The sequence below is a fragment of the Cervus elaphus genome, chromosome 22 (genome assembly GCF_910594005.1).
Source record: "Cervus elaphus chromosome 22, mCerEla1.1, whole genome shotgun sequence".
In the NCBI taxonomy this organism is placed as follows: domain Eukaryota; kingdom Metazoa; phylum Chordata; class Mammalia; order Artiodactyla; family Cervidae; genus Cervus; species Cervus elaphus.
The window spans coordinates 49,813,074-49,957,252 of NC_057836.1; the positions used below are offsets into that span (position 1 = coordinate 49,813,074).

At 44.4% G+C, this 144,179-nt stretch overlaps 1 long non-coding RNA gene and 1 other non-coding gene across 9 annotated transcripts; one reads left to right on the top strand and one right to left on the bottom strand.

Annotated features, from left to right (window-relative positions):
• Window positions 1-14,352: 14,352 nt before the first annotated feature.
• On the top strand, window positions 14,353-82,851 carry LOC122680705. 8 transcript variants are annotated; one of them, XR_006336764.1, is made up of 9 exons: window positions 14,353-14,638; window positions 18,292-18,432; window positions 18,531-18,744; window positions 30,319-30,416; window positions 33,126-33,260; window positions 40,497-40,586; window positions 43,554-43,633; window positions 46,656-46,795; window positions 82,729-82,851. It is a non-coding gene; the product is annotated as an uncharacterized LOC122680705 (long non-coding RNA). The 8 variants fall into 8 exon arrangements; XR_006336763.1 differs by lacking the exon at window positions 82,729-82,851 and adding an exon at window positions 69,192-69,431; XR_006336760.1 differs by lacking the exon at window positions 82,729-82,851 and adding an exon at window positions 63,698-64,869.
• Window positions 82,852-111,958: 29,107 nt separating this feature from the next.
• Window positions 111,959-112,031, bottom strand: TRNAR-UCU. The gene has a single exon. It is a non-coding gene; the product is annotated as a tRNA-Arg (tRNA).
• Between the last annotated feature and the right edge of the window lie 32,148 nt (window positions 112,032-144,179).

The window sequence follows — 144,179 nt, forward strand, 5'->3', positions numbered from 1 at the left end:
CATGGCAACCGTGACATCAGCTTTGTGTGGTTACTCTGAGATTTAAAGAGAGAGTATCTGTAAAATGCCTGGAAGGTACTAGATGGTCAGTACAACTACGAACACAATTTAACCTCCTTGACGTGGTCTACAAGCCCCGCGTGCTCTGGCCCCTCATATCTCTCCCACCCTGTCTCCTCTCCTCTCCCTGCTGTTTATTACACACTGTTGCAAACACCACTCTTTCTCTGCCTTTTCCGACATGCCAAGCCTGTTCGCGGCTCAGAGCCTTTGCTTGTGCTATTCCGTCTCCATGGAGAGTGGTGGTGGTGGTTTAGTCGCCAAGTCGTGTCCTCCTCTTGCGGCCCCATGGACTGTAGCCCCCCAGCCTCCTCTGTCCATAAGATTTTCCAGGCAAGAAAACTGGAGTGGGTTGACCTTTCCTTCTCCAGGGGATCTTCCCAACCTAGGGATCGAACTTGGGTCTCCAGGGAAGGCACATGCACAGAGAATGGTCCTCACAAACTTTTAGCTTCATGGCTCCTTCTTATCCCTATATTCTTACCTCCAGGGATGCTTCCTCCCATCTCCTTATCTAAGCTTTCTCCCCGCTTGAGGACCCAAGCTTCTCCCTATCACGTCACCCTGTCTTACCTCTTTCAAAACATTTATCTGGTGCTTTCTGAAATTGTTTCATTGTCGCTCTTCGATGAGGATGGGAGCTCCATGAGGGCAGAAACCTCCTCTGTGTTGCTCATGCTGTAGCCGCAGTTGTGTTGAACACATAGCTGGTGCTCAATAAAATCTCCTGGAGGAGAGAATGATGATGGTGATGATGGAGGTGATGAGGGCTTGTTAATCTCCTTTCCAGGCTTCACAAATTTTATTCTTTTCTGACATACCTCAGTTTCAGAGCCTCTCTCTGTGTCTTGCAGGAGTCTTAAGGATAACAGGCAGTGCAGGTCGAAAACCCAAGGGGTAACATTTCAGAAGGAGGCAACACAGCCTTTGGGAGATGATGACATGAAGCAGCTGGGTTCTGTTGGTCTGAGGCTTGAGATTCTGGAGAGAGGTTACAGAATGCTATCCAGATATTGTTGCTGTTCAGTCACTAAATTGTCTGACTCTTTGCAGCCCCATGAACTGCAGCACAGTCTTCCCTGCCCTTCGTTATCTCCTGAAGTTTGATCAGACTCATGTCTATCGAGTCAATGATGTCATCTGACCATCTTATCCCCTTATTACTACTTCTTGTTGATCATTTACATCTCTCTTCACATTGTCCAGGATCTTTTACAATGCCTTTTTATCAGATTTGCAGAGAGCTTTGCACACATGTTTTATTGCGTATTATTAACCTGGCAGGGGTTTCCAGTGTCAAAAATTGGAATGCTTGCATTTTATGGGACTGGAGAACTTTTCTTTCTCAAATGTCTGACTTTGTCTTTTCGGCTGGTTGTGTAAATATAAAAGAACAAGATGTCAAGGGCAACGTGAGCTTTTTGAAGGCAGGAACTACACCTGAATCATCTTTTTATTCTCAATACAAGACCTGGTGTGTAGTAGGTAGTAAATATTTCTTGAATGCAATAAGTGGAATGAACATAAGTTAATAAATAATTGAGACCTTTCTGGTGTAGACGCACAACACAAATGGAGGGAGTGATCATCAGAAGCCAGATTCCCCTGCCTGCAAGGGTTAGCATTACCCTCTGTTCCTGGGCTGTGTCCTGTGAGCCCATCTTCTTTCTACCCACAGTCTTCCTCCCCATGCTGACCAATCCAGGAACAGGAAGAGGGCTCAATCCTGCCAATGGCAAACTTGCAGGTCTCTTTCTCAGTGACACTAACAACCCAAGCCCAGGTCTCAGGGGTGAAAATGTTCTTTTGTTAACTGGTTGTTGATCAACTTGTATATCACTGTGTTGCAATATAATTTTTAGAATCTCAAAGACTTTTCTAAAATAATAAAAACAAAACTTAAAAACATGTTATGTAGGTAACACATGTCTCTTATAGAATAGTTAATAAATATAAAGAAAAAAAAAAAAAAACAGTAATCACCCATAAGCCTACCATCCAGAACTGCTGCTGCTGCTGCTGCTGCTGCTAAGTCACTTCAGTCACGTCTGACTCTGTGCGACCCCATAGACGGCAGCCCAGCAGACTCCCCTGTCCCTGGGATTCTCCAGGCAAGAACACTGGAGTGGGTTGCCATTTCCTTCTCCAATGCAGGAAAGTGAAAAGTGAAAGTGAAGTTGCTCAGTCGTGTCCGACTCTTAGCGACCCCATGGACCGCAGCCTACCAGGTTCCTCCATCCATGGGATTTTCCAGGCAAGAGTACTGGAGTGGGGTGTCATTGCCTTCTCTGACCATCCAGAACTAATTACTGCTATTTATCAAGGATTTAAAAATATTTATAGATAAATGAATAAATAAGTAAATAAATAAATACCTATAAATACATCTGTAAATTTTACACATGTGTGTGTGTATGGAGAAGGAAATGGCAACTCATTCCAGTATTTCTGCATGGGAAATTCCATTGACAAAGGAACCTACAGGCTATAATCCATAGGGTCTCAAAAGAGTCAGACATGACTTAGTGATTCAGTTCAGTTCAGTTCAGTCACTCAGTTGTGTCCAACTCTTTGTGACCCTATGGACTGCAGCATGCCAGGCCTCTCTGTCCATCACCAACTACCAGAGTCCACCCAAACTCATGTCCACTGAGTCGGTGATGCCATCCAACCATCTCATCCTCTGTCATCCCCTTCTCCTCCTGTCTTCAGTCTTTCCCAGCATCAGGGTCTTTTCAAATGAGTCAGTTCTTCACATCAGGTGGCCAAAGTATTGGAGTTTCAGCTTCAACATCAGTCCTTCCAATGAACACTCAGGACTGATCTCCCTTAGGATTAAACAACAACAAATATACATGTGTGTATGTGTGTGTGTGTATTGTTGTTCAGTTCACATTCTGTCTCCAAATAATATCACATTCTGAGGTCCTGGGGTTTTGACATTTTTCATAATTTTGGGGAGAAGACACAATTCAACCCATACCCATTCCCAGTCACCACCATAAGGACATTTGTTCATATATATCTTACTGGAAGTTTTGCTGTTGTAGCCTGCTGTGCAAAAAAAAAAAAAAAATGACAAAAAAAGCACTTGAAAATTAGATAATATATGTGAAAATCACTTACAGTGGAATTTCTAGGTCAAAGATGTCCTTTGAATAAAGATGAGCCTGATGAGAAGAATTTAGTCAATGAGAGATTGGGTGAAGATGAGCAGTTTCTGGGCAGATGAACAGCTAGTTTCATAGCAGGAAAAGCTTGGGAGGTTTGGGGTTTGGTATTCAAAAATGGAAAGAAGACTGAGTCATAGCAGTTAACAGGAGCATCCTAGGAGAAAGTTGGAGATGTAGACAAAAGCCAGATTGTGAGGAAGATTGTAAACATGGAGGGCAAGCCTATTAGATGTCCTCCTCATCCTCCTGGGCACACAGACTACAATTTCCAGCCTTCCTTGAAGTTAGGTGTGGTCATGACTGATTTCTAGGCAATGGCACCTCCATCAGCCCAGTGCTTGATGCTCTTTCTTCAATATGATAACCTTAGAAGCCACATTTTAAGATGGTGGAACCATAAGATGGAAAGAGCCTGAATCCTGAATCATTATTTAGAGGCCAGGTACTCTTCATTCAGGAGCACCTGTTTGGACTTTATCCACATCATGGTCAGCTTTGGCTGCCATAAGAGAACAGCAAAGACTGGGTGGCTTTAACAAGAGACATTTATTTCGCACAGTTCTGCAGGCTGGAAAGTCCAGGACCGGGTATCTCTCTTACAGATAGCTGCCTTCTTGCTGTATGCTTTTATGGCTCACACACACACACACAGAGACAGAGAGACAAAGAGAGAAAGACAGAGAGAGAGAGGGAGGGAGGGAGAGAGAGATGGCTGAGCTGTAGTCTCTTCCTCTTCTTAAGAAGACAGTAATTACATCCTGGGGGCTTTACCATCATGATCTCATCTATAGCTAATTACCTCCCAAAGGCCCCATCCCCAAATACCATGACATTGATGATTAGGGTTTCAACATATGAATTTGGGTGGGCCAGGGCTGGAGGGGGGGTGGACACAAACATTCAGTCCACAGCACAGATGCAAGAATTAAACTTCTATTGGGTTTGGCCACTGAGATTTGGGCGTGTGCTTGATACAGCTGCTAGTGCTGCCTTAACATCTGGATAAGGATTTATCCATGATTTTTTTTTTAAGTGCATGGGAGACCATTAGAAGATTTTCAGTGGTAGCATAAGAGCAGCCAACTTAAGTTGTGACTGATATAATATTTCGGATGTAGTTCGTTCGCTGACCGAGTGAGGGGCTACTGTTAATGAAGTGAGTGAGCATTTCATTTATCACTGCATCTGTGAGTTTCATTCTGTTTTTGCAGCCAGAATGCTATTTGGCCACTTCTAGAGGGACATTGAGGTAGACAGTGAGAAACTCTGCTCTAATCATCTTTCTTAGTGGGCAGACGATCCCAAGTGTCCAGTCTCCTGATGGCTAGTCCCTGCTGTCTCCATTATAATCCTTAAATGCCTACTCCTTTCCCCTGTCACTTCACCTCTGTAAATGGCTCCCCATCTCCCCAGTTTCTAAGGCCTTGTTCGAATGTCCTGCCATGGTCGGCAAAGCCCTGCATGGTCTGACCACTTTCTACTCTTCCAGTTTTCAACCTTGTCTCTGGGTCTCTTGTTCTTGCTCACTTAACTCCAGACAGGCTGGTCTTCATTCTGTTCCTCAGACAAAAGCCAGCCTGTCCTGGCCTCAGGGTCTTTGTACAACCCTTTCCTTCTGCCTGGAGTACACTTTCCTCAAGTGCTTGTCCTTCTCTTCCTTCAGGTCTTAGCTCAAATCTTGTTCTTTCGAGAAGACGCCATGCTCACCCTACTCAAGTTGCCCTCCCCTTGCCCTCAAGTCACACGTATATTTTCTCCCTGTTTCATTATCTTCCTAACACTCATCACTGTCTAAGGGAAAGTCCCAGAGAAGCCAGGGTAAAAAAGTAGAGGAGATGCTAAGGGGACCACGTAGGTAACTCTTGTCAGACTCTGGTGACTGAAGGCAGCTCAGCACTGCAGCCTTTGTGAAACAGAGCAAGTCAGGCTATGACCTGTCCCAGCCTACAGTGCAGTCAGAGAAGAGAGAGGATGTGATGGCCCAGACATCAAGGGCCAGGACGTGTCATGGTGGGAGCAGGACAGAAGAGTGGCCATTGTTCTCTGGGAGGGGACACTGGTGAGCACATTGAGCCCCACCTGGGGCCCCCACAGCTCACTGTGGGGAATCTGATGGTGGTTGGATCTCCCCTGACTGTGTGGGGCTAGAGCTAGAGAAATTCTGTTTGTTCCTGGTACTGGGTAGAGGGGAAAACTGTGGCTAAATGACAAATCCTCATCTTGAAGGGAGGTGGGGTATGGTGAATGGGACTGAGGCTGAGAGCGGGGTAAGGAATGCTGATTTCACTTGGTCCTCTGCAGTGGGGAAAAGTCAAGCCCACAGGACATTTTTGTGGGCCAGTTGTATATCTAGTGATCTCGATTGTGAGGGACTTTGGGGTTTATCAGTCTTTCAGCTGCGTCAGTCCGTGGAGCGTTTGAGGTGGGGAGGTTTTGGGTATGTGTTGCGATGTGGGAAGGAATCTTTACTCTGGCCAACTAGTAGCTGGGTGCTTTCAACCAGGAAGCCCTTTAGGAGAAATTTTCTCTGTCCTCATGTTTCCAGGAGGTGAAAGTATTTGGAAATAATGCATTTTCTACCTTTGCTCACTGAATCTTCCCCCAAGGGATAAAGAGGATCTAATCTGATTGGCCAGACCCAGAGAAAGAATGAACATATATGTCCACCTCTTTCTCTCTTTCTTCCTTCATTATGACCTGTCTATAGGATGAAACCTTTCTCCCAGGACTCCCACATGTTGTGCTCACACATGTTGTGCACCGCAAAACTCCTTGCAGTCCTTTGCATAAAGGGACAATGACACTCCCTAGAGTTGAGCAGGGTGCTAGCCCTGCATTCTTCTCCACCTCCAGCCTCCAGTAGGAAACACCTCTGGATCAGGACCCAGAGACAGTTTTTAGAGGCAGGTCTGCAAGTGCATCTCTTGCTCCCCCCATTTAGGCTGTTGGTGATCAAAACAGTGCCATCTCGCTCCCGAAGATGTCCACATCCTAAATCCCAAAACCTCCAAATATGTTACCTTACATAGCAAAAGGAACTTTGCAGACATGATTAGGTTAAGGATTTGAGTAGCTCAGTGGGTAAGTCATGTCCAACTCTTTCTGATCCCATGGACTGCAGCACTTCAGGCTTCCCTGTCCTTCACCATCTCCTGGAGCTTGCTCAAACTCATGTCCATTGAGTCGGTGACACCGTCCAACCGGCTCATCCTCTGTCGTCCCCTTCTACTCATGCCTTCAATCTTTCCCATCATCAGGGTCTTTTCCAATGAGTCAGCTCTTCACCTCACGGGGCCAAAGTATTGGAGCTTCAGCTTCAGCATCAGTCCTTATGATGAATATTCAGGATTGATATCCTTTAGGATTTTACTGGTCTGTTCTTGCTGCCCAAGGTGCTCTCAAGAGTCTTCTTGAGATGCTTATTGTGGTTTATCTGGGTGAGTCCAGTTAAATCACAGAGTCATTATAGACAGAAGGTGATGTGATGAAGAAAGAGTCTTGAAGATGCTGTGCTGGTGTCTCTCAAGGTTGAGGATGGGGCTGTGAGCCAAGGAATGCAGGAAAGATTCTCCCCTAGAGCCACCAGAAAAGAACATGGCCCAGTGACAATAGGGTTTTAGCCTAGTGAAATTAATACATGTGTTTGTGACATTCAGGACTATAGGATAGTACGTTTGTGTTGTTTTTAGCCACGAAGTTTGGCTAATTTGTTGCAGCAGCAGTAAGATACTAATACAGACTCAATTGCTTTTAGGCAGCAATTCTTCTTCTTGCTGTGTGGTGTCTGGCTCATCTTCGTGGGTTGTGCTCCAAGGTCTAGAGCTGTGTTGTTTACAACAGTAGCCACTAGCCATTGGTGGTGATTTAGTCACTAAGTTGTGTTCGATTCCTGAGACCCCATGGACTATAACCCACCAAGCTTCTCTGTCCATGGGATTTCCCAGGCAAGATTACGGGAGTAGGTTGCCATTTCCTTTTCCAGGGGATCTTCCTGACCCACAGATTGAACTTGGGTCTCCTGCATCGCAGGTGGATTTTTTAGGGACTGAGCCACCAGGGAAGCCCACTAACTAGCCATATGTAGATATTAAAATTAAATACAAATTTAAAATTCACTTCCTCCATTGTACTAGTCACATTTCAACTGTTCAAGAGCCCTACATGGCTTATGACTACCTATTGGACAGCGCAGGTACACGACATATTCATCGTCGTAGAAAGTTCAATTGGATGGCACTGGGCTGGACATTTGGGGAAAGTCATCAGAACCCCATTAGCCAGGGCTATTAGCTGTGTTCTCCGGCCAGACAATACAAAATCGGCACTTCACCCACCATCTGACTTCCATGTTTATAGTGTGAGAGGTATTTTGCCCTGGGGACGTGGAGCAGAGGCAAATTGGTTCAATTGCTCAGTCATGTCCTACTCTTTGCGACCCCATGGACGGCAGCACATTAGGCTTCCCTGTCCATCACCAACTTCTGGAGCTTACTAAAACTCATGTTCATAAAGTCGGTGATGCCATTCAACCATCTCATCCTCTGTCGTCCCCTTCTCCTCCTGCCCTCAATCTTTCCCAGCATCAGGGTCTTTTCAAATGAGTCAGTTCTTTGCATCAAGTGGCCAAAATATCGGAGTTTCAGCTTCAGCATCAGTCCTTCCAATGAACACCCAGGACTGATCTCCTATAGGATGGACTGGTCAGATCTCCTTGCAGTCCAAGGGACTCACAAGAGACTTCTCCAAAACCACAGTTCAAAAGTATCAATTCTTTGGTGCTCAGCTTTCTTTATAGTCCAACTCTCACATCCATACATGACCGCTGGAAAAACCATAGCTTTGACTAGATGGACCATTGTTGGCAAAATAATGTCTGTGACTTTTAATATACTGTCTAGATTGGTCATAACTTTTCTTTCAAGGAGTGAGCATCTTTTAATTTCATAGCTGCAGTCACCATCTGCAGTGATTTTGGAGCCCAAAAAAATAATAAATAAAGTCTCTCACTATTTGCCATGAAGTGATGGGACCAGATGCCATGATCTTAGTTTTCTGCATGTTGAGTTTTAAGCCAACTTTTTCACTCTCCTCTTTCAGTTTCATCAACAGGATTTTAGTTCTTCTTTGCTTTCTGCCATAAGGGTGGTGTCATTTGCATATCTGAGGTTATTGATATTTCTCCTGGCAATCTTGATTCCAGCTTGTGCTTCATCCAGTCCAACATTTCACATGATGTACTCTGCATAGAAGTTAAATGAGCAGGGTGACAATATATAGCCTTGACGTACTCCTTTCCCGATTTGGAACCAGTCTGTTGTTCCATGTGCAGTTCTGACTGTAGCTTCTTGACCTGCATACAGATTTCTCAGGAGGCAGGTCAGGTGGTCTGGTATTCCCATCTCTTGAAGAATTTTCCACAGTTTGTTGTGATCCACACAGTCAAAGTCTTTGGCGTAGTCAATAAAGCAGAGATAGATGTTTTTCTGGAACTCTCTTGCTTTTTCAATGATCCAGTGGATGTTGGCAATTTGATCTTTGGTTCCTCTGCCTTTTCTAAATCCAGCTTGAACATTTGGAAGTTCACAGTTCACGTACTGTTGAAGCCTGGCTTCATGGTAGAGGCTAATGGATCCCTTCAAATCCCAACACAGCCAAGCAAGGAAAAGGGTGAAACAGTCCAGAAACTGGACTGGGGAATGAAAGGGGACTAGAAGGGAGAGACCCAGCTGCCAAGAACCAGCACACATTAGGAATTCTTGACCTCCCAAGAGATCTGGGGGAGAGAAAGTGGTCAAGTCTTTCAGAAACATAACTCAGACAACAGCTGGGTTTCTGGAACCCTTGAGATCCAGATAAGATTGGCTTGAAAACTCATCTCATTCTCCAGGCAGTCCAACTCTCTTCTCCAGACTTCTGAATATTCTTGACTTCCTCTAGGCCATTTCTGGCCTTGAGACAAACCTCTCTGAGCTACATCAACCCAAACCTAACTTTCAGCTCCTACTTTGATTTCAATGCAAAGCAACCCCTCTCCCTCAGAGGTTTGAGAGGCAGTGTGGTATAGCAGTGAAGGGCAGGGATCCTGAAGTCAGACTTCCCAGGCCTGTCACAAACTTTGGGACCTTGGACAATTTACCTAATTTCTCTATGCCTCTGTTTCCTCGTCTGGAAATTTGAGACAATAATTAAATTGCTGTTGAGATTAAGTGGGTCAATTTGTGAAAATTCCTAGGACACTTCCTGGCACATAATAAGTTTTAAAAGGGGTTGGCTAATATTTGTAGGTATATTGAACATTTCGGATTCACCAAGGGAAATCTGTACCCTGCCATAAAAAATTCAATAGCCGATTAGCCATTCTTGGCTAATTACATCTGTTCAGTTTCTGCCACTAAAGGTTCTAATTAGCCTGCTACTGTTTATGGAATCGGTCCCCTGGTCTTTCTCTCCTTTCTCTGGCAGGAGGTCCCCAAGTGGGAGTTCCAACAGACTTAGCAGGATGAGGGTGTTTAAAATGCAAGGCCCTGACTGTCACTTTGTTACTGCTGTTGTGCAGTGGCTAAGTCATGTCTGACTCTGTGAACCTGTGGACTGCAGCGCACCAGGCTTCCCTATCCTTAACTATCTTACAATGAGTGTTTTTTCAGTCTGAGATTTATTACTCTTTGCGTCTACACCAGGGGCATTTCAGGCTAAAATAGCCATTGTTATCTCTTTCAGAGGAAGTGGGAGATAGGCGCCTCCAGACAGTGTCTGTGAGCAATCGGCTGCGGCTGTGAGTCAGGAATTCCTGGTCCCCTTTCTGCAGGGTCTAGGCTGGGGGCTGTCCTGGAGCTGGTCGAAGATTTATTCTGGACTGTTGCTTCAGCCCAGGGCAAGCACCACCCCTCTGAGAGAAGATGAAAGGACCCTGAGTGGTGCACAAGGGAGGAATTAGCATTGATCTTGGAGTCGAAAAGATCCAGGTTTTCCCCAGCTCTGCTCCTTACCAGCTCTGTGATCCAGGGCAAGTCACTTTACCTCTCTGGGTCTCAGTTTCCTTACAAGCAAAACACAATAGCTATGAGGCTGCTGCTACAGTTCAGCATGGTAATAGATTTAAAAGGTAGTGTGGTGCTGCTAGTGGTAAATAACCTGCCTGCCAATGCACGATATGTAGGAGACACGGTTTTAATCCCTGGGTTGGGAAGATTCCCTGGAGGAGGGCATGGCAACCCACTCCAGTATTCTTGCCTGGAGAATCCCATGGACAGAGGAACCTAGTGGACTACAGCCCATAGAGTTACAGACAGTTGGACATGACTGAAGTGATTTAGCACACAGCACATGTAAGGTATGAGGTAGGTACTCAACAAACAGTAGTTATAATTTATCCAGTGCTCAGGACATTATTATGGGGAGGGTGTTATTGCCCCATTTTGACAGAGTCAATTGCCAGAGCTCAGAAAGATGATCTAAGTTGGAGCTAGGATGACAGCCTGACTGATTTCACATGTTATTTTCTTTGTCTCTTACATGGAATGTACAACTGCAGTCTTTTTGTAAAAACTCAAAAATTCAGAAGCATATAGAGTGAAAAGTGAAAATTTCCCCTTACCTATTGGTCTACTTTCAGAGATAACTATTATTAATGCTTCATTATGGATGAGTTCACTGATAATTTTCACACTGTTTCTTAAATGTGAGTGAGATCTGTCATCTCACATCTATCCCATTAGTTCTGTGACTCATTTTTGACACAGCTCTATGTCTTAGAAAAATTTCTCCACCTGTATACATATAACTTTGCATTACTTTTGGTAACCAGTACTAAAATTCCATATAAAATTCCATACATAAGGCTTTGGTCCAGGGGGTCACAAAGAGTCAGACATGACTGAGTGACTGAACTGAACTAAGATTGCATCAAAAGACTGGATGGTAAGTTATGTTATTAAATTTATTAGTGATTACTCTTTTGAGAACATTTAGATTGTTTTTAGTGCTTCACCTTGGAACTTCGCTTGGTGTTAATGTAACACATACGCACCGAGGAAACCAGATCTGAAAGAGACACATGCACCCCAATGTTCATCGCAGCACTGTTTATAATAGCCAGGACGTGGAAGCAACCTACTTGCCCATCAGCAGACGAATGGATAAGGAAGCTGTGGTACATATACACCATGGAATATTACTCAGCCATTAAAAAGAATTCATTTGAATCAACTCTAATGAGATGGATGAAACTGGAGCCCATTATACAGAGTGAAGTAAGCCAGAAAGATAAAGAACATTACAGCATACTAACACATATATATGGAATTTAGAAAGATGGTAATTATAACCCTATATGCAAAACAGAAAAAGAGACACAGATGTACAGAACAGATTTTGGACTCTATGGGAGAAGGCAAGGGTGGGATGTTTTGAGAGAACAACATTGAAACATGTATATTATCTATGGTGAAACAGATCACCAGCCCAGGTTAGATGCATGAGACAAGTGCTCGGGCCTAGTACACTGGGAAGACCCAGAGGGATCGGGTAGAGAGGGAGCTGGGAGCGGGGATCGGGATGGGGAATACGTGTAAATCCATGGCTGATTCATGTCAATGTATGACAAAACCCACTACAATATTGTAAAGTAATTAGCCTCCAACTAATAAAAATAAATGAAAAAGAAAAAAAAAGAAAAATACTGAATAAAAAAATATTTTTCCAGTTTTTCATTTATCTTTAAAAAAGTTTTACTTATTTTCGGCTGTGCTGGGTCTTTGTTGCCGTGAGGGCTTTCTCTACTTGCTGAGAGTGGGGGCCACTTTCTAGCTGTGGTGGGCAGGCTTCTCATCTCGGTGGCTTCCCCTGCTACGGAGCACAGGCTCTAGACGTGCAGGCTTCAGTAGTTGCAGCACGTGGCCTCTGGAGCACAGGCTCAGCAGTCATGGCATAAGGCTTCGTTGCTCTGCCGCATGTAGGATCTTCCCTGATCAAGGATGGAACTTGTATCCCCTGCACTGATAGGCAGATTCTTTACCACTGAGCCACCAGGGAAGCCCTGTAGGACTTTCCATTTTAGTGTAGTTGTATCTGTCAATCTTTTCTTTACAGTTTCTGAACTTGCATCTCATTTACAATGGACTTCTCCCCAGATCAAGGTTGTAAAAATATTCTCCTATGTTCTCTTTAGGTATACTAAAACCCTATCATGTTCCTAGAAGTGGGGCCCAAAACATTGTCACTTAAGAGGTGGGGCTGGTGTTCAGGCCCTGAAGATGAGAATTAATTGCCAATCACTGGTGCTTTATCTGAATTCATTTGTTATGGGACATATTCTGTAGTTTGGGTTTTTATATTGAAGTCTGAAGCATCTGGGATATATTATTTTGAATAACATTGAGTAGGATCTAATTTTATTTTTTCCTTTTGTAATTGAGCTATTGTGTCAATATCATGTATTGGATAGTCTTTTTCCTTTCTCAGTTAAATTGTCACCCTTATCGGAAAAGTATGGTATGTCTCTGGATATCAGTCTGTCTCTGGGATCTCCTGTTCCAGTTATGTATTTGTAACCTTAATCATGATCATCCATCTATTTTGTTCTATTGCTCTGTACTTGAGCCAGTATTACATTGGCAAAGAGTAAGTGTTCAAACAATACAATAAGTATTTTTGAATGAGTTAATGTAATGAGTTACAATCATAGATGTCTTACTTCATGACTCTTTTCATGACTGTATTTCTTTTATTACAGTGCTAAATCTGATGTTAATATTTATTTGGAATTTATCATCTATTTTAGTGAATATGGACTATAATTTTTTATTAGCATTTTCTCCATGTTTAGTTTTGGCACAAGTGAACCGTTGCTGGTTTTTCCACTGGATCACACCTCCTCTTCATTGCATTTCCACATATGTTAGTGACACATTTTGTTCTGGCTCTTGTGACAGGCCTATAGTCCTGGAGCATCAGTAAGAGGTTCTGAATAAAGAAAAACTCAGATCTTGGTTCTGAATGAAATCACTAGGCTCTGGGGGTATAGGGGAGGGGTTATAGGCTGGAACACTCAGTTCAACAGAGGAAAGCAGGCATCAGTTCTAAGGGTCCATGTTGTGAAGCTGCCTGAAGGGGTAGTGGTTTAGTCACTAAGTCAAGTCCGACTCTTACAACCCCATGGGCTGTAGCCTGCCAGGCTCCTCTGTCTATGGAATTCTCCAGGCAAGAATGCTGAAGTGGGCTGCTGTTTCCTTCTCCGGGGGATCTTCCTGACCCAGGGATCGAACCCGGGTTTCCTTCATTGCAGGTGGATTCTTTACAGACAGAACCACCAGGGAAACCCCTGCCTAAAGGGGTGCCAGTACTAAACTCTACCAGAGGTGAACGTGTCTTTTTGTTGTGTATCCTGCATAGGTATTTGTGTATGTGTTCATGATAAGCCTGGGGGCATGACATGCCTGTGAACGGATGAATGAGTGTAAGTCCGTGTGTGTGTACCTGTGTAAGAAGCTGTGCTTGTGTGGGGCTGTTTGTCTGTGTATTGAAGAAATTTCTGCTTCATTCCAAGATGCTCAGGCAGGACACTGCAGGGATCACTTAAGGCCTTCGGGTTTTGGGGGCGGATGGGTCAGGGGGCCAAGATAAGGCACACTTGGAAAGGGCTGAGGCAGGGAAATTGAGGCATGGGAATGGCCGTGTGGCTTTGAAAAACCAATTTAGTCTCTTTTAACCCCTGTGTCCCCAGGTAGCACATGGAAGAGACTCCCTTCTGCCCCGTTGCCTCCTCCCGTCCTTGGGCTGGGGGCAGACTCGAATGTTGCTGCCCTCTGTGAAAGCCTCTCACAGGTTAAAGGGGAAGAAAAGCTATGAAGCCCTGGTTTCTTTTTTTTTTTTTAATTTATTTTTATTAGTTGGAGGCTAATTACTTTACAATATTGCAGTGGTTTTTGCCATACACTGACATGAATCAGCCATGGATTAACATGTATTCCCCATCCCGATGCCCCCTCCCACCTCCCTCCGCATCCCATCCCTCTGGGTTTCTTGTTTCCCCGAGGTGTTGTCACCAGCGAGTCTGGGGAGGTGACGTGGCGGCCCAGCAATGGCTCTGTTTTGCCTGCCCTGGGCTGTCAACCAAACACACGGGAATGTGCTTTTCCAGGAGCCGGTGCCCTCCAGCCCCATGTCAGATGGTTTGGCCACTCTTCAGATCCAGCTGGCTTCACTTCTCTGTGTCCTGTGAATAGAAGTGCTGGCTCCTCCTCGGCACAGAGGAGCCGAGACAGACAAACTGCATCTGTCTCCGGAGCAGACGTTGGACCGGCGGTCCCAGCTTTGGAAGCCAGCTGTGGGAGCGATAGAAAAACTTCGACCCCTCCCTCAGACTGAACCTGTTGGGCCGGCAGACTCCACCAACTTTCCCTCAGGTAACTGCATTTGCAAGTTTAAAGGTGCCTGGGATAGACTTAAGCAGAGCAGCCCTGACTCGGTTTTTCCCGCTTTAGATGCTGTGGTGTGGGCCACGCGCTTTGCAGAGGCCTGTAGGCATGATGCCACCCATGCCCCTTGGTGGCTAAAGACTGGACGACAAGGAAGAATGGCCACTTTTGAGTATGGAGTAATGGGGGAGAATGCTGCCCAGCGGTGACCCATCTGACCAAATGATGCTGAAAATATTCAGTCAGGTTGCATATCATGGAAAGTGTATTAGGACTCTCTTTGACAAAAGTTACAACAGTAACAACAAAAATCCACAACCACCCAAGTCAAATTAGCTTAAGGAAAATGTAAAATGTAACTGGCAAGTCCAAGGTAGGTTTCAGGCATAGTTGGATCAAAGCCTCACTCAGCTTCAGAGTGCCCTGTTTTTCTTTATCTCTTTGCTCTTTTTCCTCCTCTGCATTGGCCTTATTTTCTCCACCTATAGACAAGTTAGCTCCCTGTGATAGAGGAAGATTACCTGGAAGCTATAACTATACATCCTCCCAAGAACCCCCATAACAGGAAGTTGTCCTCCCAGATAGCTTTTAAGAGAAAAGTCTCAATGAAGGCTGATTAACTTGGCTCAGGTCATGTGTCCACTTCTTGTACAATCCCTGTGGCTGGAGAGATAAAATGTTCTCATTGACTATCTTGGATTGCTGGCCCACCCCTGTAGCTGCAAATGGGGTTGGGAAGACTGGCAATCCCCAGATAGTGCTTGGAGTGGCTTAAACTAAAGACATTTAAAAGGGCCTTTTCCCTGTGTCCTCACCTGGAGAACTGTCTGGTGGCTACCTTTTCTTATAAGGACACTAACCGCACTGGATCAGGGACCCACCTTATAACCTCATTTACCTTAATTACCTCCACAAAAGCCCTATCTCCAGCAGGGCTGGGGCATCAACATATGAATTTTGGGGAGGTAACAAACTTTCAGGCTAGAGGAAGGGATAGTAGATTTATTCTCAATCTCAGTGAATCTGTCTCCCATGATTATATGTCAGAAACTGGACTAAGTGCTTTATGTGAATTATCTTAATTAACCCTTCAACCTCTATGAAACAGATATTATCTTTACCTCAATTTTACATAAGAGGCAACTGATGTTGAAGGCAGTTAAGTAAGTTATCTCAGGTCACAGAACTAGTAACAGCATAGCAGGAACTTGAGCCCAAATCTGCCTAATTTAAAAACCTACACTATCATGTGTCAAACAGATAGCTGGTGAGAAGTTTCTTTATAACACAGGGAGCCCAGCCTGGTGCTCTGTGACGACCAAGACGGGCGGCATGGATGGAGGGGAGGGAAACTCAAGAGGGAGGGGATACATGGCTGACTCACGTTGTTGTACAGAAGAAACCAATGTGACACTGTAAAGCAATTTTCCTCCAATTAAAAAATAAGAAAGCCTCCAAACCTATACTTTTAGCCATGATGCTCCCAGCCACTGACAGTCTGCCCAGTGAGGGTCTAAACCGTAGTTCTCTTTGAATGTCCAGGTTCCTTTGAAGAATTTGGGCTTCAGTATCCACCTGTTTCTTGAAGTACCTAGCTTTAAAGTAGTTTCTTATGGATAGAAGAGAGAACAACTTGGGGAATCAAAATCCCTTGGTGATTTGGTTTTGGAAACAATCTCATGTGCTGTCATTGACATTCAGGTATCCTCTGCCCTGCTCAGCATGACTAGCTAAGCCACGCTCTAATTGACAGTCCAGCTCTGAAGTTAGATAGCATCAGGTTCTTGATTTGATGGAATGACATCAGGAAACAAAATCTGGAAAACTCAGGAGTTCATGGTCTTATGTCTCCATCAGAGGTGAGTTTACCATGAAGCTAATGAAGCTTTGAGGGCCCCCCAGTTGCTTAGGTGTGTCCCTGGCTTTGTGTTCACCTGGCTGTGGGCTTTTTAAAGCTATTTTAGCGGCAGTGGTCTCTGCCTGCTGTTCTCTTTCCACCCCACTTCATCTCCTTCACACTTATTGGGTTGAGTGGAATTGGGATGACTGAGGTGGTACTGAATGGGGTTCCTCCAAGGTGGTATTGCATATTCTATAAGCATAGTTTTGCCTGGTTTTTCTCAAAGAGGAACCCCCCCCACCCTGGTTGTATAAGCTTTGTGTGTGTGCGTGCTCAGTCGCTCAGCTGAATCTGACTCTGCGAGCCCATGGACTATAGCCGGCCAGGCTCCTCTGTCCATGGGATTCTTCAGGCAAGAATACTGGTGTGGGTTGCCATTCCCTCCTCCAGGGGGTCTTCCCGACTCAGGGTTCGAACCCTTCATGTCCTGCATTGGCAAGTGGATTCTTTATCACTAAGCTGTTAGGGAATAAGCTTTAGGCTCCTCAAGTAATCTGCCTCTTCTTCCCTCTCCTGACGGGTTCTAGGACTCAGGATTCTCCTTCTCGTGAGCAGTCAGTATGAGGAGATCACAGTGCCTCTGCCTTCATGTCCCCCTTCGGGATCCTTTCAGCTCTAAGAGCAGAGTTGACAGCCCCCAGGGCCCGAGTGACTGCCTGACCCAGGGGCTGCTCAGGAATGAGCCTATCATCCATTAAGAAGCCTGGTTATTTTATGGGCCAGTTAACTCGGGAGGACATGGAAGGGAAACTCCAACATTGTGCAAGGTTGCCTCTCCCCTCCTCATCTCTCTTTTCTCCCCACTGCCATTTGAGTCACCGCCACTATTTAAATCTGAGCTGACTTGCTCTCCTAGCATCTGCAGTTTGATTATTTGACTATGACCTGGCTCTTACTCAAACCACAGGGGAGCCCACTAGCCAGTGATTAAAACTGGGCCAGGATTATAGTGGTTTTATTTTAGTTGGGCCTCTTTTTATGGACCCGCTGGTATTAGAGTGCAGTGATACTGTATGAGGTATTAGCCTCATAGAAATAATCATGTGAAGCAAGTGGGATGAGAAATGCCAGGCGATGCAGCTGATTATTTGGCCAATATATCTTTCCTTGACCTTTCCTTCTGTAGTGAAAGGCAATGTATGGAAAGAGGGGAGATTGGCCATTACTGAGCAATTAATGGGTGTTAGGCACAATTTCAGCATTTTTCCATGTTTTATTTTGAAATGACCCCGCAAGATTGCATTGTGAGCTTATAAGTCTATTTACAGAAAAGGCACAGAAAAATTAATAAGATTTCCCTTAGTTGCACAGCAAGCAGATAGAGGAGGCATACGTGCAGCAGAGTCTGTGACTTCAAGGGCTGTTTCTTCCACTTCAAGCTGACTGATGTGCAAATACTAGCAGGGGCACTCCCAGCCCTTCTGAGGCTTTTTTTCCCCCTTTGTTTTTGGTCTAGGAGCCTCAGCATTAGAAACACTCTGAGGTAGGTACTACCTGGCTGGAGGAAACTGTGAGGAGTAAGAATTTGGGTGGAACCCTTTGCAGGAAGAATCACCAGGAAGGTTTTGGAGGCAACTCAAGTTTGACTATTCTGCTCCAGACTCTTAGTGAGCACAATGCAGCCTCATAAAATGGACAGACTTACCACGTGGGAGCATCTTCTAATTTTAGCTGTGTGACAATTTCTGTGTGTCTTCAGGCAAGTCTATGCCCTTCTGTCTCTCTGGTCTCTACTTTCCAGCATTACCACCGACCATCCTCTGTCTTGCTCAGGCTGCTTTGGCTCTGCAGAATGAAAGTAGTTTATGTAGTAAGTGATCCCTGGAAATGTGGATGAGGGACATGGAGCAGAAGACAAGAGGGAGAAGAAAACAGACAAAAGGTGAGTTACTCAGTATGACCCCTCTAGGCACCTGCGGCTGAATCCTGCTGGGGCACCTGGGAGCCCATACAAAACACACACTTCTCATCCCCCTCAAGGGCAGAGTGACCTTCTGGAGCTTTAGAGGAAGCCCTCGAAGAGTTGTACGTTCTGGCCTCTGGAAGACTGGCTGGTGTGCACAAGAAGTGTCCACTGCTAAGAGGATATTGGGTGCCACAGCAAGATTCTGATGCAACGAGAAAAATAAACCACAATTTGTTTAAGCTCCTGGAGAAGGGCTTCCTGTGACTTGCAGCTAAAAGGATCCTTAAGGTGAGCATTTGCCTAAAGACACCTCACTTTCTTTTAGTCCCCTGGACGCATCACTCTTTTTCTTGTGTTAGATAGAGACTTGCCTTATACTCTCACCTCTGCTTGCTCCTCTTTCTCCTCCCGCTCCTCACCCGAGGCCTTTCTGTATCATTTCAATGCCCTGTTGTTTCCCAAAGGGGCTGTGTCTGACCAACCAATCAAAAAAGCTTTCCTCTCTGCTCTTTGAACCCAAGTCTGCCCACATCCAGACAGAACATAAGTCCAATTTTTAAAAAAATTATTAGATTCAATAAAACCACCCTGAGAAAGCTTCTTAATACTTACTCTCATTTTCTATACTGACTGGTAACAAACAATTCACTCTCCAGCCCTGGGCCAGGGGCCACACTTTGTGTAGCTGTTATTTCATGTAGTTCTGGCCACTGTGTGCCCATCGAATGAGGCTCTGGTTAACTTTAACTGCATAAAAATATCACTATCAAAACTTCCTGGCTTAGAACAATTATTTTATTATTATCTCTCATGATTTCTTTGCATTAGGAATTTTGGGAGGGGCACAGTTGGTCACTTCTGGTTTGGGGTCTCTTGTGCAATTGTGGCTGGAAATGGCTGGAGTTGTTAATAGTGCTGGACTGGAGCAAGTGGGGGCTGGTCAGACATCTCTCTTTCTCTGTGTAGTTTCAAGGCGATGTCAAGAGATGTCTCTTGTGAGCTAATTGGGCTTCCTTTCAGGATGGTGGTCTCAGAACAGTTGACTGCTGGTGTGGAGGCATAGGTGGAGGCTGGAGGTGTCAAGAGTGAGTGTCATAGTGAGTAAGGGTAACTCTGAATCACCTTTTAGGAATTAGCCTCAGAAGTCATATAGTATCACTTTTGCATACTCTATTGATTGAAGTAGTCACAAAAGCACATCCATACTTAAGACAAGGGATATTAAACCCTACCTTTTGATGGAGTAGTGGCAAGATTCTAGAAGAATGTATGAGACGGGAGACACTGGAACCATCTTTGGACTATGCAATCTGTCTCCTATGCGAGCAGAAGATGATGGCAGAAAGCCTTATTAGCAAGCTGGTCTGGGTGAAAAGTGGAGTGGGATGTCAAATAAGCAGTAAGAAAGAGGAGAAGAAGAGGAGGACTCGATTTGTATTATGTGGGAGGTAGAAATCACTAGGAACTTGTGATCAGGAAATGAGGAGTGAAGGAGAAAGTGAAGCAAGAATGTGCCAAAGATTCCTGGCTGTGCCGTTTGGGTGGACGATGGGTCCTTCGCTGAGCTGGAGGACGTAGGAGGAAGAGCAGGAAGCGGGAGGGGGGCTGTCGATGACTTTGGCTTTGGCCTTGCTGAGTTGGACTCACACTGCCTGATTCATGAAAAGTCTTCCCATGTAAGAATGAGCAACAGAATGGAGATTGGAGAAGACTATATCCAGCTCTTAGAAACTCTGCACAGGGATGCGTCAGGTTCCCGACAAAACCTGGGCAACAGGAGGGCTGGGTTCTAGGGCAGGTGGACACACCTGAGTGAGGAGGCTGGTAAATGCAGTGCAGTGTTTGCCAAACTGCCTGATTGTCAGAATCACTGGGGGGAAACTTGTTAAAAATAAAAATTCCCAGGCCCCACCCTAAACTTTCTGAGTCAGAGTCATCAGAGGAGGGGCTGGGGATGCCTGTTTACATGCCCCAGGTGATTCTGGTGATCAGGCAAGTCCAGCCAGTGCTGCGGAAGTGCTGTTGTGAATTGCACAATAATGCACAATGGCAGGAGGATCATCCACATGAGCAAAATGTTAGCACTACCCCTGGCACTGTGCTCAGGTTCTGGAGATAAACAAATCTGAGTGTAAATTTGGGCTCTATGGCTTCTTCCTGTGTGATTGTGGGAATGTGAATCCACTCTGTCTCAGTTTCTCATCTCCAAAATAGGAATGATTAAAACATATATGTATAATACTGATTTAATGATTGATGCATTCCAACATCAATTCTCTGACAAGTGGGTGTCCCACAGTTCAATTCTGACACTAACTACCTGGAGTTAGCATCAGGTTCCACAAGTCAAAGTGTCAGGTCCCCAACAAGACAGCTCTTACTTCAGATGTGAGAAGCAAGTGGGAGTCTCCAGGCTACACACATCCTACCTGACTTGGCTACAAATTCGGCAGCCCCCATGATCCCTGGGGCTTCCTTGGTGGCTCAGACAGTAAAGAATCTGCCTGCAATGAGGGAGAGCCATGTTTGATCCCTGGGTTGGGAAGATCCCCCGGAGAAGGGAATGACAATCCATTCTAGTATTCTTGCTGGGAGAATTCCATGGACAGAAGAGCCAGGTGGGCAACAACCCATGGAGTCAAAAAGATTTGGACACAACTGAGTGACTAACACTTTCACTTTTTTTTTTTCCCCATGATCCATAGGTCCCAGGTCCGATAATTCACTAGAAAGACCTGATGGAACTCAGGGAATCTCTATACTGAATGGTGACCATTCAAAGGATATACATGAGCAATCAGAGGAAGTGGTACACAGGGAAAATCTGCAAGGGCCCCAATGCATAAGCTTCTGTCCCCAGGTAACAGTGATGTGTGTTGACATTGGAGAAGCACTGCCTTAGGGCCACTGTGTGAACAAGTTGTTCGAGTTGTGAGAGGGAAAGGCCAGGGACATAGGATCAGGATGTGGCAGACACTGTTGGGTTCCTACCCATCAGCCACCCTTCCACATTTGTACTTGCTGCCAGGACAAAACATAGTGTGAGGTCATGGGTGGCTGTGCTGTTCTGGTGAGGCTGGACACTTCCAGCCTCAAATCCTGACTAGTGAAAGCCAGGGACCCTCCTTGCCACCGCAGGTTTGGGTGTGGCCACGTGACCCAGTGCTGACAGGGAGACAGGAACGGATGTCAACAGGGTCTTTGTGAGTAGCCATCCTTGTGGATTAAAAAGATAATCGCTCCCTTTTCTGGGGCTTCCCCAGTGACTCAGCAGTAAAGAATCCACCTGCAAGGCAGGAGCTGAAGAAGCCATGGGTTCGATTCCTGGGTTGGGAAGATCCCCTGTAGGAGGGCATGGCAACCCACTCCAGTATTCTTGCCTGGAGAATCCCATGGACAGAGGAGCCTGGTGGCTACAGTCCATAGGGTCGCAAAGAGTTGGACACAACTGAAATGACAGCACTCATGCATGCATGCACATTCCCTCTTCTTTCCCCAGACTTCAGAGTCTGGAAGGTGAAGCAGCCATCTTGGGAATGTGAGGGGAGCCAGTCTAAGCAGGTGGACTAGCACAGTGAGTTTGGCACCGGGAATGCCCCAGTCCCTCTCAAAGGGCCCTTGAAGCAGGGTTGAAGTGCTGGATTATCCAGTCTAGAGCTACTGTCCCTCAGGAGCTCTTAATACAAATAATAAAGGACAGATGCCTAATGGGACTTTTTTCTACTCTTGACGAAGGTCCCAAACCTGAGAGGCACCTCTCCACTCCCCCCAACATTATATAAAGGGAGGTACAAGGCCAAGTTTCTCCATATCTTGGCACTATTTACATTTTGCACCAGATAGTTCTTTGCCATGAAAGGCTGTCCTGCTCATTGTAGAATGTGTAGCAACATCCTTACCTCTCAAACCCTCTAGATGCCAGTAACACCCCTCCAGGTGTGACAACCTAGACATTGTCAAATGTCCCTGAAGTGGAGGAGGGCACCAAACTGTCCCTGTTGAGACCCACTGTGCTACACCATCCATGTACAGGGTGGTCCCAGACCAGCTCTGTGACCTGTAGCCATCACTCATTTCAGCCAATGCTTAAGAGAAGACTCTTGAGAGTCCCTTGAACAGCAAGGAAATCCAACCAGTCCATCCTAAAGGAAATCAGTCCTGAATATTCATTGGAAGGACTGATGCTGAGGCTGAAACTCCAATACTTTGGCCACCTGATGTGAAGAACTGACTCATTGGAAAAGACCCTGATGCTGGGAAACATTGAAGGTAGGAAGAGAAGCGAATGACAGAGGATGAGATGGTTGGATGGCATCACCAACTCAATGGACATGAGTTTGAACAGACTCCTGGAGTTGGTGATGGACAGGGAGGCCTGGAGTGCTGCAGTCCATGGGGTTGCAGAGTTAGACATGACTGAGTGACTGAACTGAAAGATATGAGACAGATCAAGGAAAGAAGGGGAGGGGGGATTTTGTGTGCAGAAAGCTGTCAGAGACTTGGCGCTCCCCTTCACAGAGAGTAGAGAGGGCCACCAAGAAGGAAGCAAATATGCCCATTTCCCCCTTACTGGCTGAGTTGTGTAAACTCCTGGCCTCCAGGCCTCCATTGGGTTGGAGATGAGTGTAATTAGAGAGCTCTTGGGAGAATTTGGGGATGTCTGGGGATGTTTGGAGAGATGTAGGGACTGTTGCTAGGTTCTGGCTTGGAGAAGCTTAAAGGCTAGAAGCTGGTTTGCGTGGCTTGTGATAGGATAGCTAATGGTGAGGCGAGCAGCGGCAGGGAACAGATGGGGAAGCCATGGCAGATCATCATGGCAGGATTCACCCCTCTCCTTGGAACTTGAGGTGAGCTGAGGGCTGTGTGGGGTGATGGGAGAAGGTTGGGGTAATCAGTCAGTCAAGGTGGATCACCTTGGCCAGAGAAGGGGTAGAGAGAAGTACCAAGGAGAGAATCTCCAACAACCACAAAATCATTCTCATCTGCCGCACGGATGGCCACCTTGCAAGTACCAACTAAGTCAGAGCTTCCTTTCACTCCTGCTCTCCCCCTGCCCCTGAGGGACCAGAAACAGCATTAGGGAGTAAGAGAGGAGCTGGAACAGGGCTAGGAAAGACCCTCTGGTCCCCACTCTTCAATGGCCGCTTCCAGACTGGAGTGTGGCTTGAACTGAGTGGTGGGGAGGGGCCAGGGTATGGAGGGAGAAATTTCAGCTTGGATTAGAACCTGAGGTTTTGATATTAAACTGTATGTTTCTAGGAATTTATCCATTTCTTCTAGGCTATCCATTTTATTGGCATATAATTGTTCCTAGTGATCTCTTATGGTCCTTTGTATTTCTGGGGTGTTATTTTGTAACTTCTTTTTTGTTTCTCATTTTATTTATTTGAACCCTCTCTCTTTTATTCTTGGTCTATTTTTTTTTTCTTGGTTGGCTGAAGGTTTATCAATCTTGTCTATCTTTTCAAAGAACCGCTCTTACTTTCAGTGACCTTTTCTGTGATTTTAAAATTTCATTTATTTCTGCTCTGATGGGTTTTATTTCCTTCTACTAACTGTGGGCTGTTTGGTTTTGCTTTAAGAAAGTAAGTACATGCTTATTTTTAAAATTTAATTTAATTTAAAAAATTGGCATATGATTGCTGTATGATGTTAGTTTCTGCTGTAGAACAAAGTGAATCAGATAAATGCATATGTGTATCCCCTCCCTCTCGAACCTCCCTGCCCCATCCTACCCCCAGGTCATCACAGAGCACTGAGCTGGGCTCTCTGTGCTAATCAGCATCTTCTCATAGCTATCGATTTTACACGTGGTGCTGTATATATGTCTCCATAAAAAAGAATGAGATGGGGTTATTTGTAGAGAGGTGGATGGACCTAGGCCCTTTATACAGAGTGAAGTAAGTCAGAAAGAGAAAAACAAAATATATATTAATGCATATATATGGAATCTAGGCACTTCCCGTGTGGCTCAGATGGTAAAGAATCTGCCTGCAATTCAGGAGACCCGGGTTTGATCCCTGAGTTGGGAAGATCGCCTGGAGAAGGGAATGGCAACCCACTCCAGTATTTTTGCCTGGAGAATTCCATGGACAGAGGAGCCTGGTGGGCTACTGTCCATGGGGTCACGAAGAGTTGGACATGACTGAGCGAATTAAATGGAATCTAGGAAAATGGTACAGATACTTGCAGGGCAGGAATAGAGACACAGATGTAGAGAATATGGGGCGGGGGAGAGTAGGGTGTCTATTTTTATGAGTGAAAAGTCATTCTTTTTCCTTCCCACTTCTCACCCACACCCCCTCTGATCTAACTGACACATGGTCATCCCTCAGGTATATGACTTCCCTTGACCCGTTCTCCTGCACGCCCCACCAGCACCCTCTAACTGTACCCTGTACCTCCTGTAACTCCCTTTCTGGGGGGCTCTCCCCGCTTTGGTTAGCAGCTCCCACTTTCCATCTGCAGGGCAATCTCCATGCAGGCAGGTCAGGCTCCTCCTTCTTGCTGGGTCCCTATGCCTGTTGGCAGCACATAGTAGGGGCTCACTAAACAGATCTTACTCAGAAATGAGGTGCAGCCTCCCCCTTGCCCTTTCCTTTCCCTCCCCTCATCCTCTGGTCCTGCTTTTAAGTGACCTATTGGAGAAAAGGGCAGGGATGATGAAAGCGAGGATGGAAATAGGGGGTTGAGGAATTTTGCTCAAATGAACCACATTCAGCAACAGCAAATTCACCGCATTCTTTAGAAGCCTGTGAAAATCTGGCAGACAAAAAGGGTTTTGTGAGTGGGTGTTAGATGATGAGTGTAGCCATGGAGATTTTTTTTTTAGGAGTGGGGAAAGGGATAAGGAATTGTTACATCCTCTTGGACAAAAAAGAACAATGCCTTCTAATTTAAAAAATCTCTCATTTAATGTGAAGGGTTCGGTGGAAGGTTTAGGAGTATTTTCTCTCTTGGAAAAGCATATCTATAGTCTTAACATCAAGAAAGAAGCTTTCTCTGGAATGAGGCTGTGTCTGTAGTTAAGAATGTAAGAAAACATGCCCCACAGCTAGTATGCTCAGGGGCGCTCATGGACAAAGATTGATGCTTTGTCTTTCTTTTCCCAAAACAGTTTGCTTTTGTTCTTGTTTTGTAGTTCAGTTGTGTTCAACTCCTTGAGACCTCATGGACTGAAGCCTGCCAGACTCGTCTGTCCTTGGGATTTCCCAGGCAAGAATACTGGAGTAGGTTGCCATTTCCTTCTCCAAGGGATCCTCCTAACCCAGGGATTGAACCCGCATCTCCTGCATTGCAGGTGGATTCCTTGTGCTACCATGGAAGCCCATCCAAACCACTTTATTTCAAAGTAATTCCAGGTCTACAGAAAAGTAGCAAGTATATTACAAAGATTCCCCTAATATTCTTAGATTTCCCCAAAGTTTGCATTTTACTGGATTCACCTTGTCATTCTCTGTATATACATATTATCATTTCTTTTTCTGACCTTCTTGAGAGGAAGTTGAAGACACAATGTCCCCTTACCTCTGAATACTTCAATGTGTATTCCCTCCAGAACAAGGACTGTCTCTCGCAGTGATCAAAATCAGGCAAGTCACGTTGACATAATGTTATTTGTAATTCATAGATCTTGTTCAATTTTGCCAACTGGCCTAATGATATCCTTTATAGCAAAGGAAAAAAGCATTTTGCTAACTCTGGATCCATTTCAGTCTCCTATGTTGAATGTAATTGTGAAGTCTCCTTAGTTCTTGAAATGTAAGATTGTCCTGTTTTGTCTTTCATGACCTTGATATTTGTCAAGAGTGGGGGCCAGTTATTATTAGAAAGGCTCTCAATTTGGATTTATCTGATGTTTCCTTATAAGTTAGATGCAGGTTTGCATTCTGGACAGGAATATCGTGGGAATAGTGTGGTGTCATAACGACTAACTTTGAAAAGGCGAGCATTTCAAAGGGTTTGGAATTCAAGCAAGATTGGAAGCATCACAAGTTGGTTATGACTCCGTGCCTTAGGATTACTTGTCAGAGATGTAGTTGAGAAGTATGACTTGAGAGAGTCACTTCCCCTCTCTCAGGCTTTGTGTTATAATCTGTGAAATGGATAGAGTGGTATCGGCTTACATTTATCAGGCACTTAACTACTGCCAGTTCGTGTGTGTGTTCAGTCTCTTCATTCATGTCCAACTGTTTGCAACCCCATGGACTATAGCCTGCTAGGCTCCTCTGTTCATGGGGTTATCCCAACAAGAATACTGGAGTGGGTTGCTACTTCCTCCTCCGGGAGATCTTCCTGATGCAGGGATTGAAACTTCATCTCATGTGGCTCCTAAACTGGCAGGCAGACTTTTTACCACTTGAGCCACCTGGGAAGTCCTAGGTTGTTCCAAATGTCATATATGTAATGGTTCTCTTAATCCTTGCAACAACCCTATAACAGAGATATTTGAAAGCATTGTTAGAATAACGTAAATGATATAAAAGGAGACTTCTTTTATAGATGAAAAACTGAAGCACAGAGAAGCTAAACAACTTGGCCAAAGTCACATAGCTGGTGTGTAGCAGAGATGGGCTTCCAACCAGGTTACTCTGTCTCTAGAGGCTGCCTATTTAATTTTCACATCATACTGACTCCTGGAAATGATACCTTAGACAAAAGAAGGATATGTAAGGTAAGCATCTAACCCAGTGCCTGGAACATAATCATAATAAATACTAAGAGATCATTGGTAGCATCTGCCTTTATTTTGTTTCTCATTTCATTAAAGGATTGATCAAGGAGATGTTCCAACTTGATGATGTTGAAGTGACTGGTTATCCCCAAACCAGCTAACATTTACGAGGCCCCTGGGCCTCATGAAGCAGTGAGGTCAACCTTGGGCTGTGTTTAGGAGTGTGGGAGAGCAGGGTATTCCAGCATTTGCATTTGGCTATGGCTCTTGCCAACACCCAGTGGTGGCTCAGGCCCAGAGAGGAGACTGGTGACATGCACATTGAAAGCTTCACAGGTGCCTTGTGTTAATGGCATTTTCTCAGGCAATCATAAAGTGTGTCCACATGTGCTAGCTGCCAGCTAGCTAGCTGGAGGGAAGCAGGGAGAGACAGGCAGAACAGATGCTGCTGGGCAGTGAAACCATGCTTTGGGATTAGAATGTGTAATGCTGGGGACGGGTGGAGGAGATAGTTTGAAGCAAGCTTAGTTCATCAAGTTTTTGCCAGAATAACCACCCCATAGCCATTTTTTTTTCTTGTCTGGATAAGAGAGAAGTCAAACTAAGGGGATATTACCTGTGTAGGAAAGGGTTATTAAGTGGGCTCCATGAGTAGGTTTCAGGGGTACTATGAACTCCTTGAATTGTATGCACAGAAGTGTGAATGAGTATGTGTCTATTTACATGTGTTTTTCTAGGGAGAGATTTGCAGTTTTTTTAAATCAAACCCTTAATGTGTTCTGTTATTTAAAATAGAAAAAGACTCCTTGGTGGTCAGGGAGAGGATATGAGAGAGAAACGGAGGAAAGGAGGGGGAGGGAGGGAAGGAGGGAGAGAGAGAGAGAGTGACCAAGGGAGAAAGTGAAAGAATATTATTTCATAATAGTTATACAAGAAGTTGCTAGGAAACCATTCATTGACTTTGTGAATTATAAACATTTTCTTCTTAAGCCCAAACAAATAGATCTCATATCATTCCAATCATGAGAACACAGCTGTTTGTGTGTTAAGGGAAGGAGTGGGGGTGGGTGCTATATGTGTGTGTGTGTGTGTGTGTGTGTGTGTTTAGGGAGGGGTAGGATGGGGGAGAAGAGGAGGAAGAGAGGGTGGGTGGAGCAGAGAGCAGGAATGTGAGCTTCTTTCTGTCCTTAAGAAGAAGCATCTTGGAGGCTCCAAGATGATGATCCTGGATAGCCATGACAGGACCCATCATTATTTACCAGGTGGATGCTTCTCTTCAAATCTGCAACTCTCACATAATATTTATGTCCCCTGAAAGGACAAATGAAAGTGAAATGGGCTGTTTAGCTAGCTTGCTTCTCCAGTGGAGTGCATTGAATTTCTGGGGCTTCATTCTGGGTATGGCTTTGGTCTGTCGCATGTGGGTACAGGGCTCCCCAGGTGGTGCTAGTGGTGAAGAACCTGCCTGCCAGTCCAGGAGATCTAAGAGGCGTGGGTTTGACTCCTGGGTTGGTAAGATTCCCTGGAGGAGGGCATGGCAACCCACACCAATATTCTTGCCTGGAGAATCCCACTGACAGAGGAGCCTGGCGGGCTGCAGTCCATGGGGTTGCAAAGAGTCAGGCTTGATTGAAGTGACTTAGCATGCACACACACATGTGGGTTACAGGGACAGCTGAGCAGAATTCCTGGATTTTTAGGGTGTCTTTGTTTCAAATACTTGGTTCATTTGACAGACCTTCCTGGCTTGGCTCCAAGGGTCTGAGACCCTCAAAGGGATGAAAGATTTCTGGGAGCAAACCCCCAACTCCGCCAACAGAAGACTCAGAGAACACTCATGTGTTGACTCTCCCTTTCTCCCTGAGGGCTTCCCTCATAGCTGAGTTGGTAAAGAATCCATCTGCAATGCAACAGACCCCCGTTTGATTCCTGGGTCAGGAAGATCCTTTGGAGAGGGGATAGACTACCCACTCCAGTATTCTTGGGTTTGCCTTGTGGCTCAGTTGGTAAAGAATCCGCCTGCAGTTCAGGAGACCTGGGTTTGATTGCTGGGTTGAGAAGATCCCCTGGAGAAGGGAACAGCTACCCACTCCAGTATTCTGGCCTGGAGAATTCCATAGACTGTATAGTCCATGGGGCCTCCAAGAGTCAGACACGACTAAGTGACTTTCATTTTTCTCCCTGATGGAGTCTTACTCCATTTCTTTCCTCGTGCTGAAGACATTTACTAGTTCTCTGTCCTTGCCTCTTCTAAGTGGTCCTTCCCTCCCTGCCTTCCTCTCTTCCTTCCTTTTACTTCCTCCATGCCAACCCCACCCCCTCCCCAACTTTCTCTATCTCTTATTTATTCTAAAACATTTAGGTAGACCTAGCAGGTGCCAGGCACTGGTGCTGCATGCTGAGTTTTAAGAAAGAACAGCATAAAGTGTAATCCCTGCTCTCACAGCCCCGACACTCACAGAATGCATTTAAAAATCTTTTCTGTCTTCAGTAGACAGCGAGATTAGAGTCCCAGGGGAGAAGGTAGGGAGACAAGCTGGGAGGTTGTCACAATACAAAGAGAAATGAGAGGGACTGAGATAAGCAATGGCAGTTTTCACTTTATGAATACTGATGCTCTGTCACTGGGTCCATAAAAATTAGCGATGTCTTTGTAGTGGAGTCTACCATGTATCCATATAAAATGACCCTCAATGGGCTTCCCTGGTGGCTCAATGGTAAAGAATCTGCCTGTCAATGCAGGAAACACAGGTTCAATCCCTGGTCTGGGAAGACCCCATATGCTGCAGAGCAACTAAGCCTATGCTCTGTAGCTATTGAGCTGCAACTCTCGAAGCCCACGCACCCTGGAGCCATGCTCAGTGACAAAAGAAGTCGTGGCCCTGAGAAGCCCACGTGTCACAACTAAAGAGAAGCCCGAGCAGCAATGAAGACCCAGCACACCCAAAATAAATAGATACATTTAGAAATAAAACAACCCTCTCTGTCCCATATGCAAAGCACTTTTACTTTGCTTTCTGTATCATCTGATATGGCTATCGGCTATCCTTGCTTCCTCTTTGTTCACATCTGCTCTTGTATCTGAGGACACAGGGGTCCTGGGTTGGGTTGTGTATTTAAAAGATTGACTTGTAGAAAAAATTGAGGTTCGACACCTCCCACACACTTCATTTATCTTTTGTGGCCAGAAGAGAACACTGGATGGCCTTGTACAAGGAAGAGTTTGTGCCCAGTTCTGTGCGAGAGAGCTTTCACGATACACTTGATTGCAGGCCAGCATGCCCAGGTAGGTGAGCATCCTGGGGGCAGATAAGAGGCACACAGGCAGTAGGAATCAACGATGGGAGCCAGGAGGAAGATGGAAAGATTAAGTAATGACTCTGGTGGTTTGATTTTACCGGCCTTGGTTATGATTTTTTCCTGGAGTTAGTTGCTATGGTGTCACACTGAGAATTCATGAATGGATTCTCCTGCCTGCCCTAGCCCAGATATTCCAAGTCTGCGGGTCAATAATATACTAGTCTTTTTGTTTTTAACTGTTTTAAGCCATTTTCTTCTAGGTGAAACTCTTCTAAGCAGCACATAATTCAACATTTCTCTCTTTTATGCACCTTTAAAGTCTTTGCCTATTAAAAGGGAGTGGCAGTGTTGGTGGCTGCCTTTTGGGGGTTCTGCTCTTCTGCTTCAAGGTGGAGCATAAGAAACAAAGCTCTAGAACGTGCTTTGTAGCAGCATCTCCTTCCATAAAGTGGATGGCGGAGCTTCTCCCAGGAATGATGTAATCTACAATCTTCCGTTCACTCTGTTGAAGATGATTTTGCCCTTTGGTACATCTCCACGGGCATTTGAATAGGAGGCTTGAGTAGGCAGGTTTGTAAGGTCTCAACTATACAGCTATACTGTCCTGTTTACCCAGACATTATTCCGTGAACCCACAGCTCACCCTTGTTTATTTTTCTTTCTTTTCCAATACTGCTCTGATTGGCACCTGAGGCATCTTACCACCTGGTTTCTGCTGTATCACCTCCCACCTTTGCCTTTTCACAGATCTTGCTACTTCTTTTCACGTCCCTGCCATTCCCCTCCATCACTGCTTTATCTTGGCTACTGATTCTTTAAGGCTTAACTCACATGACTTTTCCTTTCTGAAGGCTTTTTCTGAGCTTTTCAGTCAGCTTTTAATCATTAAAAAGTTTTATTTATTTATTTTTGGCTGCACTGGGTCTTGATTGGGTTCCTCTGGTGACTCAATGGTAAAGAAACCACCTGCAATGCAGGAGATGTGGGTTTGATCCCTGGGTGGGGACGATCTCCTGCAGAAAGGAATGGCAACCCATTCCAGTATTCTTGCCAGGAAAATTGCACGGACAGAGGAGCCTGGCAAGCTGCAGTCCATAGGGTTGCAAGAGTCAGACATAACTGAAGTGCTGAGCACTGCACTGGGTCTTTGTGGTTAGATGTAGGCTTTCTTTAGTTGCAGCTAACAGAGGCTCGGAGAAGGCAATGGCACCCCACTCCAGTACTCTCGCCTGGAGAATCCCATGGACGGAGGAGCCTGGTGGGCTGCAGTCCATGGGGTCGCTGAGAGTTGGACAACAACTGAGCGACTTCACTTTCACATTTCACTTTCATGCATGGGAGAAGGAAATGGCAACCCACTCCAGTGTTCTTGCCTGGAGAATCCCAGGGACGGGCGGAGGGGGGAGCCTGGTGGGCTGCCGTCTATGGGGTCGCACAGAGTCAGACACGACTGAAGCGACTTAGCAGCAGCCGCAGCAGCAGCAACAGAGGCTACACTTCCTTGAGGTGTGTGGGCTTCTTGTGATGGTGGCTTCCCTTGTTGAGGAGCACAGGCTCCAGAGCTCATGAGCTTCAGTAGTCGTGGCTCATGGGCTTAGTTGCCCTTTAGCTTGTGGAATCTTCCTGGACTAGGGATCAAACTCATGTCCCTTGCATTGGCAGGTGGATTCTCAACCACTGGACCACCAGTTAAGTCCTTAATCATTATCTTTTTAAAATATATTTATTGAGGGCCTACTGTTTGCCAAGGGCTGTGATGGATACTGGAGAAAAAGTAGAGAGTAGAATAGATATGGTCCCTGTTCATGATCTAGTGCTGGGACGGGATAACATCTTCATATTTGTTAGATGAGAGCAGGGTAGAGTGGAAGTCCTTCCCCATTTTTGATGTTTCTTTACATGGGGGAGTAATTCTGCTATAATCCCTGGCCTTTTGAATTTTTGAATTGGGGATAAGGAACTGGGAATGGGTATCTCCATCTCTTCTTCCTTATTTCTCATGTATAATTCACTTTGTAGGGATACACATTCTGCCTGGATTCTCCAAACACTGATTTTGACATGACCAGGCCCCAGTGTGGGTCCAGGTGGGTTGAAGGTAGTGAAAACCTAATGTGACTGGTAACTGCTCAGATGTGTAAATTGGTTTCTTTCTGAGGTTTAGTAAGAAAATGTCTACTTGCTCATAGGCTTAAAGTCACATTCTCTAATATCAGTTTATTTTTAAATTTTATCTCTCAGTTGGTTCAGGGTCAGGGAAAAAGAACACTATTAGTTGGGCTCTCTCAAACCTCAACAGTAGTACTACTGTTAAAAGTACTCAACAGTAGTATTAAAAGTAAAATTTTGAACAGAACTCCTAGTCAATCCTCCTGAAGTGCCTTTCTCAAATCTTTTATGGTATTAATTACATTGCTGCAATGATCCAGTTATATACATCATCTCCTCCTCTAGAGTATGAGTCTTTGCTTTGGGTAAGCAATTTGTACACTGGACCAAGGAATCCAGCCTGAGGGATGAATGGGAACTAAATCTGGCCAGTGCCGTGCTGGTCAGTAAATATGTCTTTACCTGGGGTCATATCAGTTCAGAAGATGAGGCGCCTTTTGGGAATTTGCACAAAACCTTGTCATGTGCCAGCAAAACCTTATGTCCTTGTATTTGATGAATGCACAAACGCTTTCTCTTTAAACAGGCAATACCATTACCTTACCTGAATGTACTCATCCATGAGGGAAGAATCACATCCATTTTTAACTCACTGTTCATCCTCTCTTACAAAATGCAAGAAGCCAACATATCACATAAGGCCCAGGCAGAATTGTGAAAGGTGAGTATATTTGCTTTGCCAGGGTATTCCCTTAATTTCCATTATTACTATTATTATATGTATTATTATTGTTACATTTAAGAATAATGGAAAAATCAATGTCTTTTAATTCAGGAAACCTAAAATCTTAACATTCATCTCCTTAATTCTGAATGAAAATCCTTTAGGTCTTAATGGTTTGTGGTAAGGACAAAGCAATATGGTATATGTGAAAAAGCAACATGCACCATAAATTCATATGGATGTTAGGAGTTATTCTGATCACTCCCTGAGTGCCTAAATTAGACTCAGAAGCATTTGCCAGCTTATTGAATGTGTAAGGCTTGCTCTGACAATGTTGATTCTAATGATAACAACGTAACATGCTTATTTCTGGAAAACACCTAGAGCTATCTCTTTTAATTATTCATTTTCCAACCGGTTTTTATAGGTTTTGCAATGTTATTTGAAGGGGTCTAATCCTACCTGCTAAAGGGCATTCCACTTAGCACCTGCATTTCTTACTCTGCACATGTGTTTCTTTCTCTTGCTGTTGCTTAGCAGTTGGTTAAAGGAATGATTTCAAACAGATTCTCCTTGTGGAAGCCATTCTGCTCATGAATGAGATCTCATACTTTTTCTCCCCATCTCACACTTTTTCTAACCAAATGTATTCTAGCAGAGAAGGAGCACCTTTCCAATTTCCATGTATTTTAAAGTCCTATAAGAGCATAAGCCTGATGACTTTGTAGAAAAGGGAGGAAAACCAGGGTTGCCCCTGACTGGTCCAATAGAAGGTAGAGTCATCTATGTCTTTGTACTTCTCTGTAATCTCCCTGGCTTTAATTCCCAAGAAATATACAGCACAACACATAGAGTAGATGAGGTATGTAGTACAACCTCAAAGGCAAAAGTCAAATTAGGCAGACCAGAAAGCTTGATGGTTAAGGACATGGGTACCAGGAGTGGTTGGAGGTTTCCAACTGTTGGCATTAGCCAGGCCTGGTTCAGATCTCAGTTCTATCACTCACTTCTTTGCATTAGCTTCCATTTTCTTGTCAGTAAAATGTGACTATTAGTCCTTGCTCCATTGCATTGGTGAAGGAGCGGATAAGAAATACACTCTTAGAATAACGTGTGTGAACAGGAAGCGCACACTACCTGTTTATAATTATTCCATAGTCATAATTATTAGATCAATAGTAATGTCTTGACATAGAGAACAGACCTGTGGTTGCCAAGGGGGAGGAGTTGTGCGGCAGGGAAGGAATAGCAATTTGAGATTAGCAGAGGCAAATTATTATAGAGGATGGATAAACAGCAAGGTCCTACTGTATAGCACAGGGAACTATATTCAATATCCTATGATAACTGTAATGGAAAAGAATATGAAAAAGAATGTACATACATATATATATATAACTGAGTCACTTTGTTATACAGCAGAAATTAACACAACATTGCTTCAATAAAATGAAATAGTAACGTCTTGACTGTAAACTGTAAATAAAGCAGTCGTGGTGGTGAAGAACTTAGGAAGCCACTTGAACTGAATTTGGAACCTAGCTCTGCAACTTCCCAGCAATGTGAACTTGGACAAGTAAACTCAACCTCCCTAAGCCTCAGTTTCCTCCTCCAAAGAATGGGAATAAAATCAGTATCCACGTCACACAGTTCTGAGACCCCTAAATCACACAATGAAAGCAAAGAATTTAGGTACCAGATACCCCTTGTGGGCCAAGAGCCTTCAGTCTTTTATGTTCCTACCTGAGACTGGAAGTTGTTACCGCAAGAGTGGGAGGACACAGGGATCCTGGCTGTGGCCACGGGGCAGTCAGAAGGTGGTGCCCCCGTGAGTCTCTGCCGTGCACCTGATGTTCTTTCCAGGAAGCGGGCTTGTGGATTTGGGTGTTTCCAGCACCATCTCTGATGACTCAGTGGTGGAGAACTCACCTGCCAGTGCAGGAGACACAGGTTTGATCCCTGCGTCGGGAGGATCCCCTGAAGAAGGAAATGGCAATCCACTCCAGTATTCTTACCTGGAGAATCCCATGGAAAGCGGAGCCTGACAGGCTATACAGTCCATGGGGTCTCAAAAAGGTCAGACACAATTTCGTCACTAAAGAGCGTTGTCAGGTCACATTGCTTCTGCCTGAAGGAGCTAAAAGGACAGCACCGAGCATCGTCCTACCCGGTTAGCACTCCAAAGGCCGAACCTTTGGAATTAGACAATCCCATTTCTACCCATGGGACCTTAGAGAGATTTCTTAACTGTTTGAGCCTCAGTTTCTTTATCTGTAAAATATAGATTTTAAAAAACACCTACTCCATAGAGTAATATGTGGATTAAATGAGATGATTAATGCAAGTGCCTGGCTCAATAAATGGAAACTTTTTATTAGATCAGAAAACTAAGATCATGGCATCTTGAGCTGGTCCCATCACTTCATGGAAAATAGATGGGGAAACAATGGAAACAGTGGCAGACTTTATTTTTGGGGGGCTCCAAAATCACTGCAGATGGTGACTGTAGCCATGAAATTAAAAGATGCTTGCTCCTTGGAAGAAAAGTTATGACCAACCTAGACAGCATATTAAAAAGCAGAGACATTACTTTGCCAAAAAAGATCTGTCTAGTCAAAGCTTTGGTTTTTCCAGTAGTCATATATGGATGTGAGAGTTGGACTATGAAGAAAGCTGAGCACTGAAGAATTGATGCTTTTGAACTGTGGTGTTGGAGAAGACTCTTGAGAGTCCCTTGGACTGCAAGGAGATCTAACCAGTCCATCCTAAAGGAAATCAGTCCTGAATATTCATTGGAAGGACTGATGCTGAAGCTGAAATTCCAATATTTTGGCCATCTGATGCGAAGAACTGACTCATTTGAAAAGACCCTGATCCTGGGAATGATTGAAGGTGGAGAAGGAAGGGGATGACAGAGGATGAGATGGTTGGAAGGCATCACCTGCTGAATGGACCTGAGTTTGAGTAAGCTCCAGGAGTTGGTGATGGACAGGGAAACCTGGCGTACTGCAGTCCATGGGGTCGCAAAGAGTCAGACACGACTGAGCGACTGAACTGACCTGATTGAGGGCCATTTTGACACCTCTGTCTTATCATTTCTTTCTTTGAATGTCATCCATAGTTGAGTTCTCTTTCGTGATGTGCTCAATGGTTATATTAATTAATTAATTTATTTGGATAGACATGTATTGTGTATCTGCTCTGTGCAGCTCATAGTACTGGGTTCTGCTTGTAACATAAGCAAGAAATAAGATATAGTCCCTAACTCTGTGAAGTTCCAGTTTAGTGATGGAGATTAGGTACCTTGAGAAGTTGAATAATAATTGTATAATGTTTTGCTGGACACAATAAATTCTTGAATGAAACGATGACCTTGAGAAGCACATCATGGTTAAAAAGCATGGACTTTATAGGCAGATGGGTCTGCCTCCTGTCTTGGCTCTGTTCTCAACTAAGTCTTGATTTTGCCAAGTCACTTAATCTCTCAGAGTTCTGTCATCTTTAAAGTAGGGCAAGACATTGTGACTATTCACTGACACAAGGCTGGTACATGCTTAGCACAGTTTGTGGCAAAGAGAGGCTTGACCTCTAGCTATCATTGTTAGAATTACTATTATCATTATCATTACATATTCACACAAACCCTCCCAGTCCTGTGTGTGAGTGTACATGCACACTTGTGCCTGTTGTGTTTGTGTGGTTAGACATTTCACTTGTCATTCATGATCCAATCTGATCAGAGAGATTCAGTCAACTATCCATTCATTGAATAAATATTCACTGAACACCTACTAGGTTCCAGGCACTGTCCTGGGCACTAGGGATACAGTGAGCAATCAACCCTGAAAGTCAAGGTCTCCGTCCTCACGGAGTTTATCTTTTAATGGAGGAGCCAGAAGATACATTTAACACACACACTATCATATCAGGCGGTGATAAAATGAAGTGTTATGAAGATAGGGGGTTGAGCATCTTCTATCTTCCTTCGACACAAAGACGATTTTATTCCTGGACTTATCCCCTTGCATCCAAAGCAATTCATCTGCATGAGTGTCACTGGTCTGCTATGAAGCACATGGGCTGATACAACTAGGAAAAGAGAGGCTGGGAGATAAAAGGGAAAACCCGAGAAAGGACTTTGTGATAGCGCTAGAAAAAACTAATTATGTGTGCTCAGATTTGATCTGGATTGGTCAAAATGCATGGCGTGAATGGCTAGTAGCCAGCAGGGAACAGCTGCTTTTGCTGTCACTGGCCCCTTAGGTTAAAGGGGGAGATGTCTGGTCAGCCTGATGTATTAAATGATTTAACATCCACCAGTATTCTTTATTTTACCATTATTTATGACTTGCTGAGTCCTGGCATTAAACTTTGGAAGAAATAAGGTGCAGGTGGAAGGCATGGCCTGGGGCTGTGGAGGTTGCAACATCAGGAAGGGACAAATCAAAGTGTCCCCAGTTGTCACTAAGCACGTGGGCTGAGAAGGTGGTGACACCTCCAGGGTGTGAGCCAGGCTTGTCCCTCATTCCCTGGATTCCTCACACCTCCGACTCTCCCCTGCTTCCTCTTCTTTCCCTGCCTCTTTCCAGGAATGTGTTTCAACCTGGCAGCCAGGCCTTCATGGAGCCCATGAACCAAGTATGCCAGACCCACTCAGATATCTCCAGGATTTGGCTTGTGAGCCCAAGCATCACAGTATGTTTATAAAAGTTGGGAAGAAAGAGAGCTGGGAGAGCAGAGGCATGAGGGGGAAGCAGAGACGCACACACAGAGGCCATTGTACTCCCGTGAAGAGGAGCAGACATTTCTTCTGTTGTCCTTTCCTTCCCCGGAGGGGGCTGAGACTTGCGGGGACCACTGCTGACTTCTCCCAGGGTTCGAGGTGGGGGGTCTGACTGGAGCTTGAGGTGGGAGGTGGGCCAGAGCTCTTTCTTCCCAGTTTTAGTCACGCATGGGGTCCTGAGGACACCATGCGCTGTTTACATTCCCTTCCGGGGATCGACTGGGGAAGCAGCTCTCTGATTGCCAAACAGCTTCACATTGGCTCCGGGAACCTCCACCTGGAAGGCCATCCACGTTGACCCCAGCCCATCCCATGCTTGACCCCGACTTGCAGGCTCAGGGCAGCCTTTTAAACCTTTCCCTCCCCACTGCTTTGGACAGCATGTCCCCTCAGCCTCAGTCACCCCGGACTCAGCCTCATTCCCAGACAGACCCCTAAGAGCGGCCTTGGAAGCTCAGCAAGACCCCCCTGAGTCGTCCTATGCTCCTGAAATGCCACAGACTAAACACTGAGTCACCACTCACTCGCTACTCTCCCTGAAGCTCTGGTTTCAGAGGGAGGACCCGAGGGTTTGACTGAGGGAAATAGTTTCCCCCTTTTCTCGCTGGGTGGTTTTAAGGTGCGGCAAGATTGCTGGGAAAGTCGTGGGTGGGCCGAGGGCCAAGTACAGTGTAGGTATCCCTGGGTCAGCATTTCGTCTGAGCATCAACCCTGGCCTCTCGCTCCACCCCACCCCTCCAACTTCCAGACTGCAGCCAGAGACAGTGGCTTATCATATGCCCACCACCTCAGGCTTCCGGAAGTGCCGCCTGATCCTGTCCACGGCCCTACAGGGAAGCCCAGGGAGGCTTTTCCTATTTTGCAGATGAAGAAACTGTGCTCCAAGAGAACAGAGGATTTGCAACCTAGCTATGGCTAAAGAGTGCTGGAGCCTGGTCTCGGAGCCAGATCTCCAGCCCAGGGCTCTCACCCTAGCAGGCGGCTGCAGGAAACAGCTGGAATGTGTAATGAGAAGAGGGACTGGGAAACTCAATGTTGGATTCTTAGGGAAAAAGGAAACTGACCTCCCACCGTGAAATGAGCAAGGCGTGGCTCACGGGCCAACTGGGCATTTGTTCAGTGACTTATTCAATGACCCAAAGGCTGCACTTTTCCATGGGTGGGGAAGAGTAGGGCAGAATCTGTTGGCTCCTAGCATCCCGACCTTGGAGCCGGACCCTGGGAAAGTGCCTAGCTTACTCCTCAGGGGCTGGTCCACCCTGTGCAACCTGGTACACAACCCAAATGCTTGGCATGGCTGTCTGAAGATTTGGGATAATCTGTTTGTGGATGGGAGGGAGGTCTGGTTGTTCGTATCTTAGCAGGACGGTTCCAGGGTCATGACCTGTCACTGTGAAGACATTTCCAAGAGCAGCCTACCAGAGAGGTCCACATTGAGGTTGATGAGCAGCAAATTCTTGTCCAAACCATGCATCACCATTGCACATCAGTCTGTGCTGTTTCCCTTTTCCCTGCTCCAAATCAATGGACCTCTTCATGGGTAAAAAGAGGATGGGATAGAGAATGAGAGGAAGGTAACAGAAGCACTTGAAATCTGAGGCTGACATACATCACTGCACCTCTTTAAAACACAAAACGCCAGATACTGGAGGATCCTCTTCTATCTTCATTTCAAATCTTAGAAAAGCCTCCAGTTAATAGCATTGACTTCCGCACTCACTCCCATAAAGCCATTCCTCAGAAGTTCTGAAAAGGAGAGTCTGACTCAGGCAATGTTCTGAAATACTTTTGACCATGACCCACACATCATGTAAATGTGACTGAAACAAGTTTCACAATGTGATATTTACCCTTACTTCCTGCAATGACTTCTATGTTCTATTCTGCTGCCATTTATATCACTAGAAATAAATACAGGTCAACTCACTAATACATGATTGGAAAAGCTCTGTTATAGAAATTTTTGTAAATGGTCTCAACGGCATCTCATAAAATGGCTTCACTTATTTGTCCCACAGCCTGAACGCTGCGCTGCAGGTGTGTCTGACTCTGTGTGACCCTGTGGACTGTAGCCCACCAGGTTCCTCTGAATGCGAGATCCTCCAGGCAAGAATGCTGGAATGGGTTGCCACACCCTCCTCCAGAGGATCTTCCCAACCCAGGGATCGAACTGCATCTCCTGGGTCTCCTGTATTGCAGGCAGATTCTTTGCCGCTGAGGCACCAGGGAAGCCTGCCTGAACCCTGTAGACAATGCCAATTATGGCCAGTTGCTCACTCTGCCCACTTATGAGAAGCAGGAGGATAATGGGGAGCAAGGTTTCAAATCCTCAAACAGATTATTACCCCAAAAATGACTTTGCAATAACAAACCATGAGGCTAACTGGGGGAATAGCGAAAGTCAAATGAGAATGACCTATCTACAAATAATCCTTTATCTTGCTTCCTAGCCTTTGTTCATGCTGTTCTCTTCTCCTGAAACTTCTCTGGTTCCTCCACCTCCATCCAAAGTCAGTGGATCTCAAGGATCACCTCTTCCAGTAAGTCTTCCCTGACTGTCTTTCCCTGCTATGAGGTTTTGGATAGCATCTGATTCTAATATTTATTTGATGTGTCGTCATGCCTTGCCAGCTGAGCTAATATAACATTAGTTAGTTATAATAGTATAATATAACTAATTATACTAGTTATAGTATAATATGACTAACTAATTAACAGTAGTTATATTTTTGTGGTTGATCCCTCTTGGAGAGTCTGCCCAGCTTCATGTACTACCTGGAAACCATGTCTGTGAAGTGGTCTCCTGCCTCCTGGTCCCAGGATAATGAACTGGGGATGGGCGTGGGGGGCGGGCGCTGGCACTTCACCAAAGCTGGGCCAGTTAGAGCCTTTCCCTGGGAAGTTGCAACTGGAAATGATGGAAAGAGAGAGAGGGAGAGGAAGACAGAGAAACAGGGACAGGAAACTGCCTTTTCCCTAGAGCTTTCTTATTATCAATTCTAGAATGAATGAGGTTCCCCTGTACCCTTGCTCTTGGACTCCATGACAGTCTATCTGTGTCTATATATCTATTATGCATCTTTATATAATCTATTCCTAGGATTACCAATGTCCTGTTTTCTGGCAGTCCTGGTTTATGCCTATTGCCAAACATAATTATATCTAGTGCTCATTCACTCTTACAGTGCCTTGGTCTTGATGATCTAGCCACCTCAGCTCACACTAGCTCGTGTTGGCTTCTGTCCCTATTGCACATTTACAATGTCGCTCACAAAGCAAGTTCACACGCATCTGCTCATTCTTTTCCCAAATTCATGATTTTCCCCTCAGAACTGCCGCTCCCTCTGTGTGCCACCACTGGTGCCCTGTCATGTCACCCAGAGACCCTGGGATTAGCCTAGACCCTTCCTTCTACTTCAGCTCACATATCCCTTTGTTCATTTTTTTTTCTTCCCTTTGCTCATTCTTAAAAAAAAAAAATTGAGTGCCCACCAAGGATTTTGCATTGTGCTTGTTGCTGGATATAGTGTGGCGAATGAATCAGAGTCTTGAATTTATACTCAAGCTCAAAGGACACCCACAAATATATAGTTTCAAGTTGTGATACCTGTGGCAGAGGAAAAGAACTGGCTCTGGGAGAGAGAAGAATGGGATGGGTATGGGGCCAGCCCACTCGGTTTCAGGGCCCAGGAAGGCCTCTCTGAGGAAGCAACATTAGAGCTCAGATCTAAAGGCTCAGAAGGAGCCTGTTAACGAAAGGATTTCAGTAGCAGGAGTTGAACCAAGTCTTTACATGTTAGATTGATCACTCCAAAAATTATGTGGAAAGTGGATCTTAAAGGGCAAAAATGGAAGTTGCATTTTCTTCCCATTTAGATCACAACAGATCACTGAATAGAGTTCCCTGTGCTATACAGTAGGTTCTTATTAGTTATCTATTTTATAATAGTATCAATAATATATATATGTCAACCCCAATCCATCCCACCCACACACCATCCCCCTTGGGGTCTGTATATTTGTTCTCTATCTCTGTGTCTCTATTTCTGCTTTGCGAATAAGATCCTCTAAACCAGTTTTCTAGATTCCATGTATATGTATTAATATACAATATTTGCTTTTCTCTTTCTGACTTACTTCACTCTGTAAGTTGGGAGACCAAGTAAAAGGCTGTTTTAGTTGTTTAGGTGAGAGCTGATGGTGGTTACATGCAGAGCAGTGGAGATGTGTAAAAGTGGACAGGCTGGGGAGAGACTTTGGAGGTGAAAATCCACAGGGCTTGGCAGTGGATTGGAGGTGATGGAGAGGAGGAGCTGGTAGTGAGGGAGAGAGGTGTCCACCGGTGTGTGATTTCAGCATGAACCATTTACCGAGATGGGGAGGAGAAGGTGTGGAGAATGTTTGATGGTGGAGTTGGTGGGTTGTTGAAGACATCAGTTGGGGATGTGTTTAGCTGGAGATGACTGTGAAAATTCCAAATGGCTGTTCCAGCTGTGTGGGTGTGTTCTGGGTCCCGGGCTCAGAGGAAGGGCCCTGGGCTTGGTTTAATTGCCATCTTGAAATGTTTAATAACTCGATCTTTGAACTTTAGTTCTATATGGGAAATTTGACCGGATAATGGAGCAAGTGTGTGAGCAGGAGAAACATGTCTAACATACTTGTCTGCCACCCCTTCATGTATGGTAGTGTTTGTGATACCGGGAGTACAAATTCCAGTGGACTCATCACATGGAGGGTTTCAGCGAGATTCCAAATAAGTGCACTTGTGCCCCTTATATGCGGGGGATGCATTCCAAGACCTCCAATGGATGTTTGAAACTGCAGATAGTACCAAACCCTGTATAGTTTCTCTCTAAACTTACCTACCTCTGATAAAGTTTAATTTATAAAATAGGCAGAGTAAGAGATTAACCATAATAACTATTAATTAGGAGAATTATAACAATACACTATAATAAAAGTTCATGTGAATGTGGTCTCTCTCTCTCAAAATATCTTATGGCACACATTTAATGCCTTTTCATCTTAAGCACTTGTCATGTGCTGTGGTCCTAACTTTGAGGTGCAATAGCAAAACCAGCACGGATTTCTTTTTCCTTTTTCACAGCTTTGCAATAGAAGATTCATTCTTACCATAGATCTTAGGAACCTAGGCTTATGATTTGTTTCCTTTCCTTATTAAGTTGAGAACCTTAAGGGCACACGTTCATGACGTCTGTTTGGCAAATCTGACCTGCCAGCATCACCACACTTGCCCTCTGCGGGGGCCATTATTAAGCACAATAAGGGTTACCTGAACACAAGCACTGTGTTAACTTGGCATTTGACCTAATAACCTCAATGGCTACCATCTGACTAACTGACTAACAGGCAGGATATGCTGGATGAAGCGATGATTCACGTGGCGGGTGGGATAGAGCAGGATGGTGTGAGATTTCATCACACAACTTAGAATAGCACACAATTTAAAACTTATGGATTATTTATCTCTGGAATTTTCCACGTAGTATTTTCAGACCTCAGTTGACCGCAGGTTACTGAAACTATGGAAAGAGAAACCACAGATAAGAGGGGACCAGTGTACAAGGTAAGTGTGTTACATCTATGGTTGACTAAGTAGGGACACTGGCCATCCCAAGAAGCCACACTTTCCATTTTAAACAGAAAGTGCTTAGAGCACAGAAGGAGGACAGCGGTGTCCTAAGAAACAAACAATCAAGGAACCCTATCATACCCTTGGGTGTGTGCATGCTGAGTTGCTTCAGTCATGTCCAAATCTCTGCAACCCTGTGGACTGTGGCCTGCCAGGCTCTTCTGTCCTTGGGATTCTCCAGGCAAGAATCCTGGAGTGGGTTGCTGTGCTCTCCTCCAGGGATCTTCCCAACCCAGGGATTGAAACTGCTTCTTTTATGACTTCTGCATTGGCTGCTGCTGCTGCTAAGTCGCTTCAGTTGTGTCCGACTCTGTGCGACCCCATAGACGGCAGCCCACCAGGCTCCCCCGTCCCTGGGATTCTCCAGGCAAGAACACTGGAGTGGGTTGCCATTTCCTTCTCCAATGCATGAAAGTGAAAAGTGAAAGTGAAGTCGCTCAGTCGAGTCCGCCTCTTAGCGACCCGTGGACTGCAGCCTACCAGGCTCCTCTGTCCATGGGGTTTTCCAGGCAAGAGTACTGGAGTGGGTCGCCACTGCCTTCTCCATCTGCATTGGCAGGTGGGTTCTTTTCCACTAGTGTCACCTGGAAAGCCCATCAAACCCTCCCTTAGGCTGAAAATGAAGGGGCTTCCCAGGTGGTACTAGTGGTAAAAGAACCCACCTGCCAATGCAGGAGACACAAGAGATGGGGGTTCGATTCCCGGGTCTGGAAGATCCCCTGGAGGAGGGCACGGCAACCCACTCCAGTATTCTTGCCTGTGGCCCAATGGGATGTCAGCAGTCAAGATGCAAGCGGAGGATTCGTGCCTACTTGTGCTTGTTGTCACGGAACACGGCCTTCTGAGGCTTGCTGAGCGCAGCTCATAGTCAAGTCACCAGGTGACTGTGGCTGCATGAGTGAGTCCAGCTGCAATCGGCAGAACCACGTGGCCAACCCACACAACTGTGGGCAATAAAATTACTGTTGCTTTAAATCGCTAAGCTCTGGGGCAATAGATAAACAATACAATATCTTATTCATATTTGTTTCCCTAGCATCTAATATGTTATTGTTGTTGAGTTGCTAAGTCATGTCTGACCCTTTGTGACCCCATGGAGTACTGACCACCAGGCTCCTCTGTCCATGGAATTTCCCAGGCAAGAATAGTGGAGTGGGTTGCCATTTCTTTCTCCAGGAATCAAACCCATGTGTCCTGGTTGGCAGGCATATTCTTTACCACTGAGCCACCTGGGAAGCCAGAATCTACTATACTGCTTGGCATGTCAGCTCTCAATACATTTTTATTGTTATAAACTTTATTCTCCCAACAATCTGGTCAAGTAAGTATTACCATCATTTTCTATTTATTTTTAATTATAAGACTCACAGAAACAATTACTCATCCTAACTCCGAATGTTGGGGAGAATGCTCTGATTAACTTGTAGAAGATGTAATCAAGGTCTGGGAATACGGAGGAATGCATTGGGTCACCCCAGAAGACTTTGATCACCTCTATTATATGCCCCTTCTCTTAATAAAGAATTGATAGTATTTAGCATTTATTGAGTGCTTGCTATGTGCCAACTGCTAAGTGCTTTTTGTATACTGCAGCATGTTTATCCTTGCAAAAATCACGTGAAGTGGGTACTATTAGCATCTTATTTTAGAAAAGCAGAAACTGATGATCGAGAAGGAAATATGATCAGTTATTAGAGCTGGTAAATGGCAGAGCTAAACTCTAGACCGTGTTCTGTCCGACTCCTCACTCTTGTTCTTTTTTTTAAATTGCAGTATAGTTGGTTTATAGTGTTGTGTTAGTTTCAGGTGTACAGCAAAGTAATTCAGTTATACATATATATATATATATATATATATATATATATATATATATATATATATACTTTTTTTCAGATTCTTTTCCCTTATAGGCTATTACAAAGTATCAAGTATAGTTCCCTGTGCTGTACAGTAGGTCCTTGTTATCTATATATAGTAATGTATCTCTGTTAATATCAAACTCCTAATTTATCACTCTTGCTCTTCACCCTTTTACACCATGTGGAGTCAGAATTCACAAGGGGTTTAGGTTCCAAAGTCAGTGCATGGAGCAACAGTCACACAGTGAGAAGTACTCTTGAAAATGTCCAAAGTCCCTTTTGAGGTTAAAGTGTATAAAACTTTATTTAGTAATAGAGATGAGGAAATGCATGCAATATTTCAGGGCTGTTTCATGTGTAAGATATAATTTGCAAGAGTCATACTGTGGCAGGGTCTGGCTAGATGCTCACAAATTCCATTTATTTTCTTTTGAGGCTCACAGAAAGACTCCATTTTCTAACTCTGTGCAGTTAAATTGGGGCCATGTAGTGAGGTCTGGCCAATGAAATATGGACAGGTGTGATCTAACTCATCGATAGGGTTGCCCCTTAATTACTTCTGTCATCCTCTAGTCCAGAAATCAGCCATCCATGGCCTGTGAGCCTGTTTTTGTAAATAAAGTTTTAATAGAACATAGTTGCACTCATTTGTTTACATATTGCTTCTAGCTGCTTTCATTCTACAACAGCAGAGATGAGCATTTGTGACAGAGACCATACGGCCTCTAAAACCTATTTACTAAAGACTTGCTGACCCCTGCTCTAGTCCCCTCTTGGTAGTTGCCGTGATGAGCCACCCAGATCTCCCTTTAGCAATGAAGATATTAGTTCCTCAGCTGCTCAAAGTTCTCCTGGAAGATGGTCCACATCTACACCCAGTGACTGATAAACACAGAGGTTGAACAGCATAACCACCTTGCCCCAACTCAGGACAGCTCTGAAAGGCTGCCAACCCCAGAGTTCTCCATTGGGGTGATGGAGACCTTTGGGAGACTGCGTTACATCTCAGCCTGACCTTATATCCTTCTCTCCTTTCCATATGTATGATCCTAACAGAGCTCTCTATTAAACATCCTGCACTCCCATTTCCTCCTCAGAGTCCAACCTGCAACAGCTTCCACCCCCTTCCATACGGTTTCATATGGCAGTATTAGCATTGGAAGATGCTGGATCCTTGAATCCCTGCTAAGAGGACAGTCACCGAGGAGCACCTCCAGATCCTCCTCACACTGTGACTGTAAGTAAGCAATTAGCCTCTGACACTGGGTGTTGTTTGTTTGTTACAGCAGCTCACTCTACTTATTCTGACAAGTATACCCAGCGAGGCAAGAAGTTCACGCAATAAGAGACCAGCAGGGGCTTAGATGTACTGTGGGAACCATCTGCTCACATCCACGACAGGGCGTCTGCCCTGGGAGAGGGGTGGAAGGGTCAAGTCACTCACACCTATTGTCTTTGTTTTCCGTTTCTTCTTTCTTTTTCTCTATTTGGCACACAGAGCAAAGTTTTTATAAGTTAAATGTGGGCGTGGTGTGATTGTACCTCCACCCCAGTTTGGGGCTCTACCCTCAAAGCATCTCTGAGCAGCTTGCATTCTGCAATGGTTAAAGAATGTAGCATGTGGATGACTGAGAGGTGGGTAAGCGGGGAATCAAATGAAGCCCATATGTCAGCCAGTCTCCCTGAACGCTAGCCATCGGTTGGGACAGAATTCAGAGGAAGAGCCCCCAGTGGGGGTGGTTGGGGGGTGGGTCCCAGGAGCTGAACATAAGCAACCCCACTGCTGACGGCCCCCCAGGTATGGCTGCACTTGCGTCCGCACCATGGTCAGAGTGTCTGCAGAGGCAGCTGGAGACCGGCGTGGTCTTTTGTCTCCCCTCTCTCTGAAGTCACCCTGGGACACAGGTGTGCATCCCCTACAGCCAGCCGACAGAGAAGATGAATCAGCGCCCCTGAAAGACGTGCCCCAGAGCAGTCTGACAGCTGAAACTTGTCTGAAGGCGCACGGCTTCCCTCCTGACCACAGCTGATGAAAATGTGCGGCTTGCCTGGAGAAGAATCTGTGTTATTCTTTAAGGGAACAATGCTAACCACAGATGTTCAGCATCTGGCATGTGGTAGGGGTTTCCCTGAATGAGGAGAATGTAACTGGACCAGCCCGTTCATAAGCTGCCTTTGAGTCTAGGCATGTAGTTGCCTACTTTCAGCCCTGGATTTGGTTCTCCAAAGATGTCTTTTGATCACTTGGCATTTTTATAATATGCCCCCTCCCCTCATTTATCTTCTTTGTCTCTTGATGAATATTTGTCTCTTGATGAAAAGGCCTATATCTGTGCCTTTTGGTCTTTGCTCATGCCATCTCCATGCCTGTTTTGTCATCCTTTTTTTTTTTTTTTCAATGAATATTTAATTGGTTAGAACTCTTTTCACTGCAATTAAGAGAAGCCAAATCCAACTTGCCTTACACTAAAAGCTAAATGTATTGGGAAACGTAACTTAAAATCCAGGGCCATTTGACTTTGAAGTCAGGCATAGTGGGATCCAAGGGTTTAGGCAATTTTTCCAGGACCTGATGTTAGTCTGTTTCTCTGTGTCTAAACTGGCTTTCTTCTACATTGGCTCAGGTAACCACTAAATGGGCTGGCCTTGGCAGTTCCAGGCTTATGTTCTATAGGTTAGTTATTCTATAGAAGGAGATTGCCCTTTTCCAATAAGCCTAGGGATGGACTAATCCTTGTTCTTGTTGTTGTTCAGTTGTGTCTGACTCTTTGGGACCCCATGGACAGCAACACCAGGCTCCCCTGTCCTTCACTACCTCCCGGCGTTTGCTCAAACTCATGTCCATTGAGTCAGTGAAGGGGATGGGGTTCCCTTTATTTCTCAGGTCTTGGTGCCTTGCTCATCCTTAAGGCCAAAGAGAAAAGTCTTTCTCCAAAGGAAATCAAGATCCTATCATGAAAGGAAGGTTGAATGGATATAGGCCAGGGAGAATCAACAGACACACAATCCACGGCCTGTTTCTCAAACTTAAGTTCATTCTCAGACCTTTCTGTAACTCTCACCTCCCCAATGAGGCTTTCCTGGTGACCCCAGTCTGCATTCCCCTTTCTTGCATTTTTAACACTTTACAGTTGCTTATTGGATTATATATACCCCCTATGCTCCTCCCATGGGGTTGGAAGGTCTTCTTAAGTAATACAGGACATGCAGTGGGGTGTCAGTAGGATCTGGAGGCTAGAAATCACATTGTATTTCCTTTTCTCATTTGAAATCCAGTGAAATAAGAAGGAAACAAGGCATCTTTGAACTGAGGAAAAAGTTTACGACGCTTAAGAATCAGTTTGGAATAGTGAAGAATTGGGTCTCAGTGCCAAGGATTAAAGGCTAAATCTATCTATATGTATGAGTGCTCCTCCGTCTCATGCTCCACAGCATCTGCCTCCATGTTGAGGTAGGATGTCAAGATTTGCCATACTTTGGGGCCAGCTGAGCACTTGTTGGCTCTGCATGAATCACTGAGCTCTCAGAAGCCATTGCTCTATGCCTTAAACCATATGTGGTGAGCATTTTGCTGAGCTCCTAATAATTACTTAACAGCTTTTTGTTGGGTTAAATTGTGAGGTAGATGCCAGCACTCCAGCCTGGGAGTCAAGAGGACTGGGTTGTAATCAAGGCTGTTGACCTTGTCCAAGCTAAGCAGCCATACCAAGAGAGCAGTGAATAGGATAATAGCTATTTTTGTCCAGGGATTCTAGTTCACAAAGCTTTCATTTTCAGTTCACTCACAGTGACCCTGTGAGATAACCCAAAGCTATGAGGTAAGCTTCTCAAGGTTAAGTCTAAGACAAAAAAAAAAAAAAAAAAGCTGGTTATAATCTAAATCTTCCTGGAAACTCCTACAAATCTTCCATAAAGTAGAGCTTAAAAGGTTTTGTGTTTACAACCAAATCCAGTTATCCTTGTGAATTATGTGGGATGGATATAATAACATACTGTGTATTATTTACTGAGTGTACATATTCCAAAGTACAATATTAAATTATTAATAATGACTTATATATTCAGCACAGCAAGATTCTTAAAATAGGAAAGGGAAGAAGAGTAGTTCCACATCTTTGGTTTTAGCAGCAGTCTGTCGGACATGTGAACTGAGTGGATTTATCAAGCAGAACTTTAGGTCTATTTAGGTTGTTTTTATTTCTCTCTGCTTTTCACTAAGTGCAAATGGGCAGATTTTTGTAAACTAAATGTATGATGCACTTCCCCAGTCTTACTCAAATGAAAATGTGAACTATGGCTTTAAAACATGTCAGACATTGCATTGGATACAGGAATTCAGTAGTGAATGAAATAGGTATGATTTCTAGCCTAATGGAATTAACAGTCTTTTGAAGATTGTTTTATAGATAAAGAAACTGAAGCTTCAGGAGGTGATTGCCAAATATTGCCCACCTAGTCAAGAGAAGAACCTGAGGTCTTCTGACTTTAACCCTGAACTTTTTCCAATGACTCTCTATTGGTTTCCCTGGCAACCAAAATCACTCCTAAAACCAAAGTCAGAATCCTGGAGTTCATTATAGAAGAAACAGGCCACTGGAACTGACCACTTGGCTTGGCAGTTTGGATCTGGAACTGAGTTCATATTTGGTGTTGAATTGTTCCCTCCAGAAATGGGTTGGGTTGGAATGGAATGGTAATGAGGGCTCTATTTGCTCCAGAAGGCCCATTCCCTAGCCTGCCCACCAACCATAATGGTTGGCCACCTTCTTTAAGCCCCCTATTGATTACATAGAGTTGATTTCTCTTGATATCAGTGGCTGAGCCAAGAGCATTTAGAGCTGAGCCGTGGCCCCCCCAAATTACTGCCTTCCAGATGAAATATGTCAGGCAGCTTTCCCTCGAGCCCCTTTTAAGGACAAAGAGACTGGTTCTGGGCTTGCATTTCCTTTGTTTGGTATCCAATGTGTGTATATTCCTTGCCCATGTGTACCCCCAAATGGCCTGAAAAGCAGGGTGCCCCTCTTCCCAAGTCCCAGGCCCTCCAAGAGCCTCTCAGGCCCCATCCCAGGAGGAGTCTGAGGATGCTGCCAGTAAGGCCCATCCAAAGGCTGTGGTTTGCCCTGGCATTGAGTGTGCTGACCCAGCCCACCCTGGGGGTGGCGGCGCCAGCCCTGGGGCTCCTCCTAAACCGGGCGCTGCCATTTGGGTGAATTAAACAGCAATCTTCATATTGAAAATAGCGGTGACTCCACTCCCGTTCCCTAAGCCAGGGCAAATCTTCCTTCATCTGCTCAGTGTCATTAAGTAGACAGCTTCAGTGAGCGGACACTCAAGTTAGAATTGACTCCTTTCTATCACTCCTGTCAAAAAGATAAAAATAAGCCATTTAGCCTGAGGAAGGTTGGCTTCTCAAGTAGACTTGCATATTCACCCTTTGGGGAAATGTCACTAATGGTGTTTTAATAATGCTTTATGTGCCTAGACACCAATAATAAGAAGAACTTGCTATTTACCCAAGCGACTGCTAGCCCCTTAATGATGGACTAAGTATCAGCTACTGGCAGGATATGTAGTGGGTAAGTGCTGGGTAATTACCAAGCAAATTCATCATTATTTCTGTCTTATAAACCAGAATATGTGTTAAATAATACTTTGGGGCCACTGAAAGTAATTACTGAGCACCATCTCTGTAAGAACGTGTAATTATTCTACAGTCGCCCTGTGTTTACTAAGCAAATGTATGCAATTATTATCTAAAGCCCAAACCCTGCCCTCGGAGCCACAAAAGTGCACCCGAGGGCAGGTCTGTGTTCAAAGTAGTTTTATCATGTGCCCAGGGTCCTGAAGGATCAGGGCCTCCATTTCCTAAATTCCAGCTCTGCCCTCCCTCCTGGCCTCCAAAAAGCCACAAGCTAGACTTTGCAAAAGAATTTGATGATGGTGTCTTCCCCTCTCCCCACCCCAGCCCATCCCAGCTCCTGCTCTGGCCTCCTTGCTGTTTAGACCTTCCAGGCCCTTCCACTAGACCTGTTGGGACCTCAGCATCGAGCTGTGGAGGGCTTAGTTCAGCAGTTCCAGAACTCTCTTTCAGAGGCTCACGTCCTCTCAGGAATTGTGCAGGGCTCTGAAGACATGGAGATCAGTGAGTCCTTGCCTTTGAGGGCCTAGGGTGAGAGGCAGACAAGTCTCAGGAAGGCTGTGCAGCCAGTACCAGGGTCAAGAGTATGGGTCCTGGTGCCAGGCTGCCTGGCTTCAGATTTGAGTGTTTTTTTTAATTAATTTTTATTGGACTAGAGTTGATTTGCAATGTTGTGTTAGTTTCTGTTGTACAGCAAAGTGAATCAGTTATGCATGCTAAGCTACTTCTGTCGTGTCCCACTCTTTGAGACCTTATGGACATAGTCCACCAGGCTCCTCTGTCCATGGAATTCTCCAGGCAAGAATACAGGAATGGGTTGCCAAGCCCTCCTCCAGGGGATCTTCTTGACCCAGAGATTGAACCTGAGGCTCCTGCTTTACTGGCAGATTCTCTACCACTGAGCCACCAGGGAAGCCCTTATACACATGTCCATTCTTTTTAAGAGTCTTTTCCCATGTAGGTCATTAGAGAGTATTGAGTAGAGTTCCCTGTGCTGTATTGTAGGTTTTTATTAGTTACCTCTTTTATACTGGCTTCAGAATTGCATTTGCAAAGTGGAGATCATCAGAGGCCCTCCATTGAAAGAGCAATGTGGGATTTACAGGAGTCAAGTGCTGAGAGAAGTGCCTGGCACAACCCACAGAGGTTCTGTAGCTGCTGGCTATTATTCTAACGTGAACATGTGGATGGCTCAGCATTCAAATGGTACCATGAAGCCAAGCCTTCCCTGCTCCTGCCCAAGAGAAGCGATGTCTTCCTCCTTGAGCTCACGGGGCATCCCATCTGGATGTCTCTTCGGACAGCTAGAGCTTTCTACCAGGCTCTGTGTTAACGTGCTGATCTCTGACCTCCCTCACTGAGTTTATTGAGTCTCTAGTTTGGGTTTTTTCATCTTTGTGTCCCTAACATCAAGCACAGGGCCAGGAGTGCAGTGGGCATTCTTTACATGTTTGTTGAATGAATAGCAGTTACTCAATAAACACTTGTTAAAAAAAAAAAAGAAAAAAGAGCCCTTCAAAGTCCTATTTGACCACGTGGCATAGCAATGAGCCAAAACCACAGATTTTATTCTGTTTTCACTAATGTGGGTATGTGTGGGGGAGTTGGATTTTTGAAAGGATTGCAGAATGGATTTCTTTCCGACTCAGATGGGTGCACAAAAGACTAATTAATGAAAAACAAAGAAACAAAGGCCCTAAACTGTAGGCTCCTTTCTACATACTTGGTATTGATGGGTTGACATTTGACTGTGAAGCTGGGTCTCCAAGCAGGACCCCAGCTCCTTTTCCAGCAGCCCCCAGCCCGAGCTGGCCCTGGATTGCTCCAGAGCTGAAAGCAGCATTGTTAACTGCTTTTGTTCGAGAGGTCCCCCAGCTGGTCCCGGGTCACCAAGCTTCACTGTTTACTTGTGTGTTCTTAAGCTGGGGCCCTTGGTATTAGCAAAAGATTAGATTTTTCTTTCTTCATCACCAACTGTTCCTCTCCCACCCTGTCCCCCACATCCTCTGTCTCTTTCATTTCTTCCGTCTCAGAAGCTCTTTGAGTGAATGTTAATTAGATTGAACACAAGCTGGAAGGGCAATGGCCCTGCCTCTCTGTGAGGCAGCCTCTCTCTGGTGGATTTTTCAATTTGAGATAGGAACAATACCTAAATCAGTGTAGTTACCATTTCAAAGAACTTTCCCAGATGTTCCATCTTTTATTCTTACCAAGAAGGCTAGGTGACATGGCAACTATTTCATTGTTCCCATTTTATAGGTGAGAAAAGTAAGGCTCAGAGATGGTACATGATTGGCCCATGATCTCAACCAAGAGATGGTAGAAGGGAACTCAAGGACACTTTTTCTGCTTCCTAACTCTAAGTTATCATCACATTGTCTGTGATGATGTGAAAGACGCAGTGTGGGCGTGCTAACTTGCTTCAGTCATGTCCTACTCTTTGCGACCCTATAGACTGTAGCCCTCCAGGATCCTCTATCCATGGGATTCTCCAAAGCAAGAATACTGGAGTGGGTTGCCATGCCCTCCTTCAGGAGATTTTCCTAACCTAGGGATTGAACCGGTGGCTCCTGTGGCTCCTGGGTTGCAGGCAGATTCTTTTCTGCTTGAGCCACTGGGGAAGCCCTGAAAGACATAGTAAAGGCTGCCTAATGTGTATTAAGCTAAGGATGTTCACGATGAAATGTAGTTATGAGTGGGAGGAAATACCATTCATTGCCATTGCCTTTTAGAACTTTCTGGATGACAGAATCTGGTCATTTCTTGGGTTTGACAATAGGATAGATGAGCGTGAGTTGGAGGTCAGTAAGAAATATGTTAACACAAAGACTAATTATCTCGAAAATGATTTACCCCACCCCTGTCTAGTTCACTTAACTGAAGAACATTCCAAGCCCACTGTGTGCTCATTTAAGCGGTTTGAGGTTGCAGAGAGGAACCCCCAAATGTATGATTCTCATTCTCTTAAAAGAACTTTCATTCTCATTGGAGAAGCAAGATAAATAACACCTGACAGAGAAGGTCATACCCCAGTAAGTTGTTTAGAAAACACTAAGGCACTTAGAGGGAAATAAGGTTAGAACTCGGCCTAGAAGGATGGTCAGTATTGGCACAGGGGTCGAAGTTCTGGCTTGACTAGTAAGAAGAAACTCAAGCTTGTAGAGCCCTGTGTTTGTGTAGACTGTGGTAGAATAATGATTGCAACCATATACAAATAATAAAGATAAACATTCATTAAGTGTTTACTATGTATCAGGGTCTGTCCTCAGAGTTTTGCATAGATTCACTCATTTAATCAGCATGCTCACCCTATCTAGTAGATACTGTTATTGTCCCCTTAAAAATGATAACATAAAGGCTCAGGACAGTTACCCAGGTAGTAAGCCTGAATGACCCAGGTGGTAAGTACTGGAACCCAGGAAACTGAACTCCAGAGCCTAAATTCTTAAGTATTGTCTGATATTTTGGAAAAAGCATCAGTGGTTCATGTAAACAAAGTCTTACTCTACACTAGACCGGCTGAGCATTGCTCATAGTATGAGCAATACTAGTTCTCTAAACATGATATTTGAGATAATCAGAGGCCCCATGGCCTGGTTTCTACATGGTATCACAATCAGTATTTCTTGAAACCTATAATCTCTCCTGGCATCCCTTTCCTTGGACAATATTAGATGACATCCAATTCATAAATCTCAGCAATATTTCTTAAAATTCCTCTTTAAAACCATTTCTATCACTTCGATGTCTCCCAAACTTCACAGCTATCCCCAACCCTCTTTTGTTCTTCAATACTTGTTCTCGCCTCTCTGCCCAAACCTCTGCTAAAATCCAAGCCATGTGACTACTTCTTTCCCTCTTTTGGAGCCTGTGGTTTCTTTGCCTTCCTAATAGCTTTCTCCAGTGTAAACACATATGGGCTCCTGTTTCTTATATTCTTTACCCCACTGACTACCTCAACTGGAAGAATTAAGATATCTCTTAGAAAAGATGAGGAAACTGTGACTCAGAAAAGAAAACAATTCGCACAAGTTTGCACAGTTAGGAGGTGGCAGAACTAGGATTCATTAGATGGATCTCTTTGTCACCCAGCCACATGCATCTGTGAGAGTCATTTGTTTGGAGGCTGGGGCTTGACTGGTTCACACTCTGCAGGCTGCGCTTGCACTAGGTTTAGGAGCTGGGTCAGTGGTGTGTGATGTGTTCTAAGGAATTATTGTGAGAAAATGTGAGCTGAAGAATGGGGTTCTGAGTAGGGGCTGGGGATGGCAAGGGGACTGGCCCCTAGTTCTATCTTGTTTTTCTGGAACTCACACGCTCTTTTCCTTGTGCTCTGGCTGACTACTAGTTATCCAACAACTCTCATCCTTCAAGGGCAGGCCAAGATCAACATCTTGGGGGGCTTTTCTGGCCCCTTCACATTGCTATGCACCTTCAACTTGAGCTCCTGGGGTATCTGTGCTCACTGCTATTTTTGCCTCTATCTCTTGGTGTTGTGATCACTGACTTTCTCGTCTTCTCCTCCTGCTACACGGAGGGCTCCCCACAGACAGACACTATGTCTTGTTTGTCTGCTCGTCTCTAGCACCAAGGCAGTACCTGACGTGACAAGTCGGTTCTAAATGAATGTTGGTTGAATGAATGAATGAACACAAATCACTATAAGGAATTCTTCACTCTTGACTTGCTTTTTTCTCCCCCATCAAGGCTGTAAACATCAGAGATATGGGAAGGGAGCAAGGGTTCATTGTGTATATATGTGTGTATGTGAAAGATTGTGTGTAGGTTGGATATATATCCATGCGTCCACCTAGAGCAAGACACCATGAAGTCTCTTCCAGTCCAAGCTGATCCACTTTCCTTCTGAACATTTCCTGCTCCTACCACTGTGAGCATACAACAATACAGGAGGTTTTATTTTTACTTCTTTATTACACTTCATTTGGGGGAGGAGATAGCACAGTGGCACTTACAAATAAATAATTGAAACAAGGTGTCCCAAGAAGGTCTTCTGGCTCTTGACCCATTTTGCTCATTCTTAATCTATCCTAACCTTACAAAACAAGTTTAACATTTGAAGGTTATAGACAATCTATAATAGAAATAGAAAAGAGTTCAATTTGAGCCAAACTGAGGACTGTAGCCCAGGAGACAGCCTCTCAGATACCTAACACTGAGGAACTAACTGCTCCAGAAAAGTATGGTTCTCAGCACAGTTTTATGTCTTGTCAGAACAAAGAACATCAAACAAGTCAGGAATATATTTGTTTAAGTTTTCAAAAGCAAAAAAAGACAACAGATCAGCATGTACATAGTATGTCAGTATGGCCTTGGCACCTAGGAAAGGTGTCTAAGCATCAAATGAGGACCAGAATTGGTGTTCCAAGAAGGGAAACCATTTAATTTTTATTTAAAAGTGTGTATTCTTTACTTCTTGGCAAAGTGCCCTTTTTTAAAAATAATTAAAGCAGATGTACATGTATGTTTGATAGGCCACAAACAGGCTGTTTTAGTTAGCATCAAATTCAAGTTAGCTCATGTATAAGCCAGAATGACTTCCCCACACCACAACATGTGGAAATTCTTTTATCACTTCCATTTCAGCTCTGAGTTCTGGTTCTGGGATAGTTCCAGCTCGCCTACACAACCCTGAATCCTCATGAAACACTAATATTCATCATATCCAAAAACCACAGATATTTTCTTTTGCTTCACATTTTGAGAAAGCCAGGTAAGATTCATCTTCACTCAGCCAACACATCTTTAACAGCAATTGTGGGAAAAGATAAAGCAGGAGCACAAGAAAACAAAGTTTGTAGATTTTTCTTCTGTTAGAACTTGTCACCTTATATAAAAATGACTTGTTTGCAAGGATGGTTCTCCCTGTAGACTAAACTCCTTAGGCCCAGTGACAGTTGGGGCTAGAAAGTATTTCTCTTTCATTTTAAATCTCTAAAGCTCAGCATGGTATCCATGGAAGAGATGTAGCTTTGAGTGATATGATTTGATGCAAAAATGAATGAACTGATCACAGAAGAAGTGATAATCACCAATTTCATCACCACCATAAAATAAGGATAGGTTCCTGAACTCTGATCTAATGCCCAGCTCTATGTTAAACACCTCATGCATAGTAACCCTTGTGTATTCATTTTCTTTAGCTGCTGTAACTAATCAGAACTTAATAGCACAAACCAATGGATTTATCTTAAAGTTCTATAGATCAGAAGTCCAACAAGGCTCTCATTAAAATCAACCTGCATATTGAACATGTATTGATTAAATAATCAGAAATTAATGATTTTTAGAAATTGTCACTTGAAACAAACACACAGTAGCTTTTTTATAATCTAAACTGTATCTTTCTTGAATTAGAGAGATTCCATATACAGTTGATTACTAATAGACAAAAGAAAAACACATTATTGTGTAGTTTCAGAAGACCAATGAAAAAGAGAAGATCCTGAAAACTTGCTACTATGGTCTGAATGTTTATGTCTCTCCCCATTTCTATGTGTTGATAACCCAATGTCCAAGGCAATAGTATTAAGGGTGGAGCCTTTGAGAGGTGATCAGGTCATGAGGGTGGAGTGCTCCTAATTGGAATTTTGACAAAAGGCCCCACAGAGCTCCCTCACCTTTTCTGCCATGTGATGATGCCACAGAGAAGCCTGCAACCCAGAAGAAGGCTTTCACTAGACCATGCTGGTACCCTGTCTCAGACTTTCAGCCTTCAGAATTGTGGGAAATAATTTTCTGTTGTTTTTAAGTTAAAAATAATCAAGGTGCAGGCAGAGTTGTGTTGCTTTCTAGAGGCCCTAGAAGAGAGTCCATTCCTTTGCAATTCTCGTTTCTAGAGAGGGCACCATTGGCTCATGGCCTGTTCTTCTGTCTTAAAAACCAGCGGTGTTGCATTTCTTGGACTATTCTTCTGTAGTCACATCTTTGACTCTACTTTTCTTTCTCCCTCTTCCACTTTTAAGGACCCTTGTGATGACAGTGAAAGTGAAAGTCGCACAGTTGTGTCTGACTCTTTGCAACCACATGGACTATACAGTCCATTGAATTCTCCAGGCCAGAATACTGGAGTCGGTAGCTGTTCCGTTCTCCAGGGGATCTTCCCAATCTTGGGTTCAAACATAGGTTTCTCACATTGCAGGCTGATTCTTTACCAGCTGAGCCACCACGGAAACCCGAGAATACTGAAGCAGGTAGCCTTTCCTTTCTCCAGGGGATCTTCCCAACCCAGGAATTGAACCAGGGTCTCCTGCATTGCAGGTAGATTCTTTACCAGCTGAGCTACCAGGGAAGCCCCTGTGGTAAAGATTAGTGGTAAAGAATCCGTCTGCCAATCCAGGATTGGCAAGAGATGTGGATTCGATCCCTGGGTTGGGAAGATCCCCCAGAGAAGGGAATAGCTACCCATCCCAGGATTCTTGCCTGTAAAATCCCATGGACAGTAGTGTCTTGTGGGCTACAGCCCATGGGGTTGCAAAGAGTCAGACATGACAGAGCACACATACCGGTGATGACATTGGGCCCGCTGGTTAATTTAGCCTTATTTCCCTATCTTAGTCAATTGATGAGCAACTTTCCGCATGGAAAGTTAATTCCCACTTGCCTGTAGCAACATACTCACAGGCCCAGGGTTTAGCATGTGGTCATCTATGGAGGCCATTATTCTGCCTACCATGTCTTAAAAGTAGGTACTGTTATTGTCCCCATTTTACCAATGAGGAGACCAAGACACAGAGACATAAACTAACTTGCCAAGGTCAAATAGTTAATGGGCAGTGAAATGCAATTAGATTCATTTCAGAGGCCAAGGTGGACCACACATGTTCCTGAGCTGCTGCTTTGACCTGCCTGACTTCTCAAGAATGAGAAAGTTGAAGACAAAACAATCCACTTGCTGGGAGATGTTTCTCCTTTAAGAACAAACAATAATAATAAACCCTCCCATTCCTCAGCCTCACATGTCAAGAGTAGCTTTCAAAGGCAGCAACGTTACTGCTTTCTCAGACACTTTTTCTTTGGGAAGAGAACTCTAACATAAAGTCTTAACCATGGGGGTCTGATGCAGGGTTATTGCAGATGGTGATGTTTCCTCTCCTGGCTGGAAATGTGTGTGGCTTCCTATAACCCTCATGATAAAATCCAGACTTCCCCTACATTCCAGAAGACCCTTCGTGACATGACTCCTGCTTCACCTCTTGGGCCTCAGTTTTCTCCTTCTTGGCAATGTAGAGCTGTGGTACAAAGCTCAGACTTTGGATTCAGATCTCATATCTATACCCTTCCTACTGTTTCACTTTGGGCAAGCTGTTGTTGGGGGGATACTCTTGGGTTTTCTGAATTGTGGACCCCCACCCCCACCAGTGGCTCAGATGGTAAAGATTCTGCCTGCAATGCTGAAGACCCAAGTTCGATCCCTGGGTCAGGAACATCCCCTGAAGAAGGGAATGGCTACCCCTCCAATATTCTTGCCTGGAGAATTCCAGGGACAGAGGAGCCAAGCAGGCTACAGTCAATGGGTCACAAAGAGTTGGACATGACTCAGTGACTAACACTAACACTCCCTGCCTCGTAGAACTGGAAACAACTGAGTGGTAGGCATTCATTCATCAGCTTTCTTACTGATAAAGCTGAATGGGACTTGTAGGCAAAATGAGTTTTCTGAAGTCTAGACATCTGGATTCATCTATAGGTAAATCTTACCCAGGTATTCAAAGCTGGTAGAGAGCTGCAGGTTTTCTCCTGTGGTTACCGGCTGGAGAGGCAGAGAACGCGTGTGTTGGGGTATGTGTTGGGATGGGGGTGGCTACTCTGAGAAAGTCAAGAATTGGAAGGGAATGAAGGACATGGACTCCAAGTTTTTCTCAGTCTCACTCATTAGACACGTCACATTGGGAGGAGGGAATGAAACATGGGAGGACAGGTAGAAACTTCTCAGTCCTCTTGGGAGGCCTGCGGTGTCTCCTGGGTGCACGGGCAGAAAGCAGAGGAGAGAAGAGGGTAGGTGCCTCTCGACCTCATTTGACTCAGATCCCGCGCTTTGTGTTCAGATAAACTAAGGGGGGAGCCCAGAGTAGAGGCGGGGTAGAAACGGTTCTTGCCCAGCGGCCATCAGCTACCTCTGTATGCATGCTTTCTACGAACTATTCATCAAGTTCCGTCTCCTTTAATAGATACCCAAGGTATATAAGGAAGAATAAGACAGGAGCCTTTCTCTCAAGGAGCTCACAGTTTATTCAAGGAGAAAACTCGCAAACTAGTGGGTGCAACAGAGTCTGACAGGTGCTGTGAGCAGGTTGGTTCCAGTACTGGCCCACACCAGGGCTTGGCAGGAGCAGTGGGGAGGGGACAGCGGCCGCTCTAGTTGGCCTGTGCTCCTTGAATTCCTACTTGGCTGCTTAGCTGCTCTGGAGCTTGGGGCAAGTAACTTATACTTTGGAAGCCTCAGTTTTGTCATTTATATGATGGAGATGATAATGGTAGCTATGTCAAATGACAATGCACAATAGCTTAGTGCAATGCTTGGCAGGTACCTAGGGCACTGTAAGTGCTGCTTAATATTAGTATTATATTATTACTTAGTAGGAGTTCAAAGAGTGAACACTTGAGCTTAGTCATGAAGGATGAATGGGAGTTGGCTTTGTGGAAATTAGAAAGAAGTCAAGACCAGTACATGGCACAGCTTCGAGGGGCATAATTTTCATGGTAGTCTGTGTGAATGGCTCCTCCTAGAGTTGTGTTATTCAGTTTCCATGGCAGTAAAACACACAGTGGCCTTGGAGTAAGGATGTCTCCCCTGTAGGAGGAAGGCGCTAAGGCCCCAGCAGGACTTGTCTTCTCCAGCCTGACTGGTGATGTCCTCCACCCCCAGCTGGCATTGTGGGGACAGAGATGCTTAAGGAATCACAGCAGTTGCTGACAACAGACAGAGGAGAGCTTTGGATAATGTGACTTTGAGAGCTGCCATTCATTGTGGAGACTGGGCACACCAGTCTGGACTTCAAGACCCAGCCTTGTCCTAAGGCAAGAGTCCAGCCACTTTAATCTTATGCTATTGGTTGAAACCTAACTTAAGACAGGTATGTATAAAGATGGGCTTCCCAGGTAGAGCCAGTGGTAAAGAATCCACCTGCCAAATCGCAGGTTCAATTCCTGGGTCAGGAAGATCCCCTGGAATAGGGACTGGCAATTCACTCCAGTCTTCTTGCCTGGAAAATTCCATGGACAGAGGAGCCTGGTGGCTACAATCTATGGGGTTGCAAAGAGTCAGACACGACTGAGCGTGCATGTGTGTTAAGACAGGTTGGACCTCCAGATGGTCCAGGAGGTGTCTCAGCATCTTGGTCTCTGCCTCACTAGGGCTGGGCCCAGGCGCAGATCTCGACACTGCTCACTGCTCTGCTTACTGTGAGGACTAGGGCCTCTCTCCCCGACCCATGAGGCTGTATAAGTGAAAATGTGGCAGGATTGGTGTTCACACCCTGCCCGCTGTGGCTGGTCCCACTGCCATTCGGAACTCCAGACTCTGGGCCTTAGTTGTTCATAGTCAACTCATGTCTCACTGAACCTTTGTTGATACCATTCTGCTTCTCTCTGACTCAGGCGATTTTGCTGGACTCAAGCTCCCGTCTCCTTTAAGAAAGCTGTCAGGTTTGAGCTGCTCACCATTAACCTATTTTTAAATCCTGGGGCCACCAGTCTTAGTGCATGACCTTGAGCTATTTACTTAAACTGTCAAAGCTTCAGTTTCTTTGTGTGGAAAGTGGAGATAGTAGCTCTGACCTCATAGGAATGTTGTGAAGATAAAAGAGATTTAATAATACAAAGTGATTAGTGAATGCATACAAAAATAGTTGTTTTCCTCCTGTTGGGGTCCTGTGGGGGCACTGACAAATTCTTTCCGGATGGCTGCTCTGATGGCCCCTACTGAAGGTCTGCCTGCCCATTGCTGAAAGGCTAAGTACCTATGACACGTAGGTGGTCATCTAGCAGCAGGGGCAAAGCCTCCTGCCCTTGCCTCATTCTACTGAGCCCTGAACACAGTAAAGCCCCCCAAACCACTGGTATCATTGAATTGGGGTTGGAACAAGTTTTTTTCTTCACTTTTATTGATTTCCTCTAGAAACTTTTTTTTTTTTCTTAAAGTTCTCAAGTAACTCAGGAATAAAGAACTTGGTCCTAAGGGTTGAAAAGTATTTGCCACTATTTTTGCCTTAATCCCTGGGTGGTTGACTCAGAAGGTGGGGGTTTCAGCACCAGCCATTCCACTTTCTCCATCTTTGAATGGATGTTTAGGTCCTTGCTAGTTTCCTGCAATTTACACCAGACATTAATTTTCCCAGATCCTATTGGTATGTCCAAGGGGAAAGCTCAGTCGAGAGGCTAGGAAATGCATCTCTGGAGCAGATAGAAAGTAGTTCCAGAGACAAGGCACCAAGAGAACATCCCTCATCCTGACCGTCACGGTCATTCCCTAGGGTGCACTCCAGTCTGTCAGAGAGGGGTCTGAGAAGCGTGGGAGAAGGCACCAACCATTCTTTTTTGTTTAAATCCAGCACTTTAGTTTTCTTCAATAATATTGGTTTTGTAAAATGATACATGATAATGATTCAAACAAATCACACAACAGAAAAATGCAAAGAAGCAAACTTAAGATGATGTCCCATCTCACGACTCAGAAATGACCATTCAGTCAACATTTGTGATCATAATTCTGTCCTCTCTCCCTCTCTCTGTGTACGGATAAAGAATAAATAGAACTGAATAGGAGTATTCTATGTGTGTCTTCAAAAACAAAAGTATTAAGTTAAATAATCTGCTATTTCATAGAAGTAAGGAGACTCATGTTCACCTTCTATTCTTTTAAAAACATTTTATAATCTGATTTTTCCTTTTCAGAGTTCTTTATTTTGATTCATCTTTTGCTTGACTGGATTTGATAAATGTTTTTTTTTTTTTTTTTAATTATTTTCAAAGAGCACATTAAGCTATATTCTCTATTTTTTTTTCTCCTTTTTTCGGTATGTTCTATGTTGGCTGTTGTTTTTGATTTTGAAAGACAGCTTCCTTGTGTGTAAAATTCTTGGGCCACCCTTTATTTCTTTGGAATCTATGACCTCTGTCTTATGCTGTTAAGATGTTTGATGCCAGTCTGAATTTTACCCTTGTAGGTAACTTGGTTTCTCTGCTTATGCATCCATGGGATTGTGTGATAGTGAAGTGAGGAGTGGAGGGATATGTAGGTAGGGGTGGGGGTGGTGGGAAGATAGGTGAGCATTGCAGAAGTAGAGGTAGAGCGATAGGATGAGGGGAAGGAGCAGCTCTAAGGGAGACAGCATTGAACTTCCTTTTCTATAGTTTTGCAACTCATTAAGTAGAAATAGAGCCAGCTGCTGAAGAAGCTGTTCTGTAGGGAACAAGAGTTTTAATGAAACCCAAGTGTATGATTGCTTTACCTTGTACAGAAAATGGTCTTCCTTTCCACAGCATCTTTGCAAGAAGACTGGATGAGAAGTGGTACATTTCCATAAGCGATCACAAGGGCAATGCTACCATCTTTCACATTTAAAGAGTCAAGTTTCATTTCCCTTGCTAGCAGGAAGGCCCTCAGCCCAGATACCTCCAATTATTTTCTGTTTGACTTTGCAGACTATTAAGCAATGGATTTGGCCACAGGCTCACCCATCCTAATGATGTTTTTCTTGGACTAATATGACAAATCAGCTGGCAATTGCCGAGTAACCACATGATGACAACTTAGAGGAGGGGACATGAAGGGTCCAGGTGTGAGACAAATGGCAGGAAGAAACCAGAACGTGATTGAGACAATACTGAATCTGCAGAGCTGTCAAGGTACCCTTGCAGAGTGCCTGTAAATCGTTCTGTTGGAGGGTGTGACACAGATGGAGTCTCTGTGGCTCTGAAGAAACCACCACTGTTCTTGGAAGACGAGTGGAAAAAATGAGCATTGGAGTTATAGACGCCTGCATCCATCGAGGACTAATTGGTTGTCCTGGCTTCCATGGTGTCAGAAAGCCAAGTTCTATGATGATGGGCCAGTGGAAAAGAAAACATTATCAGCCTCAGTGCCCAGAAAACCACCATGCAAAAGAAGAGAGGGAAACATTTGAAAGTTGTCTTGTTTTGATTTTTTTCATCTTGAAAAGGGGAAGTTCTGATGGAACATACAATCTAAGTGGATCAAAGAGAACTTTCTTGAAATGTTAATGAGAGCTCCCACTTCTTGTAAATGTACACGCCCTGCCTTTCACTGTCTAAGCACGCTGCACATACTTTATCTTATTGGATCCTAAGAACTCTAAGAGGCAAAGGATGCTTATGATCTCAGATCCTGGTAACCAGTAATCTTCTCTTTGACCATAGAACTATCTCTAACTCTAGCAGTGAGGGTGGGGGATAGTGGGGTGGGATGACAGCCAGAGAATTAGACCTTGGTCCATGTTCTTTTTCTCCACTGATGTTGTCTTGGATCCCTGCTGAAAACTGGGGAACCAGCAGTCTATTCCTCTGCTGTTGCTGAGTGGAAATGCTCAGGACCCTGCCTCTAGGTCAGTTCCTTTTTTTCATAGTGATGGAGAAGGGTTCAGTTCAATCACTTAGCGTGTCTGACTCTTTGTGACCCCAAGGACTGCAGCATACCAGGCTTCCCTATCGATCACCAATTCCTGGAGCTTGCTCAAACTCATGTCCATTGAGTCGGTGATGCCATACAACCATCTCATCCTCTGCCGTCCCCTTCTCCTCCTGCCCTCAATCTTTCCCAGTATCAGGGTCTTTTCAAATGAGTCAACTCTTTGCATGAGGTGACCAAAGTATTGGAGTTTCAGCTTCAACATCAATCCTTCCAATGAACACTCAGGACTGATCTCCTTTAGGATGGACTGGTTGGATCTGCTTGCAGTCCAAGGGACTCTCAAGAGTCTTCTCCAACACCACAGTTCAAAAGCATAAATTCTTTGGCGCTCAGCTTTCTTTATAGTCCAACTCTCACATCCATACATGACTACTGGAAAAACCATAGCTTTGACTAGACAGAGCTTTGTTGGCAAAGTAATGTCCCTGCTTTTCTTCCAAGGAGCAAGTGTCTTTTAATTTCATGGCTACTGTCACCATCTGCAGTGATTTCGGAGCCCAAGAAAATAAAGTCTGTCATTGCTTACATTGTTTCCTCATCTATTTACCATGAAGTGATGGGACCAGATGCCATGATCTTCGTTTTTTGAATGTTGAGTTTTAAGCCAGCTTTTTCACTCTCCTCTTTCACTTTCATCAAGAGGCCCTTTAGTTCTTCTTCACTTTCTGCCATAAGGGTGGTGTCATCTGCATATCTGAGGTTATTGATATTTCTCCCGGCAATCTTGATTCTAGCTTGTGCTTCACCCAGCCCAGCATTTTGCAAGATGTACTCTGCATAGAAGTTAAATAAGCAGGGTAACAATATACAGCCTTGATGTACTTCTTTCCCAATTTGGAACCAGTCTGGAACCAGTCCAGTTCCATGTTTAGTTCTAACTGTTGCTTCTTGACCTGCATACAGATTTCTCAGGAGGCAGGTCAGGTGGTCTGGTATTCCCATCTCTTAAAGAATTTTCCACAGTTTATTGTGATCCACACAGTCAAAGGCTTTGGCATAGTCAATAAAGCAAAAGTAGATGTTTTTCTGGAATTCTCTTGCTTTTTCTATGATCTAACAGATGTTGGCAATTTTGATCTCTGGTTCCTCTGCCTTTTCTAAATCTAGCTTGAACATCTGGAAGTTCACAGTTCACATACTGTTGAAGCCTGACTTGGAGAATTTTGAGCATTACTTTACTAGTGTGTGAGATGAGTGCAATTGTGTGGTAGTTTGAACATTCTTTGGCATTGCCTTTTGGGATTGAAATGAAAACTGACCTTTTCCAGTCCTGTGGCCATTGCTGAGTTTTCCAAATTTGCTGGCGTATTGAGTGTAGCACTTTAACAGCATCATCTTTTAGGATTTGTTAAAATCAAGTGTGGCAGCAGAAAGCGACCGCTCTGATCTCCAGGCTCCTTCTATCCTCACCCCTGTGCACACACCTTACGATACTCTTTTCCTTGTCAATTTGCTTCCTCCATTTCCTGCAATTACACCTCCTCAGTGACCTGGGACTTGGAAAACTCCAGGCTTTGGAGCGAGCCACAGTGGTTTCCCTGCTTGCCCAGAGGAGGATGAAGAGCCTGGTCCTGGTGGTGATCTTGTCTTGGCCTTGGGAAAAATCACACTCAGGTGGCTCTTTCCAGTACTGTTGGTGGGCAGAAGAGGAAGGGTGGTCCTTTTATTTAAGGGATGAGTTTCACAAGATGGAGACATTGAGAGGTGAAAAGACCAGCCCAACTGAGCAAACTTAGAATGCGGCAGAGCTGGCATCTGTACCCAGACTCCGAATCCCAAGCTCTCAATGGAAGGACTGGGGGCACATCGAAGAAGCTATTCCATAAACAAGCAGTAGTCATTTCCTTCAGATCTGTCTAAACCTGACATCTCTGCCAGCAAAGACAGGCCCAGACCTCTGACTTGTGTCTGTCACTCTGGCCCCACCCCACCCTGGCCACGCCTGCCTCACAGCAACAAGTGGGCTCGGATAGCGGCCCGGCTTCCATCTGTCCCCACTCATCTCTGTCCAGAGATCCCACTCCTGCTTCTCAACTCTCTTCCTTCCTCCCCTGACCCCCACCAGTATATTATCTCTTCTGGATGCAAAGTTGCCTTTGAAGGTCAAGCAGGCGATTTCATCTGGGGAAAAAAATCTGTCTGGAGAGGGCAGCGAGGGAAGAGGGGTGGGCCAGGAGCTCTGCACCCTTCACCCTTTTCTCTCAACTCTGACCGCTCATCTGGTGGAACCACAGTATTGAAGAGATCTGAGGCCAAGGAGAGAGAGAGTGTCAGTTCCTAGGATAGCATTAAACACTTGGAAAGCGAAGAGAAATCGATTCACCCAGTGGCTTAAAAAATAAATAAATAAAACCAGCAGAAGCAGGGGGGAAAAAAGCCCTGCCTTTTCCCCCAGTTTCCAAGGAGCCCTTTGATAATGCAATGACTCTAGGCTGTACACATTGGTCACATTATTTATCACTGGAGCATGAACGTCCTAACCACATCCAAGGGCTTTCACTGGGCTCCTTAAATCATCCAGGACCACAGTGAAATGTGAATCGCCTCATGGAGGACTGGAAGCAGAGGAAAGCGGTCCTGGCCCCCAGCCTTCTCCCTTGAATCTGGAGGCCGCCCCAGGCCCCGGGAGGAACTTTCTCCTTTGTTCCCCCGCCCGGCATCTTGGGTTGCTCTGTCTGGCTGGGATAATGGAGTTGGTTTATGCATTGGATTCTTGGAACTTTTCTTTTTTTGTTGTTGTTGCTTGTTCTTGAAAATTGTTGAGCCTACTCCAGGAATGGAGTGCCCCTGCAGGTAATTTACTTATCCCTACATACCTGGAAAAGGTTTATGTCTTCTCTTCTGGAGTCTTGAAAAGTATCAAAAGGAACAGTGGCATTGTATGGTGTTGGTTGGGAGTGAGTTTAACAGAGTGAGGAAGGAACGAGGCTCTTAGGGTAGTGGGTCTAGTCTACTGTAGTCGCTCCTTCTCCCACTTGGCTCACTCTGTGATTCTGAGTCAGGTAATCTCTCTGGTTTCTGAAGTTTCATGTGTAAAATGAGGGCTGTGATGGATGTTTAAGGACTGCTCCCCACCATTCCTCATTTCTCTTACCTACTGTACCCCTGAGCTCTTCAGCCATGAGGTCTGGGTGATGCTGACATCCTTTCTAGCTCCAATGATGGGCTCTAGCTTGGGCCAAATAGCAGGTGGGACTCTTTCTGCTCATGATTGGTTCAGAAATGGACATTGATCTAAAACAGTCCAATCAGAGGGAGCCGTAGGACTTTTGCTGGAAATGTTGAGACACAGACTCTGTTTTTATTGGATGTGAATACAGAATCATGTAGCTCTAAGGACTGTGGCTGGTCATCTCTTGACACAGTGAGGGGAGAAACTGCTCAAGAATGGAACCAACATCAAAGAAAATGGACTGCTGTTAAGAAAAAAAAAAGGAAGAAAGAAATCAAGTCCTCATTTCAAAATATGAGTGCTGGATCAAGCTTTGCCTGATGCTTCACTCATCCCTGGCCATTCAGTTATGTGAACAACGAATTCCTTTTATTGTTTGAATTTTGTTTTCTAAAAGTTGATGATTTAGGATCAGTCTGAGTACCAAGGAATAGACATTATTAGCTTTAGAGTTTCTTCTAGAGGGAAAGGAAAAAAAAATTTTTGTTTTGGCTTCCTACGAAGAGTTGACTCATTGGAAAAGACCCTGATGCTGGGAGGGATTGGGAGCAGGAGGAGAAGGGGATGACAGAGGATGAGATGGCTGGATGGCATCACTGACTCGATGGGCAGGAGTTTGAGTAAACTCTGGGAGTTGGTGATGGACAGGGAGGCCTGGCGTGCTGCAATTCATGGGGTCGCAAAGAGTTGGACACGACTGAGTGACTGAACTGAACTGAACTGAGTTTGTTCTTGGAACCATGTTAGGCAGGAGAGAGCAGTGGTGGAGAGGCTTTAGTGCTGTAATTAGACAAATTTGGTTCAGATCCTTCAAACCCCAAAGATGAGTCAGACTCCAAACCTAAAGGTGAATAGGTCCAAGGCCTTTGAAGTGCTTTATCTTCTAAGCCGTGTAAAAGACCTCGATTATTCATTTGAGGGATTTGGGTTTCACAATATCATGAAAGCTTTAGGTGTTTAGCTTAATACAAATCTCCTTATAGGGTGGGTAAATTTATATGCATTACCCTTGTCCTGGGAGAATTAATCCTTAAAGTGAAACCAAATACTAATCAGAAAGATAGCTGATTCATAGAAGCCCATGTAAGCCTCCTTATTTTGGCGCGATGCTTGGTTGGTTCTCTAAAAGCTGATCAGTACATTAATGTTCACAGGACCTGCTACTCTGCAAATCAGATGGAATCTCACTGTACCAGCTTCCCTGATACTCTGGGAAAAGAAATGGCCAACTACATCTTGCTGGGCAGTGGGAGTTAGATGTTTTTCTAAATCCGTTTTCTCTTTGGGGAATGAAGATTGTGGCGTCTAATTAATTGTCAATAAACCGTGGCAGTAAAAACAGATTTGGACTTTTTTTATTTCCTCAAGTATGTAGCATAGATGCCAAGATTCCCTGTCTCAACTCGGGACTTACACCAAGGACAGATGTTGCTAGGCAGCTGAACGCCCTCACTAAACATCAAGTGTATCATCATGTTTCTCAAGAGAGTGAAAGCCACTGCTTGTTTCTTTTATATACATATATATATATAACTTAATTAGTTAATTACTTTATGGCCGTGATAGGTCTTTGTTGCTGCATGGGCTTTTTCTAGTTGTAGTGAGCTGGGCCTACTCTCTAGTTGCGGTACACAGGCTTCTCATTGTGGTGGCGTCTCTGGTTGCAGACCACGGGCTCTAGCTGGCAGGGGCTTCAGCAGTTGTGGCTCCCGGGCTCTAGAGAACAGGCTCAGGAGTTGTGGTACATGGGCTTAATTGCTCCATGGCATGTGGGATCTTCCCGAATCAGGAATTGAACCCATGTCTCTTACACTGGCCGGTGGATTCTTTACCACTGAGCCCACCAGAGAAGCCTCACTGCCTGTTTCTTTCACTTGGGATTCTTTTGGTAGCAGGTGATAGAAAACCCAGCCCATCGCAGTGTGTGCAGAAAGGGGAAATGGGTAGCTTTTGTAATGGGACTGTGTAGAGGAAGACTCTGGCTGCAGCCATGTCAGGAGTCAGGGTCCGCAGGATATGGTAGCCAGACTCTGCTGTGTCCCTTAGCTGTGCTGCCTTCATGCCCAGATGGCTCCTATCTTCATAGTTGCAAAGAGCTGACTTTTCACTGCTAAACTGTTCCTATCAGGGCATATCTGAGAGGAGGAGCGTGGAAATGGGGTTCTAATAGTTTATGCTGAAGTTAGATTATGGAGCAATACAAAGCTTCAGTGGGCTTGGGGGCCATGGGTTAAGGGCAATGATTTAGGTCAGTCTGCTCATGAACGAGGATCAGAGGCTCCCAAAGAGACAAGGACTGGTCCATGGCCACTCTGAGCTGGAATCAACAGGTGTCCCTACTTTGCTTCTCTGGACCTTCCAGATCCCTGATCTTCACACCAGGAGCCATTGATGCCCTGACCTCCATGCTGGCAGATCTGGTTTTATCCCAGTTCCTGAGCAAGCCTAAAAGGGCTAAGAGAGATGTAAAATCTCGGAAAGAAGTCTATTTGGGTTTCGGTTGCTTTAGCTTTCCTGGAATTCTTCTCTTATTTATTTTGGTGACAGTAACCTTCTTTTCTCTGGGGACATTATTCCGATTAGTTCAGTTGAAGCCAATTCTCTTTTACATGAGGTGGGCCTATGACCTTGGTCAACTAAAGTTTATATTCTTCTGGTCACAGTGATTGGTTCAGGGAAAGGATGTTACAGAAGCTGAGGCAATCAAAGCTCTTGCCAGAAGTTTTTCTCTAGAGCTATTGACAGAAAGATCTCACGTTTTCCTTCCTGCTACTCATAAATAGCTATAAACTTGGAGTTGACAGTCATAGTGGCCAATTTTGTCACTGCAAGGAGGGAGCGTGCTTGGTCATGAAGCCACCACAAAAGTGAGCAGAGGAGAGAGATGGGGGGTGAGGGAGAGGGATAGACTGGGATTCCTGAATATTTCACTACCTTGACTTTATTTTTTAAGTGACGTGACTTAATAAATTCCCTCCTGTTCTCATTCATATTGACTTGGGTGTCTGTCACTGGCAACCCCAAGAATCCTGGCTAGTTTGTCATGATTACCTGATGGTCCGCACTGTGGTTCAGTGGCAATGTTGACGGCCACCATGGGCATTCATAGTTGGGCAGGTGCAGGAAGCAGGGCTGAAACAGGTTACTGGAGGTGGGACTGATAAGCCAACATCCTCCCTGAGTTTCTTCTATTCAATAAAGCCAATCATCTAAGTTGGGTTTAAGGGCAGTATAAGTCTGTTTTCCTGGAAAAGGAGGAAACTTGTTTGTGAGCATGGGAGAGGTGGCCCCTTTGAGAGAAGACACTCTTTGAGAGAGGAAACCTCTTATGACAGGGGCAGGGTTAGAATTAGAGAGGTACAGTTTATTACTCTAAACTCAGCCCCATTTTCTTAACTCACACACAGGCTGCTGTGTCTTGGAGAAACACTAGGAATGGAAGGGATGGCTTAACTTAAGGATAATCTATGACATGTGTTTCCTATGGTGATTATGTTAGATAATGAAAACATTTATTGGATAAATATGGAATGACAGTAGGGTAGGTTACATGGTGGACTAAGAAACCTTCTGGGTTAGAACTCATCTTAGGTAAAGAGCAGAGGCACAGAGGTTTGTTTCAGGGGGCACAGAAGCATCTTAAGACAGTGGGAACTCTTTCTGCAGCAAATAATCACTGGTTGTCTCACTCAGCACTGAGAGACTCTTGACTATGTCCTCAGGAAATGAGTGCTGAGAATAAAGCAGAAAGAGTTATTTCAAGAGATTCTGGCAATGCTTCCATCAATGCTGCCATCTTGATGCCAAGGTGTCTAGGGGTGGCTTTTTGGAGTCACAGAGGTTGTGGCAATAGCAGGAAATGAAGGGTAGTGGAAGACTTGCTCACAATCACATCTGAGATCTCTAGTGACTCCAGAAATGCTGGAGGGACTGTGGAGGGGACAGAGTTCTAGCAAGTTCCCTCGAAGGATTAAAGTTAGAGAAACACTTGCTTCTCCTCTTCTGATCCTTTTAATTAACTCTTGTGCTCTTGATGAGCTAGGCTTCCGCCTTTCTGTCAACCTCTTAGCCCTCCAGCTGGCCCCCCTGAACCTGAGGAATCCTCATCACTGGTGGATACGCTGGGGTTGTTCAAATCATGGAAGAAAGGCCTGGAGGGCGGTATCTTTGGTGATTAAGGTAGCAAAATGGGAGTGGTGGTGGAGAAATATTTTCAGATGTGACAACATTGGGTGTCCTCCGCCTCTCCACCATTCTGCTCTGGCACAGAATCACCCTTTGTCTTGTTCTTAGATCTGCAGAGCGATATGTCAAATGCCTAAACATGCCCAGCTTGGAAACAAGTGCGATTTATTGCCAACTGAGAAACCAAATTCCTTTAGAACGCCTGCATAGGTTACGATTCTGACCTCAGGCAATGGAGTAGTGATTAAGGAGATATTTGCCTACAAAACACAGATGACACTTCAATCTTTGGAATCTTTGATTCCCGAAACTAACCTGTTAAAGTGAGATGGGGCTCATGCCTGTCTCTGAGATCATGGGCTGCAACATGCAAACCTGCCCCTCTGAAGGAGTCGTAAATTAAAGCTGTTCCAGGGACAAGCTCAAGCTCAGACTGAAACTCCTGGCCTTGGTGACATGAGGTTCACATTAACTATTTGGGCAGAGCTATAGGATTTATGGGCTTCCCAGGTGGCACTAGTGGTAAAGAACCCACCTGCCAATGCAGGAAACATAACATGGGTTCGACCCCTGGGTTGGGAAGATCCTCTGGAGGAATGAATGGCAATGCTCTCCATTATTTTTGCATGGAGAATCTCATGGACAGAGGAGTCTGGAGGGCCACAGTCCATGAGATCGCAATGAGATCTCAAAGACATGACTGAAGCAACTTAACACACACACATGTGGGCTTTATATATGGTGACCACATTTTGACAAGCCACCCAGGGGGATCGGAGGACAGATACCAAGTGTGGAACCCTCCTAAAGCATCTGGCACGTCTGATTGCCTCAGGTATTATCTAATACCTGTGGCAGAAGATACTAAGAGGTGACAAGAATACACAGAAGAACTATACAAAAAAGATCTTCATGACCCAGATAATCATGATGGTTTGATCACTCACATAGAGCCAGACATCCTGGAATGTGAAGTCAAGTGGAAGCATCTCTATGAACAAAGCTAGTGGAGATGATGGAATTCCAGTTGAGCTATTTCAAATGCTAAAAGATGATGCTGTGAAAGTGCTGCACCCATTATGCCAGGAAATTTAGAACACTTAGCAGTGGCCACAGGACTAAAAAAGGTCATTGCCCAAAGAAAGGCAATGCCAAAGAATGTTCAAACTACAGCACAATTGCACTCATCTCACATGCTAGCAAAGTAATGCTCAAAATTCTCCAAGCTGGGCTTCAATAGTACGTGAACCAAGAACTTCCAGATGTTCAAGCTGGATTTAGAAAAGGCAGAGGAACTGGAGACCAAAGTGCCAATATCCGTTGGATCATTGAAAAAGTAAGAGTTCCAGAAAGACATCTACTTCTGTTTTATTGACTATGCCAAAGCCTTTGACTGTGTGGATCACAATAAACTGTGGAAAATTCTTCAAGAGATGGGAATACCAGACCACCTGACCTGCCTCCTGAGAAATCTGTATGCAGGTAAAGAAGCAACTGTTAGAACAACACATAGAAAAACAGACTGGTTCCAAATAGGGAAATGAGTACATCAGAGCTATATATTGTCACCCTGCTTATTTAACTTCTATGCAGAATACATCATATGAAATGCTGGGCTGGAAGAAGCACAAGCTAGAATCAAGATTGCTGGGAGAAATATCAATAACCTCAGATATGCAGATGACACCACCCTTATGGCACAAAGTAAAGAAGAACTCAAGAGCCTCTTGATGAAAGTGAAAGAGGAGAGTGAAAAAGCTGGCTTAAAACTCAACACTCAGAAAACTAAGATCATGGCATCTGGTCCCATCACTTCATGGCAAATAGATGGGGATCAGTGGAAACAGTGACAGACTTTATTTTTGGGGGCTTCAAAATCACTGCAGATGGTGACTTCAGCCATGAAATTAAAAGACGCTTACTCCTTGGAAGAAAAGTTATGACCAACCTAGATAGCATATTAAAAAACAGAGACATTACTTTGCCAACAAAGGTTTTTCTAGTCAACGCTATGGATTTTTCCAGTAGTCATGTATAGATGGGAGAGTTGAACTATAAAGAAAGCTGAGTACCAAAAAATTGATGCTTTTGAACTGTGGTGTTGGAGAAGACTCTTGAGAGTCCCTTGGACTGCAAGGAGAGCCAACCAGTCCATCCTAAAGGAAATCAGTGCTGAATATTCATTGGAAAGACTGGTGCTGAAGCTGAAACTCCAATACTTTGGCCACCTGATGTGAAGAACTGACTCATTGGAAAAGACCCTGATGCTGGGAAAGATTGAAGGCGGAAGGAGAAGGGGATGACAGAGGATGAGATGGTTGGATGGCATCACTGATTCAATGGACATGAGTTTGAGTAAACTCCAGGAGTTGGTGATGGACAGGGAAGCCTGGTGTGCTGCAGTCCATAGGGTTGCAAAGAGTTGGACACGACTGAGCAACTGAACTGAACTGAACTGATTGTCTAGAATGTTGTCCACTTCTGATATTGAAATGGGAGTTGTCACAGTGACAGTGCTATTTGTTTCCGTGACCTGGCAAGAGCACAGTAGGTGACAACGCAGAGGGACATCTGATCTGGGTCTCAATCCATTCAGTGAGAAGTTCCCGGAGATGGATTATTTTTTTCCCCTCTCAACTGGAAGACCGAGGTAGGTTCAATATGCAAAAGCCACTCTTGTCCCTTAGGGCAGAAGGTTTATTTCAATACTTCTTCAAGGACAGCAGTTTTGCACAGTACCCAGCAAACAGCAAGACTTCAATAAATGTCAGCTCACACTGTTATTATGGCACCTCACAGAGGGAAAGGCCCCTGTGGAGAAAATACCAGCGCCGGAGTCTGAAACCTGGCTCTGAATTCAGGCTTCACCACTTTCTTTTTTTTTTTTTTTTAATTTTTTTATTAGTTGGAGGCTAATTACTTCACAACATTTCAGTGGGTTTTGTCATACATTGATATGAATCAGCCATAGATTTACACTTATTCCCCATCCCGATCCCCCCTCCCATCTCCCTCTCCACCCGATTCCTCTGGGTCTTCCCAGTGCACCAGGCCGGAGCACTTGTCTCATGCATCCAGCCTGGGCTGGTGATCTGTTTCACCATAGATAGTATACATGCTGTTCTTTTGAAACATCCCACCCTCACCTTCTCCCACAGAGTTCAAAAGTCTGTTCTGTATTTCTGTGTCTCTTTTTCTGTTTTGCATATAGGGTTATCGTTACCATCTTTCTAAATTCCATATATATGTGTTAGTATGCTGTAATGTTCTTTATCTTTCTGGCTTACTTCACTCTGTATAAGGGGCTCCAGTTTCATCCATCTCATTAGGACTGGTTCAAATGAATTCTTTTTGACGGCTGAGTAATATTCCATGGTGTATATGTACCACAGCTTCCTTATCCATTCATCTGCTGATGGGCATCTAGGTTGCTTCCATGTCCTGGCTATTATAAACAGTGCTGCGATGAACATTGGGGTGCATGTGTCTCTTTCAGATCTGGTTTCCTCAGTGTGTATGCCCAGAAGTACCACTTTCTCACTGTGTGACCTAGGGCAAATTACTTAACCATTCTGAGCTTCAGATCTTCATTTTGTATTATGGTCATAATTCCAGGCTCCCAGAGAGTATACTTCTCTGAAAGAAGTGGTTAATTTGTACCCTACATAAGAGCCATCAAGATACAGCCGCTATGGAGAACAGTGTGGAGATTTCTTAAAAAATTGAAATTAGAACTGCCATATGACCCAGCAATCCCACTTCTGGGCATAAACACCGAGGAAACCAGGTCTGAAAGAGACACGTGCACCTCAATGTTCATTGCAGCACTGTTTATAATAGCCAGGACATGGAAGCAACCTAGATGCCCATCAGCAGACGAATGGATAAGGAAGCTGTGGTACATATACACCATGGAATATTACTCAGTCATTAAAAAGAATGCATTTGAATCAGTCCTAATGAGATGGATGAAACTGGAGCCCATTATACAGAGTGAATTAAGCCAGAAAGATAAACACCAATACAGTATACTAACGCATATAGATGGAATTTAGAAAGATGGTAGCGATAACCCTATATGCAAAACAGAAAAAGAGACACAGATGTACAGAACAGAATTTTGGACTCAGTGGGAGAAGGCGAGGGTGGGATGTTTCAAGAGAACAGCATTGAAACATGTATATTATCTAGGGTGAAACAGATCACCAGCCCAGGCTGGATGCATGAAACAAGTGCTCCGGCCTGGTGCACTGGGAAGACCCAGAGGAATCGGGTGGAGAGGGAGGTGGGAGGGGGGATCGGGATGGGGAATACATGTAAATCCATGGCTGATTCATGTCAATGTATGACAAAAACCACTACAATATTGTAAAGTAATTAGCCTCCAACTAATAAAAATAAATGGGGGGATAAAAAAAGAGCCATCAAGAGGAGAAGGGTGTAGGGAAGAAACAAGAAGAAAAGTTATGTTTCATTGAACTTGATGGGTGGATTGACTTGATTGTATAGAATTTAAACTTACCTGTTTAAATTCTATACAGTCTTTTCTGATGCAAATCCTCAAGCTGGCAAATTAAGGATTTCTGTGCTTTAAACTTCCTATAGATGCTTATTCTCTTCAACACATCTTCCGATAAATTGAGTCTCTTTTGTTGTTTTGCCTTAGGCAGAGTGGTAGTGGCGGGCAGGGCTTGGGTCAGGAAGTAGATTGGGATGGAACTTGCTCTTTGTGGGGTGGGCAGTGCTTCATTCTTTTGGATGATTTAAGTACATGGCTATGCTAAGCCTGTGCAGAATTAAGAATACTTTCCTGTGCAGCATTAAGAATACTTTCCTTAGCAAGAGTGGTGTCACTAAAAATGACCATGAAGCCAATGAGAAGAGAAGAGACAGTGGATTGGGTTTGGGAGGGCTGGGGGAGGTGAGGAGACCCCCTCCACATGAATCCATTTTATAGCCAGTGGAGGAATAGTTCACTTAGCAAGTGGAGTCCCTGGATGTGTCCTTTAAGAATCCTGCTCCTTTTTATACTAATACAAATTTACTTTTAAGAGTCTGTTTTCTCCACAGTTTCTAGTAACTGTTGGGAATTTTGGGAAAAAGAAATCTCATAAAGATTTTATATCAAATGCTCTATTCTGGTCCAGTGCCACCCACGCCAGGACCGCAGAATGTGAAGGAGTCCGCAATGCTTAATTAGGAGTCAAGAGACCCAGATTCTCCTTCCAGCTCCATTAATTTGCTTTGCAATCTTGGGTACTCACTTTCCTTCTCAGGTCCTCAGTTTTCCCATGTGTACTATGGAAATATCTTCACCTAGACTATGTGGAGTACATCATGAGAAATGCCGGGCTGGAAGAAGCACAAGCTAGAATCAAGATTGCTGGGAGAAATATCAATAACCTCAGATATGCAGATGACACCACCCTTATGGCACAAAGTGAAGATGAAAAAAAAGCCTCTTGATGAAAGTGAAAGAGGAGAGTGAAAAAGTTGGCTTAAAACTCAACATTCAGAAAACTAAGATCATGGCATCTGGTCCTATCACTTCATGGAAAATAGATGGGGAGACAGTGGAAACAGTGTCAGACTTTATTTTTTTGGGCTCCAAAATCACTGCAGATGGTGACTGCAGCCATGAAATTAAAAGACGCTTACTCCTTGGAAGGAAAGTTATGACCAACCTAGATAGCATATTATAAAGCAGAGACATTACTTTGCCAACAAAGGTCCGTCTGGTCAAGGCTATGGTTTTTCCAGTGGTCACGTATGGATGCGAGAGTTGGACTGTGAGGAAAGCTGAGCGCCGAAAAATTGATGCTTTTGAACTATGGTGTTGGAGAAGACTCTTGAGAGTCCCTTGGACTGCAAGGAGATCCAGCCAGTCCATCCTGAAGGAGATCAGTCCTGGGTGTTCATTGGAAGGACTGATGCTGAAGCTGAAACTCCAATACTTTGGCCACCTCATGTGAAGAGTTGACTCATTCGAAAAGACCCTGATGTTGGGAGGGATTGGGGGCAGGAGGAGAAGGGGGCAACAGAGGATGAGATGGCTGAATGGCATCCGACTCGATGGGCATGAGTTTGAGTAAACTCCGGGAGCTGGTGATGGACAGGGAGGCCTGGCGTGCTGCGATTCATGGGGTCGCAAAGAATCGGACACGACTGAGCAACTGAACAGAACTGAACTGAGACTATGTGATTTAAAATAAAAAAGAATAATTATCTGTAAGGAACATAAAATGTCATGGTCTGTGCGGAGATTGGATAAGAATTTCCCGACACGAGGCAGAATGTTAAAGGAGAATAAAGTTTACTAGAGTGGGAGACACTATTAAAACAACGGGCTGGCTAAGGGAGAGTTGAACCCTTTTGCAGGCTAGCCGCCAATTTTTATAGTCTCAAGACAGAGAAAATTCCTACAGGAATGGTGGCATTAGGTTAGCTTGGTTAGCTTGCTATAGGGTGGATGATAGGGTGGGTATTTTACATAATATGGGATCAGGGAACTGGCTGGTTTAGATCTGGAGGCTCATGGCGATAGCTACTATGGGGCTTGGTCAGTTCCAGAGATTTTTATCCTGTGACCTTGGTATACAGCTCCACATAAAGGAATTCCTTGAAATGAGTCCCATACAAAAAAAAAAAAAAAGGAAAAGCTGCCCTGTGTCCCTTAGACTGGGTCCCTGTTCAACCTCGATAAACTCCCAGATTTCAGGTCGAAATCGAACACACTGAACTGCAGATTTCAGGGTGACAAAACCACACGACAGAGGCTCTTCAGCATCATGTTCACGTCCATCATTCCAGGGACACTTGTCCCGAAAAGAGTCCAGGAGTTCAGAAGGTTTGGGGTGGGGGTGGGGACTGTCTCTGAGGCTGGAGGTCAATGCTGGGTGGCCACAGGGAGCAATGCCTCTTGATGCAGCAGGATCAGAATGCAGAGGGGCCTGGGCTGGCCACTGTGGAGGAAGAGATAGGTCCTCAAGCTCTGGCTGCCTCTCAGCTGGGGGTGGCTGGGAAATGGTCAGCTGGCTTGGGCTTAGAGCACAGCTAAGGCTTGCCCTGGCAGGGCCACTCAAGAATGATGCCTTTGGGAGGTCTTGAAGACCCTGTTCCTCTCTGCTCATGGACTCTGCACCTGGGCCATTTGAAACCATCCGGGCAGCCTTTGGAGATAATTGGAAAAGGCTTCACCGTCCCGTATGCTGGGATAAATGCCATGGCCCTTTGAGGGCCCATCACCCCCGCAATGGCAGCACCTCCATTTGGCAGCCTGGGTGCACTTTTGGTCTGGTCCACTGTTGAGTCCACCTGTGGGCCTTGGACAGCCCTAGTTCCCAAACCAGTCCTGGGAAGGGTGGTGAAGTGTTTCTCCCATTCAAGTAACCAGACCCGAGCCTACTTAGCCTCCAAGATCCGAGATTAGGTGCGTTCAGGGTGGTATGGCTGTAGATGAGAATACCATCTTCTGTTTCTCAAAAGATGTTGTACAGAACACTGCTTCATAGGAGATTAACACATGCTCTTTGAAAAATCATGGTCAAATACATTTGGGAAGCACTGAACTAGAGTTAAGCAAGTCTCTTCATTACAGAGCATCTCAGAGTTTTGAAACTTTAAGAGGCAGGTGTGTATGTACGGGCTTTCTAAACTAATTTGTCTCAACACCGCCTCACCCCCACTCCGCCCCAACCTTCTTGGCCCCTCTTGTTTTCATCCTGCATCTGTTCCATGGAACCTCTTTCAGGGACGGTTGGGACAGACCATTAATCAATAATCTCCATGCTCCTATTCAGCGATCTTAAAATTAACTCTAGTGAAGGACATGGCGGGTGACTCATGATCACTCCTTTGCTCAGTTTAACCAACAACTATTGTTCTGCCAACAATTTCTGAGCATCACGATGTGTCAGGCCCTTGATTGGTGCTGAGATGACAGAAAAGCGTGAGTTGCACATTTCCTGCCTTCCAGAGTTCATAACCTCCCAAAGCCCATCAAATAAGCAAATAAGAGTTATAAACACAGCCTGACAGACTCTCAGCTGGGGATACTCACTTGGCCGGCTGGAGGGTCTCCAGCACTGAGTTCAATGCCTGGGACCTAGGAGATGCGCCTATCAACTTGGATTGCCTTCAGCTGTGAGTAACAAACAATTGTCAAATAGTAAGTTTACATAAGCAAGAAGGGTTTTTTTCCTACTGTGGTAGATGAATGATGACCCTCAAAGATTTCTCTGAATCCCTGGAACCTGTGAATATGTTTCCTTAAATGGCAAAAAGGGACTTTGCAGTGGTGATTAAGGATCAAGAGGGGGAGGTTATTCTGCATTGCCCTGAGGACCCCAATGTATCCTCATGTAGCCTCTTAGACTCAGAAGGGTCCTTAAAGAGAGAGGCAGAGGAGTCTGGGAGAATATGGGATGATGACCAAAGCAGAAATTGGAATGAAGCACTGCAGGTGGAGGAATCACCGAGCTGTGGAACCCATGTGGCCACCAGAAGCTGCAAAAGGCAAGGAAGTGGATTTTTCCTTTGGTGCTAACAGAAGGAATCAATTTCACCAACTCCTTGACTTTAACCCCGTGAGATTAATTTTGAACTTCTGCCCTCCAGAACTAAAAGAGAATAAATTTGTGTTAAATCACTAAGCTTATAGTCATTTATCACAGCAGCAATAGGAAACTAATACACCCATTTAATGAAATATCTGAAAGCAGGCAGCCCAAGGCGTTTGCAGCTGCTTCAGAAAGTCTTCAAGGGTCTGGTCCCTTTAGCTCCTGGTTGCACTATCCTTAGTGCCTGGCATTTTCCACCATGGCTGCAAGAAATCTCCAGGCATCCTGGCCACATTTGAGGCAGGAAGGAGAGGAAAAAGCCAGAGGGAATGGAAAAAGATACCTCCCTGGAAGTCTTTTATTCCCATTTTAGGGAAGGAACCCTCCCTAGAGCCATATGCCTATTTCTCATTAGCCAGAACTCGGTCACATGGTTACCTTTAGTGGCAAAGTCACACGGTTACCTTTAGTGGCAAAGAAGGCAGGGAAAGTGAGATTTTCAAACTGTGCATATTGCTTTCCTGAACAAGCTGTGATTCAGGTGGTAAGAAAGAAAGGAAGGATATTGGAATACAAATCTCATAGTATCTGCTACAAAGCTCTATGAACATCTGTTGGACTAAAGGAACATTGAAAGAAGGGGAAACTGGAGTCAAGTCGTAGCTCGATTATCCCGGATGGGAAAGAGTGGGTATCCGAACCATGATGTGGGGATGGGCAGAATGGAGACCTTCAGAGGTATTGGGATCCACTGGGCTTGATTGAGTGGAGGGTTAGTGGTGACATATTTCTGACTCAGGGCTTCCCTGGTGCCTCAGTGGTAAAGAATCTGTCTGCCAATGCAGGAGACTTGAGCTTGATCCCTGGGTCAGGAAGATACCCCAGAGAAGGAAATAGCAACCCAGTGCAGTATCCTTGCCTGGGAAGTCCCATGGACAAAGGAGCTTGGCGGACTAGAGTCCACGGAGTCACAGAAGAGTTGGACACCACTAAGTGACTAAAAAACAAAACAAATTTATGACTCAAATTGCTTAATGGATGTGGTGCAGTTTATCAGGACATGGAAAGTTAGACGGGGAGAATCTCTGGGTATGAGTTCAAGGTGTGTGTGGTCTAGGCCTGCTTCTCAAGGCCGTTTTGCTCAGAACCTGTGATGTGCCCAAGGTGACCTCTCAGCACACACATGGGGCCACACTCAGCTGTCACTGAGTGATGGCTGTCTCTGCTTTTTGTCATCATCCCTTTCCTGTCTCTCTACCTCTTATAATGATTCAGTCACAAGACCTTATCTTATTTCCCTCACCTGGCATCCTGGCCACTCCATCCTGACTTGAGTCCCATCCTGAATCTAGCCATGTTCTAGACTATTCTATGGTTAAAACATCTTGACAGGGTTCTGGTTTCCTGCCAGTCTTCAGAATTGGGTGGGCGGAGGTGGGCGGTAAGTTCTGACTCACTGACCCACTAGCAGAGGTCTTGCTGCATCTGGTCGGTTTTAGGTTTTGTTTTTGCAGGGGAAGAGGTGGAAGAGCCTGCATTTATGGTGCTTCTAGCACTTTAGTCACACCTGGAGTTCTCTGCTTCCTCTGCGGGGTCCTAGCTGTGGAAAGGGCCCTGCAGTTACCCTTAGTCCTCTTCTAGAATTAGGACCAAGGATGTTGCCACTCTTTGGGTATGGCTCTATAGCTGTGCAATTGGGGTTGGCATTTGGAGTTAAGCCTATTTTGTTGCACTTGGATGAATGATTTGAGTCTTGCCCTGTATGGCAGAGATTGTGCTCACCAGTATCCATGTTTGCCTTGGGCATCTGGCTAAATGACATTTCCTGGCTTCCCTTGCAATTAGGCCTGGCTGTGTGACTGAACACCTCCAGGTGGTGGTAGAAATGAGGGGTGCCACTTTAGGCCTGGCCATAAAACCCAGTGTGGGGGTTTTTCTGCCCCTCCAGGAGAGCTCCATCAGAGGACTTCACGGCCCTGGGGAATCATGGAGGCACAAGATGGAAGAGCCTGGGTCCCTGAATCACTGTGTGGAAGGACATCGGCTGAACAACTGCCTTGAATTGCTATCTGACAGGTGATAAGCTTCTGTTGTGTTGACTACTGAGGATTTGGGGTTATTTGTTATAGCTATCTGCTGTTACTTACATGTAATGAATACAATCTGGTTTCCTTTCTTCTGCAAGGCAGTATAGCAGAATGGTTAAGAACATCTTACAGAAGGAGACTGAGTCTAAAATCCAGCTTGTACACTTACCAGCTGTGTGACCTGGGGTAAATTACTTTACTTCTCTGTACCCTACTTGTTCATCCTGAAAATGAGGACAATGACATGACCAACCACATAGGGTTGTTATGTGGATGAAAGTGAAAATCTACGTTTGGGTCTGACGAATATCTTGCACATAGTAAATGCAATGTTCATGGGGTTCTCCTGAAGAATTGATGCTTTCAAACTGTGGTGCTGGAGAAGACACTTTAGAGTCCATTGGACAGAAAGGAGATCAAACCAGTCAATCCTAAAGGAAATCAACTCCAATATTCATTGGAAGGACTGATGCTGAATCTGAAGCGCCAATACTCTGGCCACCTGTTATAAAGAGCTGACTCATTGGAAAACACCCTGATGCTGGGAAGGATTGAAGGCAGGAGGAGAAGGGAATGACAGAAGATGAGATGGTTGGATGGCATCACCAGCTCAATGGACATGAATTTGAGCAAACTCTGGGAGATAGTGAAAGACAGGGAAGTCTGGCATGCTGCAGTCAGACACAACTTGAACAATAACAACACCACCACCAACAAATGCAATGTAAGAATTACCTCTCACTTTTTCTTATTGACCTCAGATTTTTGGGATCTCAGGCCCCTTGGGAGGGGGTCAGCTAGAACTTAGGTATTCATTCCATCCCTCCTGGATACCTCTCTTTCCTCAACAATCCCAGGGGTTACGGTCCCATCCACCCACACTAGCACTGAACTGTGTACCTTATCATGGGCTGTTCACATTTGTACTTGACTTTTACCTGTTTATGCTCTCTCCCCAGATAGACTGAAAGCTCTATGAAGGCAGGAACTATGTGGGACAATTTTATTTATTCAGGAACAAAAAACAGCACTGAGGAGATGGTAAGCACTGACTCAGCTTGTACCTTAAGAAGTTGGACAGATATGTTCTTATCACAAAACAGTACTATGTCCATTCATCCTAACACTTTTACAGGACAGAGAGAAGCCACAACAAAAAACATGAAGTGCAGCCTCAATCCAGCATCACTCACAGAGCACACAGCAGATCGTAATCGATTGTTCAGAAGCGTTTGCTGCTTCCACAATACGTATACTTGATTATCAAAGCTAATATTTATCGACCATTAATGATTTTCCAAAGACTGTGCTGAAAGCCTTACTGAATCATCTCCTCTAACACTTAACAGTGGGTGCTAATATTTTTCCCACTTTGAAGATGAAAAAAAAGCATCTAATAGAGGTTTAATAATGCAATAAAAGTCACAAAACGAATAAGGCAAAGATCTGGCATTCAAACAGAGATCTGATCACAAAGGCCTTACTTTATTCAGCCATTTCCTGCCCCATTCTCTCCCACACTGCCGCTCCTGAGTGGCCCCCGGCATCAGTGAAATTTGCCATGCCAGCTTTGTCGGGGTAGGCATCTAGCCATACCTGTATTCAGTGTCCCAGGACCCCGCCCCACCTGCTGGGAGCTGCAACTGATTCTTCAGATCCTGTGTGCCTGTGTGTGTGTATATGTGCCAAGACAGATGTGAAGCCTTCAGTTGGACAGATTAGCATCTCAGACTCAAATCCGCCCCCGCATCTCATCTCAGACGCGTCCAACTCCCAGCTGCTCCCGGTGCTGAGGTGGGGCCGGCCGGGAGCCAGACGGTAGCTGGTGTCCGCCCATCGGGCATTGTCTGACACCTGTGTGGGATTAGGGGTGAGCCTGCAGGCTCCAAGGGACGCTCCCTTAGCTGGGAATGACAAAGAAGTCGGTGAGCTATCAGAACTTTGAGTGAGGAAGAGAAATCTCAAAGGCATTTCTGAGGCTCCTGGAGATCTGGGCTCAATAGGGAATGCTGGTGAAGGCAGTGAGAGGTTGGAACCTGGTCTCCAAAGTTAAAGAGCACATAGGCTATGGGACTTTCCTGGTAGTCCAGTGGTTAAGAATCCTTAAGAATTCGCCTGCCAATGCAGGGGACATGGGTTCGATCCCTGGTCTGGGAAGATTCCACATGCTGCAGGGCAACTAAGCCCACATCCCACAGCTACTGAAGCTGGTTCACCTAGAGCCTGTGCTCCACAACAAGAGAAACCATCACAATGAGACAGCCTGAGCACCTCAAGTAGAGAAAGTCCGAGAGTAGCAATGAAGACCCAGCACAACCAAAGATAATTAACTAACTAATTCAAAAAAGAACACACAGCTTCCAAAAGCTGGGAGGCCTAGCTCATGCGGACACCTCCTCCGGAGCCTTCTACTGTATTCAGGGCTGGCCCCCATTCGTGTCACAGATTCTTACAGGCTTTTGGGGGGATGATGACAATAATATGAAGGCCATATTTTCTGAGCTTTTACAAGCACTCTGCCAAACACCCACCTACACCTGTCACATGTCACATATCATGCCAAAGAGGAAGGGTTTCTTGTCACCTTGCTTACACAGGAGGAAACTGAGGCCGAGGAAAGAATCGTCCATGCTCGTAAAGCTCCATGGCTGTGGTGCCTGGGTTTTACCCCGAATTTCTCTGATCTTCCTTTAGCCTTGGCCCAGCTGCCCTGTGGGCAGATAGTCCTAACAGCACCTCGGCCTGAGCAAAGGAACACTAGCTTCAGCATCACGCAGATTTGCATTCAAATCCTAGTCCCACCACACCCTAGCTGTGGTTCTCTAAGTCTCCTCCAGCTTTGGCTTATGATCGGTGAAATGGGGACGGTAGTACCAACCTTCAAGAGTTGTGAAGACTAATGAAAGGATGCAGGAGACGTAGTATGTGCTTAGCAAGTGAATGGTAGCTCTAAGTATGACTATTTCCTTGGATACCAACCTGCACAATCTAGTGTTCTGTCTTCTATTAATAGTCATGCACACATTGATTCATTCATCAAACAGTGACTGAGAACTTACTCACTACATCCTAGAAATCATGTTCTCTGCTGAGGATGCCCCCTGTGTGCTGACTAGGTCTTTCTGTTAGGAAGTCTACATGTATCAGAAACCCAACTACAGAGGTTTAACCAAAGGCGGGGCTATTTTCCTCCCTTGACCCGAAGTTTGGAGAGGGGGAGTGTGAAGCAGAGTGTGGAAGCTGCACGATTCCATCAGTGACCCAGAATCTATCTTTTTTCTCTGCCAGCTTTGATAGAGAACTTTCATCCTGTGGTTGTGAGAGAGCGGTTCTCCTCCCAGTTCTCTGGCCACATTGCAGGAAGAAAGAAGTAAGCAACCAGGAAAAAACACTTATTTATGACAGAAAAGTCAAACTGCCCTGGTTATCCTCAGCAGACTTCTGTTGATGGTCATTGGTCACCTCTAGCTGGCATCTCAGACAAAATCAGAATTCTGATAGGAAAGGAAATGCAAGCATAGCTGGTAGGAAGCAAGTTGCTGCCATCACTAGCTTAGATGCTGTTGAGTAAGATTCTGTTGAATAAGAAGAAGACTCTATGGGACTTCTCTGGTGGTCCAGAGGTTATGATTCCACACATCCACTGCAGGGAGCAAGGGTTCTATCCCTGGTCTTGGTTGGGGAACTAAAATCCTGCATGCCGAATGGCGAGACCAAGGACCAACCATCATCATCATCTACTGAATAATGAGAAGAATCACAGAGTAAATGACTTCAATGTTTTAAAGCAAGCCTAGGCATTTTGCCAACATCTTTTGGTATGTTTTCTTTGATACTGTATGTCATCTCCCTAGATTTTCACCCAAACCAGCTGCAAGAGGTAGGTACCCACTTCCTACTCAGCGCTTCCCACAGACAGAGAGGACTCTGGGAAAGCCAGGGCTTTGGCCTTGGCCAAATGTATCCTCCAGAGTAGGTGGGTGGGAGCTAGCCCTGTCTCCTGCCTTTATTTCCTGGTCTCAGCTATTATATGGCTGAAAAACCAAGGTGTTGGGAAGGGAAGAAGGGGGTGGTTGGAGGAATGTGATGGGCTATGTGGATCACAGGGAGCTATGTAGACCCTTGTGGAGAATGAGTGAGACCATGAGCTTTGGAGCTTGACTGTCCAACTTTGATTCATGGCGCTGTCACTGCTTATGTGATTTTGGTAAGTGCATGACCTCTAAATTACAGATAAGAGCAGTGGGAATCTAAATAAATCAAGGCATGAACAGATCCTGGGATAAAGCAAGCATACTATAAATATTACTTATTACTTTGTCAAGGAGTGTGAATTATTTCCTAAAGACAATTGTAGGGCACAGGTTGGCAAACTATGACCAGAGGGCCAAATCTGACCTGAAACTTGTTTTTGTAAATAAAGTTTTATTGGAACATATTCATGACCATTCATTTATATATAGACCAGGACTTATTTCACACTATGGATGGCAATATTAAGTTATAACAACAGAGACTATATGTCCTGCAAAGCCTATCATATCATAGTAATCTGGCCCTTTACAAAGGAAGTTTGTTGAGCCCTGTTACAGTGAAACATGCAATGCTAGCTTTACTTCTTTCTGCATTCAAGGAGATCAGAGTCAAAATTCAGCCTTTCTGCCCACCACTTTTGGGAAATTGGCTGAGTGACAGCTTTTTAAAATATCATTTTACTTCAACTGCAAAATCAGGAATGGTAATGCCTCTTGCAAAGGAGGTTGTAAGGATTAGATATAGTAGAGATGAACCACCTTGCCCTCAGCAGGTACTCAATAAATAGAACCTGTCACTTTCTTTATTGTTAAAGGATTTTAAGCAAAGACTGGTATGATCGGATGTGCATTTAGAAAAATGTCTTGGAGGTTGTATTAGTTGGCTAGGGCTACTGTAATAATGTACCACAAACAGGGCAGATTAAATAGCAGAACCTTATCTCAAAGTCTGGAGGTTGGGAGTCTGAGATTAAGGTGTCAGTGGGGTTGGTTCCTGCTGAGGATATGGGAGGGGATCTGCTCTGTACCTTTCCCTAGCTTCCTAGTGATTGTCTGGTAGTCTTTGGTGTTCTTTGGTTTATAGAAACATCACTGCCTCTCTGCTTGCATCTTCGCATGGCCTTCTCCCTGTGTGTGTCTCTGGCTGTGTGTCCAAATTGCCCTCTTTTCAGGAGAATGCAGTCATATTGAATTAGGACCCACCTTAATGACTCATCTTAACTTGATCATCTACAAAGTCCCTATTTTCCAAATAAGGCCACATGTATAAGTCCTTGGTGAAGAAGGAAATGGCAACCCATTCCAGTGTTCTTGCCTGGAGAATTCCATGGACAGAGGAGCCTGGCGGGCTATATACTCCATGAGGTTGCAAGAGTCAGATATGACTTAGTGACTAAACCACCACCACCACAAGTCCTTGGGGGGTGTTTAGGATTTCAACCTGTTTTGAGAAGCCATGATTAAGTTCAACAGAGGATGTGAAAAATTATTTTGATGTTAGCAAAATGAGTGGTTTTGCCAACCATACGGAGGCTCTTCAGATGACCAAGTAAATCAGCGGTGGATGACCAAGTAAGTCAGAAGCTCTTTGGATTACCAGTTAAGTCAGTCGAATTTTCTGACTTACTTGGTCATCCAAGTAACCATGAATTGAGTGGAAAAGCTTCAGGAATTAGGATTGAGATAGAACTTGGTGGCTAAATATAGAGGAGAGAAGGAAGAGTTGAGAATGGTATTGAGACTTCTTGCTTGGCCAAAGGTTGAGTAGTTGAGGACAGTACTAAAATTGGGAGGAGGCACTTGTTTGGAGAGGGTAAAGGATGTTGAGTTTGTTAAATAGAAAAGTGGTTCTATGGAGATCAGAGGAGGGAATTTCAGTGAAAAGAGAAAAAGGGAAAAGAAAACAACATGGGTTGAACATGCTGTGTGCCACATATCATTCTGGGATAACACATGATAACTTATTGAGGGGTGGCATGATTACTATTTCTTGATGGTGAGATTAAGTCACTCAGAGCTAGAGTGGACAGGCTTAGGGGAGCACTGGATGTTGGGAGACTGGCTGGATATTTTCTGATATCACAGCCCGGAACTTCTCTTTATTAACCATATCTAGGCATTAACCCTACTTGCCTCTCAACAAATGTCATTCTGCACTTGTCAGGAACTGTCTCATTCCTGCCCCAGTGCTTCCTGTTCTGCTGGGTGATCACACCTGCTGGAATCAGGCCAGACCCACATGTTGATTGGTTCCTGCCCAGGCAGAAAATGTATTGAAGTCTTCCTGGCTAGGAACACTTTTTTCTTAAAAAAAAAAAAAAATCTCTTATTTCTCAGTGTCCCTATTTGTATAAGTCCAGATTAAATGAGATGAAGTGAATCAATTATACATATACATATATCCACTCTTTTCAAGATTCTTTTCCCACATAGGTCTTCACAGAGTATTGAGAAGAGTTCCCTATATAGCAGAAACTAACGCAGCATTGTAAATCAACATTGTAAAACTATATTTTAAAAAATTTTAGAAATAAAATAAATTAATAGTCCATCAGAAAAAAAAAAAAAAAAGATTAAATGAGACAATGCAGGCCAAGCCTGAGCACAAACTTGGGCATATTATAAGCACTGATTGCATAGTAATCTCTTCTTTTTGTTATTTTCTTATTGCTATTTCTGGTGACTGTGTCTGTCCTTTTTGCTCTGGGTACTTCTTCCACACTACTATTGGAATGATCTTCCCTAAAATTCAAATCTGACTCAGGGACTTTTCTGCTTCCGTTTGCTCCCCAGTGCCCAAGGAAGAAGATTCAACAAGCTTAGCTTGGTAACCACCTCTCTCTCCAATCTCATTAGAAGAAACGGAAAATATTAGTCACTCAGTCGTGTCCAACTCTTTGCGACCCCATAGACTGTAGCCCGCCAGGCTCCTCTGTTTGTGGGATTCCCCAGGCAAGAATACTAGAGTGAGTTGCCATTTCCTTCTCCAGGGGATCTCTCCGACCCAGGGATCGAATCTGGGTCCCCTGCATTGCAGGCGGACTCTTTACCATCTGGGCCATTACCTAGATGCATCTCCTCAGACTCTGCTCCGCCTCTACAGAACATCTGACGGGTCTTGGCTAGATCAAGTCTTGTCGTCTCTCTGTGTCCTCTCTTATGCTCACTCCTCTGTTTTCATACCTGGGAAGTTCTCAGATGTTCTTCAAGACTCAGACCAATTATGGCCCATCAACTCTCAAGGTCACCTTCAGGTACTCTCAGGCAGAGTGATATTCTCCACTTTCTATGGTTCACAGTTCTTTGTCCCCATCACTGAGATAGCGCTAGCCACATGCCAATGTAATACTCTGGTTGTTCATCTGAAACTGGCAACTTGGATACAGGATAGATGTTTCTTCGCCTGGCAAGTCTTTAAGATTCTTTGTGATTGATGCAGGTGTACGTGGCTGTCCTTTCTGTTGTGAATTCTTCTGTTCAGTCTTACTTTTGTGTATTTATTCATAAGATATGGGTATCACTGATGAATAAAAGAAACACATGATCTGTCCCCATGACACCCACAACCTAATCTCTTATCCATCTCTCACATGATTCAACAACAAAAATGATATTCCATTTTTGCTTTTGGGAGTTTGTGTTACCAAAACAATGGTTTCCCCATTCACTTTTCCAAATGTGAAACTATAATATTGAATTAATTTTTTCCCTTCACTTATATGCTCTTATTGAAGTTTTAATTTTTTCAAAAGCAAAGTCAAGTATGTATCTACAGTCTAAAAATCTAAACAAACCTCTGTCCCACTCTTCCCCACCTGAGTGCCAATCCTTAAACTTTTTTTTTTCCTGCTATTTCATATTGATTTTCTAAGTGTTGCTATTCTTGACATCACTTTAGACACTGCCTTTGTTGTTGCTATTGTTGTTCAGTCGATAAGTCATGCCCAACTCTTCGTGACCCCATGAACCACAGCATTCCAGGCCCCCTGTCTCTCACCGTCTCCCGGAGTTTGCTCAAATTCATGTTCATTGAGTCAGTGATTCCATCTGACCATCTCATCCTCTGTCTTCCCCTTCTCCTCCTGCCTTCAATCTTTCCCACCATCAGGGTCTTTTCCATTGAAATGGTTCATCTCATCAAGTGGCCGAAGTTTTGGAGCTTCAGCATCAGTCCTTCCAATGAATATCTGGGTTGATTTCCTTTGGGATTGACTGGTTTGATCTCCTTGCTATCCAAAGGACTCTCAAGAGTCTTCTTCAGCATCACAATTCAAAAACATTAATTCTTTGGCACTCAGCCTTCTTTATGGTCCAACTCTCGCCTTAACTTTCTATTAAGGAAGATGAAAACTTAACATTCTTATTCCATCCTTGGGCTTCCCTTGTAGCTCAGTCAGTAAAGAACCTGCCTGCAGTGCAGGAGACCCGTGTTCAATACCTGGGTTGGGAAGATCCCCTGGAGAAGGAAATGGTGACCCACTCCAGTATCCTTGCCTGGAAAATCTCATGGACAGAGGAGCCTGGTGGACTGCAATCCATGGGGTTGCAAAGAGTTGGGCATGACTGAGCAACACATTCCATCCTCTGCCTCCATTTTCCCTTGCTCCTTCCTCTTGAGAGACTTGTAGGATAATGTGTGCTAACTCAGTGAGTACTCAGTATTTACACATTTGCCAGACATTAAGCTCAACTCCAAACCCACCTTCTGCTACTCTTCTCTGTGATGCTGGTGCTGGGACTTCATTAGATTTTCTCCTCTACCAGGAATGTCACAGAGAAGACTGGAAGACCAAAGGAAGGAAGAATTTCTCATTTCTTCCTGCTTCTGTCAAAGTCACCCTGGCACTTGGTTTTAGCCTCTACCTTCTTTTAGCCTCAGGAATATACCCTTTCAGAGCTCTAGTACGAGCTAGCACAACCTCTTTCCCCAACTCTGTGGAGGCCTCTTCTGATCTTGCTTTGTAAGCCCAGCCTCTTGACTACTTGGTTGTCCAGCACTATTTACTACAACGTACATTTTTCTTTTTTGCAGCAAATGGCTTGAGAGGCCACCTTTATCCTATGCAGAATTTCAAAAGTAGTTAGGTCTATTTCTGGATTTTCAATCTTATTCCATTGGTCTGTCAGTTCATATGTCAATCTTGTATTTATTTGTCTTTTTTTAAAAAAAACATACTGGCTTTATAGCATGTTTCATCATCTGGTAGGGTTAGTTTCCCTTGTTGTTTTCCTTTTTTAGTGTTCCCTGGCTCTTCTTCCATGTTTCTTTTTCCATGTGAACTTTCCTAGTCCTACAGGTATGGATGATTCTGATAAGATTAGTAATGAAGAATTACAGTCTTCTGAGTCATTCTGCCACACTCCTGCTATAAGTGGTGCACAATAGAAGTCCCTCCTTGTGATGAAAGCTACTCATCAATGGATTCACACAGCTGGTGATCTATGCTGCCCTATTCTACCATTCAGGTCTATGGCATACAACTCACCAATGCAATGATAGCTTCAGCAAAGCACGGCTTTTAACAACAAATCACAACCCTTTGACAAGGAAAGGTGCCAATAATTTTAAATGGCTACTGGAATCCAAAAACAAACAAGGTAAACCTTTAGCTTAAAAAAAATCACATTCAGGTTCAAGGAGCAAGTTACATACTAGCAGAACTTATTGCCATCTAAAGGAAAGCCACACTGTGGGTAAAAACCTAACAATGCTGGAAAAAATGAAATGAATAAAATGGTAGGAAGAGATACAGGTGGAGAAATGGAAACGTTCCACTTTCAAAACATTTGATTAATCATTGTATGGACAACACCTCATGTGATGATGCAGAGGATTGTCTCATAAACTGAGAAACAGTAGTTTTTCTATCTAAGCTGATGAGTGAACAGATTTCACCAGTAGATGTCCTGATGTGGGATTTGTAAGTGATGGTGCATTTCAGGAAAACTTTTTCTGCTACCAAAAATGATTGAAACAACTGCAAAACCGTCTATATTTAACACTTTGTCTTTGTATCTAGAAACACGAAATATGTCTCGGAACAACTGTATTGGTGGCTGTATTGATGGAGGATCACTAGCAGTTGGCCTCATGAGATGTTTCTTCATACAGAAATTTGGTGACTTTGCATGCAGAGGGATTCTTCTCAATAGGAGTTTGAGCTGAAAAGTGAATGGCAGAAGTACTTTCAGGAGAATTGTTGGCCAAATTTGCTAAGATCTTTGAAAGTGAAAGGTAGGCTGCAAAAATCAGCCTACCTTGGGAACAGGTCATCTCTGCAAGGCCTTTGGAAGAATGTTTTGACTTTAAGACTGAGATTCTTGGTCTTAAATAATATTGCAAGAGGAACTTTTGACATGTGTCCCCTAGTGCTTAGGTTTGTGAAAGAGGAAGGCTAGCGGTGTACATGCTTATCATCAATCACCTGAAAGAGCTTTGGGACCAAGCAGGAGTCTTTCCCCTCCCTTTTGACACCTGTATCTGCCAACATGAGGGATCCTCTCTCTGAATCTTCTGCTCTGTAGGAGAATTTGAGAGAAGAGGAACAACTCTGTGAGGGGCAGTCAGACAGTATGTTTGAAATGAGGTTTACTGACCTGCCCCTCACAGGTCCTGGTTTCTGTGAAGAGGAGAATCCAGCTTTGCATAGGAAATCAAGGGCCATTTTGGTCCAGCCTTCAGCTTTGTACAGGTATGAGCAAGCTTTGCCATATTTAACATGCCACCAAGACCCCAGACAAAAATGACCTCACTTTGGTTAGAAGATCTGTATGTACTGATCTCAGGTTTGATCAAGAATTTAGTATTCATGCAGTAAGATAATTATTTCATTTTAAACCTAATATATTTTTATGCATGTGCTCAGTTGTGTCCAACTCTTTTTGATCCTTTGGACTGTAACCCCCCAGGTTCCTCTGTCCATGAGATTTTTCAGGCAGGAGTACTGGAATGGGTTGCCATTTCCTCGTCCAGGGGATCTTCCTGACCCAGGGATCAAAGTCGTGTCTCCTGAGCCTGTCTCCTGCATTGTAGGAAGATTCTTTACCCCTGAATCACCAGGGAAGCAACAGGCCTATAAAATCAAGAAACCAATAGACATCTATAGTTATGTTGGAACAGCTAGGCCTATAGTTAAGTTTGATGATACTAACAAGAGCATGTTTTTTCAAGGTCTTGTATAAATTATCTGAGGCTATATTTTTATTCATATTGCTTTGGTTTCTGATTTCAGTGGCTTTACTATTCAACACCATCAATACACTTTCATATTTTAAATAGCATGTAAAAATGGACAAACTTTATTTAGATCAAACATATCAAACCTATCTTTAGGAAAATTAAATTCTGTTTTATCTTAAGCCAATTAGTTAGCTGTGTTCTCCTTATAAGTTTTTAAAATGTATGAAAAGAAAGGGTTCCCATCTGGTACTAGTGATAAACAATCCACCTGCCAATGCAGGAAGTGCAAGAGATGCAGGTTCGATCCCCGGGTCGGGAAGATCCCCTGGAGAAGGAATGGCGACCCACTCCATTATTCTTGCCTGGAGAATTCCACGGACAGAGGAGCCTGGTGGGCTACAGTCCATGAAGATGCAAAGAGTCATACACGACTGAGCACATGGAAAGAAAAGATATCTTTTAAGTAATGGTGAATGTTATTAGCTAATTTTTTCAACAAAATTTGACTTAAAAGTAATTTTGAGTTTTAAATAAGGGAAAAAACTATTCTTGCATATGCCATATACCACATACCAGATCTCATTAGCATCCTGTATGGTAGAAATGTATTGTAAGCTCTTTTTGCACAAATTAAAAAGGATTAAATAGAAAACTAAAGAAAGATGAGTCTAGAGACTGCCTGGTTCAGGTTCACCAGTGACCCACTCTGTGTCCCCTGTCTTGGGTATCTGGTGAGGTAGGGGGTGCTAGTGTCCAAGGCTCCTGTTCAGTCAGCCCCATTTTTAGCCTAGATTTACTTCCCACCTCCTATACTATCGGCTTCTCCTCTTCCTGAGACTTTCCAGGGATGCCCATCTCGAGTTAGCTTGCCTCTCATTGGCTGCTGCCTCTGCTATACTTGGTCTTCATAATTCAGCCTGGGTGGGGAGAGAATCCTCCACCCCACCCCCACCCCCACCCCACCCCCCCGCCACCCCAGGACTGGGAGATGAACCATCACTCAGTGGTGATGAGAGATCAATAAGAGAGATCTTATTGGGCCACTGTTGGCCTTCAACTCTCTCCTCAAGCTCTTCCTGTTGCTTCTTTTCTCAGACTTTGCCCTCTGCCAGCTTCCTAGCTTCATACCACTCCTTTCCCATCCCAACTGATGTCCTGTCATTTATTTCTGGAGTGCCTTATCTTATTTGAAGATGAGCCAGGTCCCTTCCACCCCTGAGTCCTTATTTGCCTCTTGTCCCATTGTGAGCCTTGGGTAAGTTATATTAATAGATAGTGACTCACAACCCAACCCAATGCATTAACACAATCACTAGAGCCACTTAAGAGGGAAGGTAGGAATGCACTGGCGGCTCCGAGGTGGCCCTAGTGATAGAACCTGCCTGCCAATGCAGGAGATAAGAGACGTAAGAGATAAGGGTTCGATCCCTGGATTGAGAAGATCCCCTGGAGGAGGGCATGGCAACCCACTCCAGTATTCTTGTCTGGAGAATCCCTGCCAGAGAAGCCTGACATGCTACAGTCCACAGGGCCACATAGAGTCAGACACTACTGAAGCGACTTAGCAAGCACACGGGAACACACCGATTCCAGGTGGTGTGGCTCATCTAATCAGGATGACTCTCTTTAGGTGGTGGTAGAGATGGTAGCTGGAGAAGGCATTGGCAACCCACTTCAGTGTTCTTGCCTGGAGAATCGCAGGGACGGGGGAGCCTGGTGGGCTGCCGTCTATGGGGTCGCACAGAGTTGGACACGACTGAAGCGACTTAGCAGCAGCAGCAGCAGCAGAGATGGTAACAGATTATCCAGTCACTAGTTCCTCATACAGAGTATTCATACCTTCCCATACCTCTACGAAGTGAGTGTTCTCCATTTTGTAGAACAGGAAATGGAAGCTCAGAGATTCTGGTTGACTTGCCTCAGGTCACAGTAGGTAGAACCAAAGCTGGAAGGGAAGTGTGTCTGTGCCTAAGTCCATGTTTCACACTGCCTGTTGCTTTTTAAGAACCTTTTTATTTTATATTGGAGTTGAAAAGCAGAGACATCACTTTGTCAACAAAGGTCCATCTAGTCAAGGCTATGGTTTTTCCAGTGGTCATGTATGGATGTGAGAGTTGCACTATAAAGAAAGCTGAGTGCTGAAGAATTGATGCTTTTGAACTGTGGTGTTGGAGAAGACTCTTGAGAGTCCCTTGGACTGCAAGGAGATCCAACCAGTCCATCCTAAAGGAGATCAGTCCTGGGTGTTCATTGGAAGGACTGATGCTGAAGCTGAAACTCCAATACTTGGGCCACTTGATGTGAAAAGCTGACTCATTTGAAAAGACCCTGATGCTGGGAAAGATTGAGGGCAGGAGGAGAAGGGGACGACAGAGGATGAGATGATTGGATGGCATCACAGACTCAATGGACATGGATTTGGGTGAACTTCGGAAGTTGGTGATGGACAGGGAGGCCTGGCGTGCTGCGGTTCATGGGGTTGCAAAGAGTCGGACACGACTGAGCGACTGAACTGAACTGAACTGAAGTGAACTGAATAGCCAATTAACAATGCTGTGATAGTTTCAGGCGAACAGGGAAGGACTCATCCACACATACACATGTTTCCATTCTCTCCCAAACTCCCCTCCCATCCACGCTGCCACACAACTTTGAGCAGACTTCCCTGGGCTATGCAGTAGGTCCTGGCTGGTTATCCATTTTAACTGCTACACACATAGCAATGTGTACCTGTCCATCCTAAATTCCCTGATTATCCCTTCCCCTCAGTAACCAAAAATTCTTTCTCTAAGTCTCTGAGTCTCTGAGTTTTAGCTCTTCTCTGAGCTGTTTCAAGAGAGAAGAGATATTTTTCCCCACCTCTCTATTTAGTTTCTGAACAACTATTTCTACTTAGGGTTTCTGAACATTGCCAGCAATTTCTGTTTCCAAATGTACTGAGTTGAATCATTCCTTTATAGATGCAGTGTGTTGGCTCATGCATGGATTGGTTGCCGGTTCACTCATCTCTGCCAAACCCTTCCCTGGTATCCAATAAGCAAGAGCTGCCAGTGTTTGTAATGTGCACGGACCTAATTAGTAGCTTTAATCAATCAGTACATCAAGTGCTTTCCCTCTTCTGCTCTCGGGACTATCAAACGTGCTCATAGCATGCTTCTCAGTGATGCATGGCAGAGCTGCTTACTGAGGTGGAGCCCGGCTGGAGCTCCTCTTCTGCACACCTGCCCAGGTCACGTGGTCCATGGATTCTGGCTGGGATGTTTGTGTTGGTCAGAGGAGCCCAGACATTCTCTTTGTTATCCTCTGGATCATGTGATTCTAGAGTGTTTGTCTAAGATAATGTGTTCTGGTTTCAAAGGGGAAAGGTCTCAGGCTAATTGGTGAAATTCTCGAGCCAAACATTGTACTAGCTGTTTTCGCATACATTATCTCATCTAATTCTTTCAGCGATCCAAGAGAGAGGAGGCATCAGGTTATTATTCTTTTATATTCATTCATCGATGGATAACATGGGAAGCACAGTATGTTCTGGGTCTGTATGAGGTTGGCAAATGCTGTGGGTACAGGGGCAAGTAAGGAAGGGATAGATTCTGTCCTTGAACATGTAGTTCAAGGAAATCACAAACCTTGAAACAAATAATTACAAGTACAGTATGTGTTGTGATGACAACAACTGTGGTTAGTGTTACCATTGCAGTCTGCAGGCTCTTACTCTGCTTAAAAGAGCTCGGGCACTCTGAATCCTATTACCTGCATTTTTCAGTTATTTCCTTAATATCCTATGAGGTCTGCATAACAGAATCCTTGTTTCTCTTGAGGCAAAGAAACTGAGGGAGTTAAAGTAACTTGTTCAAGTTCCCATTAATAGAGTTGTTTTGAGGGTTAAAGGAGAAATTTGGAGTGAGGATGACAGACAGTGCAGGAAGGGGCCAGACTCCCTGGTTTCACATTCAAACTGTACTTTTTATTAGCTGCTTCATCTGGGAGCAATCACTTCATCTCGTTGGACCTCAGTTTACTCCATCTGTAAAATGGGGATAATAGTAGTGCCTACTCATGGTTATTATTCACATGTTACAGATGAAACTGAAGCAGAGATATTAAGTCAGGGACTCAAAGTCAGTGGGAAAACCAGGACTCAGCCCAAGTCAATCTACTTGCAAACTTGTGATTTTGCTGTCATTGCTACCAAGATTTCCAAAAGTCAGATATTTTCCAGGCAACCTAGAATATCAAGTTGATTCCTGGACCCCTTGTGATGGTGTCAAGCAGGGTAAAATGCCAAAGTATGCACAATCCTTTTTGAGCGATGCCCTTGGGTCTCCATCTGTTGATATCTGACTCTGGATACATTTCCAGGGCCTATTCTAGGAGCACCACTTTTGATTAAGGGGAATGTGCTTAAATATAGGCCCTGGTATGTAATAGTGAATTGGCAAGGAGAAAAAAATGAAATGGTTCAATGCAGATAAGGCTCGTGAGACTGTGTGCATGTGTGACTGGGTGTTTGGTTGGGGTGTGGTGATTTCCTTTGTGGAGGGAGTGTCTCTTTGGGAGAAATGGGACCCCATTTCTGCCAGAAATAAAAGAAGGAGCAACTCTATGCAAAGGTAGCCCTGCTGAGAAGGGCTACACCTCCATTAAAGTTGTCTGTCTGGAGTAACCTATGTTCAGAGGTGGGCTTGCCAAGAGTGCTTGTTCTCAGAGGTCGTCTATATGCAGCAAGCCTGGTGTTTCTTCTGGGACCCGCACACACAGGCGTGCAGACGCATTCTGGCTGGTTCTGGCTCACAGGCTGTCAGCACACCACCTGCCTTTGTTTCCGTGACGCTGATAACCCCCATTAACATCTCCCTGCAGATCCTGGCAGCCTCACATACAGTCCTCACCTCTGGGCAGATCGTTCCAGAACATTCCTCCACCCTTTCTCCCCCCAGTACCATCTTATTAGGACCAAGCATGTTTTCTCTTTCACCTCCCACATACATCTTCTTGCCAGGCCTCTTGTTTTTCTCCTGTGCAGGTTTATAAAGAGGATCAAGGAAAACCTCTATCCTCACCAAGTCCTGTGAAAAGGACTTGCTTCTAAGAGACATCTCATGCTTTGCTTTCCCGTCTACCCCTCTCCTACTCTGTACCTCATGGATTACAAATGTAAACCCGTTGTATACGTGTCTTTTACCCAGTCACCAAATTTGGGTTTTTCTTCCTCCTGGATCTCTCAGAATTATCCATTTCTCTTCACCTCTGTCAGCATACCCTGACTCTGACCACCATAGCATTTTGCCAGGACTTTGTCAATAACCTCTGAAAACTTCCCCCTGGTCTCCCTGAATTTTCTCTTTCCCCACTCAAATCCACTCCCTACAGTGATCTTTCTAAAGTGCAAATCTGATCCTCTAGTCCACTCCCCCAGTACATCCAAGATTGAAGAGCAGATCTGGGTCATGGTGGATGCTCAGTAGAAATTTTTGGAATTAAATAGAGTTGCATCTTCATGTTAATCCAGATGAAATATCCATTCAGAGGACTAAAAAAATGGCCTTGTCTTGTGAACTTTATTCTTTCTAGTTCTCACCTTTATACTCAACTGAAGTCCTTTCTTTTACTTTAGAGACACTTTCCCCCGTAATTTTGTGTTCAGGGACTTCAGGGGGTTCTTATGGGGGAAAAGTCATTTCATATTCCAATGAGAAATGCAATGGGGCTTCCCTGGTGGCTCAGTGGTAAAGAATCTACCTGCCAATGAAAGAGATATGGGTTTGATCCCTGATCTGGGAAGATCCCACATGCCACGGAGCAGCTAAGCCCCTGCGCCACAACTACTGAGACTGTGCTCTGGAGCCCAGAAGCTGCAGCTACTGAAGCCCGCATGCCCTAGAACCCATGCTCTGCAACAAGAGAAACCACCGCAATGAGAAGCCCATGCACCGCAATTGGTGAGTGGTCCCTGCTCTCCACAGCTAGAGAAAGGCCTGCGCAGCAGTAAATAAATAAAATTTTTTAAAAAAGAAACGGAATGGTAGAACTCGTAGGGACATTTGAAACCATGCTTTTAGTTTCAACATATTCTATGACATATTTGAGTCCCTGAAAATTTTACTCACAGGCAAATGTTTACAAGATTCAAACAGCTACATCAGCTTCCATCAACATGGAGACCAAATCTCAACAAAGGGCACAGTTTTCCACATGCGAATGAGGACAATATAATGAAAACACAAAGCACAATTTTGAGTTTAATTTCTTGGGGCAGCTTCCTCATGAGACATCTTGGAGATCAACGAATGTGACACACAGGAGATGAGACACTAGTGTGGAGAAAGGATGTGAGTGGCCCTAGGTTACAAGGACAGTGGATGACAGAGCAAGGATTAGCAATCTCGTCTTCTAGTTCACAAAGCATTGAGCGCACAGCCCTCAGAGTCACCCCCACTGAACGACAATCTTTACCTCCCTGAGATGAAGTCCACGCCTGGGTGAGAGCGGGGCTGGAGAGGAAGAAACTGGTGCTCTTGAGTGAGAGCTGAGAGATCTCAAATTGATAGATCCTACCAGCAAGGTTCAGAGCACAGTGAAAGAGACATCTCCCACAGGAACAGACTAGAGATTGTTCCAAGAGTCTGAATAACACAGACCTGAGGCAGAAAATATATGCTACTGAAAAATGAATGTCTTTTGGAACTAATGCAAATGTTGGATTTATTCTCCCTCTTTTTTTTTAAATTGGAGTATAATTGCTTTGCGATGCTGTGCTGGTTTCTGCTATATAACAAAGTGAATCAGCTGGATGTGTACACATTTCCCTTCCCTCTTGGACCTCCCTTCCACCACCTTCCTCAGCCCACCCTTCTAGGTCGTCACAGAGCTCAGAGCTGAGCTCCCTGCGCTGTAAGGCAGGTTCCCATAGCTGTCTGTTTTACCCACGGCAGTGTATACATGTCAGTCCCAATCTCCCAGTTCATCCCACCCTCCCTTCCGCCGCTGTGTCCACATGTGCATTCTCTACGTCTGCATCTCTATTCCTGCCCAGCAAATAGGTTCATCTGCACTATTTTTGAAGTTTCCACATACTGCATTAATATACAATTTTTGTTTTTCTCTTTCTGACTTACTTCACTCTTCACTCTGTATGACAGACTCCACATCTCTATAATTTGCCTTCTGATTGAAGGGAAATGTCTTATTGTGACAGTTGAATCATTTCTGCTACTGCAGTGATGGAATCACATAGGCAGTCAGATGGAAGGGACAAAGCTTACAGTGTGCTGGTGAATGCTATTGTGCCCAGCTTTGAATCATGGAAGCACAAAACTCTGATGATAACATAATTCACTTGAAGCATTTGTTTATGGCTCTTTATCTTCTGAAATGCCAAGTAAATCACAGGGACTTATTTTCACTAAATGTAACTCAGTGTAAATAAGTTTTCCACCTTGTGCTTTTCGTTTGGGCTGTTTAAATTGGACCAGTTTCATTATAGACTTTTGTCCTTTTTCTGTACATAGTTCCATTAATTTCCCCAAAGTCATTTTTCTTGATGTCTTGCCTTCCTAAGCTTTGTTGGAGTGGGGGAGGGTAAAGGAGTTGTTGACACATCACAGAAGTTTTGAGTTTTTTCGGTTTGGCCAGTTCATCAGTAAATTTATTTTTTCCTTACTAGATCAATATTTTCCTCATTTTTTTCTTCTAGGATGTAGGTGTGGAAATAATCTTTGGACCTCTAGATGTATTCAATGACAGTATGAAGTTGTACCAAGGAACCTTTTATACTTTCAATATACATTCACTCTGTAAATATTTTGAACAATGAACTACATAGCATTGTTACTATGTATTCATACAATACTTGTCCCATGAGGGGCTTCCCAGGTGGTTTGACAGTAAAGAATCAGCCTGCCAATGTAGGAGTCACAGGAGATGCGGGTTCAAGCCCTGGGTCTGGAAGATCCCCTGATCCCCTGAAGGAGGAAACGGCAACCCACTCCAGTGTTCTTGCCTGGAGGATCCCATGGACAGAGGGACCTGGTGGCCTACAGTCTATAGCATTGCAAAGAGTTGGACACAACTTAGAGAATGAGCATGTTAAGATCCCATGAGGGGTTCTTTAAAAAATGATTTCCTGGTCAAATAAGTTTGATACCTGTCTGAGAAGATCACAACACACCTGAACCTATTGTAAAATTTGAGATGTCTCAGAGTAAAGAAATGAGTTTAATTTCTTACACCTGTATTCTATCAAAGTTCAGGGGAAATCTTAGCATTTACTGGTTACAGTATGCCAAGGACCACAAATTTCCACTGACCAGCAGAGGTTGAGGCCAGGGATGGGGGGTGGCTTCATTGCCAGCTGCAATGAGGTGGGGGATTCAACTCCAGAACCCTTAGAGCTAGCTTCCTAGGATAACCCTAAGTAATAACTGCCTTATGTTTGGCTTGTTCAAACCAAGTCTAAGATGGAGATGCTTTTACAAGTGGTTTACTGAGGCAGCTCCCTTTGGAGAAATCTGTAAGAAAAAGAGAGAAGAAACTTTGCAAAATACAGGTTCAGCTGAAACCTAGCCTCTGTTGAATCCCATGGGGAGCTATATAGCATGAAACCTGCTACAGAGGTAGGTTACTGAACCAAGTTCATTTTGCCTGACACATAGCAAGGCAAAAAGCTGAGATGCTAGTTTGCAGCAAAGAGGAACTTATTCACAAGGCACCCAGGCAAGGAGATAGAAGAATGAGTCTCAATTCTGCCTCCCCAAGGAAAGGGACTGGGGGCATTTATGGGATAGCAAATAAAGCAGCAGCATGGTCTGAGGCATGGGGAATGTGGGGAAAGAGAGGCACAATAATCATTATTCTGTGCAGGTATAACTAAACTAGAGTTCTCTGCAGGTGCCCAGTTGAAAGGTCGATGGTCCTATCCAGTCTTAACAAGCTCAGCTCAAGCTAGATGTCACTGACTCCAAGTTCCCAGTAAACATCTTATTGTTTAAGTTACCTGCTTCTTGGAGGACATGTGAGTCTTTGTAGTAGCAGTTAAAACAACCTTTGTTAGTGAAAGCAGATGAAATGGACTTGACTAGTTTTGAGAGAAATAACAACCTCAGATATGCAGATGATACCACCCTAATAGAAGAAAGTGAAGAGGAACAAAAGAGCCTCCTGATGAAGGTGAAAGAGGAGAGTGAAAAAGCTGGCTTAAAACTCAATAGTCAAAAAACTGAGATCATGGCATCCAGCCTCATCACTTCACGGCAAATAGAAGGGGAAAAAGTGGAAACAGTGACAGATTTTCTTTTGTAGGGCTCCAAAATCACTGTGGACAGTGACTGCAGCCATGAAATTAAAAGATGCTTGTTCCTTGGAAGCAAAATGATGACAAACCTAGAGAGCTTATAGAAAAGCAGAGATATCACTTTGCCGATGAGGTCCATATTCAAAGTCATGGTTTTTCCAGTAGTCATGTACAGATATGAGAGTTGAATTATGAAGGCTAGGCACCGAAGAATTGATGCTTTTGAATTGTGTTGCTGGAGAAGACTCTTGAGAGTCCCTTGGACTGCAAGGAGATTATACCCGTCAATCCTAAAGGAAATCAACTCTGAATATTCCATTGGAAGTATGCTGAAGTTCCAATACTCTGGTCACCTGATGCGAATAGCTGACTCGTTGGAAAAGACCCTGATGTTGGGAAAGGTGGAGGGCAGGAGAAGAGGGTGACAGAGGATGAGATGGTTGGATAGTATCACCAATTCAGTGGACATAAACTTAAGCAAACTCTGGGAGGCAGTGAAGAACAGGGAATCCTGGTGTGCTGCAGTCCATGCAGGTCACAAAGAGCTGAACATAAGTTAGCAACTAAACAGCAGTAATTACCCATGTTGTCGGTTATCTCAGCTTGAATAAGGTGGGATGAGATTTTTATGCCAGAATCAGACACTAATCACCTCCAAGTGACCCTTGGGGAAGGAGAGAAAATTCCCTCTGAAATCTCTATGCAAGAGGCCTCTCTTAGGGCTAAAGGAAATTTCTTTTCTGGTAAAGGGTACAGTTGTTTGTTGTTAGTAGCCAGGAGTCAGATCATCTAGGGGATGGATGCACCATCCCTGGAAAGGAGGTCTGAGGGTTAGGAGGCAGGAACAACATCTATTATAGCAATGATCTTTGTTGGTATCTTATGGAACTAGGGTTCTCTGAAATACATTTTAGGAAACTTTATGGCATGTGCCAGGTACTGGAGGGGAATGGCATGAACAGATAATTACAATGCATCAGCTTCATGCAACATTTATTTATTATGGCCTACCAGCGGACAGTGGCTCAGTGGTAAAGAACTCGCCTGCCAATGAAGGAGACCAAGGGTCATACCCCTGGTTTGAGATGATCCGCTGGAGAAGGAAATAGCAACCTGCTCTAGTATTCTTGCCTGGGAAATCCCATGGACTGAGGAGCCTGGAGGGTTATACTGTCCATGGGGTTGCAGAGAGTAGGAACAACAATAACCAGGTCACAGGTAGGTGAAGTATAGGGGAACAAAACCCTCTTGGTTTACCCAGGACTGAGAGGGATCCCGGGAGGCAAGGCTTTCAGTTTTAAAACCAGAACAGTCCTCAGAAAACCAGGATGTCAGTCATTCTAGCTAGATGCTGGGAGCAGAAGGTGGAGGAATAACGCATTGCCTGCTGCAAGAACCACGGTATCTTCTAAGTTCAATGAATGAAGTGCCAGGGATTTCTAGAGGAGATGGCTGCTAACTTTGCCAGTGGGGAGTCAAGGAAGAGGATGGGGACATGACACTGATTTGTGCTTTTCCAAAACCACCAGGCTGTAACATTTCTCCTGGGCCTGGAGAACCAAACCTGTGCTCTTTTCCCAAGAGCTCATCTTCTTGCCTAAGGTCAGCCCAACTCCTGCTTCAGCAAATACAATAATACTCTAAAAAAATACAAAGGCAGCCGAAGTGCTCAAATCAGATTAAGCTTGCTTCGATCTCTTTCAAGGATGGAAGGGGCTATTCTAAATTGCAGGAGGGATATGGAAACAGTACTCACATTCTCTTCTTCATTTATTCACCTACTATGTGGAAGACGATGTTTTAGTTACTGGGGACACAGCATCTAAAAAACCCTTAAAACTTAAATCTTAAGACCAAAAACCCTTAAAACTTACATTCTAGTAGCAGAGACAAGCAATCATTATGACAGATAGTGATAAATGCTACGGCTTGCATGCGTGCATGATCAGACACTCAGTTGTGTCTGTCCAACTCTTTGTCACTCCATGGACTGTGTCTCTTTGTGACCCCATGGACTGTGTAGCCTGCCAGGCTCCTTTGTCCTTGGAATTACCCAGGCAAGAGTGGGTTGCCGTTTCCTACTCGAGGGAATCTTCCTGACCCAGGAATCTAACCCAGCTCTCCTGCAAGAGCAGATGGATTCTTTAGCACTGCGCTACCTGGGAAGCCCCAGATACTATGGCAAAAAGCAGAAAAACATTTAGAAGGCTAATGAAATAACCCACATGAAAGAGGATGGTGGTCTGCATTGTGGCAATGGAAGTAGATATGGTAAAAAGTATTTGGGTTGTGGAAATCTTTTGAAGGTAGAGTGATTGGGATTGACTGATGGTTTGTGTGAACAGGAGTCAAGGATGACTCCTAAGTCTGTGGCCTCAATAATGGAATAATATTGCCAATTAATGAGATTGAGAGAGATGTGGGAAGAGGAGCTTTAGAAATGGGAAAAGATCAGAAGTTTGGCTAATAGGCCCCCAAGTACAGAACTTGAGTTGGCAATTGAATATTTGAGTCTGGAGCTCATGAGAGGCCTGAGCAGGATACATAATTTAGCGGGTCTGCAATTTCTAGGTGATCTTGGATGCTATAACCCTGTATGAGATCACCAAGGGAGGGGTGAAGAAGAGAAGAGGTAAAACCTGAGACTTGAGGAATGAAAAAGGTCCAATACAAGAGACTAGGAAGAAGCAATCAACAAAATGAAAGCAAAACCAGGATGCCTGCTGTTCTGGAAGCCAGGTGAAGGCATTGTGTCAAAGACGAGGTCACAGTTAGATGCAAGTCAAGTAAGATAAAGACTGAGAATTTACCACTGGGTTTAGGATCATGGAGGTGATTGATAACCTTGACTAATTTAAGTTTTGACCGCTAAAATGGAAAATTATTTCAGATTTTGTTATTCTCTGGGATATCTCCCAACTTTTCTCTGAAAAATGGCCCAATGTTTCCAGAAGTGTGTCAATGTTTAGCTTTTTGATTCTCATTCAGACCACAAGGGCAGGGATGTTATTCATCTAAGTATCTCTGGATCTCTAACGCAATGCTTGGTACACAATAGATGTTCAGAAAATATTCGACATATAAATGAAATGGTATGTTGTTCAGTACTGTTTCTTTTCCTTATTGTTCTTCTGTCTACTGTCATCTGTTTTTAAAATTTCTATGATTTATAAGATTTGATCTTTCATAGATCCCCATTTTTGGTAAAATGAACAATGAGAGATAAGAAAAACACACAACAACAATAATAACAGTAATCATTCCCTGGGGGTTGATTGTGTGCCTGGCATTAGACCAAACATTTCACAAACGTACCTTCACAATAAGCTGTGAGGCAGACAGTGTTGTTCCAATGTTAGTTTTATAGCTTAAAAGAATTGATACTCATGGAGGTTAAGCAACATGCTAGGGTCTTTAGAGTAGTGATTGCTATGTGTTCACTGAAGCCCGTTTGCTTTTCCTTCTGGGCACACAGCTCAATACGTTTCTGTCTCTGTGCAATTAGGTGTGGCCACATGACTGAGTCCACATGTAAAGTGGGAACCATGATAAGCCCACTTTCCAGGCTTGACATATAACAATCTTACATGCAAAATCCTCTCTTTTTCAACATACACAAGCTAAATAGAGCAATCTGTGAGACCTGGTGAAGCGACAAGAAAGGAAACTGGACCCCTACTCCTCCAAGTCGGATCATTGACATGAGGCTCTGCAGGAATAGGAAGTCAACTAATTTTGTTAAGCCATTGAGATTTGGGAATTTGTCTGTTACTGCAGATAGGATTACTTGCCTTAAATGGTTAAACAACTGGTAAGTCTGAAGGCTTATTTTATGACCCAAAATTGGAGGTCACTGGAGCAGGGGACATCAGGCGTGAATCATAAACACAGTAAAAGACAAGTGCTTAAGTGACTTCACAATGCTTGCTGTGTGCTGAGATCTCTAATCTTCTCTTACTTTGACCACAGAATGTGCCAGAGCTCTCCTTTCCAGGCCAGCGATGGGTGGAGTCTTCTCTGGGGACTCTAACCTCCAGCCAAGAAGAAAGACTGAAAGATACCAACAAAGGGGATTTCCTAACACATGGTTTGGTTGAGTCAATGCTGACAGGCTCTAATTTTTGGCTGGAGCATCCAATCAGGTTTTTCGTTTCCCAACTTTTATTCACAATAAGCAACAAGGATTATCAGACATCAGAAAAGGCTCTCACATGAAATACAGAGGCCACAATAAATAAACAGGAAATGCAATGGAGAGGAAATGCAATGGAGAGGAAATATAGACTCAAGGGAAATAAAATGCCAAAATATCTTTCATTAATGTTCCTAAGAGAGACAAGATAGCCCAGGGATGAAATGAGGAAAAGATGTTCTAAAAGAGAAAAATGAGTTTTTAGTAATTAAAAACATGAGGACAGATAAAAATCTCATCAGTATTGAAAGATAAATTGGAAGAAATATCACAAAAGCTTGAGCAAAAAGACAAAGAAATAAAAAGTAGAAAAGAAATTATACCAATATTATAGGACAGGTCCAAAAGGAATTTCAGAAAAATGAAATCTGAAAAAAAGCCCAGAAGAAGGGTGGAACCAGTTCATAAAATCATTTAAGAGGATTTCCCAGCATTGAAGGACATGGATTGATTGATTAAAAGTATCACCAATGTTCACAGGGGTTGGAATGAAAAATTCACAAAAAATCTTATCAGGAAATTTTTGATTAGTTGAGACATAAAAAGATTCTATGAGTTTATAGAGAGAAAAAGAGACTTCCCCGGTGGCTCAGGTGGTAAAGCGTCTGCCTACAATGCAGGAGACTCGGGTTCGATCCCCAGGTCGGGAAGATCCTCTGGAGAAGGAAATGGCAACCCACTCCAGTACTCTTGCCTAGAAAATCCCATGGATAGAGGAGCATTGTAGGCTACAGTCCATGGGGTTGCAAACAGTCAGACACGACTGAGCAACTTAAATTTCACTTTATGGAGAGAAAAAAACAGATTACATCAGAAAAACTTCAGATTTTTCAACAGGAGCGCCTCCCCAAATTATAAAGCCTTTGCAAACCTATGAACTGTAGCCTGCCAGGTGCCTCTGTTCATGGGATTCTCCAGGCAAGATTACTGTAGTGGGTTGCCGTGCTCTCCTCCAGGGGATCTTCCTGACCCAGGAACTGAACCAAGGACTGTGTCTTTTATGTCTCCTGAATTGGAAGGCAGGTTCTTTACCACTAGCACCACCTGGGAAGCCCAAATAACATCTAACTAACAATTACTCAGTTCAGTTCAGTTCAGTCGCTCAGTCGTGTCTGACTGTTTTCAACCCCATGAATCGCAGCACACCAGGCCTCCCTGTCCATCACCAACTCCTGGAGTTTACCCAAACCCATGTCCATCAAGTCAGTGATGCCATCCAGCCATCTCATCCTCTGTCGTCCCCTTCTCCTCCTGCCCCCAATCCCTCCCAGCATCAGGGTCTTTTCCAGTGAGTCAACTCTTCACATGAGGTGGCCAAAGTATTGGAGTTTCAGCTTCAACATCAGTCCTTCCAATGAACACCCAGGACTGATCTCCTTCAGGATGGACTGACTGGATCTCCTTGCAGTCCAAGGGACTCTCAAGAGTCTTCTCCAACACCACAGTTCAAAAGCATCAATTCTTCGGCACTCAGCTTTCTTCACAGTCCAACTCTCACATCCATACATGACTACTGAAAAACCATAGCCTTGACTAGACGGACCTTTGTTGGCAAAGTAATGTCTCTGCTTTATAATACGCTATCTAGTTTGGTCATAACTTTCCTTCCAAGGAGTAAGCATCTTTTAATTTCATGGCTGCAATCACCATCTGCAGTGACTTTGGAGCCCCCAAAATAATACCTACCCAAATCATTCATTACAATTTGAGGGGTGTGTATGTTACTCACTCAGTTGTGTCTGACTCTTTGCGCTCCCATAGACAGTGGCCCGCCAGGCCCCTCGGTCCATGAGATTTCCCAGGCAAGAATACTGAAGTGGGTTGCCATAACGGAGGGTGGAATAGCAAATTTTCACATATTTAAGGTCTCAAAATGGTCTAAAAATCCACTAAAGGATGTACTTCAACAAAATGAAAGAAAAAAATCAAGAATGAGAAGATATGGGTACAAGAGTGCCAAAAGAAGAGAGGTGAGGGGAATTCCTGGAAGGATGGTGAAGGTCCATCCCGGAATGGCAGCTATGTCTACACATGACGGGCAACCCACCAGATCTGAGCAGAGACAGACCCACAGAGTGCTGTCAATACCAAATCCCCCCCTAACCTGAGGACAGAACACCTGGGAGAGTGTCCTGGGCTCTGGACTAGACCTGGCTTCTCTCAACCATACACTGAGGGACCCCTTGCTCTCTGCCCATGCCTGGGGGCTTGGAGAAGCTGAGAACACTCCTGCCGCCCACAGCAGCATTCTGCCTTGACCTGATCTTTGAGCTGGACGCATACCATGCCATTCACAGCTACCCACTCTCTCAACTCTGCCCCTTCCCCACGTCTAGTTCTTGGTCCACACTCGTGTTGCCAGACAAGCTGTCGTGTTCTAAGTGAGCTCTATGTTTTGAGGACTCACTTGTGACCTTGCCCAGTCGCTTCTCCCAAAGGGACTCTCGTACAATCTCAGGGAGGGTGGAGCCAGATCACAATCATCCCCTGGAGACTCAGTTCAGCCTGACTCCTCCTGTGGGTCTCCATCCAGCAGGGACACATGCAGGTGTGTGCTGCTGCCCGATTTCCAAAACTAAGCTTATTATTTGGATCTTCATGCATAGGGGAGCCTATGTTCATGCTTAATTGCTCAGTCATGTCCAACTCTTGCGACCCCATGGACTATAGGCTGCCAGGCTTCTCTGTCCAGGGGATTTTTCAGGCAAGAATACTGGAGTGGGCTGCCATTTCCTCCTCCAGGGGATCTTCGCCACCCAGTGACTGAACCTGCATTTACTGTGTCTCCTGCATTATAGGTGAATTCTCTACTCACTGGGCCTCAGTGGAGCTGAGCCATCAGGAAGCACAGGTAAGAGACCCACCAAAAAATACCCTGGAGAATTATTAACACAGAAGGTAGGATAGTAGTTACTTCTAGATGGGGGTGAAGGGAGAAGTATGTGACTGGGAAGGGACCCATTGGGTATGAAAGGGACTAGTAATGTTCTCCTTAGTAACTGGGTAGTAGTACATGAATACTAAATTATTATCATTTAAATGATTCTGTATGTATGATCTGTTTCACAATTTTCAAAAGGAACAGTTGAACCAAGCACTTGTCTGTGTTCCTTCCAACACAGATGAGGTCTGATTTTATGAGGCTGAGTAGAATCAATGGACAGAATGAATTCAATGGTACAATTCATTGCAGTCTAGGAGCTGGCTCTTGGAGGGGACAGCACTGGTTGGTATGAATGTCTACAGTCCTAGAGGCAAGGCTGGTGAGCTGCTGATGGAAAACAGGGGTCAGAGAAAACCCTGTGAGGCTGGTTGATCATAAGCTGCTTTCATCCTTGCATTGCTTCTCCTTCACCTGGTCTGTTCTCTGCAGAACACCCCTAAAGGTGCTTTAAGAACTTAAGTTGGATTGTTTCATTCATCTGTTCAAAACTGTACAGAGTTCTCCTGTCTTACAGTGTAGAATGTGGAAGGAAGCCTATATGATCTGGCCCCTTGTCACCTCCATGACCTCCTCCCCAGATATTCCCTCTTCCTCCTGTTCTGCCTTAACCCCTCTAATCTGCTACACGTTCACAAAGAGGCCAGGCCTGCCTGCCTCTGCTCCAGGGCCTTGGCACGTGCCAGCTTCCTCTGCTTGGTAAGCTCTGCCTACTGAAATCCCCAGGGTTTGTCTTCTCATTTCCCACAGGTTCCTACTGAAATGTCACTTTATGAGATCTCCCCTGAATTAAAAAAAATTTCACTATTTGTGAAATTTCAACTTTTACTCTGACATTCTGTCCCATTATATTTTCTTATTGCATATATTTTGAGGTTCATTTTTTCCTTACCTTTCTCCCTCCTGCCTTCCCCTCCCCACTAAAACATCAGTTCCGTGTTAGTCACTCAGTAGTGTCCAACTCTGTGACTCTATGGACTATAGACCACCAGGCTCCTCTGTCCAAGGGATTTCCCAGGGGAGAATACTGGAGTGGGTAGCCGTTCCCTTCTCCAGGGGATCTTCCTGACCCAGGGATAGAACCCAGGTCTCCTGCATTGCAGGCATATTCTTTACCATCTGAGCCACCAAACATGAAGCTAGGGTTTTTGTCTGCTTTTTCACTATAATAGCCTTGATACATAGAAGGAGCAACAAGGCAGCTCTTAAAGTTGTGCTCTGGCCCTGCCTGATTCCAGGACACCATTTTCTGGTCTATAACGTTTCCTTACATTAGGTAATTAATGGCATGGCTCAACAGTGGATGTCAATAAAGCATCTTCACCCTAAACAGTATGTAGATGCCATGGCTTATTATCACTATTTTAATTATTTTTAAAATAATATTTATTTATTTGTCTGCTCCAGGTCTTAGTTGTGGCACGCAAGACCTTAGTTGCAGCATGTGGTGTCTAGTTCCCTGACCAGGGATCAAACCCAGGCCTCCTGCGTCAGAAGCACAGAGTCCTAGCCACTGGACCATCAAGGAAGTCTCAAGCCTTATTATTATGATTAGAAAGTCACAAAAGGGCCTCTGAGAGGCCTGAGAATGGCTCAACCTTACAGGCTTCAGTGGTACCTTCTAGATTGCCTGAGTTGCCCTGCTGGCATGTTTTGAGGCTTCTCAGACATAATTTAGCCAATTACTTGACATGCATACTCTTATTATCTTATAATGCTTTCACTGAGCTACAACTTATGACAGATCAGGACAAGCCTAAGTGAAGACAGAGGTTTGTTCTCTAGGTGGAGTGTGTCCCAGCTGATAGCAGAGCAAACACCAAAGACTACTCAGGGCTTAACGGGAATTATCCCTTCTATTTGAGTTGAAAGGCTTTGTTGATCCTAAATAAGAAGAATTCAAAGACTCCCTCGAGCCCAAAGACTGAATTTGCTCAAATGCCCCATTAGGGATGGAAGAACTGGCCTGATTCTTCAGACGGTAAATGCAAGATGAGAGTGAAAACTTCCTCAACAGGCAAAGGGAAAATTCACAACCTTCAAAACTCTTTGAATACACCAATAGATTTACACTGTACACAGCAGAGACTTTAGTTATGAAGGGGGGGGTGGGACATGCCCACAAAACTCCCTCCACTTAAAGGTATTCACCTGAAGCAATAATTTATAAATCCAGAAATAAAAGATTTGGACAGAAGCGTTATAGTTTCTTGGCAATAGAGCAGGTCTGACCATCTTTGCTAAAGGAAATGATCTGGGCTCTTGTCACAATCCTTATATTTGCATACCGTTTTGTATTTTACAAGGCACACATTGTCATTCTCCATTGGTTCACATTTCCAAGAATTCTGGAAAAGGGACAAGTCAGGAAATATGGTCTCTACTTTTACCACTGAAGAAACAAGTGTTCAAAGAAACTAAGGAATGATTTGCTGACTATCATTTGTACAGAGCTGTCCAACTTTCCATGATGTTGGGACTATTCTATATTTGTGCATCCGTGGTAAGTCACTTCAATTGTGTCTGACTGAGAACCTATGGATTATAACCTGCCAGGCTCCTCTGTCCATGGAATTCTCCAGGTCATTCCCTGGAGTGGGTAGCCATTCCCTTCTCCAGGGGACCTTCCCAACAAAGGGATCAAACCCAGGTCTCCTGAACTGCATGCAGATTCTTTATAATCTGTGCTGTCAGGGAAGCCCTTATATTGTCTAGTGTGGTAGTTACTGGCCACAAGGACTACTGGGCAGTTGAAATGTGGCTAGTGTGACTAAGGAACTAAATTTTTAATTTTTAAAACCTTTATATTAACTTTCATTTAAATAGCCATTTGTGGCTAGTGGCTATCATATTGGACAACCCAGGAGTGAGTGACTCAGCTTAAACTCTAATCAAGAATGACTAAATTCATGGCCATAGCTTCCTAGTCTGGGCAAATTTGAATCAATGATACAAATGGATGTGAAATTTGTCAAGAATGCTGTAGCTTTAAGAAAGAGTAAAGTGGAGTCAGTCCCAGAGGTCTTCCTGGGCTTAGACCTGCCGTTGCTGTTCAGGTAGGCAAATGTCTGCAGCCTGGCTTCTTCGAGTAAAGCCCAGGATGAAATCTGGTTGCCATTATACTTGCCATATGATCTCTTTGTGGCTTCCATCTTAGGAACACAAGAAAGGGCTTGTTTCCCAACATGTGCTAGGATGATAAGCACCTATTTAATCTCTGTCACTGCGGAGAACAGAGTATTTCCTTTGAAGTGAGAAGAGTTGCCTTGTGAATGTGAGCCATTCTCTTGGGATGGGGTGGGGGTGGGATGGGTAGGGTTAGGCCAGGACTCATGTTTCCCAGCAAAGTCCCAGATCTGAGAATGTGTTCATATTCTACACTACAGAGGAGGGAGGAAGGGCAAGAAAGAGGGGAACTAGAACTTAGCAGGAGCCAGTTGTTCATTTGTTTCAATGACTGCATTATGAGTTTGGAACTATTACTATAAATCAGGGTTTCTTGACCTCAGCACTATTGATATTTTGGAGTCTTTTTTTTTTTAGTCTTTTCTACGGGAGGCTGTCATTTGCATTGTAGGCTGCTTAGCTACTTCTCTGGGCAGAACCCCATCCCCTAGTTGTGACAGATGCCTCCAGACATTGACAAATATCCCCAGGATGTATACAGGTTGAGACTACCATTTGAGTCACCTTCCACGGATCTATTCAGTTTCACAGAGCTAGTATTTTGCTTGGAGTATTTGAACATACAGGTTCTTTTTTTTTTTTATTACTTCCCTTCCAAAGCCCATTGTTATTGTGTCTTATTGTTTTTAACTTTTGGTGGAGTTTGGGAAAAGGCATTAAAGAAAATTAAAACCAGAAAAGAGAGTGAGAGCCTTTAATGTCCTTCCCTTCTTTCCCTAATCCAATAATCATAGTGTTTCAAATACAGCCCAGTATAGAGAATGCATTCAATAAATATTGTCTAGACTGTGAACATGAACGAATAAAGCTCAAAATATCATCTTTCATTTGGGGACATTGAATGAGACAGATATTAGACGTTCAATGGTCAGGTAGAAAGGCTTGAGGGAATTTGAACTGCAAAAATTCTATGGGTGGTAGTGGTTTGGTCACTAAGTTGTTTCCGACTTTTGAGACCCCATGGACTGTAGCCCACCAGGCTCCCCTGACCATGGAATTCTTTAGGCAAGAATCCTGGAGTGGGTTGCCATTTCCTTCTCCAGGGGATCTTCCAGACCCAGGGATTGAAACCACACCTCCTGCACTGCAAGCAGATTCTTTACCACTGAGCCACCAGGGAAGCCCTTAAAAGTTCTATGAAGGGAATCCATGTAAGAGTCTTTGGAAGATATTCTAGAATCAGGATCCCAGAGATTAGTTACAAAGGCAAAACTTCAGTGGTAGGCATCCCATGGCTAATAGCATGAACTTGGAATCAGACAAACCTAGTTTGGATTCTGGCTTTTTTGTTTGTTTCCTATGTGACCATTAAGCTTTTTATAATCATCAAGAAAAGTTAGATCTAAAGGTAGAGAAGCAGAAGAGAAAAGAGGAGGAGCTAGAGCAGATCAGGAACATAAGAAGAGGTTTAGGATGGTTGCTATTGTGAGATTGATAACGGCAGGAAGGCTGTACCGCTGAAAGATGCAAAACTGCAAAGAGTAATTTTAATCTGCTGTTGTTTCAGGACAAGTTCCCCAGAACCAGGCCCAGAAACCTAACAACTTGTGCACAAGTAATTTCTCGAGTGTGTTCCTAGAAGCGCAGGAAAAGGACTGAGGAAAGTAGATCAGAGAAGAGAAAGCAGTTGATCAAGGGGATGGTTTCAGGCAAAGTTCTAGTCTCAATCTGATCCTTCAGGGAATTCTGGAGTAGAAATGACACCTTGAGAGTTGGCCCCCTGGAGGCAAGGGAGCTGGGCTTTCCTATCCCAGCCCATCAGCCACTGGCTAGAGAGCCTGCCTTCAGAGGACTTAACCCCCTGGGAACTTCTAGCTGTCTGTACATAGGGACATTGGCTCAATGGTTCAAGACTATTTCCTTGTAGAAAGTTGTAAATAAAAGCAGTTAGAAGTAAAGCACACAGAAACCGATAATAAATGTACAAAAGCAGCATAAAACAGATCTGAAAGAAACCAGGTGTCTGCTCCAGGTCAGCTGAGTTGCTATTCGATCAGCATAATTAATGGGGCTTCCCAGGTGATGCTAGTGGTAAAGAACCCACCTGTCAATACGGGAGACAAAGGGTGGGTTAGATCTCTGGACCGGGAAGATCCCTGGAGGAGGGCATGGCAACCCACTCCAGTATTCTTGCCTGGAGAATTCTCATGGACAGAGGAGCCTGGTGGGCTATGGCCCATAGAGTTGTAAAGAGTTAGACACAACTGAAGCGACTTAACAGGCAACATGCAACATAATTATTAGCCTAGTAAGTGATTGTAAGTTGTTGAGAACAAAGGAATTGGATGTATCAGGGCTGATGGGGAAGGCAGGATTGAGGTACAGAGCAGAGCTTTGGAAGTGCTGAGATCTGGGTCCTGAACTGTCTTAAGTATTCCCGACTTGCTCCAGCTTCTGGTCCTCAGAGCTTTTTACTCTGGGACTCTCAACTCCCTTTAATGAATCCAGGATAACTGCCTCTCTGGGCTTGGGCATGGGCAGACCAGGCTGGCTAAAAGACCCAGGGCTCAAGAGATGGATGGTTCATAGATTGGCTCTAGGTCTTTGGGTTTGTCATCTAATATCCTACGGTGGCTTTTGGAGTAGGACAGGCTTGTCGTTGAGGCTGGTTTAGTCACTTATTTCTGGAACCTTGAGCACGTCACTTGACCTCTCAATTTCCTCATCAACCAAGCTCACTTGGTTAGAGGCTGTCAATCAGACAACAGGACATGAGCTACTGCATGTAAAGCCCAAAGTAGGTGAACAACAACAACAAAAAAGGTTTGCTTTCTTCTTCCATACAAATATCTGTTGTTCTGTAGGCATTTGAGTTGCTTTAGGGCAAGTATAGGGGCTAGGGTTAAAAAAGAGAGAGGAGCCCACATTTTGGGCTTACTTTTAGGAATTAAATTTGTAATCATAGTAGCCAGATTCATAAGAAACCACCCATACTTTCTAGGTAAGTATAGCTTATAAAATTAGCAGCACCGCAGGCCGAGCTGGCCACAACTGCTGACCCATTGCAAAGCGTGCCATGTGGTCAGTAGCTCAGAAACTAGGGCAGGAGGGAGGACTGGGCATCTGGGTCTCTTCTGGGCTTTGCCTTCCACGACCGGCAAGGGCAGCTCAGTGTTCTGGAGATTCATATCCAAATATGTTGGATTTTTATCCAAAGCCAGAACTTGATATCAGTCACAGTTAACATCAGAGAGATTAACTGTTCCGTTAGGAAAGGTGGCCATTAATTAAACCCCAGAGACTGTCAGGATGAATTACAAGAGGGGTGTATGGCTCCTGCTCTTAAAGGAGATGGAGGAAGACAGAATCAGTTTCCAATGAACTCTCTGTAAAGCATGTCCTATGTCCTATTCGCCCTGGTTTAGACAAGGCTTATTAATTTTTCTGAAAAAGTTTTTGTTTGCAAAGTCCATAATAGCAAGACAATTTATGATTGGTTCAGCTATGAAGGTGATCCCGAAGCCAAAGTGTTCATTGCTTGGTGTTTTGAAAAATAATATATAAGGAAATCAATATTTTTGCTAAATAATCCTCTTCTCCAAGTATCTGATTTATACACAACATCTTACTTTCAGTGGGAAGCTAGCAACAAAGGCGAACCTGTGGCCCAGTGCAGAAGACACCAGGGCCATATCTGTCTCTGTAGGTGGCAAAGTTGGTGTCACGAGGTCCTTGGTGGGGAGTATTGTTTTTATTAAAAATACTTCAGTCAGTCGCCTGAGGCTCCTGAAGAGCCTCAGGAAGAGTCTGAGATTCTGCAGGATGAACTAGCTTCTTCTAGGGCATAGCCTATCAGTCAGGGGCTGGCCATTTTTTCCTATAAGGCCAGACAGCAAATATTTTAGGTGCAGACGTAGCATGGTCTTTGCCATACTGTTTGCCACTATTCAACTCTGATGTAGTAGCACAAAAGCAGCCACAGACAACAGTAAATGAATGAGTGTGTCTATGCTCCAATAAAACTTTATTTATAACAGGTAGTGGCCTGATTTGTCCTGTGGCCCTCGTTTACCAACTTCCTTGTGCATCGCTCAGTCATCTGACTCTTTGCAACCCTATGGACTGTAGCCTGCCAGCTCCTCTGTCCATGGGATTCTCCAGGCAAGAATACTGGAGTAGGTTGCCATTTCCTTCTCCAAGGGTTCTTCCTGATCATGGATCGAACCTGCATCTCCTGCATTGGCAGGTGGATTCTTTACCACTGAACCATAAGGGAAGCCACTTGCCAATTTCTACTATAGAGCGTATATTGGAAGAGCAGTTATAAATCAATGACATTTATTTAAACGAAATTTTTATTGAGTTAGAAGTCAACATTTTTACAGACTTCAATAGCAATGCAGTTATCACAACACTAACATTTTAAAATTACTCTTTTTAAATAGTAAAATTAATACTTTTATTGCTGACAAATGGGAAAACACAAAAAAATAGAAATATAAAAATACCTATAATGTGCTGTGGTAGACTAATTGGGTTGACTAATCCAATTATCTATCCACCCCCTTCTTCCTCGCCACTGTCTATTATAGTGGTTAGAAAGCCATCATTCTTACTCTCCCAGTTTCTTTACTGCTAAGAATAGTCATAGGGCTCATAAATGTCCAAGGGAATGCAGAAGAAAATCTGTGTGGAAGTTTTAGGGGTGTTGAAGCCCTCCAAGTTAGTTTTTCCTTGACTGATAAAAGGAAAAAGCCATTTCAGGTAATTTTTCTTAGTCTCCCTCTTCTTCCTGCTTTGAATATGGATATGATGTCTGGAGCTACAGCAGCTTAATTGTCACCTAGAGGTGAGAAGCCAACAGACTAAGTCTAGATAAGAGGAAAAACAGAAGGATCCTGGATCTATAGTCACATTCCTAAACTGAAGCACATTGCCCTGATTTGTCTGTAACATTTCAATTCTTGTCACATTAAATAAAAACAAAATTCTATTTATTCAAGCTGTCAACAGTTGCCTTTTCGTGAAATGCAGTCAAACATATCTCTAACTGATTTTCCATGGAATTACTAAAATCTTGCAAGGCAGCTTACTTTGGGAAATGCTAGTCCAAAGCCTTCGTTGTGTATGCTGTTCTCTGTGTGTGTGTGTTAGTCACTTAGTTGTGTCTGACTCTTTGTGACCCCATGGACTGTAGCCCACCAGGCTTCTCTGTCCGTGGGATTCTCCAGGCAAGAATACTGGAGTGGATTGCCATCTCCCAGATCTAAACATAATATTCAATATGTGGGTAGGGGTTCTTTGGTTTTGAAAACTATAAAATGGATATTTATTTAATGTTGTATTTTTAACCTGAAATAAATCTTCCCATTCCTTTGCAGCATATAGTTTTTAGTTGTAATTCTGCAAACAGAATGGGGCCCCCTAATGGGGCCTTAGAATACACCTTGGAAGTAGATACTTAAGAAAATTATATTACTTTTCTACACTGTAGTGAAAAAGTTGATTCTCCTATTAAAAGAGGGGCATCTACTTGCAGTTGTGCTGCAAGCTCCCTGCTTGAGGGAAGCTGAGGTTCAGAGAAATGGCCGACGTGTCCACTTGAGCACTACAACTCAGCAATGGGACAGTGGCCCCAATGTGTCCTGAGGCGCGACCATTTCTGATTCTTTCCGGACAGGTAACTCAGGCCAAGTTGTGCCATCCAGGCAGATTTCAGAAATGCCTCTCCTCCTCAGAGCAAAGGCTGCTCAAATACCAGACTGCTATTTGTTACTTTCTCTGTTCACTTCCAGAGCCATTCCACACTCTCTAAAACACACCCTTTCAAAAGCAATGATGAGAATGCGTCTTTGAAATCTGTAATTGTGGCTTTACTGAACTGCATTTAAAGTATAATATCTAAGAACAAAGGCCAGTCACAGATGCCGAATTGCAACCCCCCAAAGGGTCAAGGGTCAGGGAGGCCTCCAGAGGCGAACCTCTGGCTGCATGCATGCCTTTGCTTGACAGCCGAAGTCATCTTAAATATTTTTGAATGTAAAAAGAAACTTTTAAAGGCAAATATTCAACTGAAAATGTGAAATTCCGAAGCCCATTTTCCTTATCAATGACCTCATTTGAAAACTAAAGTAATTTGGAGTTTTGTTTTATTTTGGTGAAGTTCATTTTGGAGTTTTGGATGAGATAATCTTCTCCATGTTAGGCTGGTAGGAATGTTCATGTATTTCCTGAATTTTTAGGACAGAAGATGGCAAACTACAATGCATAGGCCAATGCATTGGCTGGTTCACCATCTTTTTCTTTCATAAATTAAACTTAATTGCAGCACAGCTACTCCTACTCATATATGTGTTTTCTATGGTTGCTTTTAGGCTACAAAGGCAGAACCAGTTAAGACAGAGAACTTACGGCCTGCAAGTCCTAAAATATTTACTCTGTGACCCTTTACAGATAAAGCTTGCTGAGTCTTGGTTTAGAAGAACAAGAATGAAAACTTCCTGTGACTTCCCTGGTGTTCCAGTGGTTAAGAATCTGCCTTGCAATGCAGGGGACGTGAGTTCAACCCCTGGTCAGGGAACTAAGGTCCCACATACATGGAACAACTGAGCCTGTGAGCCACAACTGGAGAATCAGCGTGCTGCAATTATCCCCCATAATGCAATAATCCCAAGTGCTGCAACTAAGACCTGATGCAACCAAATACAGAAATAAATAATATATATATATATATATATATATTTTTTTTTTTTAATTTTAAAAAGAATGAAAACTTTCTGCAAACTCACAAAAGGTGGTTGTGTGGAGTGTAGTTGTACTAACTACAGTTAGTAGGAAGAGAAGGCAGGAAGGAAGGGTTCAACAGAGGACAAGATAGCTGGATGGCATCACCAATTCAACGGATGTGAGTTTGAGCAGGAGATGCTCAACAGAGAAGCCTGGCATGCTGCAGTCCATGGGGTCACAAAGAGTTGGACATGACTGAGTGACTGAACAAGTTGTTAGTAAGTGCTCAATAAATACTTATTGAAAGAGCAAATAAGGGAGAAGACATAAAAAAACCTAAGTTTTTACTTCCCGACGTACTGTGACCTTAGTGCCTTTTGGGTGAGGGGTGCCTGTATAACAGAGGATGATCCACCTGTTATTGAGAACTGACCTTAGGAAATCTTCAGCATGTTACAACCAGGATATGGTCTGGGCTTGCAATAACCTGGAATGTAGGTATTATCATTGCCTGGGCTTGGTGATGACTCATTTTCTTGTGTTTGGAGGCTCTTTGATTTCATTTTAGAACTCTAATTCAGTTCCAGATGGTTGAGGTTGCTGGCCATCATATTATCTGATAAATAATACAGCTTTAAGAAACTGTCTATGTAGCAATTATTTTTTATTTATACAAAAGTTTAAAAAGTAGTGCAGTTCCTGCCTACCCTTCATTCAACTTCTCATAAGGTTAACACCTGAAGTCCATAGCACAATAATTAAAACCAAGAAATTAATACTGAAGTCGCTAACTAAAATACAAATCGAACTCAAATCTGACCAATTTTCCCAGAATTCTCTTTTAGGATTGCATCCAGGATCCCATATGGCATTTAGTTATCATGTCTCATTTGTTTCCTCTAGTCTATGACAGATCCTCAGTTTTCCCTTATCTTTCATGACTTGACACCTTTGAAGACTACGGATCAATTATTTTCTAGGCTGTCTCTCAATTTGTGTTAATATTTTCTCAATTTGTGCTTTATATTCTCTCATAATTAGATTGAAAAGATTCATTTTGGTGAGAATCTCACAGAAGTAATGTGCCTTTCTCACTGCATCATTTCAGGTGGTATAAGATGTCAATATGTCCTATAGACTGGTGATGCTGACCTCGATCAGATGATTAAGGTGGTGCCTGCAGGCTTCTCCAGTTAAAGACATGCTGATACCTAGGTGCAATTAGATATTTTACCCACTGGGATTGTTCTAAGTAACTGCTTACATCCAAATTCAATACTATCTATCATCTTGAGCAGGATATTTTTCTTTTTAGTTTATTCATGATTCTAAATCTCCAGATTATGCTTACCCATACAAATTCTTGCAAGCTGTTCCCATTTTTATTTGGAACCTGACTGTAGTTAGGGAGATATACTTTCTGTTTTTACCATCTTATGTTTCCTCTTACCTTATGATTCAAAAAAGAAGAAAAAAATTTCCTTGTAATCTACCAGTATCTGCATATATCCTACTTTTCTGTTGCAGTGGGAAAAAAAAATATCTTTCCACATATAGAAGGTCAACTCCTCACCTGTGTGTTAGATCCCAGACCTTCTCATTTCACCAGCTTTAAATAATGATGGTGGATCCTTAGGATGGAAAACCTTGCAGGTGGTAAATATTCAATTGGAAACTATTGACATGGGAAAGTCTTCACAATGTATTACTGCGTAGTTACCATTTCCAATGCTCTTCATTCCTTTGTGTACATCCACATTTCCATCTGGTATCATTTTTCTTTCATCTGAAGAAGAACTCCCTTTAATACATCTTAGAGTTTAGCTCTGTTGGTGATGAATTCTTTCATCTTTTATATATTGCCCAAAGTTTTTATTTTGCCTTTTAAAAACATCTTTCTTGAGATGTTATTCATAAACCACACACTTCACTCAGATAAAGTACATTATCTAACAGTGTTTAGCATAGTCACAGAGCTGTACAGCCATAGCCATAATCTAATTTCATATTTTTCTCACTCCTAGAGAAGAATCTGTAGTTATTAGCAGTCACTCTGAATTTCCCCCCCACCTTGACCCTCTCAGCCCTAGACAACAAGTATTCTACTTTTTGCTGCTGTAGAGTTGCTTCTTCTGGATATTTCGTATAACTGAATCATACAATATATGATCTTTTGTAACTCGCTTCTTTACTCAGCATATGGGAGGCCCACACATATATAATGTCTTCCTGTCTTCTTAAGTCAATCATCTGTTGATGGACATTTAGGTTGTTTCTATGTACCGACTACTGTAAACCGTGCTGCTATGGACTCTGCGGTGCATCTATCTTTCCAAGTTAGCATTTTCATCCTTTTGGGATATGTGCTTGGGAGTGGGATTGCTGGGTCAGATGGTAGCTCTATTTTTAGTTTTTTAAGGGACCTCCATACTATTTTGAACAGTAACTGCATTAATTTACATTTCCACTAAGAGTATAGAAGGGTTTCTTTTCCTCCCTACCCGCTCTAGCATTTATTTGTAGACTTTTTGATGATGGTCATTCTGACTGGTGTGATGTGGTACCTTGAGGTTTTCATTTGCATTTCTCTAATAATTAGCAATGTTGGGTGACTTTTCATGTGCCTGTTGGCCATCAGTATGTCTTCTTTTTTTTTTGCATGTCTTCTTAGAGAAATGCTTATTTAGGTCTTTTGCCCATTTTTGATTGGATTTGTTTTTTTGATACTGAATTGTATGAACTGTTTCTATATTTTGGAAATATACCCCTGGTGGTTGCTCCTCTGGCTACTTTATATATTTTATCTTTTTTTAGTAGTTTTGAGAAATTTTATTATGATATACCTTGATGTATTTTTTCATATTTCTTATATTTGGAATTAATTGAACTTCTTGGCTCTGTGGATTTATAGTTTTCAAGAAATTAAAAAAACTTTGAGTATTATTTCTTTAAATGATTTTTCTGTCCTAACTCTCCCCTAGTCCTTCTAAACGGCAGAACTTATTCATCTTATAACTGAAAATGTGTACCCCCTGGTCTTTTCTTCTGCCTTCCATGCCTCTACTTCACTGTAGAAAATAGTTATATAAGCGTGGCATGCTGCAGTCCTGGGGGTCGCAAAGAACTAAACATGACTCAAGAGACTATACAACAATGATGATGGGGTGTAGTTATAATAACTTTTAATGTTCTTATTTGCTAACTCTAGATCATCAGTGTCAGTTCTAGGGTTTGGTCAATTTGTTGATTATTCTTATTATGTGTCAAATAATAATAAGGCTCCATCTGCAAGCCTGCAAATCTTTGACTGGATGCCAAATATTGTGAATTTTACCTTCCTGGTTGCTGGTTATTTTGGGGTTCCTATAAATATTCTTGAACTTTCTTCTGAGACATAGTTAAGTTACTTGGAAATAGCCTGATCCTTTTAGATCTTCCTTTTAAGCCCATGAAATGTCCACCAGTCCTGAGGCAAGACCTTTTCAAGCATTCTACCCTGTGGTGTGTGGAGTTTCCCAGTCTGCCTCTTCCCTGTCTGTGTGAATGCCGTATGCTCTTCCCTGTCATCCTTTTTGGTTGCTCTTTTCCCAGACTCCATCTTTCACCTGCCTCCACTGATCAGGTGTCTGCTGAACGCTTAAGGAGAGTCCCCTGCAGATCTCTGGAGTTCTCTTTCTGTGCCTCTTTCTCTCCCGAAGAACTCTGCCTTGTCCTTGCTCCCTCTGTCTTCCTGGATTCTCAGCTCTATGTCTTCAACTCGGGAGATTCACTGGGTGTTACCTGGGTTTCCCTTCCCTACCCCATGGCCTGGGAGCTCTTTCAAGACAGACACTAGGAAAATCATTGACTTTCCATCTAGTCTTCATCACTTGGTGCCCACTGTCTTCAAAAGCTTTGTTTCATGTATTTTGTCAGCGATTTCAGTTGTCTTGTCTGGAGGGTGAATCTAACTTCCTGTTACTCCATCTTGGCTGGAAGTGAGAATGCTCCATCACAGAGTTTTAAAGCCAGAAAAAAACCTCAGGTCATTGAGTTAATTCTTCTTTTTATGGCTGACAGCACTGAGGCTCCACAGATTCCTGTGGCCTAGATTAGAAAGAGCCCTGAATTTGGCTGAGATGCCGTGTTCTCCTCTTACTTCTGTTATTAACTACTTGTATGCTCTTAAGTAATTTGCGCAAGAAAGAAAGGATTGCTCCTTCTGCTCCTTCCCTGGCTTGACCTCCTTTGTCATCTCAGGAGTAACTGAAAACAGTTTTACTAAAGACGATTGACTTTAATGTTTCAGAAATAAGTTTCTCCCAGGTCATAGCTCAGAACTGATTAGAAATATGAGGGTAGCTCTGCTGATGTTGCCTGACTAAGAAATGGCCATTGACAGAAAAAAGGGAATGACAAAAGTCATAATTTAGTGGAACCCTTGAGTGTAGAGCTGAGAGCCCTCTAGACCTCACTCAAGTGCTTTATAAAGCAATGAAGTGCACAATAGTTATTAAAAATTTCCACCCAAACAGTATTTTAACAGTAATTTGAGCTCTCTAAAAGTGTCCTTAAATTGAGACTTGTAGATATCAGAACTGTTGGGTAGACTTCCCTGGCAGTCCAGTGGTTAAGAATCTGCTTTGCAATGCATGGTAAGTGGGTTCGATCCCTGGTAGGGCACTAAAATCCCACATGCTGTGGAACAACGAAGCCCATGTGTCACAACTACTGAAGTCCACATACTCTGGAACCTGCATGCCATGATGAAAGATACTTCACGATGCAATGAAAGTTCCTGAGTGCCACAAATAAGACTGGACAAAGCCAAATAAATAAACATGTGTTATGTGTTGAGTAGCTAAGTCGTGTCCGACTCTTTGCGACCCCCACCCACTACAGACAGCCAGGCTCCTCTGTCCTTGGGATTTCCGGGGCAAAAATCCTGGAGTGGGTTGCCATTTCCTTCTTCAGGGGGTTTTCCCAATTCAGGGATCAAACCTGTGTCTCCTGCTTTGGCGGGCAGATTCTTTACCACTGAGCTACCAGGGAAGTCCTAAATAAATAAATAAATATTTTTTTTTAAAAAAGTGTTGGGTTATAGGATAGTACCATATGTATATGTTTTTGTCTAGCCATGATGTTCAATAACAGCTCTTCAGAGTCTCCTAGAGAACTCCCTATGTACGTACATCTTTGCTTAGTTGCTCTCTGACACCTGAACACCTGTGTGTTCTCTTGAGAGCATTTATCACAACCTGAGGTTGTCTTGCTGACCTCTTTCTTCTTGCCGACTATATCTATTCCCACCCTATCCCCACCATTTGGGTATGAGCCTCAAGGGGCACAGGCCTCCCTCACTGCTGGGTTTAGCACTTCACCCAGGGCCTGGCATAGAGTGGGGTCTCACTGAGGATTCCCTGAATTGATGAATAAAAGAGTGAAGCTCTTATAGGAATTCAGTACCACTAGGATGGCTTCCCTGGTGGCTCAGATGGTGTAGAATCCGCCGGCAATGAAGGAGACCTGGGTTTGATTCCTAGTTTGCGAAGATCCCCTGGAGGAGGGCATGGCAACCCACTCCAGTATTCTTGCCTGGAGAATCCCCATGGACAGAGGAGCCTGGTGGGCTACAGTCCATGGGGTCACAAAGAGTCAGACACAACTGAGCCACTGAACACAGCAGAGGATGGAGCAAAACAGCAGGAAACTGAACTCCACAATCAATTCCGTCCACAGTCAGTTCTGACGTGAGCTGTGTTCATTTGTTTATGACTGAGGACTGTCTCCACTGGAGGTTCTGGGCCATGCTCTAGACCTTGGACAAGTTACTCACATGGCCTGGGGCTTATTTTCTCCCCCTGCCAATGGCGGCAATGAGATCTACCTCACAAGACAGTAATGTATGGAAAACACACACAGCAGCACTCTGCATCCATGTGAGAGACTGTTGACTAGGTGTTTTTACATAATTAATCTTGAATTTCTAATCCTTCTAGAAGAATCTTTATGACCTCAGTCTGGGAAGACTTACATGTCTTCCTATATTTTTTATGGAAGGCTCTCTGTTGATATACCCAACTATAGTGATTTTTCTTTATCCTTTGTTCTGTTTTACCTAAGCCTTTTGGATTTTCTCAGGGAATGATAAGATGTCTTCATCCTCTCTTGTCACCTCTCTCTGAGATTTACAAGTGTAGGAGGACTGTTTGGAAGTTGGCCACTGGGGAAGAAAAGAAGAGAAAGGAAAAGTTGGTGTTTACAAGTTGCCTTGGTTACAGGCATCCCCTCCCTTCTGATGAGGGCCTGCCCTCCCAGAAAGCCTGGTTTTAATTTTCCCTTTGAAATGGGGACTGGGCCTCATCGCCAATTTATATTTCACTGGTCAGCTGTTTGGCAGATTCTTGCCCCCTGAGGCCATTTCTTTTGGGCAAGCCACTCACTGTCCCTTCTGCAACCATGTCTCCTTGGTCTAAGTTTTGATTTGGGTTAGGATGAATGGCCTTATTACTGCTGCTTCCTGCTCACCCCAAAAGAACCACTCTGGCCACGATGGTGGGGCTGGGTGGGGTATCACCCCAAGAGATATGAATGTGATGAAACTCTGTTCTACCCAATGAAATATTCTGTGATTTAATGGATGCATCACACAGCTGAATGTGTTGCTAAACTACTTAGAGGTGAAAGATGAACTCGTGGGAGGGAAAGAGCAGATACATGTGTAGAAAAGGTCTGAGAGCCAGGCTTCACATTGGAGTGACACAGTCTGGTTGGTTATGTGCATCTGGGCAGTCTTCATTGGTCAGATGGCATTAACTGTCCAGGTTCTGTCCGTAAAGGTGTCAAGAACTGCTTATGGGTCAGTGTACCAAGAATCGGTTTTGTGGGCCAAGGTGAGCTGGTAGAGGGGGACCCAGAAGGATGTGAATATGCAATTATCAAGCTAAAGAGAAGAAAAGAATGTCGCAGCCAAGAGTTAGAACAGGGCATCAAAAGCTAGGGGGAAAGAGAGCTGTAAACTGAACTAAAAGGACTGAGGAAGAATTAGAGCTAGGGGAGAGAATGTGTGTTTGGTAATGAACAGGGTGAGGAAAAGGATTTAAGGGAAAGATGTAGGCTGGAGAGGCTGGTATTCAAGAATCTGAGATCACAGATGCTAGACACCCACTAGGGCATGTCTTGGATAGACTCCCAGGGAAAGCATTTTTAGGTGTAGAGGGTGGGGGACACATGGCTTCTTCATTCTGAGAATTCAGGTCAGATGGTGGTATTGTGAAGATGATATTAATATATGTGACAATGCCTTGTAAACTGTAAAGCAGTTCAAATGTTAGTGATTATTGATGTTTACTCTGTGATAATAACAAACATGTGCATCTTTCCCCTTCCCAGGCCCCTGGGAGGATCTTTTCCTGCCAGCTGGCCTCAGTCAAGTCGCCTCCATCCATCAGAGAGGTTCTTGCAGTGGAACCTACAAAGAAAGAGCCAGCCCCTCCAACCTTCTCCTCCCATGGTCTCCTTTGCCCTTATACAAAACTGGAAGAGGCTGGGGAGGAATGGCTTTTTCTAGGCCAAGAAACTGTCCTATTGAGCCTTTCCTCCAGAGCAGTGGGGCTCTCCTCAGCCTACATCCACATAACCAAAAGGCCTTTGAAGAATTCTTCCAAGAACAAAACAATTTCCTGGAAAATGACTCTCTATCTTCCCTGTTAGAGATACAGGCAGCTGGCAACTCAATAGCAGCCTCCCCTGCTGAAAAGAAAATCATAAAGTTCTGTACTCTCATATGCATGCAAAGTGTCAGGCACAGTTAGCAGTGATAACAAGGTGAAGATATTTGGGCCCAGAGCAGTTGAGCAACTTGTCTAAGGTCACACAGCAAATACAAGGCAGAACTAGGTTTAGAAGTCAGGGTGTGGACTCTGGATCCCATTCTGTTTCTTTGCCTCTTGAAAGTGAAAGTGAAAATGAAAGTGTTAGTTGCTCAGTTGTGTCCAGCTCTTTGCTACCCCATGGATGGTAGCCCACCAGACTCCTCTGTCCATGGAATTCTCCAAGCAAGAATACTGGAGTGGGTTGCCATTCCCTTCTTCAGGGGATCTTTCCGACCCAGGGATCAAACCTAGGTCTCCTACATTGCAGGCAGATTCTTTACCATCTGGGTCATTTGCCTCTTATGGAATGTTATCTCAACAACTCTCACATCCTCACCCTATTTCTGGAAGAAAGGGTACATCCTTTGTGAACCATGCTATTCAGTATTAAAGAAAGCATTTTAAGACTGGGGCATGTTGTGAACAGTGTTTAACATTCCTGAACTTCAGATCTGGTCATCTTGGCCTCCTCTCTTTGATGGTAAGTTAAACAGCAGGCCCATAATAATAGACTCTGCATGTCTTAATAGAGAATAAAAGCAGGGCATTTTGCACATGCACAGGAAATTCTTTGAAAATAACTGAATATTAAGAGTTTATTTTTTATTCTTTAAATAAGAAGTTGATTTATCTTCCAAAGTTCCTCTCCAGTGCTCTCCTTAAATGATGTATTTTTCAGATGACTGTAATGTTAATGTCTGTTCAACCAGAACATGTAAAGCACATAACCCCATATCCACCCAGATGATCAAACCATCATCTTCCGTCCACATCACTGCAGGAGCCTCTTCTCCTGGTCTTTTTCATACTGTCTATGTCCATGTCCTTCAAGCTAGGCTTCAGCAGTATGTACATCGTGAACTTCCAGATGTACAAGCTGGGCTTTGAAGAGGTAGAGGAACCAGAGGGTAAATTGCCAACATTGGTTAGATCATGGAGAAAGCAAGGGAGTTCCAAAAAAACATGACTGTGGATCACAACAATTGTGGAAAATTCTTAGAGATGAGAATACCAGACCACCTTACCTGTCTCTTGAGAAATCTATCTTAGAACTGAACATGGAACAAATGACTGGTTCAAAATTGCGAAAGGAGTACAATACAGTATATTGTCATCCTGCTTATTTAACATCTATTTAATGTCTGTTTAACGTCTGTTTGCAGAGTACATCATGCTAAATGCTGGACTGGATGAATCACAAGCTGGAATCAAGATTGCCAGGAAAAACATCAAAAACCTCAGATATGTAGAATGATTCCATTCTAGTGGCAGAAAGTGAAGAGGAACTAAAGAGCCTCTTGATAAGAGTGAAAGAGAAGAGTGGAAAGCTGGCTTGAAACTCAATGTTAAAAAAAAGAAGATCATGGTATCTGATCCTGTCACTTCACAGCAAATAGAGGGGGGGAAAGTGGAAACAGTGACAGATTTTATTTTCCTGGACTTCAAAATCACTGCAGATGGTAACTGCAACCACGAAATTAAAAGATGTTTGCTCCTTGGAAGGAAAACTCTGACAAATCTAGACAATGAATTAAATAGCAGAGACATTGCTTTGCCGACAAAGGTCCATATAGTCAAAGCTATTGTCTTTCCAGTAGTCATGTATGGACGTTAGAGCTGGATAATAGAGAAGGCTGAGCATCAAAGAATTGATGTGGTACTGGAGAAGACTCTTGAGAGTCCCTTGGACTGCAAGGAGATCAAACCAGTCAATCCTGAAGGAAATCAACCCTGAATGTTCATTGGAAGGACCAGTGTCAAAGTTGAAGTGCCGATACTTCAGCCACCTGATGCAAAGAGCTGCCTCACTGGAAAAGACCCTGATGCTAGGAAAGACTGAAGGCAGGAGGAGAAGGGGATGACAGAGGATGAGATGGTTGGATGGCATCACTGACTTGATAGACATGAGTTTGAGCAAGCTCCAGGAAATGGTGATGGACAGGGAAGCGTGGTGTGCTGCAGTCCATAGGGTCACAAAGAGTCAGACACAGCTTAGTGACTGAAGAACAACAGCAACACACGAGGAATAGAGTTTAACTTGCTTGAGAAAATGATACAGAACATGACAATGGGGATTTGTATCTAGAACTTTCTGTCTCCCAGATTTTCCAGTATACCCTAATGATGCCTTTAAGACACCCTGATTCCAGCTGATGACTGTGAGCTCTTTGGGCAGCCCACAAGGCTTGACTCTGTGATGAGTGACTCATTCGGTCCCTCATGCCAGTGCTCAGACCTGTGAGGTGTATGGATTTCTTAAGTATGTTGTGATTAAGGGTGAAGGCATTCTCTTTTATTAAAAGATTCATGTTGAGGCTTGACAGAACACAGCAAAATTCTGTAAAGCAATTATCCTTCAATAAAAAATAAAAAAAAAGAAATCATTCTCTTCCAAGAATCACTTATATATTGAGATTTAATTCAGGTTTCACTAAGAGACTTTAGTCTTCATAGTCCTGCAGGCACATATGTTTTGGGATCAGGGAGAGAAGACAGAATTGTCTAAGATACAGCTGCCTCCTTCATTTTCATGGATAAAGCCCATGTTTAATTTGATTTTAGTTGACATTTGTGGTGCCATTCTTTTTTTCAAAAAATTACAATATTGTGTTAGTTTCAAGGGCTTCCTTGGTGGGTCAGATGGTAAAGAATCCACCTGCAATGCAGGAGACCTGGGTTCAACCCCTGGGTCAGGAAGATCCCCTGGAGAAGGAAATGGCAACCCACTCCAGTATTCTTGCCTGGAGAATTCCATGGACAGAGGAGCCTGGTGGGCTATACTCCATGGGGTCGCAAAGAGTTGGACATGACTGAGGTGTACAGCTAAGTAATTCAGATGTGTGTATGTGTATATATATATACATATGTATATATATATAATATGATATAGTACATATGTTCCTTTTCAGATTCTTTTCTATTATAAGTTATTACAAGATATTTATATTTCCCTGTACTATATAGTAGTTTGTTATTTATCTATTTTATACATAGTAGTGTGTATCTGTTAATCCCAAATTCCTACTTATCCTTCCTCCTCCCCTTTTCTCCTTTGATAATCATAACTTTGTTTCCTATGACTGTGGATCTCTCTCTGTTTTGTAAATAAGTTCATTTTTGTAATATTTTAGATTCCACATACAAATGATATTGTATGGTATTTGTCTCTCTCTGTCTGACTTCACTTAGTATGATAATCTCTAGGCCCTTTCATATTGCTCCAAATGGCATTATTTCACTCTTTTTTTCTTTTATTTTACTCTTTATTTCACTTTTTTTATACGTAGCATTCCTTTGTATAAATATACCACATCTTCTTTACTCATTCATCTGTCCATGGACATTCAGGTGCTTCCATGTCTTTAGCTGTCTCCATCATAGAACTTATGATCAGACTGAGGGTATAAAAATGCCACTGAGACACAGGTGTGTCCTGGGCTCTGTGTCACTAATAAGATGCTGTAGAAGCTTACAGAAGGGATGCTGGAGCTCCTGGACAGAACCCTTGGGGGATGAGGACATTACAAGACAGGTAGAATCTGCATGTAAGCAAGATATTTCACCAAACAGGGACAAAAGGTTTGAAGAGGAAGCCAGTGCAAAAATGTGCTTGGTAGGAGACAGAGGGGACCTGGCATTTCCTGAGACATGAGAAGCTAGGCCCTCAATATACATTATTTCAATGACTCCTCAAATTAGCCCTGTGAAATGGGTGGGATTAGCCCCATTGTACAGATGAGGAAACTGAGATGTGGAGAGGTTGTCATTTGTTTTAGACCATACAGCTTTTGAGTGGTAGAGAGGGACTCAAACTCAGTCTTGGCTGGTGCCCAAACTCATGTTCTCCCTACACTGCCAGAACTTTATAGGATTTCCAGCCTCCCTGGGAACAAAGATCTACATAGGCAGTTTGACTCCTGGGATGGCTAATTGTGTATCTGCTTGACTGAGCCCCAGGGTGCTCAGTTATTTGTAAAACATGATTCTGGGGTTGTCTCGGGGTCTGGGGGTGTCTGAGGGTGTTTCCGAATAAGATTAACATTTGAACAGGTAGATGGAGTCAAGCAGATGTAGGTGGGTCTCACCCAATCAACTGAATAAACAAAAGGCCGAGAAGGGAGTGATCCTCTGTCTTTGGACTGGATTGAAATTTACATCATCAGCGCTTCTGGCTGTCAGAGTTTGGACTTGGACCGAAAGCACACCATTCACTCTCCAGCCCAGTGCTTGCGTGTGTTGGGGCTTCCGGCTTCACTGCGTGAACAAATTCTTCCTAACCTCTCTTCCTCTCTCTTCAGCCTGGTTCTATTTCTCCAGCAAACTCAGAAGATGAAGGCTTTCTGATCTCATGTCAAAAGATACCTCTGCTTTTGATGAGGCTGCTTGGTGAAGGGACAGCTGCTGAGCTGGACAGGTCAGAGGTCTGGGCCCCAAGGGTTAATCGTGATGGACAAGGCCATGGCCTGAATGGCCAGCTCAGCCCAGCAGAAGGCAGAGGTAGGGCCTGGAAGCAGAAGCTGTAGCCTGAGGATGTGTGTTTAGGAGAGTGAGCGAAGCTGGTGCTGCCAGAGAATATAGCTAACCTCTCAGAAGCCTGGGGTGGGCACAGTCAGCTTGATTTCACCAACTATGTGACAGACAGGTACGGTGCCAGGGGGTGGAGACACCGCAGTGATTTAAACACAAGGCTGGCTGTCATCAGGCTCACAATTTAGTTTGCAATGATGGGCAAAGAGATCATTTCAATACAATTTTACATGGGCTTCTAGTCCTTTGGCCAGCCAGCTTCTGCACTCAGTCCCTGTTTATTTGGCTTTGGCTTTGGAAGCTCGCCGATGGCTGAGTGCCTCTGCTGAGTGCCTCTTCTGCGTGGTCTCTGGCATCTGGCTGCGTCTGTGTGATCTATGATCCTGTGACCTTGCAGGTTACAGCGTGTCTCCTCAGTGGAATAGTTAGTCATATGATCAAGCCGTGTCACTTGATTTATTGTTCATTCCTGAAGATGCATTTTTGAAGAGAGGACCACAAGGCAGATATAGCCTGAAGAGAAAATTCTTCTTATGTTCTTGACATATTGAAATTCTATTAGTCTCTTGGAGCAAAGAAGATACTTGTTATTGCAAAACACTGTAATAACTAATGACGGCAATAAAAGCTATTAATTTTAAATATAAAACAGTTATCAGGCTTTTCAAATAGTAAAGAGACAGTGTGATGCTCATATAGATATTTTAAAGGGAGTGGGTTAGCAAGATAACTTTAAAAACAAGTTAATAGCCTTTTTGAGCCAACAAATGTTTATAAAGTTTGAATAATAATACATGACACAATTTAGAGATAATAGAGATTAGATTAGGACGCTAATGCTTATAGATTTGGTATGCTAGTAACTGTAAAGGCTACTTAAATACCCTTTAAGAATTAGATAGACTTTTTTGATATTTACTGCCCATTTAGGCCATGAGTCTTCTGAGAAAAAGTTTTGTTCAGAATGTTTCACCTCAGGGCTTCCCATAAGAATATGCCTGCCAATACAACAGAAAAGGGTTCAGTCCCTGATCTGGGAAGATTTCACATGCCATGGGGTGACAAGGCCGTGTGCCACGACTACTAAGCCCCCACTCTCGGGCCTGTGAGCCACAACTACCGAGCCCGCATGCTGTAGGTACTGATGCCCATGTACCTAGAACCTGTGCCCTGACCCCAGGGAAGCCTCCACAATAAGCCCGTGCACTGCGACCGGAGAGTAACCCCCCTCACCACAACTAGAGAAAATCCATGCACAGCAATGGAACTCAGAACAACCAAAAACAAAAACAAAAACAAACCCTAAAAATATAAAGGATGCTTCACCTCTTCTGAGGATGAAATTAATAAGTAGAAATGCAAATTCACTTCCTCAAAAAAGAAAAAAACTCCAAAATCATGTGACATGACATCTCTGATAAATTTTCTTCAACTTACATTCGAAAGATATACAAAATGAGAAGAAAATAGGAGCGTGCAGGATGCTCAAACTTCATTTTTATTCTAGTGGGTCTAAGTGTTAAAAAAAAAAAAAACCAGACTTTACAAAAGTCCACCTTAGCTTTGAGGCAGCAGCAGCTTCATCGTGGTTAGTTCCTGTGGGGCCAGGAGAGTAGGGGTCAGGGGAGAATAACCAGCCTCACCTGGCACTGACATCCGTGCCAGGAGCTCCAGGACTGGCACCACCAGCCCGGAAGAGCCTTGCTGCTCAGCGCTGCAGGGGGCCGTGTCTCAGACAGTCACCACGGTGACTGCCGGAGAGGATGGTGCTGGAAAATTATTGGGCCCGTACGCCAATGTCAAAAAATGTAAAATTCAGTTGTTAACATTTTAAATAAGATTTTAAAAACTCATTTTATGGTGGGTCAAATTTCGGATTCATGCTGACGCCTACTATGTACCCCTTTGGGCCCTTCTGGCCTCACCCATCTTGTTCTAGTAGCATCGTGGCCTCAGCTCTGAGAAGTCCCCAGCTTCCTATAGGGGCCCCTGATGGTGCCCAGGCTCAGGTCCACACACGAGCCTCCCCACTCCTGCCTGGGCTTCCCTGTTGGCACCAAGGGAGTCCACTGGATGCCCTGCTTGGGTAATGAGGAATCCAAGCGAGACACTGCCCAGAAGGAGGGCACTGGCCAACGGATGATGGGCACAGCTGAATAAAGTCTTCCCCTTTTTCTTTACCACAGAGAGTCCTGAGACTCGGTGCATGTGGTTCTCGGGATGGTCCCACAAAACCCCACAGCCAGCCACACTTAGTCATGGCCAGTTCAACAATGCAAGCTCTCCCTGGCTCTCCCTCTGTGGGAGTTTTTTGTGTGCTGTTACTGGAGTATCATTGCTTTACAAGGTTGTTAGTTTCTGCTGTACAATGAAGTGAATCAGCCATGTGTATACATATATCCCCTCCCTCTAGAGCCTCCATCCCACCCCCCGCCCCATCCCACCCATCTAGGTCATCACAGAGCACGAAGCTGAGCTCCCCCTGCTATATAACAGCTTCCTGCTAGCTATCTATTCACATGATAGTGTGTATATGTTTCATCCTAATTTCTCAATTCATTTTACCCTCTGTGTCCACATGTCCATTCTCTACATCCGCATCTCTATTCCTGCCCTGCAAATAGGTTCATCTGTACCATTTTTCCTAGATTCCACATATAGGCATTAATATACAATATTTATTTTTCCTCTTTCTGACTTCATTCTGTCTGAGACTCTAGGTCCATCCACATGGTGAGTTGACAGTCTTTGGTAAGCCTCACCTCAACAGGTAGAGTTTTATTCCCTCTGCTTGAGTGTGGGAGGACTCAGTACCTGCTTCCAGGGAACAGAATTCAGCAGGAGACCCGGGATGCCATGCAGAAGATTACGGTATAAGAGACTATGGTTTCCTTCTTGGCTTCACTCGCTGTTTTTGACTGAATTTTGTTTCCACCCCTGCCCTCTCAATTCATATGTGGAAGCCTTAACCCCCAGCTCCTCAGACAATGACTGTACCTGGAGATAAGGTCTTTCAAGAGGTGAGAAAGTTAAGTGAGGCCCTTAGGGTAGGCTCGAATCCAATAGGACTGGTGTCCTTAGAGAAAGAGGAATAAAATAAGGACTTGCATACACAGAGCAAAAGCCATGGGGACCCAGCAAGAAGCTGACCGTCTGCAAGGCAAGGACAGAGGCCTCAGGGGAAACCACCCCTGCTGACACCTTTACTGGAACCTCTAGTCTCCAGAACTGTGAGAAGTAAGCTTCTTCTATTGTTGAAGCTTCCCAGTCTGGGGGATTTTGTCATGGCAACCCAGGCACACTGAGACGCAATCTTTCTCTTTCAGATCACTGACTCTGGGGAAGCCAGCTGCCATGTCTTATGAGCAGCCCCATGAAGGAGGCAGGAGGTGAGGAACTGAAGTCTCCTGACAGCAGACACGTGGGTGGGCTTGCAGGAATCAGAGCCCCGGCTGATAGCATGAGAGCCTGTGAGAGATCCTGGACCAGAACTAACTACTTACACTTCCCAGGGATTCCTGACCTTTATAGAGTGTGTGCAGTAACAGTTTCTGTTATTTTGAACCGCTAAATTTGGGGTCATTTGTTCCTCAGTGGTAGAAAACGAATGGCTCTCCTTCTCTACCTCATTGCCCTGGTCTTCACCCCTGCATCCAGGGATGGTCTCATGGAACAGCATCTTTCCCAGGGGCCCTCTGCCCCAGGCTTTGTTTCTGGAAAGAGAAACTAAGATAATCTAAAATTTTATTCCATGGTCACAGTCGGCCCTGACACTTGGCTCTGGCTGAATATTGCCTTTTGATCAAACAAGTCAATCCTAAAGGAAATCAACCCTGAATATTCAATGGAAGGACTGCTGCTGAAGCTGGAGCTCCAATACTTTGGCCACCTAATGTGAAGAGCCAACTCACTGGAAAAGACCCCAATGCTGGAAAAGATTGAAGGCAGGAGGAGAAGGGGATGACAGAGGATGAGATGGTTGGATGGCATCAATGGACATGAGTTTGAGCAAACTCCAGGAGATAGTGAAGGACAGGGAAGCCTGGCGTGCTGCAGTCCATGGGGTTGCAAAGAGTCAGAGATGACTTGTGACTGAACAACAGTAACACTGGCCACTGGGGTCAAAATGTGGATTCAGCACACCTCTAAATCATTTCATGAATCAGCATTTATTAATCAAGCACCAACCCTCGGCAGGAACTGTGTTAGGCTTGAGACAACACCTCTTCTCCTTGTGGAGCACCCAAGACTTGGGGAACAACCTCGAAACCAATATGTCTGACCCATCAGGGTGGTCCCTGCAGCTCCAGCCACCCCCCACCAAGCCCTTGGAGCGTGTGTCTGGCAGAGCCTCTCCCGGAGGCCCAGACCCCTTCCTTCCAGTCTCTCTTTCATGAAAGGTCCACTCGTGACACTCAAGACCTCAGTTTCCTGAGCAAGCAGCTTTGGGGCCTGTGTCTTCCCCTCCCTTCTTTTAATAAGGATGTGCTGAAACCAGCTCTTTGGGAGACCAGATAGAACAGTGGAGCTAGGACTCAGGAGTCAGGCTGCCCAGGGGCAAATCATGGCCTCCACTCACTAGCTATGCTACTTAGGTGAGGTAGGAAGCCTCTAGGTCCCCATCTGTGGAAAGTCCATCACAGATACTCATAGGGTTGTTGCAAGCATGGATGCCATTCACATATAGATGGTGCTCAAGGGAAAACCTGGTGTATAACAAACACTGGCAACTGTTCTGGGCTAGGCACCAGGGAGGGAGCCAAACAAGATGAATTCATACCCCCAAGAAGCTAGCGAACATGAGGGCACTCAAGGAAACAGGCCCATCTGTTCCCAGAGTATGGAAACGTACCTGGGCCTGGCTGGAGTGCAGTGCAAGCTGCTGAATGAATAAACGAAGAAGGTCTAGGAACCTGTTGTAATAAACTAAATAATAGTCCCCAACTATGTCCCCATTCAAATACTCAGAACCTGAGACTATCACTTTTCATACTAAAAAGGACTTTGCAGATGTGATCAAATTAAGGATCTTGAGGTGAGAGATTATTCTAGATTATCTATGTGGGTCTAACATAATCACAAGGGTTGTTATTAGAGGGAAGCAATAGGTTAGAGTTGGAGGAGATGTGATGATGGGAGAAGAGGCTGGAGAGATGCTACCCAGAGCTGAGGACTGCAGGTGACCTCTAGAAGTTGGAAGATGCAAGGCATGGATTCTCCCCTGGAGCATCCAGAAGGAACCAGCCCTGGCCTGTAAGGCTGATCTTGGATTTCTGACTTCCAGGACTGTTGAGAGTAACTTGTGTTGCTTTAAACCACTCATTTGCAGTAATTTGTTTGCAGCAACTAGAGAGCCAATACCAGCTTCAAATGCTTAGGGGACTGGGTGATGAGGTGTCTGAGCAGGTTCTCCTCACAAGGGGATAAGAGCTGCTAGACTTCTCAGTGATGTCCAGCCAGGTGCAAGCTCAACACACTTAAGCAAGGGCCAAGGTTTTAGGAGGTGAGGGCTCCCCTGCATCCACGAGCAAAGGGCCTCCAGGGGAGGAGATGTAGCATCTCTCACTGAGGACATCCCAGGAATGGCCTGGAGCACTGTCCTGAGACACACAGATGCCCAGAGCAGGGCTGTCTATTTCCAGAGAACTGGAGAGGTTGGGTCACCCTGTGAAGTACAGAAAGCTCCCTGAGGGAGGCACAGAAGAACAGTATCAGGATGGCAGTGCTCCACGGCTGAGGTACCTGAGAGCAGGTCCACACAGCCCCAGAGTCTTCCTAGAGGAGGCAAGGTCCTCACACTACGTGGTTCATGCAGAACAGAACTTTTACAGACAGACAGGGAAGACCTCAGTCTCTGTTGAGGGGAGGAGACCTAATATTTGATGCTGGCTGTTGCTCACTGCCCATGTGACCTCAGGCTAATCCCAGGACCTCTCCAAGCCTCCGTTTCGTCATCTGTGAAGTGGGAATGGTAAAAGTAATAATAATAAGAAGTACATACAGTGATTGAGCACTCACTACATGCTAAGACTGTTCTATGTACATCCTTGCTACTATTTTATTGAGATTCTATTTTATTGTAAGGACAATCCTTTGGGGTGGGTTCTAATATTGTCCACATTTTAAGGATAGCAGGGCTCATCTTAGAGGGCTGAGTTAGGAGGATTCAATGAATCAAAATTTGAAAACTCTCACTGGCCTAAAGGAAGTCAACCCTGAATATCCATTGGAAGGACTGGTGCTGAGGCTGAAGCTCCAATACTTTGGCCACCTGATGCAAAGAGCTGACTTACTGGAAAAGACCCTGATGCTGGGAAAGATGGAGGGCAGGAGAAGGGGGTGACAGAGGAGAAGATGGTTGGTTGGCATCATCGACTCAATGGACATGAGTTTGAGCAAACCAGAAGACAGTGAAAGGCAGGGAAGCCTGTTGTGCTGCAGTTCATGGGATCGCAGAGTCGGACACGTCTTACAAGCTGAACAACAGCACTGTTGGAATCCATCCATCTCTGGCTCTCTCTCTGCCCGCCCTCCATTCTTCCTCTTATTTCCCTTCCCCACCATGAGCTGACCTCAGCCAGATTCTTCTGTTTGTGTGAGGAGGGGAGTTGGAGCCCATCCATCAGGCTGCGAGTTGCCTGACACTTTGCAGCCTCACGTCGCCCCTTGTCTGCCTGGCTCAGGGCTGGGCACACGGCGGCGGGAGCCAGAGCGGCAGGTCCGGGCTGCACTTTAGGAGAGGCTAACGCGGCCCCTGAAGCTCTTTCTCAGATGTGCCTGCTTTTTGCCCCTCGGGTTGACCCGTAAAATCCAGAGGCTCTTCTGAACGACGAAGGTAGGATCAGATTTGTTTTTCCTCCCAAGCGCAGCAAATGGCTTTTCAGTGTCTGTCCCCGGGGGCAGGGCCTTCCAGACCGCGTGGCTGGGGCTGAGACTACGGAAGCCGGGCTGGTGCCGGCGGCTGTTGGCGCTGCCAATGCTGCCGCTCACCCCTCCGAGGAGCCCGGCCACCTCTGGTCTCGGAGCATCGTGCGGTCCCAACGACCTGAATCACGGTGCCTTTTGACGCTGCAGCAGCCGAGCCCTTCCTGCAAGTAACACCAGGCGAACTGTCGACTAGATCCACTGTGATGGGCTGGTAAGCTTTCCCGGCGCCAGAGAGTATTGGCTCCTTAGAGGAGTCTCAGCGTTTGCTAGTCTTCGCTGAATGGGACCCAGATGCACCCCCAGCGGCCCGTCCTTCAGGGTCAGGAGCACCGCCTTCACCTTCAAGTCTCAGGTTACACTCTGAGCATCTGTCTCCCCAAGATTCTGGGTGAGAACCTTTTCAACCTGAATCCTTACTGGTTGACAAGCCGTGGACTGTCACCCCTGATGGATAGGATGGTGGGAGAAAAGCCACCACTTCATTAAGGGTGCAGGTTAACTGGGGGTGATTGATTTTCCATCCCTCTGAGAGGGCCTACACATCCTTTGTATAAACACGAGTTTGACAGTGAAAACTGTTTTCCCTTCTTCTGTTGAAGGCAGCAGACAGGGTAAATATTGACAAATGGACAGGTTTACTTTCCCAAGAGGCCCGAGGCAGGTACCCAGGGCCATGGAGAAATGCTTTGGTTGAGTCATTTAGCAACAGAAGGAAACCGTCTTTTTGGGCCCCATATTTGATGTGGTCTTTGGCGGGACCTGGGTTTTATGAGGCTGAGGTGGTGAGTTGGAACTTTTGTAAGGCAGCGGCGCTCCACCCTGACCGGGCAGTGAGATAGTCAGGGCCTTGACCCCACCCCACCCCACCCTCCCACCCAACCTCCCAGGGACTCTGATGCCAGAGATCTAAGGCAGAGCTCCGGCTTCCCTTGTGTATTTACAAAGCTCCCAGTGGCTTTGATGTCAGCCAAGGTGGTGAGCTTCTCTTAAGAGAAAAATGTCTGAGCTTAGCTTGACCCTTGATCCTCAGCCATCTCCCAAATATGCTCTCTGGTCACGAGAGCTTGGGGACAGTCTGGACGATGCAAAGATATACCTTTAGTGAAAGCTTTCAAAGTGTGCAACCTCGACGTCGCTGGGAAGAAAAACCTCACCAGGTCCAAAGGCAGAAGCCCAAGCTGACTTCCAGAGACCCTCAGAGTCAACTTCAAATCCTGCCCGGCCCCACCTGGGCTGCCTACGCCTCTGAGGATCCATCTTGTTTTCCTCTCCCTATATCACCCAACTTGAGGCTCACTGCCCCACCAGCTCTTTCCTCCCCAGGTCCCTCTGTATACACTGTCCCTCTCCTGAACTCTTATCCTGCTCTCCTGTAAGACCTTCTCTGAACACCAACCCCTCCCCACCAAGGTGCACTAACTATTGTTCTCCCTCCTCACTTTCTGCATTTCCTTCAGTTCGGTTCAGTTCTGTTCAGTCGCTCAGTCGTGTCTGACTCTTTGCGACCCCATGGACCGCAGCACACCAGGCCTCCCTGTCCATCCCCAACTCCCGGAGTCCACCCAAACTCATGCCCATTGAGTTGGTGATGCCATCCAACCATCTCATCCTCTGTCGTCCCCTTCTCCTCCTGCCCTCAATCTTTCCCAGCAGCAGGGTCTTTTCCAGTGGGTCAGCTCTTCACATCAGGTGGCCAAAGTATTGGAGTTTCAGCTTCATCATCGGTCCTTCCAATGAACACTCAGGACTGATCTCCTCTAGGATGGACTGGTTGGATCTCCTTGCAGTCCAAGGGACTCTCAAGAGTCTTCTTCAATACCACAGTTCAAAAGCATCAATTCTTCAGTGCTCAGCTTCTTTGTAGTCCAACTCTCACATCCATACATGGCTACTGGAAAAACCATAGCCTTGACTAGACGGACCTTTGTTGGCAAAGTAATGTCTCTGCTTTTTAATATGCTGTCTAGGTTGGTCATAGCTTTCCTTCCAAGGAGTAAGCGTCTTTTAATTTCATGGCTACAATCACCATCTGCAATGATCCATTTCCTTACTTACGAATGTTGTTGTCTTTTGGTTTGGCATTTGTCTTCATTATCAGACTGTAGGTTCCACAAGAGCAGGGACATTGTTCCTCCCATCACCACTGCATCCTCAGAGCCCAGCACTGTCCTTGGTACATACTAGGTGCTCATCCTAAACGAAATCAAGCCTATATATTCATTGGAAGGACTGATGCTGAAGCTGAAGCTCCAATACTTTGGCCACCTGATGCAAAGAGCTGACCCACTGGTAAAGACTCTTGTGCTGGGAAAGATTGAGGACAGTAGGAGAAGGGGACACAGAGGATGAGATGGTTGGATGGCATCACCAACTCAATGGACATGAGTTTGAGGAAACTCCAGGAGTTGGCGATGGACAGGGAGGCCTGGCGTGCTACAGACCATGGGGTCGCAAAGAGTCAGACACGACTGAGTGGCTGAACAACAACAGGAAGCATGGGTTTGTTCGGTGGCTAAATGGATCTACGAAGTTTTGTCTGAAAGCAGAGTTACAAAGTCAAGATCTTCCTTGTTGATACTGGGATTTGAAGACTAGCTGTCTTCCCATTCCACTTCTTAGGACCCAGGAGAGGAGCAGTTCAGTTTACAGAACTAGTGTAAGTCACTAAACTCAAAGCTCATTTCCAGTAATGCACTAATGAGCAATGTGATGTCCCCTGTTAATGCCTGTTACTTCTTCCGTCAAAGGTGCTCAGTATGGCTGAGTTGCAGACACCCACCATCTGCCCTCAGGAGACCTTCAGATATGGCAGACCGATGCTGCAAGAGTGGAAGCTGCTTTTTTAAGAAGGATACATTAGTGTCCAAACAGCGAGGCAACATTCCTTCCTTCCTTAGCAAATGGCCCTCAGCGTCTCCTGGCATCTTCCACCATGCAGTCAGCTCTCGCCAGCTTCACTCCAGGCTGCCATTCCCCTCCCCTCACTCAGGCAATATTCCTGCTGCCTTGCTCAGGGAAAATCTCAGGCTACTAGGAAAACCTCCCTCAAGGCTGTTTCCCTTTTCTCCTCTCCATGAGATGCATCTTCCTTGGCATCCATCACTTCTCTACCCTGCAGTCCCTCAGATGATGTCTTGTGCTTGAGATGGGCACTGGATCTGCACAGAAGGTTTGAGGCCTGGAAAAAGCTGGTACCCAAAGGGCATGCACCACAGTTCCATCACCTTTAGCAGCCTCAGTCTTCCAGATGACCTTCACAGGGCACCAGGGGCTCTTGCCAGGCAGGAGTCACCATGGACCATCAATCCCTCCTCCATACACCCTCACCACTAAGTCTCACAGAATAAAGATGAAGTCAGGTTCACCTTCAAGGTCACTTGAATCAAATTTTAGCATCTCTTCTCAACCCGACGCATACACACACGCACACGCACACGCACATGCACACATTTGGCTGGACTGGAAAAAAAAATCAGTGGGCAAAAAGGGGGAGAGTTTATTCTAAGATTGAAAACTTAAAAAATATACATCCAATTAATTAACACTTCATGAGAATATTTTTTATGTTTTTTAAATTTTATTAATTTTTGGCTGCACTGGGTTTCTGTTGGGGCACACGGGCTCTTCATTGCTGTGATGGGCTTTCTCTAGTTGTGGTTTGCAGGCTTCTCATTGCAGTGGCTTCTCCTGTTGCAGAGCACAGGCTCTAGGCACGCGGGCTTCAGTAGTTGTGGCACGTGGGGTAAGCAGTTGTGGCACATGGGCTTAGTTGCCCTGAGGCATGTGGAATCTTCCCATAAGTAGGCATTGAACCTGTGTTCCTTGGATTGGCAGGCAGATTCTTAACCACTGGACCACCAGGGAAGTCCCAGTAATGTTTCTGAATTGCAGAATTAGGTGAGAACAGTAGCATGGGAAGGCAGGAAAGACAGAAAGACGAGGGACTTGGAATCAAACCTGATTTGTACACCTCTGTTTACTATACCTTGTTAAGTCTATACCTTTGATCCCTGTTGGTGTAGTCTGAAAGCTAGGAATAATTCCTAATTTTCTGAGGATTAAATGATATTCTCAAAGCAAACATTTCTGGTACAAAGTAAAAACATAGAATAACATAATTAACATTGATTGAGTACTTACTATGTGCCAGAAATGGTAAGTGTTTTGCCTTTATTAACTCAGTCAATCTTCAGGACAACTCTGCAGACTTGATTCCTCCTTTACAGGTGTGGAAACTGAGGCATAGAAAGGCGATAGATTGTGAGAGCATGTTTGTCCAGAGTTGGACCAAATCTCCAGGACTCGTGTCCAGAGTTGGACCTCCCCTGCCATTTACACAGCCTCTCTGTCGGGAAAGACAGCTCTGCTTATGCTTCGGTTAGGGTTCTCTTTCTGCACTGAAGTGAGGGAAAAGATGAAAGTTTAACTTCAGATCCTCAGCATGAAACAGACAAGTTTAGAAAGCAGGGAGGTCTGTTCCAAGTTTGCAAAAATAAGTTGAGCACATCATGCTTTTC